Source organism: Manis javanica, chromosome 2, assembly GCF_040802235.1.
Source record: "Manis javanica isolate MJ-LG chromosome 2, MJ_LKY, whole genome shotgun sequence".
In the NCBI taxonomy this organism is placed as follows: domain Eukaryota; kingdom Metazoa; phylum Chordata; class Mammalia; order Pholidota; family Manidae; genus Manis; species Manis javanica.
This window is the reverse complement of record NC_133157.1, coordinates 181249286-181379801: the sequence shown is the minus strand read 5'-3', so window position 1 is coordinate 181379801 and position 130516 is coordinate 181249286. Positions and strand designations below refer to the sequence as shown.

Genomic DNA, 130516 nt, shown 5'->3' with positions numbered 1-130516 from the left:
AACTAATCACCACAAATATCAAAAAAATGAAAGTCAAGGAAAGACTGAAAAAATGTTCCATATCAAAGGAGACTACAGAGACATGACCCCAAAACTCAATACATTTTTCCAGACTGGATCCTTCATCTAAAGGACAATACTGGGGCAACTGGAGAAACTTGAAGAGGGTCTGAGGATTAGATGGTAGTGATGTAACAATGTTAATTTCCTGATTTGATGCTTATATTAGGGTTATGTTGAAGAATGTCTTTTTTGTAAGAAATACACACTTAAATGCCTGGATGTGATGGGGCATCATGTCACAACTCAAATAACTCAGAAAAGAAAAATAAATCATTTGTATTGTGACTTTTCTGTAAATTTGGGATCATTTCCAAATTTAAAAAAAATAATAATAATAAAGGCCAAGAATGCAGGACAACTGGCCCAGTCTCTTCAACAAATCTGTATCATGAAAAAAGGAATATATTAAAAGAGACTTCTGAGACTAACAAGCAGATGCAAACATGGTCCTGGATGAGATTCAAGTTTGGATAAACAATGATAAAGCACATATTGCAGACAACTGGGTAATGTAAATATGGTTTATTATTAGATGGGATGAAATGTGTTGAGATGGAAAAATTGGAGATCACTGTCCAGAAACAAAAGAACAAAACAGCAGATAAAAGGACAAAGGTATGCACCATGTGATCTCATTTTGTGGAAAAAGGGAAATGCAGATAAAGTTCTGGAAGGATACATACTAACCTCAACACTGGTACTCACTGAATGGCAGGAATAGTTTTTTATTCTCTTCTTTTTGCTTGTCTTTATTTTCAAATATGTACATGCCGTTTATGTAGTAGTAAAAGACAATTTTTAAAAGTAGGATTTAAATAACAATTAGGGGAAAAAAAGAGTCAGTGTGGTCAGTATTCACAACCATGAATAACTCACATTTTATCAGCTGGGACATATTGATGTTGCAGAAGACATTTGGGCAAAGTCCCTGAAGCATGTCCTTGGCATGGTCACTGACTCTACTACATGTGTCTGAGAGGTGCCTAGTGGGTGAGTGACTCTAGCAGTCCTTTTAATATCCCACAGAAATGCCTCAGTTATCTCACCTGTAAAATGGGGATAGTACCCTGCCTCAGTAGGTTATTGGGAGTATTAAATGAGTTAATATATATTTGTAAAGGGTTGGATAAATTATTAACTGATACCAAGAGTACCTCACTTAGACAAAGATAAAATTTGTGATAATCTCTGTTCTTTGTTTCACAGAGAATGCAGAAAACAGATATAGCCTCCTAGTTCAAATTGGAACTTGATATTTATTTTATCTCATGAATACTTATACTATACCTTCTGTATGCTAGGCAGTATTCTAAGTGCTTAACAAATAATAAATTATTAATCATCAAAATAATCCTATGAGAAAGGTAATCCTATTACCTTCCCCATTTTGTAGATGTGTGAAGTGAACCAAAGAGACATTGAATAACTTTTGCAAAGTCATATAGCCAGTAAGAGGCAGGGACGGGATTAGACTAGTCAAGCATTCAAACCGGATGCATGCTGCCCCTCTTGCTATTGTGTAACCAAGTTGGGAGAGAACTCCAATTTATGTACCGGTTACTTTCCAAGAGTTCACTTGTAAGCTAATTTTCAAGTTTTAATGCACTTCCCAACTAAACAATATTGCAAATTAGGTTTGATTCCAAGGCCAACCTATTTAAATCAACCAAACTTAATTTAACTCACAACAACTATGGCCTCAAGACCAGCATCCCTCTGGGCAGAGGGTGGTGAATTGGTTTCATCTCCCAACCCGATTCCAGTCAATTTCTTGTGACTGCATGAGTGCTGTCTGGAGAATTCTGAGGTTGGTCTTAGCAGGAGAGTGTCCTAGGATCGATTGATGATGTCTGCTATGATGGAAAAGCAGGAAGAGAGGCCCCCAAGCCAGGCATTTATCATCTCTGCTCCAGTCCCTTTTAAACCCTGACACTAAGCTGTAAGTTTAGGCTTGCAACCTTGCCTCTGAACACTTCTCAATCTTGAGCCCTGAGGAGTCCAGGAAATGGTTGAAGGGGACAAGGCAGGGATTCAGAAAGCAAATGGTGGGGACAGAAACTGCTGGAGGCTTCTGTAACAATGTGTCGGGGGCGGGGTTTGAGGGGGTGCTGATGAAATCAGTGGCTAGGCCGCCTCTGATGCACTAACAACAGCTTTTCAGAATTATGGGTGGCATGTAAGTCGAATAGCCCTGTGTCAGCAATGCCAATTCCTTACATCCACAAACATTACTGCAAGGATCCACACACCAGCAAGCATAAGGGAAGCAAGGTTTTGACATCATCTACTCCTGTAGCATTTCAAGAAGTTGTAGATTGTTTAAATGACTCATTCCAGGTCACACAGTACAGATCCGACACTAGTTAGGAGTTATATATAAAAGCAACATCAGAGTAGAATGAAAATGAGTACGTATAACCCAGCAAAATGATCCCACAAACTGCCAGCTTACACATACAGGGCAATTAAACTAAGGTTTGGGATGGGTGGATCCTCTCTCATACTGCTGTGGTTTCCAGAGAAGGATATTAGGATGTGAAACAAACTTTGCACGTGATTTGCTGAGAACTTATTTCTCAAGATAAACTAGAAGAAATAATCACATAAAGCCAAAAGTGCATCCCAAGCTCGGTTGCATTTGAGAGAGTACCTAGCCCAGCAGGCCCCCAAATGTCATGTCAGCTTTCAAAGGCATTTTGCAGTTGCTGCAAAGCGCCTCTGGAATGAAGCCAGGCAGCTTTAGAAACAGCCCAGTCCCTTAGACATAGATGATATTGCCAAGAGCAAAATAAAAAAGGGCCATTGCCTAGCTTAGCATCTGGGTCCCGCAGCTGCCAAATCATATCCACTAACTATGCCAAGGTAATCTGAGGAGAGATTCCCAGTGAGAGGCCCAGAGGCCCAGCAAGCTAGAAAACTGCCCATGATCCAGGTGAGCAATGGGTTCCAGTTCTCCTGTGTCTGCTGAGATTATAGGGCAGCATGGAGCAAGTCAGTAGAAAGATTACAGTTCCCATCTTCTTGTTCAGAAAAGTGCGTTCTCCACTGGTAGTGTGTGTGTGGTGGGGGGTAGAGGGGGAGACACGGAGAGCTGGGACACTGGGAGGCAATGATAAAACAGACAAGAAAGTTTTTTCCAAACAGTCTAGAAGACAGCATTAACATGATTAAATGGACTGAAAAAGAGATGGGTAGAAAGCCAAGACTGGTCATTTCCTAACCCCTTCTCCCAGTACAGCAGACCCTGAGGGAAGAAAAAGCATGCCTCCTCTGCTTGGAAGAAAAAAGAAAGCAAAGCGAAAACCCAGAGAAGTTGGCCAAGCCAGGCAGAAACTCTTCTCCCACCTGCACATCTGCCTCGGGCTTTTCTTCTTTTCAGATAGTTGCAAGAAACCAGATGGCTGCAGAAGCCTGAATTTTAAATTTATGAATGGAAATTTGAACAGATGTTAGCAATCAAGATGGCATATAAGAATTTTTTTCATACCATGTTTACAGCCCAGCCTCCTTCACATAAATGGGAGAGAGGGTCATAAAAAGGGTAGTTTTTGATCTCAGGACAGCATGGATCCAGTATGGTGATTATGTGGCATAGTAACGGAAATACTGAAAGAACAAAGGAAGAAAACACTAATCAGTTGCCTGTATAAATGTTAAATATTTATCTACAAAACGATAAAATATTATCTGCAAGAAAATCGTTAACCCATTAGAGCACTTGCTGTGTTTTAAGTAAATTCAAGCCCAAGGTTTTAACATGTGTCTGGGAACACCTACTTACTTCAATTCTGTTTAGACTTTTGAAATGATATCGATTGTTTTGTTTTGTTTGGCTGAAGGTCCCAGACATACGGGGCCTTACTGTATTTCTGATAGGAACTGAGTAAGAGGCTAGCAAGAGAGATCTGATGGGGTGTGCAGGCATCCTCTGTCCAGTGCCAGGAACTGGGTTAGGTAGTAAGCATGAGTGGGGAGGGAAAAATCAATCAAAGCTGATCTAAATCCTCAAAACACGGAACTGAAGGCAAAGGCAGATGTATGTAATACAAGGCAGGAACAAGGTATATGCTGAAGGTTATAGGACTGAAGAGAAAGGAGTCAGGTTGACTGGGGAATGGATAATGACCATGGTTCTTGCTACTCCTAAGAAGAAAGGAAGAGTAGAATTTGTGGTTGTCTGGGAGAAGAGTGTCACCCTGGGTTTGTTAGCAGTTCCGATTGGCTACACCTTCAAAACAGGGGGTGGCAGTGAAGTCTGGAAACTTGGGTCATATCATTAGATATTATAGTATAATGTCATTAAGCCATTTATTATACATTCACATGTATTTCCAGACTGTGTGACCTCTGTCTCTCAGGAATCCCATCACTTCTCGCTACTTCCATCCATGACGGATGACTATTCCCGAGGTACTACTACAGCCTCACTCGTCTTCCTGCTTGCGCCATTGCCCTCGCCCACCACCCACAGCCAATCCATTCTCAGCAGGACAATCAAAGCAATGCCTCTGAAGCAATGATTCTCAAAGCTGGGTCCCTGCGCTAGCAGTAGCTGTCCCTGGGGAGGCTGGAAATGCAAATGCTCAGGTTGTACCCACCGAGAGAATTAGAAACTCTGGAGGTGGGGCCCAGAAATCTGTGAACAACAAGGGCTCCTGGTGATTCTAAGGCTATTAGGGTTTGAGAATAAACTGGTAAGCACAGGTCATAATGTCACTCTGGCTCAAAGTCCTGCAATAGCTCTCCAAGGTCATTACATGGACCTCGGCCCATGGATCCTTCACTGACTGCCCATCACTCATCTCTAGTTCACTTGCTTCTCGGCCACACTCAAGGCCTTGTCACTTGCTAGTCCTTCAGCCTGAAAAGTTCCCCAACCTCTTCTCTTCAACCCACCATGGCTCAATCCCTCACCATCTTCAAGCCTCTGCTCAAATGTCACCTTCTTTTTGATATATTACATATTTATTATCTGTCTCTTCCCATTTGAATATAAGTTCCTTAAGAGTAGAAACTTCATTTTGTTGGCTCCTATATTCCCAGTGCTTGGAACTATGCCTGGTACATAATGAGTGCCCGGGAAACATGTGTGGAGGAATGAACTTATTTTCCTGCATTTGAGGGTCTACCGGATGCCAGATACCATAATAAGTGCATGACCTCACTGATGCGCCTCACTGAATTCCCACAAGCCAAGGTCGTGGGAATTCTCTTTATTTAATATATGAAAAAAAAGAGCTAAGGAGTAAAAGGTACTACAAAAAGGACAGGACCGAGATGTGGGGCTATCAGAAAAAGAAACTTCCATGACCCGCAAGTTCTGTGTCTGACACGGAGCCAAGTAAATCTACATTTTGTACCATCTTTACTTCTCTTCACTGCAATTGATCTGGACAAAGGAAATACAAGCTTACTCTGGTATCTACCTCAGCAGGATGTAATTAAGGAAGCCAAAACCCTGCTTTCAATGATCCAGGACAAGCAATAAATGGGAGAATTACTATTTTGTTTGCTGATATTCTCCCATTGTAAACACACAATAGAAGTATTTCTTGAATATTCAAATATTCAAGAAATATTTGAGTTCTTACTCCTCTGCCCCATTACTTTTTTCAAACTTAAAAACAGTTCATATTATATATTATTAATGACGTGGTAATGTGGATACCTTAACACGCTTATTAAATTGTTCAAAAGTGAGCTATGAGGCATTATGGAGACTTTTACCCTCTTGCAATTAAAGATTGTGTTTCCTGCTAAGCTTTTGCCAAAGGAAAATCCAGCCGTATGATCAGCACTAGAGTGAGCCTGGCAGTGGTTCATCTGAAAAGATCAGCTGTGCTAGAAGACAGACCGAGGGCCACCTTCCTCTGTGTACTTACCTCTCTAGATGATCTCATCTAGTCCCATAGCTTTCAATGCCATCTATGTACTGTGTACTCCTATGTTGCTCCTATGTTATCAGCTGGGGTCCAGGAAAGAAAACAGAACCCACACTGGGTAAAGCAAGAGAGGGAATTTAATCCAGGGCTCAGTTACAAAAGACGTTGGAAAAGCTGTAAGGGCAAACTGGGGAGAGTAAGAACCCAGAGCATAGCAGCAGCAGGAAGCCTCTCCTTCCTGTGGGCTGGAGAGACAGCAGGGGAAACGGGGGCTTATGAGCATTCACGAACAGTGGGAGCTGGGAGCGTGAGGAAGGTGGCTCAGTGGAAATTCAAACCACAGAGGAGATTCATTTTTGGTACAGATGGTACCCAAAGCAGGCTGAGCGCAAAGTACTCCGGCTTTCCCTTCCTCCTGACCTTTACGTCTTCTGCCAGTGCCTTCCATTGGTCAAACTTTTCCAGAAGCCAATTGGCAAGGAAGGTTGGGAAATGGAGTTTGCACAGGTCATTGCTCTCCCCACCTCCAACTCCCACACAGAGCAGAGCGGGGAAGGGAAGTAGAGGAGTCGGAGCGCCAACAGGATGACGACAGACACCACCCCTACTAACATCTCCAGACCTCTTCTCTGAGCTCCAGGTTCTTACATTCAGCTCTTCACCTGACACCTAATGTGTGTATCTGCTAGTTCTCTTTAACTTAACATGGCCCAAAAGGAACTCTTACTTTATTAATAATATCCCTCTGATATTCCTTCTCAGAACATAACTCACCCAGCTTAGCCAAAAATGAGGCTATCATCTTTGATTCCTTTTCCTTAACCCTCTACTCCTCCCCAACCTTCTAGCAACACCTTATTCTACCTCCCAAAACAATTCCTCTCATCTTCTCGATCTCCACTATTACCACTGTAGGCCAAGTCACCATCATTTACCCACTAAGTATCAAAAATGACTTCCTAACTGGCTGTGTTGCCCGCCCGTGACTCCTTATAATGCATCGTCTAGGGGCCAGTTCCCGAAGATCTTGAGGGCAAGGGGAAGGAGTCAGGATCTTATGCTAAGTGCTACAGGACCATTTACATATTACGTAACTTATATCATAAAGAGATCAGCCTAGCCTACTTGTGGGGAATAAAATAAAAGGGGACAAAAGTGGAAGAAACGGCATTCTCACTGCTCCTCCAACATGCCGACCTCCTATCCTCTCCTGGGCTTCCCACACCCTGGAATGCTTCTCTTGACTTTAGTTCAACTGGCTCTGCATCAATTGGGCCTTACCCTCTGAGATCCTTCCTGGCCAGGCTGTAGTCACTATAGCTGTTCACAAATACCCCATCTCTTTCTTGACTGCCACAAAGTGGGAGTGCACTTCCCTGCAAGTTGGAAGTTACATGTAGCCACATGACTTGCTTTGGGCAATGAAATGTGTATGCAAGTGACATATGTCACTACTGGTGGCAGCCTTAAGAGCCACTGTGTGTTTCACCACAATTTTCCTTTTTACCACAGTGACTGTTGGTGTTCCAGACAATGACTACTCCACTGGCCTGACACCTGGGCTGAGGATGACAATTATTCAGAGCAGAACTCTCTGTCAACCCATGGACATGCAGCATGAGCAAGAAGCAAGACTCTGCTGTTTTAAGTTGCTGAGACTTTGAGATTGTATTGCTGCATTCCTAGCCTATCTGGGTTGATACAGTCCTTCAGTCCCTTACATCAGCCTGCATTACATTCATCATAGAAATTGCCACCAATACTTTCCACTTGCTAATTTTGTTTCCACTATGTATCCATAACTAAACCTCTTGAGAGCAGGGCCTCTGTCTACCTAGTTCACCACTCTACCCCCAGCTGCTAGAAGATGCCCAGTGCACAGTCAATAGGCAACTATTTGTATGTTAAACCTCTTGATGCCTTTTGCAAATACCAGTATTTGTTCCTTGAACATAATTTTGCCAAGGCAACTGGAATGAATGAGTCTTGCATTCACATCTGAAGCATGAAAGCCTAAGGCTTCATTCTGCTATCTGTTGGTTAGAACTATTGCTGGTTTACATATGCCCTTCCAGCTAATTCACAGGAAACCAAATTGCTCCAAAGCCACCATGATTCCTTAGTCAGAAAAGGCCTTGATACAGACCATATGCAACAGATAAACAAAAAGGAATGAAATCTTAGAACCATAAATTATGAGTGAAGCCACCCAGAGCAGGAGACAAAATTCATTCTGATATTGGCTTCACCACTAAACATCAGACAGTTCTATCCTTTTTAAAGTTTTCTGTGTAAACTAAATCTCAAATTTCACTGTTGTCATAAAATATCAGCCCTGGGAAAAACCTTAGTGATTACTCAATTCATACTACTCCATTTCTCATCTGGCTTAACTTTAATTGGAAACCTCTTAGGGTTTTGCTGTTGTCTGCCAGAGGATTAGAATTTAGAAACTCAAGGTGGAGATTGTGTTGCTTCAAGTCATTGCCTTCTTAAACAATGTATTTAAAAATATTTTTTCTACCACCCAATAATTATAATAAAGCAGTAAAAATGATTGTGATTATAAAATTAACCCTGCAGTATTTTTAGGTATTATGTTTTTGCTCTTAAGAATTTTCCTTAAGGTTTCATAATGTTTAAGATATTGAAGAAACAAGCTCCCCCAAACTATGAAGTTATTATTGTACCTATTCTTGTAGGACCCAGCACCCTTTGTAGGATGTTTTAGTTCTTTAGGACAACCAAAGTGAGTTAATAATGTTCCACTTACTTAGTTTAGTCTCCTGGACCCAATACAAATACACCACATCCTCAACAAGCAAGTACATTTTGCCTTATTTGCAAAAATTAAATGCATTCTCAAAATACCAATTCACTAAACATTTATCCAAACTATCAACTTTTAACATTAATAGATGGCAATTTCTATAATCTTGTTCAATTTCAGTTCAATTTTATTAAGCCAGTCCTAATCCTGAAGTTCAGGCACTATGCACCTCCAGCTAAAACCTTTTAAAAAATGTGAGCTCATCCCACATACCCCTTTAAGCTGAAAATGGGACTATCTGAATATTGCGAGTCTCTCAAACACAAAGCCATGTTTATACAAAGGAAATCATTTACATATGGTTAAGAAAACAGGATATTTTCACATTGGCTTTAATGTTTATATTTTACCAAAATTTTCCTGAACTCAGTATTCATTAGTAACACTTCTTATAGTACTACTTGTTGCATCTTGAAAAGGAAAGTAAAAACTAAGCAGAAAACTTAACAGTTGAAGAAAAGTGGATGTCAGTCATATACAATGATTTTTTTACTTTCAGCATGACAGACTTTATTTTGGCACTTTAACAAATATTTTGCTTTACAGCAGTGACAAAATATTTGCCAGAAACCTTTTCCTGGCGTGGACATTCCAAGATCTGATATATTCTACGTACGACCTGAATCTCCCTGTGCCTTGCACAGGGAGAGGTATATACCCACTACATTCCTAGCCTCTGTAACTGAGGGACATGCCGCATTAAAAGGTGCTCTCATCACTTCCTTTTAATCATTCCAAGGTGGATGGAGTCTGTAAGCGACGGGACAGGAATTTGAAAATTAAGGCCATTAAGAATTTAAGTAAACACTGCTCCAAGTGCTGCTTAAATTAAAAAAAAAGAATCAGTTCTGTGGCAATTTCAGGGAATGTTCTCTAAATGAAGTATTCATACTTTTTGTTACAAGTAAATTATATGTTGGAAAGGTTGTTTTTGCTGCCTTCTTCCTACTTCAATGGCAAGTAATGGTAAACTAGGAGGAACCACACAGTCAGAAGGAAGTACCCAGGCAGGGCACCCTCATATTGCCATATCGTCAGGCTTCAGTGTTTTGCAGCAATTTTGGTCCCAAGCAGTGAGGCCCTCCTTTCAATGCACAGAGCCCCTCTGCTGTGTCCTTCCCTACAGTGTGAACCATGGTACCTCTTTTATTAGCTAGCTCTCCGGTTAAGCTTCAGGAGAGATTTGGGGTACAGTTTCAAAGGTAAATCAATGTATAAGACTAAAGCTTAGATGCCAGCGTCGCAGAAGCCGCCTTCAGTTTTCTGGAAAGTTATTTGCACAAACAGGCATCCATCTCAATACTGCCATCAGCTATGCTATAAAGGTTGCAAACTTCTCAATTCTCTCTCTGGCAGCATTCCATTATCTACACCCAAACACACACAGGATGATACACTCAGATTTCCTCTGGCCAATTCAGAAGAAATCTGGTAATAAACAGCCTCATCGATGAGCTCTTTGGTTTTGATTTATAGACACTATGGAACACTCAAATCAAACCACGTCATCCTTGAGAGCAGACGTCAGCAAAGGGGAGGTGTACATTTGATCGAAAATGTACAAAATCTGTAACAGTGACATTTTCAATATTAGGCCACATGATTTATTCAGTAGTTTTTATGTTCCCAAATTACAATTTATGTCTATTCATAAGACTACAAAAGTTACCATTAGAATTGTCTGTGCTTATAAAATACCAACTTTTTTTAACTGTTACATATACTCATTAATACCAGTCTGCAACAAATTACATAGAATCATAGGCACTTCAAAGGCTTAAAAAGACGTTTACAACTTAAATGCATTTTTAAGAACAAAAACTGACTTTTCCTTAAACCCCTACTCGTACCTTCGAATTGTAAGAAATTAACAAATACAGTGGCCAAAGGAATCTGCAGCAACTTCTCAAAATACTGTTAGCATCTTTGGGTTTGCTGAGGCTTGTCAGTAACTCACATCAAATCCTCCCAAAAGAAGATCTGATGAGACATATATGACTAAACAGTTTGGTGGTAATAATCCAATTTTACACATTAATTTCCTGTGGCAAATCTGCCTGAAGCTACAGGTAACGAAAACCAAAGCACTTGTGAAACAGATAGTCTTGACACTTAAAAATTTATACAAAGTGGAGGTTAAGTTTACATATTTGAAAATCACATCTGCACTCAATTACCAGTATCTGAATTATCTGAAGACAAATTGCACAGTAACAACTACAAAGGCAGAGTTTTGTGTTTTGTATTGAATGGGACAAGGAGGGAGAGTAGAGGAGAGGGGAAAAACAGATAAATTAACAAAGTAAGACCAACTTGGTAAAGTCAATCTGAGACATGCTGACACTAATTAAACAGCTTTCATCTTCGAACCATAGGATAAAAACAATTATTTTGTATTTGTGCATAAACGTTTAAACCAATTCCATGAACATTGACAGTTTTTGTAACATATTTTGCCACTGCTATTCACAGAACACTGCAGATGTTAAGTTTTAATTTTATGTTGTTCTAAAGAAATACATGAAAAGTTTTAAATACAATGGGATTTTATCATTGAAGTCCCAAAATGGCTCTTCAATGAAAAAAAAAAAGAACAACAAAAAACAAAGATCTTCATTAATCTATGCAAAAGCTTTATTTTTTAAAGTTCAGTGATCTCATAAATAGAGACACTAAGTGGAAGTTTCACGCATAGAACTCCTTAGTAGGTGCTTTCTGATAAGCAGCACTGGATGGTTTGCGTTCTCCGAGGTCATAACTTCCTTCATCCTTCTTTCTCATGCGATACACCAAGAGCAGAATAAGGAAAATTGCAAAGAGAAATCCGATAACTCCACCAGCAATGACGGCTGAAACACACCGAAAGAAAGATGACTTTTAGAAGAGATCCAAGGGTTGGAGAAATTAGCTTTGTCAGACCCAATCTATTTACACTTTTATAAAAGGCTTAATTTGAAAACCCCAAAAACATTTAAAGACTGGATTCAATGAGGCAACCGGGTAATTATGCAAATCTGACATTCCTCAAGAAGGAACAATACTTTCTTTGATAGGTATTAATAATATCACCCAAAAGTCTCAGTATGAAAATCTAGCTGTGACTAAAGAATTTAGTCTTTTCAATACTCACATTTCACAGCCTAGTCTTCTAATTGCTTTTTCAATGAAAACACAAAATATGTATAATCGAAATTTAAGTCGATTAAATTTTTTTTAAAAAGCATGCAAATTTCCTTTCTAGTGTTGGCTTTGGGATTATCCTCTCAAGGACTAAGTGTTCTTAAATCTTACAAATCTTCTCCTTTAAAATCAGATGTTAATATTGTCATCAGATAAGTTACAATTAGGGACAACATCCTTAATACCTTGAGCATTATTGGTGTCCACAGCCCTCCCCATAAAGAACTTTAAGTTTATTTTGAAATCAGGATGACTGGGAACAAGACTGATCTGCACACCGTGCCATCCCCCAGTCCAGCTTTTCGGAACCCATTCAAATTTTAACTTTCCTCTTCTTGCCACTCCCGTGCCCCGCTGCATTGTGCAAAGAGAGAGACCCTCAAGACTGCTTTTAGCAGAAAGATGACATTCAGCAAGCTTTGCCTAAACCTCTGAATATCACTGAGAAAAAAAAAGGCCTATTTAAAGACCCTCCCACCTGGCCCCCAGCAGGCTACTCACCTGCCAGGACTTCTGTTCGTTTAAACAGATTGTCTGAGTGCTTTTCAGTATACACATTTGTATCCTCTTCAGCTGGGTCCATTTTCCTTTCTGAGTCAGTGAGGTGAACTTTTTCCTTATCAGTTTCTTCAGGTGACTGATAAAGGGAAAAGGGAAAGATCATAAAGATTTCTTTAAAAAGTAATGTGCTAGAAAGAAGACATAATAGGTAAATATATTCTAAAATCCACCCCCCCTTTCTTCCTTTCTTTTTTTTTTTTAACAAACAATGAGTTTAGGAAATAATTGAAATAATTAGTTTTGTGATACTTATACCATGGGTGAGTCCTACAACAGATGCACATGATTCATGGTTTTGTATAATACCTGTCACATATACAGACAAGATGGATAGTTAGTGAGTTCATGACAATCTCAATGATATGGTTGTTTTTGTTGACATTTCATAAGATCTCTGTTTTCTCACCACATTTCTGACTTCAGGCCACCATGTTCCTCTGGCTGCCCAGCCCACCAGCATTGCCCTGATTCTCCTGCCTCTGTATCACCTTGTTACACAGGGCACTGTGATGACAGCTTCCTGACAGGGCTTCTCCCAGGGCTCTGCCTGCTGTCACTCTGTGGAGTGGCCCCTCAGGCTTACTCTGCCATACTCACCTCTACTCATTCCCTTTTACACCTTCTATGAACCCTGGACTAGAACTTCGGGGGGATTAGGCTCTGCCAGTAGCTCCTGTGTGATCCTGACGAAGTCATACAACTTTTCTGGACTTCACTCTCTTCATCTGTCTAATGAAGGATACTCCAGTTCTTGTGTTTTTCACAATTCTGAAGTGTAAGTCTAAGAAAACAACCTCATCTCAAGTTAGCATTATCCCCATCCACCCAGCAGCCACAGAACACTAAACTGTGACTGTGCCATCAAACAAATGCACCTTCTTTTCTACTTCCATTAATGGTGACAACTATTCTTTAAGGCCCCCAAAGTTATTTTAGCATATTTCAAATTGTATGTTTTGCATGTCACAGTCCTGCCAATTTGCTCTCACCATTCTCTCAAATTAGATGCCTTCCTTGGATTCTCATTTCCACACCTTGCTCAGGTCTTTATCACACGACACCCAACAAGTTCTTGCAGCAATCTCCTAACTGTGTTGTGTTGGGCCATTTCCAGCCTTCCCGCTAGCTCACTGCTTCATCTCTAGTAAGAAACCCTGCAAGGCCATCTCTACTGACACCACTATTCTGCTGACCAAGACCGATTCTCAAAATGTGTGCCTTGGTTCATGCAGTTCTCCTAATTACAATCCAAAATTTTCACTTCTTTCATTGTCCTTTTGTTATTAACAAAGCCCTCTAATGAAGCATTTTACCTCTCTAAAGTCCAAGAACATTTTTATAATCTACCACATCAATGCATAAATCATCTGTTGGCTTTCTAACAGTCAGCACCAATGCTGGCCATCTTGTGAGAATGACCAAAGGTTACAATGAAATCTGAAATTACTTGCCAAGTCAAAAAAAAAAACAGGCTACCACTGGAGATTTTGTTTCAGTTGGTCTGGGGTAGGGAAGCTGACACTGATTTTTGTTATTTAAAACTCTCCAGAACCATGGTGGTTCTATGGTTTGAAAACCACTGGATTAGAGAACGGAACAACTCAGTTCAAATAAGCTGACTATTCTCTATTAGGATGAAGTTCCTACTGGCCAACACAGCTGACAAAAAACATATTCAATTCCACTGGCTTATCACTGTAGGCAATAATCCTTTTTAGCTCTACTGCTCTAAGAATAGCCAACCATCTTCATTAGGTCTCTATAAACCGTGGCCCAGTTAACTGATCCTTTCTGAAGGTCAGGGTTCATCTAAATCCAAGATTCATCCAAAGTGGCAGCCTGCTATTTAGGTCTAGAGGGTTAAATAATATAAAAAGACCTGACCTGGGGTGGAGCCAAGATGGCAACATGAGTAGAGCAGCAGAAATCTCCTCCCAAAACCATATATATTTTTGAAAATTCGACAAATACAACTATCCCTAAAAGTGAGACCAGAAGACACAGGACAACAGCCAGGCTACATCTACACCTGCAAGAACCCAGTGCCTCATGAAGGGGGTAAGATACAAGCCGCGGCCCAGCAGGACCCAAGCGCCCCTCACCCCAGCTCCCAGCAGGAGGAGAGGAGTTGGAGCGGGGAGGGAGAGGGAGCCCAGGACTGCTAAACACCCAGCCCTAGCCATCTGCACTGGGAGCGTAGACACACAGTTCATGGGGTGCTGGATACTAGGGAAACAGGACAGTAAAACCTGCAAGTGGGTCCCCGCAGCTGGCACCCTGGGGACAAAGAAAAGCGGGTGCTTTTTGAAAGACTTAAAGGGACAGGGACCCCACAGCAGGATAGAAACATCCCAGGACACTGAGCCCAGCAGCTGGGAATCCTGGGGAACTCCAGGCGCCCTAACTCCCTGGGCAGCAGCACAGCTCGGAGCACCCTCATGGAGATAAACAGCCTCCTGCCCGTTTCCCCTCCGATGCCGCTCCGCCATAGTGGAGCAGCAGCCTGAGGCAGCAGGGCAGAGCTTCTTTCACAGCAGCCGGGCAAGAATTAGAAACCCCGTTTGTGTGCAGCTTCCCAGCACAAGCCACTAGGGGTCGCTGTTCTCCCAGGAGACAAAGGCCACAAACCAGCAAGAAGGGACATTCTCCCAGTGGACACATGCGCCAGCTTCCGGCAACTACTTCTATCGCCATGAAAAGGCAGAAGAATTTGATACAGACCAGACTAACCCAGATATCCTCCCCTGAGAAGGAATCTGGAGCGACAGACCTAACTATTCTCCCTGAAAAAGAATTCAAAATAAAGGTCATAATCATGCTGATGGAGCTGCAGAGAAATATGCAAGAGCTAAGTAAGGGATGATGTCCAGAAGGAGATTACAGAAATGAAACAATCTCTGGAAGAACTTATAAGCAGAATGGATAAAATTCAAGAGGCCTTGATGGAATAGAAACCAGAGAACAGGAACACATAGAAGCTGATGCAGAGAGAGATAAAAGGATATCCTGGAATGAATCAATATTAAGAGAACTGTGTGACCAATCCAAATGGAACAATATTTGCATTATAGAAGAAAAAGAGAGAGAAAAAGGGAAAGTGTATTTGAAGAAATAATTGCTGAAAACTTCCCCAAACTGGGAGACCATGGAAGTACACAGAACTCCCAAAAGAAGGGACCCAAAGAGGACAACACCAAGACACATAATTATTAAAATGGCAAAGATCAAGAACAAGGACAGTGTTTTAAAGGCAGCTACAGAGAGGAAAAAAGTTACCTACAAAGGAAAACCCATCAGGCTATCATCAGATTTTGCAACAGAAACCTTACAAGGCAGAAGAGAATGGCCTGATATATTTAATGCAATGAAACAGAAGGGCCTTGAACCAAGAATACTGTATCCAGCATGATTATCATTTAAATATGAAGGAGGGATTAAACAATTTCCAGACAAGCAAAAGTTGAGGGAATTTGCCTCCCACAAACCAACGCTACAGGGTATTTTAGAGGGACTGCTCTAGATGGGAGCACTCCTAAGGCTAAACAGATGTCACCAGAGAAAAAATATCAGCAAAGAAAGCAGACCAACCAAATACTAACCAAAGGCAAAGAATAAAATCAACTACCCACAAAAGCAGTTAAAGGAAAGACAAAAGAGCACAGAATAAAACACCCAATATATAAAGAATGGAGGAGGAGGAATAAGAAGGGAGAGAAATAAAGAATCACCAGACAGTGTCTATAATAGCTCAGTAAGCAAGTTAAGTTAGGCAGTAATATACTAAAGAAGCTAACCTTGAACCTTTGGTAACCACAAATCTAAAGCCTGCAATGGCAATAAGTACATATCTTTCAATAATCACCCTAAATGTAAATGGACTGAATGCACCATTCAAAAAACACAGAGTAATAGAATGGATAAAAAAGCAAGACCCATCTATATGCTGCTTACAGGAGACCCACCTCAAACCCCAAAACATGCACAGACTAAAAGTCAAGGGATGGAAAAAGGTATTCCATGCAAACAACAGGGAGAAAAAAGCAGATGTTGCAGTACTAGTATCAGACAAAATAGACTTCAAAACAAAGAAAGTAACAGGAGATAAAGAAGGACATTACATAATGATAAAGGGCTCGGTCCAACAAGAAGATATAACCATTATAAACTTATATGCACCCAACACAGGAGCACCAGCATATGTGAAACAAGTACTAACAGAACTAAAGGAGGAAATAGAATGCAATGCATTCATTTTAGGAAACTTCAACACACTACTCACCCAAAGGACAGGTCCACCAGACAGAAAATAAATAAGGACACAGATGCACTGAACACCACACTGGAACAGATGGACCTAATAGACATCTATAGAACACTGCATCCAAAAGCAACAGGATACACATTCTTCCCAAGTGCACGTGGAACATTCTCCAGAATAGACCACATACTAGGCCACAAAAAGAGCCTCAGTAAATTCAAAAAGGTTGAAATCCTACAAACCAACATTTCAGACCACAAAGGTATAAAACTAGAAATAAATTGTGCAAAGAAAGCAAAAAGGCTCACAAACAAATGGAGGCTTAACAACTTGTTCCTAAATAATCAATGGATCAATGACCAAATTAAAATGGAGATAAAGCAATATATGGAAACAAATGACAACAACACAAAGCCCAACTTCTGTGGGACACAGTGAAAGCAGTCTTAAGAGGAAAGTATATAGCAATCCAGGCATATTTAAAGAAGGAAGAACAATCCCAATAGCCTAACATCACAATTATCGAAATTGGAGAAAGAACAAATGAGGCCTAAAATCAGAAGAAGGAGGGAGATAATAAAGATCAGAGAAGAAATAAATAAAATTGAGAAGAATAAAACAATAGAAAAAATCAATAAAACCAAGAGGTGGTTCTTTGAGAAAATAAACAAAATAGATAAGCCCATAGCCAGACTTATTAAGAGAAAAAGAGAATCAACACACACCAACAGAATCAGAAACGAGAAAGGAAAAATCACAACGGACCCCATAGAAATACAAAGAATTATTAGAGAATACTATGAAAACCTATATGCTAACAAGCTGGAAAACCTAGAAGAAATGGACAACTTCTCAGAAAAATACAACCTTCCAAGACTGACCAAGGAAGAAACACAAAACCTAACAAACCAATTACCAGCAAAGAAAGAAATTGAAGCGGTAATCAAAAAACTACCCAGGACCAAAACCCAAGGGCCAGATGGATTTACTCAGAATTTTATCAGACATACAGAGAAGACATAATACCCATTTCTCCTTAAAGTTTTCCAAAAAATAGAAGAGGAGGGAATACTCCTAAACTCATTCTATAAAGCCAACATCACCCTAATACCAAAACCAGGCAAAGACCCCACCAAAAAAGAAAATTGCAGACCAATATCCCCGATGAATGTAGATGCAAAAATACTCAACAAAATATTAGCAAACCGAATTCAAAAATACATCAAAAGGATCATACACCATGACCAAGTGGGATTCGTCCCAGGGATGCAAAGATGGTATGACATTTGAAAATCCATCAACATCATCCACCACATAAATAAAAAGAAAGACAAAAACCACATGATCATCTCCATAGATGCTGAAAAAGCATTCGACAAAATTCAACATCCACTCATGATAAAAACTCTCAGCAAAATGAGTATATCCGGCAAGTACCTCAACATAATAAAGGCCATATATGATAAACCCACAGCCAACATCATACTGAACAGCGAAAAGCTGAAAGCTTTTCCTCTGAGATTGGGAACACGACAGGGATGTCCACTCTCCCCACTGTTATTCAACATAGTACTAGAGGTTCTAGCCATGGCAATTAGAAATAACAAAGAAATACAACCAATTGATATTGGTAAAGAAGAGGTTAAACTGTCACTATTTGCAGATGACATGATACTATACATAAAAAACCCTAAAGACTCCATTCCAAAACTACTAGAACTGATATCGGAACACAGCAAAGTTGCAGGAAAACTTTTTTTTTTTTCAAACCAAAAAGTCTCTTTATTGATCAGTACCATATATGACTCAAATGGCCTGAAAAAAAGAAAAGGCAGTACAGTTGGGGTGGGACATCCATCTTCACCACCACTTTCCTCAGCTCCTGCCACAATACCCAGTGGAGGAAGCAGGGTGTGGGGGACCCCAAAATCCACATGGATGAGTGGGGAGAGATGGTGCTAGCATTTCCAGACCTGGCCACAGAACAGGTAGCAAAGCCAGAGGTGGGCCCAGACTCACTCATGGGACCCTGCTTTGGCCTCACCCTGGGTCAAGCCTCCACACGTCCAACTGTTAAACAGAACTAAGGATCCTGGCTCCCCAACCTCCGTTCTGAGAAAGGGGAGGGAGGGGCTGTTGGCTCCTAGAAAAAAATATAGGCAAAAATCTCTTGGACATAAACATTAGCGACTTCTTCATGAACATACTCCCTGGGCAAGGGAAGCAAATGCAAAAATGAACAAGTGGGACTATATCAGGCTGAAAAGCTTCTGTACAGCAAAGGACACCAACAATAGAACAAAAAGGTACCCTACAGTATGGGAGAATATATTCGTAAATGACACATCCGATAAAGGCTTGACATCCAAAGTATATAAAGAGCTCATGCACCTCAACAAACAAAAAGCAAATAATCCAATTAAAAAATGGGCAGAGGAGCTGAACACACAGTTCTCCAAAGTAGAAATTCAGATGGCCAACAGACAAATGAAAAGATGCTCCACATCCCTAATCACCAGAGAAATGCAAATTAAAACCACCAGATATCACCTCACACCAGTAAGGATGGCCACCATCCAAAAGACAAACAACAACGCATGTTGGCAAGGTTGTGGAGAAAGGGGAACCCTCCTACACTGTTGGTGGGAATGTAAATTAGTTCAACCATTGTGGAAATCAGTATGGAGGTTCCTCAAAAAGCTCAAAATAGACATACCATTTGACCCAGGAATTGCACTTCTAGGAATTTACCCTAAGAATGCAGCACTCCAGTTTGAAAAAGACAGATGCACCCCTATGTTTATTGCTGCACTATTTACAATAGCCAGGAAATGGAAGCAATCTAAATGTTCATCAGTAGATGAATGGATAAAGATGTGGTACATGTACACAATAGAATATTATTCAGCCATAAGAAGAAAACAAATCCTACCATTTGCAACAACATGGATGGAGCCAGAGGGTATTATGCTCAGTGAAATAAGCCAGGCAAAGAATTCTCCGCCTGGCTTATTTCACTGAGCATAATACTTTCTAGCTTTCCTACTGCCTGGCCTGTGAAGTCAGCCCACCACTAACAGTAACATTTATGATTTCACTCATATGTGGAGTAAATGAATAAAGAAAAACTGAAGGAACAAAACAGCAGCACAATCACAGAACCCAAGAATGGACTAACAGTTACCAAAGGGAAAGGGACTAGGGAGGATGGGTGGGAAGGGAAGGATAAGGGCAAGGAAAAAGAAAGGGGGTATTATAATTAGCATGTATAATTAGCATGTAGGCGGGGCATGGGGAGGGCTGTGCAATACAGTGAAGACAAATAGTGATTCTACAGCATCTTACGCTGATAGACAGTGACTGCAATGGGGTGTGTGTGGGGGGGACTTGGTGAAGGGGGGAGCCTAGTAAACATAATGTCCTTCATTTAATTGTAAATTAATGATAAAATAAATAAAATGAAAAAAAAAGACCTGACCTTTTTGGGGTGCTTTAAGATCATTAGCATTTCTAGGAAGGATCACTAGTTATACCAGGTAGATCCATCTGAACTCCAGAGTGAGTTCAGTAGGTCCCTGCTTCAATGAACAGAACACTAGCCTTCCACAGAAGATGGCATAATGATGTGTGAGGAAGAATGGCTGTCTTATCTTCTGAAGCTTCAGAAAACCCTGCACTGCCTTAAACCCCAACCTGCCATGATTTATAAAAAGTGGAGGCCACAGAGAAATTATCACACCACTGCTGCCCAACATGCACCTAAAATTTCACTATTCTCTATGTTATTGTAAGAGAAGAAAACATGAAAGATCTTCCCAGGACCTCAGATACCATAGTGAAGCCAAAGAGAGAGGCTCCAGGGCAGTCTGTTGCCTGAGTTTTCTCCATTCTTCTCATGGAAAGCCCACCACTAATTGGTTGTCTGTTGGAAAGACAAACAACTCAACAGATGGGAGAATGGACGATCTGGGTTCTACTCTAGGAACCTTTTTATTGCTCATTGGCACTTTCACTAGAGATTGGGGAAGAGATGAGAAAACAAGTTAGATAGCACTCAGGTTTGTGACAAGGAGAAGAGGTACATTCTGGTAGCGAATACGATGGACAGAAGTAGCTACTGTGATCTTAGAGACTAAGCTTAACTTAACCCTTATCATCTTTGTCCCATTATTATGACAAATCACAGAATTTCCCTCCTGGATTTCTGAGTCCCTAAAATCATTTGAGAGAGCTGATACTTCATTTCCCTCAGACTCAGCTTCTGATCCAGCAGGCAGGAAGGAGTTTGCATTTCAGGGGTCTGTGGGTGTGAATACAGGAGATCTCCACAGAACTGGGGCCACTATGCACTTCCATCAGTGCACAAGCTTCCACTCATTCTCTAAGCGGAAAACTTTTGCTCTTTGGAAGCAGAGGTTTGACTAAAAAGAATTCTTCCTACAGTATAAAAAGACTCTGAAACACATTAACTCTTGTATACATGTACAAAATGAAATCACAAAAAGGCAGCAGAGATGATTAAATGAAGCCAATTAAGGATCTGTCACATCCACGTATGGCTGTTTGGATGCCATGAAAATAAAATGGAAGTAAAAGATTACGAGCTATGTTCTACTCTGTGCTTTTTAGTTTTGTCACATAAATGTACAACAAACTAGATAGAATATCTATAATGGTGACATTAATGCCACTGTGAGGCTCATTCAAAAGCAAAGTCTACATTAATGGTATCCAAGAGGCAATGTTTAATTTGGCTGTACCATGTAACCGCAAAATAGAAAATTTAATCACCATTACTGTTATTCATTACCAACATCATCATTATCAGTACCTAAAATACTATTTGACACATCATAAATAGCACTCAATAAATCTCCCACAAATGAATGAATTTTTATTACTACTACATTGAAAAAATGATACCAGGAATATAAATACATTAAAATGCTTTGGGACCCTTAATTTCTGAGCTCTTCTGCCAAGTATGTATCTTCTGTATTTTTATCTGACATTGTTACTTGTTTAAAGCAAATTTTTAAAAATGCAAGTCAATTTTTAACCCATTGTTATCAACTGGCCAGAACTCAATCAAATTAGGTTCTGCTTAGGATATAACTTTATCACTGAAAGTTGACACAGAGTTTCTAGCCTCAAGCCAGTGGGTCCTCATGGTTGCTGACTTCAAGGTTGACCTGGCTGCAGAAGCCTATCCAGTAGGTCATCACCACCTTGTTTCATGCATGAGGAGGTCAGGGGGAATGGGAAGAACAAATGCACTCTGGCAAAGGTAGGAAAATGCAAGGGCAGAAAGCTTGCCTGTGTTCCTTCCTGCAAAGGGGCTCTTCTTACTCCAGAAAAGACTCATCACTGCCTTCATGACACAGCCTTGCACATCCTGTCTGCTGTTAAATCTTGGCAGCATCTTATTTCTAACCAACAAATGGGTGAGCTCCAAAAGCAGACACTTTTGTGTCTAAGTTTTCATAAGCAGCATGCTACCCTTGGACTGTCTACAAAGTCTACTACTGCAGTTATTACATATGCTCGTTTGCTGAATTGCTTTGTTCTCTACAGCTCTAACCAAACTCAATTAAGGCTTACAGAATTTTTACTCGGTCTCAAGCAACATGCTACATGCATTCAAATTTAGTCTTCTCAAGGACCATGAAGTATGGGCTCAGAGAAACTTGGCCAGATCGAGGATTTGAAACTGAGGCCTTGTTATGCATTTTCTAACTAAAATAACTTACCTAGTGGTGGGTGGTCAGCTAATTGTAATATAATGCTGATAAAGCCAAAATCACCAGTCTAATGGTTTTCATTAGCTAGTAGCTTTGCTCTATTCTAAGGCCAAAGACCTTATTTCTTAATAAGTCAGCTCTCAAAAGCAATATATACAGTTGGCCCTGGAACAACATGAGTTTGAACTGCCTGGGTCCACTTTTACACAGATTTTTTTTCAATAAATGCATTAGAAAATTTTGCAGAGATTTATGATAATTTGAAAGAACATTTTGTTTTCTCTAGCTTCCTTTATTATAAGACTACAGTATATCATACATATTCAAAATATATGTTAACCAACTGTTTATATTATTGGTAAGGCTTCTGGTCAACAGTAGGCTGTATTAGTTAAGTTTATGGGGAGTCAGAAGTTATATGCAGATTTTCAACTATGCCGGGGGCCACACCCCTAATCCCAGTTTTCAAGGGTCAAGTGTATAAAGATGCACCTACATTCATCATGACCAACGAAAGATGTCAAAGTTTATATAGTACTGAGGGTGCATGAGGAGACTTTGAGAAATAACTTATTGAAACTAGTACCTGGAGTCACTTTCTGATTCAGCATATGTAAAGATCACAGTGGTTTTAACTCAGAACAAATTCTTTATGAAATGAAAGATTTTCTTGGCTTAAGTGAAATAAACTGAAAAGGTTTTGCTTCTTAACAAGAGCTGTGAGTTCCTTGAGAAGGAGCACCCTGTAAAAAGTATTCACATACAAGCTAGTTGGGGAGCTTATAGATGAATAAAAGTTGTAGGATAAAAGTGGTAGGTAGAATGAACTATCAAGCTATGAAAAGACATAGGTGAAACTTAAATGCATATTACTTAGTGAAAGATGCCAATCTGAAAAGGCTACCTACCCTATGATTCTAACTGTATGATGTTCTGGAAAAGGCAGAACTACAAGGACAGCAAAAAGACGAGTGGTTACTAGGGGTCGCAAGGCAGGAGGGATGAAGAGGCAGAAAACAGAACTTTAAGGACAGTGAAGTGATTCTGTATGATACTGTAATGTATGTAAATACATGTCATTATGCATTTGTCAGAACCCACAAAATGTGTAAGGCCATGAGTGAACCTTAAGGTAAACTAGGGACTCCAGGTGATACTGCTGAGTCAGTGCAGGCTCAATGATTGGAACAAACCATTCTGGCACAGGATGTTGATAGTGGGGGAGGCTGTGCAGCAGGGGGACAGGGAGTATATGGGAACTCTCTGTACTTCCTACTCAGTTTTGCTATGAACTTAAAACTGCTCTGCAAAACAAAGTCTATTTAATAACAATAACAAAAATTGGTGGGTAGATGTCAAAAAGATCATAAATAGCAAAGAGCCATTTACAGTAATATAATGAGAAGAGCATCTAACCTCACATAATTTTAAACACAGCTTCTTAAAAGGAACATACTGTACAATTTAAAAAAGGAGCATTTCCAATGCCGATAATGCAGTGCAAAACCAAACACACCTTCGTCTGAGCAGGTACCTTGTTCTGCATGTTCAGCGTCGTGGTTTCCACTTCTGGAGCAGCGCTAGTGAATGGAATCTTTGGAAGCGGTCGAGATGTTGTCAGCTCTGGACTCTCTATATTCTCATCAGCTCCTAGGAACATATGCAGAGATGAGCTGAGTGCATGAATCACGACACAGATTCCTACATTATCAGACAACTCTAAGGGTGACACTGACAGAGCCAGGCTCTTTCAAACTACCCTCTCTTCAAGAATTCAGCACAGATCTTCCTGCAGTCTTTCTGTGATGAAGGATTTCAAAGTGCACTTGCAGGCAGCTTGGCAATTTTTCCTGTACCATTATCCTGAACACTCTCAGTGGCCCTTTGACTTACAGGTTCAATCTCTCATGCTCATGAGATATTTTCCCTTATCCACAGCAACATGATACATTTTCCATTTTAAAATACACATAACAACAATAAACAAAGAAGGCAGGCTCAGATGGAGAAAGACAAGTACCAAATGATTTCACTCATACGTGGAGTATAAGAACAAAGAAAAACCTGAAGGAACAAAACAGCAGCAGACTCACAGAAACCAAGAATGGACTAACAGTTACCAAAGGGAAAGGGACTGGGGAGGATGGGTGGGAAGGGAGAGATAATGGGGGGGTGGGGAAAGGGGCCATTAAGATTAGCATGTATAATGTGGGGGGAGGCACAGGGAGGGCTGTGCAACACAGAGAAGACAAGTAGTGACTCTACAGCATCTTACTATGTTGATGGGCAGTAACTGTAATGGGGTATGTGGGGGGGACTTGGTGAAGGGGAGAGTCTAGTAAACATAATGTTCCTCATGTAATTGTAGATTAATGATACCAAAATAAAAAAAATGAAAAATAAATAAAATAAAATAAAATAAAAAAAGAAGGCAGGCTCTCCAACAGCTGACCCTTGACCTGAGGTAGGCTGGTTCCCTCTCCCCCCATTCCACAACCAGATTTTCCAAAGGTGCTGGGATACTCACCACTTCCTCCTCTCCCTGCTCTGCTGCCTTCAGTCATATTTTCCCTGTCATCACACTCTTGTACTGTTTTGTTAAGGTCACTAATGTCCTCCACACTGCCACATCCAATGGCATTTTCCAGAGGTGGTCCTCACATAACCAAACCTCTTAGCACCACTGGACACTTGTCAACTATCAGCTACTTCTTGACATAATATCTTGAGGCTTCTGTGACTGACTTCCTGGCTTTCCCTTTACCCCTGTGGCTATTTCTAATTCTCCTTTGTAGGTTTATTCTCTTCTACCCGTGCACCAGATAACAGAGTTCCTTAAGGTTCAACATAAGCTTCTTCTTACCCTTTATTTTCTCCTGCACTCATGTTCATAGCTTCAATTACTACCTATATACACACAAAGCCTAGGTTTGCATCATTAGCTTAGACCATTCCTCTGAAATTAGACGCATGTATCTACTAGCCTACTTGACACTTTTACCTGAATGATTCAAAGGTACTATATACCTCCAACCTGTTTAAAACAGAACTTATGATCTCCTTTCCTCTCTCCCCACAAACCTGGTCTGCTCCCCATGTTACCCTGTAGTGAATGGAACCTTCCATTCCTATAAACCACAACTCTGGCTCCCTCTTCCTTACACCAGATCAAATCCATGATCTGGGTCCACTGATTTTACCTTAATATGTCTCCACTCTAATACCCTTCTACAGCCACCACCCTCATCCGAGCCACTGTAATCTTTCCGTGAACCACTATACCTGACTTCTTCCTAACAGACCCCTTTCAGGCCACTGACCCCAAACTGGCTGTGACTCCATCATAGTTAAACATTTAATAATGTTTAAAATTATTACTACGGCACCCCACTGCTTTTGGGATGAATGTGAAGTGCCTCAGCCCGGCCTTGGACAGTGTGGCCCTGGCCTACCTTCCAGCTTCCTTGGGCATCACATTCCCTGCTGTTCCCTGTGCTCCAGCCATGGTCTCCTGATCCTCCGCCAGGAGCCCTCAGCTGGTTTGAGGGCCCCAGACCTTAGCACAGAGGTCATTCCCAGGGGAAGGCCTCCCTTCCATATCAGGTTGGTGCCCTCTGCTAAGTGATTTTTAGCAGCATCTTTCTTCCTTAATTGCATTTACCACAAATTTGTAATCATATTTATTTGTATAACTACTGCCTTAGCTCTCCCCCACTAGACTGGAAGTGCCATAGGCTGAGGGTGCATCTGGCTTGATGCCTGAGCACCTAACAGAGTCCCTATCATACACTGGCTCTACCCAGTATTTGTTCAATGAGTGACTAACCACCAACTGCCACCTGGGCACTATTTTTTTTGCCTTTTTACCAGAACAGCATTTGAGAATTTCTGACATTCAAATACAACATTCTTTTTAAGTTGATCATTTGTCAAATTTGTAAAAACTCAAAGTAACTCACTTCCTCAGACAGGAAGAAATTATAAATACCTTCAAATTCCTCACAATATCATGTTAACATACTAAGTAGTTTAGAAAGTAAGAGGCAAGATGCTATAAACAGTACAATGGCCATAACTGTGGCTCAGTTTTTAATGTTTTAATATATCAACAGTCCCTTTAGCTCCAGCATGTATATTCCTTCTGCAGAGAAGATATGGTAGAGTATATTGGAATAGATGTGGGATTTGACATTAAACAACCAAACTAAATACTGGCTCTGGTATTTATTAGGTTTGTGGCCTTCAGCAAGTAATGCTGGCCTTCATCTATAAAATGGGGGTAATAATGTGATATAAATGTGACAGACATTTGAAAGCATTCTGTGCACACAAAATACTATGTAAATAAGTCATTAATAATGATGGCTCTGGAAGTACACAGCTCTTTTCTGTCAGCTTACCTGACTTCCCTCAAGGTGTTACACATGTTTGATTTGCTTCCAATGAATCATTTTTGTACAAAAAAACATTTTCAAGTAAGAAATGAAAATTTTTCAATTAAGGGCTTTCAAGCCCCCTTGATTCCCAACAGTTACAAATATCAATCACCAACCTAGAAGTGTGGAGAATCTATTATGAGAGAAGACACTCTGTAAAGTAGAAAATTCCCTCAAGCTTGTACTTCTTAAGCTAAAGACAGAAGAGCGATCTGCCTCAGGTGGCTCTTCCACTGTATTGGTTATTTTTATTAAAAAGATTGACCCTTTTGCCCCAGCCAGACCTGGGGAGCCCCTCTGGTGACAGCTCCTTCCTCCCCAACTTCCAGCTCTCACTGACCTCTCTGCCCAAGACACCCTACCCCAGAGCCCGCTGCCAACTGTACAACCCCTGCTTCTACCACATTCCCAGAATCGAAGCCGACCTCCTCTTTATCATGGAGCTCTTTCTTTCTCTATGTTCCCACTGTTTACTGAATCTCTTCTTAAAAAAAAAAAGGTAAGATTTTCTTCTACTTTTTAAAAGAGTATGTTTAAAATTTTTTTTCATGAATAAAATTTGGGAACACAGAAATACAGAAAGGAATAAATAAAAGTATTCCACCAGAGAAACCATATTAGATTTTATTTACTAAAGTATTCCTAGCACATAGAATGGTGTCTGTTTCCCCACATAGTGGATGGTTAATAAGTACCTGCTGAATGAATGAATAAATATCCTCATATCATCTTATCTTCTAAGTAGTTTTTCAGATCTGACATGATACTTCCACTCTCCAAGGACTCTTCTGCACTCCCAGAATGTTCTTTCTTTAATAGTACCTCTTCTTGTTTCACCATAAAGCATCTTCTTCTCTCTCCATATTTAGTATGTTTTTCTGCAAATTATCTTCTCCCTGTGAGCTTCTGTCCTCTCCCAATTTTAGGGGTGTGGAGAGGCCTCTATCTTTTGTTACAAGTTTTCTCTAAGTGTCTGGGGGAGTCTTGGTTGTCTTTTCAAATTTAAGAGGGAAACACTGAAAAGCTGACCAGAGGCTCTGAGTACACAGGAGAAGTTCGTCAAATGTGCGCAGCATCAGTTAAGATGGAGCTGTGTGTTTTGTTGGAAAGCTCCCAATGCCACTGGAGTTGCTTGCTTTGAGTTGGTCCAATTCCCCAGGGAGGGAAAAGGCCAGACTGACAGCGTTCTGGGAACTGACTGGGAAAAGACAGCTGGAAATATTTCACCATTAAATAAGTCAATCTAAGAACTTGTTTTCCCAGTTTTCAGTATGGTACCAACAGCCCCATCTGTGCTGGTGCACTCCCAGTCCTAAGACCCACTGTTTTATTCTCATTCTCTCCAGATAAACCTCTGGTTTTCTTCTGAGGTTGAAAACATGAGTCCCTCTGGTACATTATGTGGGAAGGAATCAGGAAATCTATATTTGCTTCTTAAACAGTTTTCAAACAATCATCCTGAGTTTAATACCCCCTTCACCCTCCATCTAGTGCCACCAATTCCTGGGCCCCAGGGTGATTCTGCTGTGTTAAGTGGTCTGCCTCCTGGCTCCCCTTGCCCCCATCGCCACTGTTGGCTAACTCAGCTTTCTCATGTCTGCCAAGTCTGTTACCACAGGCCCATCTGCTTCCCAGCTTTCAAAACATTGTGGCTTTTGTCCCCTCTATTGTTTTGTTTGCCCTTGTAAGTTTGGGCCCAACTCCTTTATTGTCAGTTTAGTTGGATATTGGAAGGCATGTGCGTTCAATCTTCTACCTTTAACCAGAACTCAACATTTACCTTTGACATTTTTGTTATATTGCACTTCCCTATGTTACTGTAACCCATGATACAGTGTTACAATTTTTTTTTTCTCATTTCTATGTTTCTCTAAGACTTTTTGTTCCTTAAAGGTAAGGACCAAGTCCTTCTGATTCCATAGCTCAAGAACACAGCCTAATGTCTGGCACACAGTAAAGGCCTATGAATGTTGAAGTGACTGGTTAAGTCACTTTGCTTATGGGCATTTGCTAATGCCCATCCTTGAGTTCACATGTACATCATAACCCCATCTCCTTACCTGGGAGAAACCCTCTGGGCCTTTGGTCAATTTTTATCCAGTCCATTTGCTTTTTCACTGGAGAGCTTGATAGGAGTGAGGGCAAAGGAACACTGACCAAAATCCTGGGACCCCAGTATCCATCTGGGAATGGGCATCAGCTAGACGGGGTCTCCTAGTGCTAGAGTGGGATTTGGCAACACCAGGAGGCAGCACAGCGAAGGGAAGAGGGCGCACTCTCAAGCCCAGCTCCCTGGTTCCTATCCCAGCAGCACTACTGTCTAACAGCGTAATCTAAAGCGGGTTACTTAATCTCTCTGTGCCTCAGGTTTTTCATGTGAAAAATAGAAATAAAAATAGAATCTGTCCTTATAGAAATGTTATGAAGATAGGAACAGTGCCTGACACACAGTAAATGCTTTACAAATTTTAGTTACAACTTCTACTACTTTTAAGCTGAAAACCCCAAGTGTAGGGCAAGGGGATTTGCAAACTCCAGAATGATACACTTCTTTGCAGCAATGATCTGCCCAAGGCTGGAGCCAAGACAGAATCTATGTGGGCCCACATTTATGTGTCAGCTCTATCAACGATCTGATTATGGGTTCAGGATTTCAAAGGATCCACTCCAAACCCCAAATCCACTCCAGGACCGGCAGAAAAGCAAGACAGTGTACTCGCTTTCTTTATATCATCTTAAGGATGATCTTGGCATAAATCAGCAAAATGACTCAGACAACTTCTACAAATATGTAACAACTCATGGATTCTAACATCTGTGAAATGGGGACAAAAAAGTTTCCATGTTTATTATTTCCTGGGACATTTTTAAGATGATAGTTACAAAGCACTTTTGAGGTGCTAAATAAAAAAAAAGGTGCCATGAGTGAAAGATATTAATAGAGTCGTGGGCTATGGAGAACAACTCCTTCCACACTCATTCTGTGTGTGTGATATATATCACTTTCCCAAGAATAACTAGTGCTATTTTTTACATTAAGATTGCATTGTAAGCTCATTGTTACTAGGTCAGCCACCACCTCTCTTGTCTCTCTTAGACTTGCCATCTATCAACTTAAAACAATCACCCTTATATAGCTAGACCTCTACCAAAGATAAAATTGATTTTAATTTGTTTTGGTCATCCTGAACCCAGGCCAATTTGACTACTGGACATGTATGTTCAGCATAACTTTTACTATCTGTTGAATCTACAGTGAAAACCAAAAGCAAGAAAGGTCTTTGGTAAGATTTTCCTACCATACTGCTGACCACAAATTCCTGACTTGATCATTAATTAAACATATGTACAAGCTCTCTTTCTCAGCTTCTTGGGGGCCATTCCTGACACAGGTGAAATGTTTACCAGGTATGGCAGACTGCAAAAATGCCAGAATCCTTCATTCCTCCTCTGCAATGTGACTTTGTAGCTCCTTTTACTAAGAGGTGCAATCTGTGCTGGCCTTATGACTTGCTTTGATCTCACCTATAATCGTTAAATATAGGGCTGGTGGTTTTACAAAACTAGTGTTTGCAGGATTTCTTTAAGGTTGGCTTCCATGACATCACTCTGAAAGCCTTAATAATAAAACTAAAAGTTATTGTTGACAGAACACTGACTACATGTCAGGCACCAAACACTAAGAGCTATAGATATGTCAACCCCGTTAATCCTCACAAGGAAGCTATGTGGTAGGGACTATTATTACCTTCCATATTATAAATGAGGAAACTGAGGCTCAGCCAAGTTAAATACATTCCCAGGATCTCATAGCATAAGTGGCAGAGAGCTCGAATTTGCACCCGGGCACTTCAACGCCAAAGAGCAAGCTCTAAATCGCTGTGTATCCTGCCTATCTCCCCTAAGGAAGTTCCAACAGAACTTGTGTGTGTGCAAGCGTAGAGAATGGGGGTGAGCGAGGACGTGGACAGCCTTACCAGAGCCTGATGCAGAAGCATAGTCATCGTCATCAATGGGATACACTCCCGAAGCCTCCTCAATGGAGCTGTTGTCAAGGTACATGTCTTTATCAGACGTCAGCTCTGCTCTCTGAGAAAGGAAAGAGAAGGGAGTCAGAATGGTAAGAGACTAATAAACATGCTTATTTATTTATCTTACTGTTCATCTTTCCACCACAGTGATTACCTCTCCCTCTCCTCTGTTCCTTTGAACCTACATTTCTGGACTTCCTCAGAACACCCTGACAATTTACATACAGTCAAGGGCTGACCACAGATGATCACCCCTGAGTGAAGCCTATGTAGCCAAATCCAACTGAAGGAAGATGGCTGAGACCTAAGCACCTATCAAGTGCTTCTTTCATTACAGCCACTAAACCCATCCGAGTTTCAGTGGCCCCAGTGCTAGTTATAAGCCATCTCAGGCATTCTCTTTGCCACAAAGTCACTGGGGGGCTCTCTTACTGGAAAAGCCACAAAACACTCAAATCATTTAAGACTTTCTTGACGATGTACACAACAGTATGATAGCACTTAGGCTAAATCATCACCCAGGGATCCATCAAGGCCCACCAAATGTTTGCAGGGCTGGCCACGCTCAGAGTTTTATCAGCACAGTTGAGAGCTCTGCCATCACCTGGGCAGTCCAGAGCTTTCTGCAGCATCCCAGGTTCACACAGATGCCAGGCAGGGCACCCTGCGAGGAGCAGTGGCTGATTCCAGGGCTCACTAGCTTAGCACAGCCTTAAGGACAAATGCAGACAAACCCACACAAGCACATTCTTTATATATTACTGGCACTTGGTAACAGCAAATCACACACTTAATCTGCAGAGGGATCATTCACTAAGTATACCAGTTCTACAGCTTCTTAGCTCTTCAGTACGAGTTTTGGAATTAAAATTCAACTTAATCCTGCCAAAAGAGTAACTTGCATGAATTAGAGGCAGAGTAGTCACATAATTTTTTAATGGTTTTAGTAAATTGATATTTTACCACCAGTATCTCATGAAAGCTCAGAAACAAATAAAGCAGACCATTAAGCTTCTACATAACATTTGTGTTTAGAAATAGGAAACACTCATTATTGTCCTATTTTTAAAAATAAAACTGAATGTTTGTTCCTAACAGAAATTATAAGAAATGTTTTCCTTACTACATTGGCTTTCATTAGATTTCCTCTTAAAATAAAACTTCGTTCCAGAAGTTGCGATGACTGGAACCTTCCTAAGACAGACAGGTCCAGACCTCTGTAACAGTTCCCCTTTATTCTGTCAAATTTCAGCTGCTTCCTAGAGAAGTTGCAGTATCTTAAACTTGAGCCCATATTCTCCACCAGGCTTCAGTGCCAACTGACAGAAAAGCACGGGAACCCATTCTGCCTGAGCTATTGTGCCGGCATTTTGGGAGCTGAAGCCTAAGGGACTGGTTTTCCAGCGGGCTGCTTGCAGGCTTTGAGTGAGACTACCTTGAGCCAAGAGTGTGAAGGAATTTTTCTGCTGGAATGTCAAAGCTGAACTGACATTCTGGGCATTCTGAACTGTAAGAGCAATCTGAGGCCATCCTGAATCTTACTGGTCTCCAAGGCCATCATCATTCCAGGCCATAATCCCCAAAGCTAGTGAACTGTATCAGGAACCTGCATTCCACAGCTCTACCATCAACTTAACTGACCCTTATTAGACTCTAGATTGCTTTGAGGGCAAGAACTGTCCCTCATTCATCCTTAATCCACTCTACCTCTCTGTGCAATCACAGTACCTGGCATACAGTAGGTGCTCAGTGAATGCTGCTTAGGCTGTTTGTGCTCCAACCCTAATAGCAACTCCAGCTTGTAGCCTTGTCCTGCTTGTATTCAACTTTGTCTTGTCAGTCTCATCTGGAGGACCCTCTCACTCCCTCCATCAAATGCCACCTACAAAACAGTCCCTGACTTCTCTGGTTCTTCAATGTCCCCTGGTTATAAACTACTATTTTAGATTTGGTAGCATGTGAACAGTTGAAGGTGCGAGCTTTCATTGTTACTTTAGTTTCACGTGTATATTCTCCTGCCCCTCAGCAGAATACAACTTAGTGAAGATGGGTCTTCAGTGACCTGGTGCACTCCCTGCCCCTCCCAAAGTGCACGGGTACTCAATGAATATTTGGCTATTGAGATTACCAAAACAAACTAGCCTTTGACTCAGGTTTCAGAGTTAACACAAGTCACAAGACTTCCAGGATTCCTAAAATTAAAATCTCTCAGTTCTAATCCTGGCAGATCAACTGCCCCACCCCTGCCGCACACGCTGCGCTGCAGCTACTCAAGGAACCCGGAGTCTTCAAAGAAACAACTCCTTTATGCATTATAAACCTGTTTGCCTTTTTTCTTTTTCTTTTTTTTTTTTTAACACTGAATCGCTTTAATTTTTCTTTTGGCTCTGTCAAAGAAGTTTGATGGGGAAAGGGTAACTCTAAGATATTTAATCCCTATGTGTAAATGGAATTTATATTCATTAGGTGACCCAGATGTCTAGACTGACACATCTGTCTCCCTAGCACGCAGATGGCCAGGAAAGTCTCCCAGAGAATTCTGGTCACCTCCACAGTCCAACCATACGTGGTAGCCTGACAAGCACGTGGCCTTCCTAGCACAACTCTTCTGAGGAAGGTGTCCGGCCTCAGTTACATAACAATGTGGGGTGGAGGCCAGGGCATGTCCAGAGAAGCCCTCAGCCACTTGGGGTGTGTGATGGCTCCAGGGTGGTCCTGGGGTTGACAGGACATTTAATGTGCCCAACAGCAGCTACAAGAATTTGTTCCTCCACTGTCCAGTGGGGTGCAGATAATTGACAGCAGACTAAGTTATCTCCAGCTTTGACATCAGGGGCACCAAGCATACAAGAGAATTACCAAAATTCTTCCATGGAGCTCAATTTCACAATAAGCAGTGTCTTTTCACTCTGTAGTAGATAATGCTCAAAGAATACCTCCATTAACTTTCCTTTAAACAAACTAAAAATACCTTTCCAAATATGACAAATTCCTTTCGGGAGGACTCCGCACTCTGTGCCGAAAGGATTTTTGCAGGTTCCATGCCCGGGGAGGGAAACGAACGATGCACTAACATTCCCTTGGGACAAGAAGATGTGCCTATCTTGAAAGCTATGAAAAGGGGGACTCAAGACTGTTGCTCTCACACCTAGACAAATGGTCTGCCCCACTAAGCAGGAGTCCTGACACACTCTGAAGAGTCTCTTGCCTGATAAGCAAGCCACCAGACAGAAGTAGCCGGGAGGAAATATGTGCAAGGCTGCAGGCAGACTGTAGGACTTCCTAACAAGGTTGTTTAACTTGGGCCTGGCCACCTCTGTGAGGCAGTGCCAATACTGTTGGCTAAGAGGGCTCAGAGTACAAGTTGGAAGAAAAACACAGTTGGTCTTTGAGACCTTTTCCCCCATGGTTGATGCAAGATGTGAATACAGGGAGCAAAGGGAAGTTACAGAAAGCAACTGAGGAAGGAAATCTGCTGGAGACCGAGAGAGGTGTCTACTTCAGCCATGTTCAGCCACAGAAACGGACGTGCTAAACTGGTTCCACAGAGGATGCAGTTTTTCCGAGAGGAGATAGCACAGCTAACAGTTTTAAATCCCCACGATGCCCAGAAGGCAGGCAGGTACACACATTTGTCTCCTAATTGCTGCCCGTCCTTCTCTAGCGACCTCATGGTATTGGGCCTGGACCATTAGCAAGGCTCCTTACTTGGCCACACTCAAGTCTGCATCTTTGAAGCCATTCTCTGCAGAAGGACCCTTCTTCAACTCAAACGTGACCACGTCACTCACCTGTTAAACATCTTTTATTGGCTCCCTGTCACCTACCCACATGAAACAAAAAGCTCCTTAGCCTTAAAGGAAGTTCTTTTACCATATGGCATCAGCTGCTGCCACTTCTACCCAAACCCAGGCTCCACAACAAAAAACTCCATGAAGAGACCTGGACACACCAATTTCCTTCATATAAGACCCCTGAGAGGAAATAAACTCCTTTAAGGATGGGAAATTGAGGAACACAATAGTGATGTATGCCTTATATATTTGAGGATGATGAAAACCAGTACAGTGATAAAATGATTCAGCCCAGAATGCACATGGTGTTTGTAATAAAAATGAACAGAGAAACTGTTGATTCAATGCATACAAGACCATCCAGTACACCAATCTTGGTCTGAGTAAGAAATATCACAAGCCTACCCATTTCCTCACTGAAGAAAATTTGTGGGATAGCAACTGAACCAATCTGCCTGTTGGATCTTTCTTGTGTAGGTAAGGCCTACAAGAAACAAACATCATGTTTCAAACCACCAGTGTGGAAATCTGTTACTTAGAAATCCGAAGGCTTCCTTGAGATATATACTGCTTTATCTACTATATGAATGCCCTTTAAATGCCTTAAACTAGTGCAAACAATAAAGTGGTCAAAAGCTCAAAGCAGTTGGTGTTAAATTCACTTCATGATTTAAACTCAGGTTAACAACAAAGTCAGAAAGTTGAAAACCTAACTTTATGAATACCAGACACCCCTGGACCCAACCCTCATAAAATTAGCCTTTGGATATAAAAATAGAATATTCATGAGGCCTAATAGTACATTCACTATCACATCACAGAAAACAAACACCTGGATGCCTCTTCGTTTTAGAGCAAAGGCACATACATCTAAGTACTGATTTAGAGCTGACAGTATTAACCTCTATGGTGACTATAAAGTGTTACACTGTAACTTTAGCTTACCTTATTCCAAAGATGACTTCATTACCAGCTAACACACATTGTAAATGAGATGATAGTTAAAAATTTCTCCCAGTCACTTAGAAGTGGTTATACTTGTCCTTAAAATGAACTCTGACTTATGTACAGCCCAAAGGAACATACATCTTAGAGCTGGACTGGACATTACAGGCATCAAGATCACCATTTGTTTCAAAAATGAAGAAAGAAAACATCAGAGTGGCAAAGCAGCTTAAAATCATCCCATCTAGTTGGTGGCCAAACCAGAGCCCAAAACTTGACATCTAGCTCTGGGCTCCTTCTGTTGTTACCCACACATGAAGATATCACAGCTATTCAGCCTGGGGTTCAAAAGGATTAGTTGTAGCTAACTGTGAAGTGTTTATTATGTGCCAGACATTCTGTGCCAAGTATTCTATAAGCACTGGCACATTTAAACATCTCACGAATCTCCACTGCAGACCAGGGAACTGAGATTTCTCTGAAGACATAAGCTCAGAAATGGGGAACAGGGATTCGTGTACAAGTCTGGTCTTCAAGTGTGTGCTCAACTCAATATTGGCCAGGCCATGCCCACCTCCCCGTTTCCCTTTTCTTGTGATTCACACATAATCATAATTAACGTCCTGAGAAGAACTTCAATAAAGAGGCTGAACATGGCTGGATCCAGCACTTGCAATAGCTGGCCATGGAAATTCTGCCCCCAAGAATATCTATTTCACATCTTTCAGAACTGCATTTTGGTATCATAAATGGGAAATAAATCTGCCTTAAGAGTTAGAGTTCTAGCTTAACAGTTTCTTCTCTGCCTAATGTCCTGTAAGTTCTCCATATGGAGGACGCCTGGAGCCATGTACATCAATTGCATTCATTCATTTTCAGTAATACTTCATTTCCATCAGGCATCAGATCCAACCTAAGATTTAATAGAAGGAAGGAACCCTGAACTTATTGCTGGAAAAAGATACTACTGACCTTGAATATGTGAGATATGAATGTGTTCTGTAGGTTTATAAGTATATACTGTTGTATTTACTTATATAAATATAACCATTTATTTTAAAGGTTTACAGACAACTACCTTGTACCTAATTATGTCCCAGGTTTACTCTACCATCCTATGTATAATACATACAAAAGCCAAGGTCAAAGGTGAGGTCACACATGAGAGATAATTTAAGTCCCCTACTTAACAACTCTTTAAGAACTCAGAACTGCTTCAAGTATCTACACTAGTCCTTAATTAGTTACATAGAAAATGCAGTCTTTTATTTTCAGACACACATCAGCATACGTTCCATTAAGTAGGAAAATAATTAAATTATTTACTCATGCATATGAAGAAAATAAACCCGATTCTGAAAAAAATACCAGGTTTTATGAAGATAGACTCACATTCAGGTGTGAAGTGTGAGGCAAAAGGGGGACTGTGTTCCTCGTAAAAATGGCAAATAAAAGTAAATAAATGTCAAATCACAGGCAACTATAGGACAGTTTGACTGATTCCCATGAACATTCTGAAACAAACCAAAGCCATGGCAGATGACAGGATCCGCATGGTATCTTTACAGTTCTTTACATCTGAACCACTCACTGGGAACTTATCACTCATGATGGATACCTCATCAGAGTGGGAATCTTATCTCACCACTCAGAATGTTACCAAAGAGGTCCATGAACCGGCACCGGGTGCGGTGCTTCCAGTACCTGTTGCCAGGCCTAACACTGTGCTCCAAGACCCAGCATATGGTAAGGCTCAGTAAAGAGTAGTGGAGGTCACATTTTCTGAAAGCTTGAAGTCATTTGGCAGAAGGAAATAACCATGCTTTTTAAAGAAGTTACCTGGTGGCCTCACATCTGGGACAACTACATTAATGTTCTCTTACCTGGTCTCTTTAAAAAGGGCAATCTGAAATTCAGCCTCAAACTAAGGATGACCTTAGAAGAAACCCTTAACTCATTAAGAATGCCTCCAATGAGCCAGGCAAGCCAGGCAGAGCCATAGTCTTTGGAATACATTTAAATGATGGAAAAGCATTTAAAAAGTAGCACTGAGTTAGTTTACTTAATAGTAGAAAATGTCCTCTTTTTTTAATAAATAAAGAACTGAGTATGGTTTAGATTTCCTAGCATTTCAATTTTGAAACATTTAAGTTATAAAATTCAATTATTATGTTTTTAAAAAATACTCTTGCTGAAATTGTTTTATTGCTAAAATACTAAACAAAAACCTCTCTTCCTCTTCAGCAATGAGGAAATAAACCAGAGGGAGAAAAAACAAAAGCAGCAGAACAGACCAACAATTCGTACTTCTGTTTGTGGTAAAGGATTTGGATTCCTGAACCAGCAAGAGAAGGGAAATAACCTTTGTCTTAAATTTGTTGGCAACAAAATTAGGGCTCTACAAAGCAATGTATATTAGAGCAGCGCCTGGGACTCTGAGTGGGATTGTGTTGAATATGCATGACACACGAAAGGAAAATGTTCATTACTTACAGATGTGCTCCAAGTTGTGTTTTCTTCCTTTTTTGGAATATCAAACAAGGGGAAGCAAGAGGTTTGCAGCCATGTTATTATAAGCATTGCTACCTCCCCCCTCCCAAAGTAGTATTTATTTTGCTATCCATATGACCACAGTTAAGACTAGAGTAAAAATAGAAGCTGTGTAAGCCCAACCTGAAAAGTCCCAAGTGCTGAAGAGAGTCAATATTAATAGATTCTAACTGAAATAACGAGATTCTGTTTCCTGGTGAAGTTTCGCAGGAGAATGAAGGCAGGGAGGTAAGGATTTGGAATTTATTTCTTATTCAGAAGTGTTTTGTAAAAACTACCATAATGGAACAGACTCCAAGTCAAGCACAGGAAGCCAACAGGCCCTGGTTTAGATTTAATAATTCACTCAAAGCATTTTTCAACTGTTAGAATTTTAGGTCCCAAAGCGCAAACCACGTATCTTCTCCACCCTATATAGGGGGTTGACAGAATGCCATAGGAAGCCTATGTGACAGGAAAACAGGAAGGACTTTTGGTCTAAGGGGCAGGCCACACCTTTCCAAGGCTCTAGCTGATGCAGAAGAATGAACATGGCTCTGTGGCTAGCAGCAGTTGATGGATGGAATTTCCAAGTGAGCCTGTATTTCATATTCTAATATAGCAATGAGTTTAAATGTTAACAGGAATATGGGATGCTTTACTACTGGCTGTGAAAAGGAGCTTTGACTATTTAAAAGATGACAACTAACAGAAATTGGCACAAGCCCTTCGGGAAGCACATTGGTAATCTGTTTTAAGAAGATATTAAATCTCCATCTGACTATTTATTTCTATTCTCAGGAAAGATCTACCCTAAGGAAGTATTCTAAAGAGATGTTTACTAATGCATTAAGGCAAAAGCACTGAGATAACCTAAATGCCAACGATGGGAGTGGCTATGTACATTATGTATGATACATGAATTCTCAACATAGCCACTAAGAATCATATACTGTAGAGCAACAAGGAAAAATATTTAGACAACACATAAACTTGAAAAAGGATATATTGTTTTATCTTCTAATATTACAAGTCTATTAAAATTTCAAGTCATTTGGCCAAGCATGAAAGGGGAATGGAAAATGAAGATAGTTAACTGGTAAGGGTAGTGGCTTGTAAATGATTTCTTTCCTAATTGACAATCATTAACAATTTTATATACACACACACACACACACACACACACACACACACACACACAAGGTACATGGTGCTAAACACACAGAAAGCACAAGATGAATGAATCATGCTCACAAATGACCAGGAACCAGCTTCCAAACGTCAACAGTACAAACACGCTTCTGAAAACAAACATTTAACAGTTTATACATTCAAACACAGACAAGTGCATATACAAAGAATCTAAGGAAAGTATGGAAATGGTTGTATAAGTGATGAGCATTAAAACAAACAAAAAAATACTTTACATTTCAGGTAAGTGCCTTAGAATCACACAACAGTGAGTGGGCCACTCCCAATCCATTTCATCTAAGGTCACAAAGGCAAAAGTCTAGTAAAATAAATATTCAATCACAAGATTCCAGGTAATAAAATTTCCTGAGTCTCATTACCTCTCATTAACTACTCTCTGCTCCTGGGTTATTTAAAGCAAGGAAGCCACTCTGTATCAAAGGGAGGTGGCCTTGTTTCCCAGGGGCCAAGTTCCTTTCCAGCTTAGCTCCCATGCGCTGAGGCCAAAACCTGAACTCGGGGTGCTGTGTCCCCTGCCCGTCTACAGGGCTGACGTGCCAGTGAGCCTTGCACATGTTCCGCATGGCTCCTGGCTTTCAGGGCCTGTTCTACACTCACTTTGTCTGTCCGGAAGGAAGGCCTCTCATTCTACCTCTCCTGATTCCAGAAAGCCTCTGTGTTGACACAGTGACTACCTGATCTAGAAGGCCTTTGTCAATGAAGATGACATTTGCAGCTGGATCCTTATACTGGAAGACTGACAGTGTGTTGGCACTTACCTAAGTAAAGGTAGCAAAGCTAGAAAGAAGGGGATAAATCCAAATGTGGTTTCACCACTGATGCCAAACCTGGAGTGGAGCTGTTCTCAGTGGTGGGCTTTACACCCAGTGTCCAGGCACAGGGACAGCTGCCCAAAGGATTATGCACATCTGATAGCTATGGAAAACATCCTGATTCTGTGCTGCCCAGGCCCTGTATTTGTTATATAAAGGAACTGCTCTTGATCAAACCTTTTAACCAAGTAAAATAAACAGAAACAGCTTTTAAAGATACGATTTCCTTGAGAGAAGAACCAGAAGATCTAAAGGTGTTATAGAGTCTTATGAAACCCAACATAGAACTCTCATGAAATTCCCCCAAGAAATGGAGCCCATGACAGGCTGCACCATGCCACTCGAGGCAGGAGCATAAGCTTTCAGCCAAAGGCAGGTGCTTAAATGGAGAGTGTTTATAGTCACATGATCTGTGCCAGTTCTAAGCAAAGGCATTTTAGAAAGCACTCTTGCTGATGGACAGTAATATATATATTTTCTGCCAACAACTGTATTGACTGTGCAAACTAACACATGCCCAAAAGATTCCAAGAAATCCAAAAGGTATCCTAACTCATCCCAATGCTGCCTCTGTCCTCTGGTCTACCTCCATCAGCATCTACATATGAAAACATTCTGACATTCTGCTGATGGACTTATGTACTCTTATTCTTATGATATGAGCGTGTGGAGGACAAGGGGAAAGAAAGGGCTTGCAAGATGGTAAAATTACATGCTCAATTAAAAACATTATAAGAAGAACTTTTGAGAATATATTTTAAGAGAAATTATTATTTTTGGCCCAAAATGAGGCTGCTTCACAGCAATTCACTAGTGATAATTCAAAGTCTCAGTTGGAACAGACATTCATAAGCACTATTTCATTTAAGATGTAGCACTCAGTTTTCTAAAAATGTGGGAGATAAAGAAAAACAAGTAGTTATGAGTCAAAATGTATCAGCCGTCTCAAGGAAAAATTGCTTTCTCTCCCAGTGAATCCAGTAATAGGAGCGGCTTCCCACCTGGTCCCATCAGTTCTGAAGCAAGCCATACCAAAGGCTTCTAGCTGCTCAATCAGACTTGCCGATGCCAAACGGAACACTGTTTTCTAAAATTTCCCACAGTCCCCAGAACCTTCAGTTCTTCCCCCATTAACAGACTACCCCATTCCTGCAAATGCCCTCTGTAAAGAAGCAATAACAAGGTTTATATGATAAAGCCCACACTTTTAGGATGAGAGCCACCTGGGCTACCTGTTACCTCTTAATTTCCTAGAGAGCCCAGAGTCTTACTGAATTAAAAACCCAAGGAGCCCAGTTCACATTAAGGGCCTCTCACTTGGGTCCTGCCACATGCCTTCTGAGATGAGACCAGTTTCTAACATACTGAACTGCTCCAGGCACTCTACATCCAGACAGTGCCTCTGCCCAGAGAGTGGAATTTTTTATTTAATTGGGCTATAATCAGCATGCAGCCTGAGAATAATATGTACACATGCCTCCCCCAGGCCTCAAGGCAACAGCTGAAGATGCGGAAGCCGGGGAGCCATGAGCTGCCATTACTCCTGACCTCAACGGGACATACCTGCCTTCGGCCAGTGCTCTGGAACAAAGACATACTTCCGACTCTTCTTGCTACTTAACCCTACACTCTCGCCTGTGAAAGAATTACTCACTCCTCACCCCTCCTGCTTTGCAGGCTGAAGAATGTGGCCGAATGATTGCAGCTGCCAGGGTAACCTCTTTGGCATGCACGCCAACAACTCCTCACCTCTGCCTCGCTGCCCTGGCCTGCCGGTGATGACCACAATCCCTTCAAGTGCTCACATTGCAGTGCAGCCCCCATGGAAACCCATTTGGAACTGCTTTGGCTCATATCAAAGAATGATGTTTTTAATACAGATTGTTCTTTTTAAATCCTTTACAAAAGCGGCTGTAATCAATTGTGCTGGGGGACTCTGTAAAATGCTGCCACTTGGAAAGCTCTAATATTGATTCTTTTCCCTTTCACGGCTTTTAAGAGAACAATTCCATGATAAGAAACCATAATCAATTTCTCTAGAGTTTGCTAACATGAAACAGTATCTAAATTAAAATATATTTCTAAAAATTAAATTAAAGCCATAGCAAATATAAGAAATTCATCTGTTATCCTGCCTTTCATTCAAAGAATAACATGTTTGCTTTCCAAAGGAAAGTCAGTTGAATGAATTCAATAATTATTAAATACTGATTAAACCTCAGCAACTTTTGTAAGAGCTGTTTAGCAGGTGACACTACCTTAAAGATTAAAGGGAAATCTGTCTTCATTTGAGAGATGGCATTTCCAATTCTTCATTTGCAAAATAATATACTATTTTCTCTATGCCTATTCTTAGAGAAAACTATCCATTCTAAGCCTGTGTTTATATACAATCATGATTCCAAGTGGTCACATCCTGACTGAACTTCCAAATACTCAGAATATTTTAAGTCTTTTCACAGGAATTATAGTAGATATATTATTCTGTCATATTTTCCTTTCCACATTAGGCCTCTTAGAAACTCAAGCATTTCAAAAGGCAGAAAGTCAGTATTTAGAGCTACACTGTGCAGAAAGAGCAATTTGGCATTTTCATTTTAAATTATATTAAAAACCCTCACCAGCTTCAACAGCCAATTTCCAGATTAGACATTAAGGAAAAGCACAATTTAATGTAATGTCTGTTATCTGTACTTCTGTTTAGAAGGAAAAAAACCCAAAGACTTCATTAAAATGCCATACATAAAATGAATACAGAACTGAAATCTAAGTAGACTGACAGCCCATAATACTTTGTGTCGGCATGGCACTTACCACACCAATGAAATTAGATCTGATTAAATCCAAAGAGCTAGGGAAAAAAAAAGCAAAAAGCCAAGGAAACTTAACTGCCACGTGCTTTGCTCCCAAGTAAGTGTAATTTCAATTTCAAAGGAGTGACCTACAATTTCTGTGTTAAATATCTGATATCCATTCAGGTTTCATGTTCCTAGCACCCTAGGATGACCACAGGAGTTTGCTGAAAGGATGAGTATACGATTTGCAAAGTTTTCAGTTGAGAAGTTTTAACTCCCTTCTCCATCCCCACCCCAACCCCTCAAATTAGCAAAGGCCCCTGCTTTTTCACCAAACTAACTAAGCAAGTGCTGACAGTTCTGTAAAACTCCTTAACACTAGCTGATCAAGGGCCTCAACCTCTGTCAAGCCATACCTCCTGGGGCTATCACACAAGGAGGATTTCACAGCTTCATGGGCCTGGGCAACCTTTTTATTCCCCAGCAAGTTAGTTAAAGCAACTTTTCTCCAGCAAACAAATCTCTGGCCTTCTTCTCTTTCATCATAAAATGGTTGCAGCACCAAGCAGCTAAGCATTCAAGAGAAACCAGAATCACCCTGGTGAACCCATTTTAATCCCATCTTTCTATTGGAATGCTCTAGATCAGGGCTGTTTGATACAATTCTTTATGATAAAAGGAAGGTTCTATATGTGCCTTGTTTAAAATGGTAGCCACTAACTGCACATGGCTGTCCAGCAGTTGAAAATGTGGCTAGTGCCACAGAGGTACTAAATTTTTTATTTTATTTACTTTTAATTAATTTAAATTCAGACAGTCATTTGGGGCTAGTGGCTACTGTACTGGAGAGAGCTATTACAGAGAGAATTTTTAAACTGCTGTTGGAAGTCTGGGCCTATCAAAGCTGTCCACAGCTGCTGTGCTAGACCACTGTAGGGCTACACGCTCTCTCCCTAAACAGTGACTGCACATTAGCAGAAACCAGTGCCTAACAACATAATTGCTCTGGCACTACCCACCTGTCAGCTAAATTAAGGATTCTGTTTAACTAGGTCATTTCATAACTACTTACCAAACACCTACTATAAGCCAAAGTGTTTGACCATTTGTTAAAAATACAATATCCAGGCTTGTGAATGGGTAAACAAAATATTTACACAGCCCAACAATAGAAATTATTTAGAAATAATATGAAATGAGATATCAAGTCACCAAAAGACATTGAGGAACCTTACACGCGTATTACTAAGTGAAAGAAGCCAGTCTGAGAAGGCTACATACTGTGTGACTTCAACTATATGACATCCTGGAAAAGGCAAAACTACCAGACAATATAATGCCAGTGGTTCAGGGGGAAGAGGGGAGGGATAAATGGGTAGAGTACAAGGGATTTCAAACTATCTGGAAAGTAACCATAATGGTAGATATGTGATGACATTATGCATTTGTGAAAACCCATAGAATTGTAGAGCACAAAACATGTGCTCTTACTGTAAACTATGGACTATAGCTAATAACAATGTAGCAATATTAGTTCATCAATTGCAATGTACACAATAACAACAGAAATGGGGAGTCTAGAAGAGTATGTGGAACTCTATGTACTATACATTCAAATATTCTATAAATCTTTTGGTGTCACCACCCTCCTCAAATAATTAAGTCTACTAATTATCATTAAATCCAAATCCCTGAAGACTCCTGAAGCTGACCCAAATATTCTGCCCTGATCTATGCTCCCTGCTAGAGTGAAACTGGGCTTTTGGCAAACCAATACACAAGAGACGGTTCCCAGCTGCTACCAATGTGTGTGCCTGGCTGTCTAACCCCAGGGTATCAGACTCAGTTAACTTATTTATTTGATAAGACATCCCTAGATTTCTTGAAGTTGTCAGTGGCCCATTCATAGTGGTGATGGGTGTTACAAATTCTTTCTCATTCATTCCTTCATGTCCACACTGCTTCACCAAGCATGGAAGGAAACTGCCAACAGACAGGCAAGTACATCTCCCCCTGGGAAACAGCTCCTCTGTCTACATATCCTAAGTAATGAGTTGTATCACTGTCCCTCCACTGAGCCATCACAATTGAGGTATTCTGATGCATTCATAAGCTGAGGGAGATTAAAAACCCAGTGCACTCTGCTTTAAAAGAAAAAAACTGAAAAAGACGTTCTGCAACAACCAGGAGAATCAGAATATGGACTGGATATTAGAAAATACTATAGAATCATCATTAACTTTCTTACATAAGATACTGTCCTTCCTCATAGGGGGTGAATGCTGAAGTACAAAGGAGGGAAATACCCTTGTGACCAAATTTACTGTCAAAAGGACAACCCTGAAAGGTCTACACATAAAAGAGAATAAAGCAAATATGGTAAAATACTACCGATTATTGAATTTAGGTAGAAAAGACTGTCCTCTGTTCACTTTTCAGTATATCTTAGAATTTTTATAATTAAAAAGTTGGGAGAAGAGGGAATGCCAATAAAAAAAATTTGAGATGTTACCAAGGCTGATGGTAAGACAAACAGTTCTTCACTAATGGGACAAGAAAACACTGTCTTCATACTAGGAGGAGTGAACTAAGCTTCACTCAGAATTATACCAGCCTGTGTTTAGCTGACTTAAACTAACTGGGCCCACAAATGACTACATGGGAGGACAGGGGTAATCAGACAATCTTCCAGAAGAAAAGGCTATGAACTTGAGATAAACTACAGCTCTAAAGGGAAAGGGTGTCTGCCTTTGAAGACAAAGTGGGAGGACGTGAGAGTAGGAAAGGGGAGAAAACAAATCCATCCAGGTAAGGAACCCGGTTATCAGAACAACATGTTTAGCTAAGCCCTTTGGTGACCTTTCACTGGACAGAGACAGGAACAGGCCACATATGTGTGGGGCTTTAATGGAATTTGTGTAGTATCAAAAGGCTACAAAAACAGAATTGGAGGTAAAAATTACAGGCTGGTGAGTGGTCAGATATTATCACCAAGAAAGCAAAACTTTGCTTCCTTAAGCACATGAGTAATAAAAGGTTATGAAACAGCTGTAGCAAGAGAACAGCATTCAGAACTTCACTCCTATCTCCAGCCTCACCTCTTAATTTAATTAAGAAATTGGTGGTAGCATGAAATCCTAAGTGATTCATGTATTATATATTAATATATTAAAAGGCATCTCAAAAATTCAAGCCATGCACTTACAATTTGTGTACTTCTCTGACTGTGCTGCAATTCAGTAAAATGTTGACTGAAACAACAATAAAGAGAGCAACCATAATCATGGAGAACAAACGGCTCTCTCCAGTCAGTGTTCTCTTTAACACAGGTTTGCATTTACATACACTTATAAGACACAAAGCAGGTGGATCATGCGGGTCTTTTTCCTGCACACCTATAAATCTGAGCACTAAAGTCAGAGATGTCACACTCACCCAAAAACATTTAGCAGGTTTTGATCCCCCCATTTTTCATGAAGGAGAAAGACTTGGATTTCTAGTTGTTTAGAACATAAATGTAATACAATAATTTTCCCATGGTTCTTGAGTTGCCCAGTGAAGTAAAGCATAACATAAAGATGAGAAATATTCAATGTCTTTCTCACAGAACAGTAAGACTATACAGTCTGGTGACTCGTAACCTGCCACTGAAAGTTGTGAGATGCCCAGGGACAAATGTGACTCCTTTACCATGACAAGATAAGATTCTACAGCCTATGCAGAGAGCAGACCTGGCTTTGCTACTTTCCAGCTAAATGGAGATTTTGTACCTGGTAATCACAGACAACCACTATTAGCTGATTGTGGCTTGTGGAGAAAGGCTGGCTGCTTCTGCAGAGGATATTTAGGGACATTATGGCTTAAATTTTGAATAGCCACATGGCAACTATAGATGTCCTGATGGGGCAGCTGCTGCTGATAAAGCAAACAAATTGTGGTGATCTCATTCCTCTTCACTCCAAGTGCTCAGGTACAGGCTCCCGGTCTCCTGGTGGCTCAGCTACCAATCCAGGTCATCCTCTGAAGGTCCAATACCAGCCCTGCCAACTCCCCAGAGAGGCTAGAGACTTGAGAGGCCCCAAGGCTAAATAAAGGCACTGGCCTCTCTGTATCCACTTAGGCTAAGAATTCATTCATACATTCATTGAGCTCCTACTACATGCAGGGTGCTGTGCAAGGTGGTCAGACCACAAAGCAGGCAAATGAGCTCATGCTTGCTAGGCAGAGAGAAGTTGTGGAGGACAGCAGAAGAATAGGGGAAACTAAGGCACAGGGAATGCCAGTATCTGGGGGTTTCAAGACAGGATAGGGAATTCAGAGGAGCCCTAGTTCCACACAGTGAAGGGTAGGGTATATGTCCAGGAAGAGAAATGATTATGTGAGACAAGGCTGTGAAAAGGGTCAGATCATGAAGAGCCTTTGGAGAAAAACTAGAGAACTTACAAGTATTCTGTGAGCAAATGAGAGACTTCAAGAAGTTCAAATTTGTGTTTTTGATAAAGATTAGGCTGGGTGTAGTGTAGATGATGGATTAGAGGCCTGACCTCAGGGTGATGAGTCAAATGATAGCAGCAGTTATGTAGGAAGTCTAAGGGAGAGGGACTAGAAAGGACAGAGTCCACAATATTAATGTGGATAAAATCTACAGAATCTCCAAACTGATTGAGGAGTGAGAAGATATTAGGTTTTTTGGGGTTTTTTTTTCTTTATGACAACAGCAGCTGCTGTCCTTACAGAGTGTTTAATACGTACTACTACCAGCACTTCACATGGATGAGACTCCAAAATACTCCCAACATTCAACAAGGCAGAGTACTAACACAATTATCTCCATCTTACAGTGACCTGAACCTTAGCGATCACATGGTTGGCCCACCATCACACACATATTAGGTCTAAGAACACCCTGGTTTCTGATTCAGGATTCTGAATGAGGGGTAGAGTCCTTCACCAACTCAGGAATATAGGAAGAAGCAGCGGTAGGTTTGAGACATGACGATTTTGGAGAATGTGCATGTAGGATGTGCCAATAAGAGTTACTAAGTACGCATTAGACATGAGTGATAGATGGTTATTTTCTCCACTATGCCAAATGACTGGATACTTGTGGTCCTTTTGGCCACTTGCCAGAAAGTAGGCAACATGGTGGTTGGGGGGTGTGGTGAACAGAATCTAATCTTAAGTCAATATATGTGGTCTGAAACTCTGAAGCTGAGTTTCTTTACATATGAAATGAGAAAATAGTAATGCCAATCTCCCAAATTTCTCAGGACGATTAGAGAGATATAATGTGTGAAATAGCTTATGTAAACTATCAAAAACCCAATACAATTGTTATTTATATTCATGCAGATGCATTTACTCTTTTAGACAAGTTGGGTGCCGTGTTAAAGTGGCTGCCTTCCTCAAACTCAAGCCACCTCTGGGGTGGGGGGTCCCATAGTTATAACTAAGGCAGGTGGCTACAACGATCTTGTGAACCCTGACATGAACAAAACGAACAAAGCTTATCAGGACTGAAACAGCAATGAAAAAAATGCTCTAAACCTAACTTTTAAGCCTAAACCTAACTCCACCTCCCTATAAACCTATCAAAATAAGGCATTCCTCATGAGGTTAGAAAGTGTTGAAATAATGTAGTTAATGATTTATATTAGGTGACCCCATTAACAGTAAACACAGATGACATAACAGTGACCCCATAGAAATGAATCACAATATGTGCATAGCTGAGAAATCTTCCAGATGTGGGATATATTTCTGGTTTGTAGCTCAGGTACCAATAATTATATTCAGAGGGGACAGAACACAACTTTACCGTTTTTTAGAAAATCAGCTTACACAGCCCTCAGGCTATCAAGAAATAATGTCTAGTCATCCCGGGAAGCACAAAATATGCAGCTGACTTTTAAACTCTAACCTGGGGAAGCCGCAGTCACCTTTCCCCCTCACACCACCAGACATGCCCAGAGCCACTGGAACTGCCTCTTTGGGGAGCTCAGCTATACCGCAGAATGCCTCCACAGAAGACCGGAGCACAAGGCAGTAATCATCACGGCTGGCTGGACTTACCTGTTCCCAGCAGCCGGCCCAGGATGCTCCAAACCCAGAAAATGTTTTCCAGATTTTAGGTATTAACCATCTTCACCTTTAATATGAACAAGCAATTTCCACCAGCGGCCTTGGAGTCACAGACTCTTCAGAAAAGGATTTGTACTACAGACCTCCTCTGGGTTACCTTTCACTGTCCCAAGGCCCCTGCTCCCTGAAAGGTGGTAATAACACAGTGAGGTTGCCCGAGTGGAGCCGGGGAATGGAACAGTCACCAGATTACCTGAGCCAGCACTGGCCTTTAGGATAAACCCCAACTCACCTTCCTAACAACCCTCCCCTACTGAGACAGCCAACCCTTCAACTTACTTGTCCTGAGCCGAGAGTTTCCAGAAAGGAAAGTCTACCTGTGCAATAATAAATGCCCAGGTGACCTGACAGAGCTAAGATCAAAAGGCGCTAACGATGCTATGATCTCCCCATGTGGGCTCCAAATGCCACCAAGCTGACAGAAAACGAATATGTATGAAATAGGAAACGCTCAAGGTACTGCCTTCAGGAACTTTTATTATTTATGACAGTTCTAGTCTGTAGCCAGCTAGGTTTTCTTCCATTTCAACAGAGATGTGTTGCAGGCATTGGGATCTGCAGCCAATAGGACGGTATGCTGTCCTCTGTGGTGCCCACCAGTGAACAAATAATTAGAAAACAATAAAGTGTTAGCCGACCGGGCATATCACTGGTAAAATGATAAAATCCCCAAATTACAAAACACAATATCAGTTTCAACCAGATGAAAAAGCTATTTTGTAGGTCAGGAATATCAGTCATTTCGTGTGGCTTAGTTTATACAGAATTTCTGTTTTTATTGCTTCTATTCTCAAGTTGAGCAGGAGTCGTATCTGAACTCTTTGCCATGGCCTGTTAGACTGCCTGATCTGGAGTCACACTTTCATTATTTCTCACCCCTCTTCCCTAAACACACAAACTTGCTTCCACCCTCAGGCCTTTGCAGTAACTCTTCATCTGCCTAAACTCTTCCCTCAAGCTTCTCTGTGGTTAACTCTTTCTCATCTCAGAAGATTTGTTCCTATTTTTAATGATCTTCTCAAAAAGGCCTCCTTTCCTGACCATCCCACCCATCACTCACTAGCCCAGCACAGTCCAATAGAAATATAATGTGAGCCATACAGTTGATTTTAAACTTTCTAGTAGTCCGATTTTTCTAAAGTTAAATTCATCTTTTGGCCTTTGAAAAACTGTACTACAACTACACACATTTTACCATTCTAACAATTTTTAAACATATAAATCATTGACATTAAGTACTTTCATATTGTTGCATAACTGGACCTTTTTCATCATCTCAGTAACTCCCCAGTCCTTCCCTGCCACCACACTAGCCCCTGGTAACCACCATTCTACTTTTTGGCTCTACAGATGTGATTACTCTTGATATTAGGTGGAATCATATATTTGCCCTTTTGTGCTTTGCTTTTTTCATTTAGCATTCATCTGATATATTTTATTAAGTCTAAGATATAAACAAATTTATTTTAAGACATAATCAATGGAAAATTAATGAGATTTATAATTCTCTTTCCATGCTAAGTCTTTGAATTCTAGTGTATTATTTTTCACTTATAGAACTTCTCAACTTAGACTGGCCATATTTCTGGTGCTTAATGGACACATGTGGCTGGTAGCTACCACAGTGGATAGCACAGGTCCATTGCATTACCTTATTTTTTTTACCTTTCTCTAGATGAAATTACTTTTTTCATTATGTGTCTATATACTTTTCTGTCTCCCGTCAGCAAAATATGTTCCTCAAGGTCAAGGCCTGTGTCTTTTTTTTCCCCCTCTGATCTAAACCAAGCATATATTAATGTAATCACGTAAGTATTTCTAAACAAATGTCTTCTGAGCAGATGCTTTGGAAATGGAAGGCTCTGTCTCCAAGATATTACTCAGATCCAATACTATTTGGAATGGAAGCATCACCAAAATCACCAAAGACTACTAGGAGTCATTCCCTCTTACAGGAGGACTTGGTGGCAGCATGGGATAGTGGGTAAGAGCCTGGAAGAAGACCTGCCTGGCTCTGCCACCTACTAGCTGTGGGACCTCTCTGAACCTCAGGTTCCTCATCTATTAAACGAGGATGACAGTAATAGTGCCTACCTCATAGGGGTGCCATGAGCATTAATCAGTCAGTATATGTAAAGTATCCTGAACTAGTACCTGGCACATAGTAAGCACTCTGTGAGTTAGGTCAATAAATCACGTTAATATGTCTTGCTGTTGCCATCTCAGGGGTGACCATACCGCTCCAAGCATCTCTCATTTTTGGACAGTCCATCTACACAACAATGCCAGGATTACTTTACCAGAGAGCACATGTGCTCACACATGCCCCTGCATACAGCACTACAAGCCCCCACTCCTCCAGGAGCCAGTCTGAATTCCCCAGCAGGGCAAGCCAGGGGCAGGGAGCAAAGCGGGTGAGAGCAAGACTTCAGATCCTAATGGCTAGGGCAGAGCCAGGCTCTGTACTTGCAAATAGAATGATCTTTGAGAACACATTCAGCTTTCCATGTCTCAGGTTCCCCATCTGTAAAATGGAACAGAAGTACCTCCTTTATGGACTGTTGAAAAATTAAATGAGTTAACATGTGACAAGCACTTTTTACAGTGCCTGGCACATAGTAAGCAATCAAAACATATTATAGAGCTCTCAACAACTGAATTCTAATCTTTGTAGCTTCATTTCATTTAACAAATATTTAGGCACATACTAAGTGCTGGGTACGGTGTCAATATGGCTCTTCTTCCCACAGGAGTTTACAGTCAGGTAGGAGACCAATAAGAGCCAGTTATAATCCAGGTGCTAGATGGTCTGCTCAGGGTGGTACACTATATGTTCAGACCCCCAGCAAGGGGACATGACCTAGTACTGGGGTTGGGGCCAGGGGAAGAATAAGAAAGAGAAAGGAGGAGTAAGCATGAAAGAATATTTCACTATTCTTATCCAAGCATCAGCCACACACAACTTCCCACTCTTCCTTGATCACGTAGTGAATTTTCATTTTTCTTTGTGCCTCTTACTGGTATTACACTCTGATTTAGGTCGGCCTACTCTGAGGAGATGAAGACTCTCCCTAGTCACCTGTTTCCCTACTAAATATAGCAAATGTTCAATAAATGCCTATTGAATGCATTCGCTTTTTCCCTACTTTCCTTTATAACTAAAGACCCACATTTCCAAAATGGCAGCCTGAGCTACAGTCCTAGACCAGGGCTGTTCCAACAAGCTCTTGGCTTCAGCAGACCCATACTCAATTTACAGTATCTGACCAGTTCACATTCTACAACTTGCAGAAACAGGTAAAAATGGTTCTAACTCAGTCTCTGGTGTTTATTTCCTACCCATGAATCAAGAATTCCAATAAGAGTTCCACCTCCAGGTTTTCCCTTAGGCAAGTCATTGACACTCTCTGACCCATATACACCACCCCTGCAGTCACGATGCCTATCTAGCTATACAGACAGAGCTTTAGGGCTCTACCACCATGTACTAATCCAACTGTTTTAGTAACTGGACAATTGTTTAGAACCTCCAACAGATTTTGGCTGTGTTTTAAAGTACATTATGAAAAACATTCATTTGAGCTGCTCTCCTCTTTTGTTTAAACTAACTCTTTGGGCTGGCCAACAATTTCATTAATTATAGTTAACATTTCATCTTCCACCCCCACAAGATGTATTATTTCACCACCAGATGTGCCAAGAGTAATTATGAACTTCTGAGGAAGAGAGGAAAACCCACAGGCTTCTCTGCAGACAGAAGGTCTACCTGGCTCATACCTCATATAGCTTTGTAAGACAAAGCAAAGAAAACAGACAATTCTCCTTTAAATTTAGAATAAGCTTTACTGAATATTAGATAAAGAGTCAATAACTGTGCCTCTGTAAGGAAGCAGTGGGAAAAACATGAATTTTCCAGTGTGTGGCAGACCTAGGTCAAAATGACAGCAACACTTCAGAGTTTTACAGGAATTTCCTCTTCTAAGAAGTTAAGATTATACCACTACTATGGTGGTTAAAATGACTACTTGCACATAAATTGTCTAACAGTGCTCGGCACATAGTAGGTACTTATTATTACTCCATTCCTCAAAATACAGTTGTGGAATGAGGCTTTCATGGTAAAAATAAATTTAGTTAAAAACATGGAAACTAAATTATTCTTGTGAACACTCAGATTAAAGATAGCAGAACATGCCAAAACTTAACACTTTCATAAGACAACATCATTTTCTTTTCAAACTACAAATGAGAAATGAGAATTCTTTCCTATCTTTTTACTACCAGAATTCCTAAAGTCAGACTTTGATGGTATTTAATATAAACTGCCACAGACATGAGATCTTACTAAAAATTTTTACTTGTTTAAACTTCAGAAAATAAAGCTATATCTGACTGTACATACACAAACATACACACACTAAATATAAATGTTTACAATGGGATTCAAGTATGAAAATAATGCCCATGCTTCTCAAATTGCAAGGTCAGAATGACTTAAAAAAAACAAAGACAATCAATCTCAGAAAAACTAAGAACAATCAGCAAAAATATTTTTTGGTCTGTTACATATGCTTGTTAGTTGTATTTCATATAAAACCTGTTAAGTACAACAGTTATAGTAACAGCTTCTTTAGACATGTAAAATATGCCCAGCTAAAATCTGTTATAGTTCACATTTCATTATTTTCCCAGAAATCTTGTCAGTAGAATGCCTAAAAACCCTTTCACAATATTATCATTTTAATGAATTAGCTGTAGCCTTCACTTTCAGAGCTGCAACACCATTAATGGTTTTATAACTCCACGGCATTAGGACAAATTAAATACTCTCAAAAAAAATCAAGAAATATTTAACGGAGAGACTACGTATTTAAGTTCACAAATTTACCAAAGTCAACTCCAATGTTCTTAAATGAAATATGTCTTTGAATTAAAATTCCTTATGCCTTCAAGAGAAGCATCTAAGAGGCACATAATTAAGTTGGCCAATATAATAATCAAAATAATGTAGCCATATAAGCATGATAAAACAGTCATTTCATTTTACTGCTTTATGTCTAAGACACACTTTCACATCATCCAGTGAAAGTGGAGGCTCACTGCACCCCTGTAGGGTAGACCAGGCAGTAGGCATCATGGACATCAAAAAGGATGTGAGTCTAGGACCCTAACCAAGATTGCACAGCTTGTAAGTGGTGTAAGGACAGAAGGGAAGGCAGGCTCAAGCCCAGGTCACCAGGGTGGCACACTCACTGTATTTTTCACTTACAATATTAATCTTCTGTAGGGTAACAACAACTCAAGATATTTCAACTGGCTGCAGAACTTCAACTCCACAACTTCTGGGTGACTGATTCCTCAATTATCCCTCCCTGGGCCCTTTACCTTCCACCCCCATGGGAAACACCACTATATTCCAAATATCTCCCAATTTCTCCATGGTAGTTATCTATGCCTTTCCAATCAGATGTCTCTAGGGCTTAAGGAGGGAAATACAGTCTTCCCATCTAGGAGACAGGTATGACTGGTGGCAGGGAAAACTGAGATATAGCTACAGGCAACCCTCTCCACACTACAGTTCTAGAAAGAACTGCAGCTGGTGCCACAGGTGTTCAATTCTCTATCCTCCCCAACACACTTCCTACCTTGTCCCCACCCTAATAGGAAAGACCACATATGAATATACTATTAGGACTTACATATGTTAAACTCTATCCAAACCCTACTAAGGACTTAATCTAAATTCATTTCTCCCACACAGAAAAACAGTAGTGTCTTTTTTTTGTATAATAATCCCATAAGACCCTGAGATAGCTTCAAAATCAAAGATTAAGTCAGATTTAGTGTGGTTTCAGTGGTCAATGTGAATCTCATTATCAGGATATCATTACACTCATCTGTAAAAAAATCAGAGATTGGATTGGAACATCTCTAATAAAACTTTCCCCTATAGAAAAAAACTGAGACATTCTAATTGTTAAAAAAATTGATCATTCACAAATGGCAAATATAGATTCACTTAAGCAGACTAATACTAAATGACATCTCAGTTCTAAAACAAACTTCAGAAATAAGAGCTTAGTGTATTCATGCATAATATTCTTATAATAATTCATTCATAATTAACTAAAATACTTCATATATTTCATGCCTTTAGTACACATGCTTATTAATGCACTGAAATTTGCCTAAAAATTACTTTCCTCAATGTACAATTTCTAAAAAATATACCTGAGCAGGAAAGGGTATCTTACTGCTCACTTCCTTAAGTTTGTGAAGCTGAGTGAAGAACACACAGAGAATGACTGAGATGCAGAAGCAGACAATTAGGCGAGTTAACAAAGGATCACAAAGTTCAACTGCAAAAACAATGGGCAAGGCCCTTTACCCAAAGCACTGGCAGGGATGACTTCATCAGTTACCAATGGGAGATAATAAAACTTGTTAAGATGAACTGTTAGGAAAAAAATGTAGCATCTTGGGGCATTTTCTTGTAAAGCTGTATTTCAGGTTAAAGATCGAAAGCCCAGAGGTGTATGAGGGTAACATCTTGGGTACATTCACCAGTCACAGGGCATTTTTCAGGCTTTCACTTTAGACTCATTCACAAAAGAGGCTCCACTGAAGTACAAGTCCTTTAACTCTCCCTGTGAGGTCAGGCCACATGCTACCAACATATACATACAACTTTACATCCCAGAGCTGCAGTATGCAACCGAAATTGGAAGGAAAGTGATTACCTTCTGATTACTTTCTAAGGAGCTCCAAATACTTACTCAAATCACATCCACCCTTGGACATGCCCTTACAAAGTTAAAAGCACTAAAATGTCTCTAATAGGTTACAGGCCTGGGCAGAAGCCATGAACCCATGGCCTCAGTGCCTTCCCACCCTTTTTACCTATCTCCATTGGTGGTACAGGTAGCTTACATTTCCATTATTAATGAAACAAGGAGGTGATTCCCTACATTTATCAATAGGACTGAAATATAAAACTTCACGAGGACAACTGGAGGCACGTAAGTCTTTGAAACGGTGTACTACCAAGCCACCAAGCCACAAAACTCTGCATACGCCTGGTCATGGAATAAACAACTGAGATGCTGGCATAGTTTGGCTACACCATGCCCGGAATACAGGCCTGTAGTTTGGTAGTTAGCAGTAACTGGCTGTAGGGACTGATGGTGTATAATGACAGAGCATGGCCATCAGTGGTTCACGGGTAAATACGGCAAGTGACTCCAGCAGAGGAAACAGAAGCATAACTCTCAATTCAACAGAGCTTTTAAAGGCAACGGGCCTGTCCACCAGCCCAGAATTTAAAATACATACTTTTTAAAGTTCAAAACACATTTTTAGCACTGCTGCTCATATATTCCAATGCACAGATCTGAATAACTAATGGCTTACTTATGAATTAAGTTTATTTTCCAACCCAAATGTACTAAATACTAACTGTATTGCTTCCACACCATCAGCTTTAAAAATCGGTTGGCAAAGTGGCTTTCTCAAAGTACAACATGGGGTTCCTGGACCATCAGCATCAGCCAGACCCCTGACAGAACTATAAATTCTCCCATCCACCCCAGACATACTGAATCAGAAACTGGGGGTAGCACACCTCAATCTATGCTGTAACAAGCTCTCCAGGTGGGTCTGATGCATGCTAAAGTTTGAGGACCCTGGCTTAGAAGTCTGAGAACAAATATAAAAGTGGAAATGTATAAGATACTTATAGGTAATGGAGAGACTGGGAGAACACTCAGCCTAATTAGGCAGCAAAGAACATGAAGGAATGTACTTGAAAAGATGAAAGTAAGGTAAAAGCCAGGAAATTAAGTGCTAGCCTAGAATGCCCAAATTCTAACTGAAAATTGAAAGCTCTTAAAAATTGGTGGGCAGGGGAGTGAGCAGGAAGTCAGATCTTAAAAAGGTGGGTTAGGAAAAATAGGGAGTCTGTCAGGAAGGCTTATCTAGAGCAAGGTAATAGTGGAGAGACAAACCTCAGTAAGACTGGGCAACAGAGTCATCTTGCTCACACTGTTTGCAGAATTAGCAATGTTAAAGGTAAGTTCGGGAGAGGTCCAGAAGATTTTGCTTTTGGAGTCTGATGTACCAATAGGGTATCCCAGGGAAAATGTCTATTAGGTGGTTAGAATAGTGAAAGAGGAAAGCACACAGAGCCAGAAACACAGGTCAGGGGTGATCTGTGTGAAAATGATGGTCTGAAGACACAAAGTTAAGTGATATTGCTGGGGTGGGGTTAATAAAGAAAAAATAAATAAAAGAATGGAATGCTATTGTAAACACGTCCCCTATCTCCCAAAGTCATTAATCCATCACTAAATTAACCTTGGCATCCACAGAGAATCATCCAAGTCCCCAAACTGGAAATCTGGAATTTAGGGTAGCCTGCAGATATGGAGAGAAAAGTGTGGTAATTTAAGCACAAAAGCTCTTCTTGAAAACAACCCTAATTTTTACCTAACGTTTCACTACAATGAAGAATTGAAGATGAGGGTTACCAATCATATTTGTTTCAGTGGAATCCCTGGTTCCACTAGTTACACAAACTTTGCTCTAATGATCTTAGTTAGACTGAGGGCATTAAGATTTGAGGAGCTCGCAGGACAGGAGGAATGAGGACTGGACTCCTTATGTAGGAATGCAGAGCCTCTCACTCTGACTCTGGTAACAATAAGTTTCTTCCTCAGAAATCTGCAAGGCCCCCAAACCCCACAGGGAGCACCCTCCATGCCAGCTGCCTGCCACCCGGACTCCCCAGGCCGACCGTCACCCTCAGAAATCCTGCCAAGGGCAAGAAAGGGAAACGGTGCCAGTGAAAGATACCACTTTGTCCACTTAACTTTCAGTCCCAAAGAGGCTGTGGCCCTGGAACACACCCACATAAATATAGCCAACTGATCTTTGACAAAGGGGGAAAGGCAATTATCACAGAGAACAAGTAGCCTCCTTGACAAATGGGCTGGAACAACTGGACATCCGCATGCAAAAAGTGAGTCTAAACACAACCTTTCAGAAAAATTAACTCAAAATGGACCATAGACCTAAATGTAAAATGCAAAACTATAAAAATCCTAGAAGATAGAGAACATCTAAACCACCTTGACGATGACTTTTTAGATAAAACATCAAAGCACAATCCATGGAAGAAGTAACTGGTAAGCTCAACTTCATTAAAATTAAAAACTTCTGCTCTGCAAAAGACACTGCCAAGAAAGTAAGAAAACAAGCCACAGATTGGGAGTAAATGTTTGCAAAAGACGTATCTGATAAAGGACTATTATTTAAAAGTTGTGTAGCAAGTGGTCTTCCTTCTTACCTGACAGGGCCAGTTTCTTAGTATTCACTTGGCCTTCACTCATCATTTCTATTTCTCCCTGTCTCAACACTCTGAGCTTTGTTCTTAGTTGGATCCTTTCACTGCTGATACCCAAGGATCTTCCCACAAGAATGCATTTCAAATTAAGGGAAGTAAGCGGGATACCAGATTTGGTAAGGAAGAAAGTTTCTTCTTAGGCACAGGAGAACTCTGTTCAATCTGTTGAGGGATGCTGTGCTGTTGGGCCATTTTTAATTACTATGAAATAAACAACAGTGGTGTCAAGTGGCCTGTGAGTAACAGCCATCTGGAGAATAAACTCAATCAAGGCCATCCCACTCACCTTGTACAGTAAGGCCTTTGTGAATTCCCACTTTCCCCAGGCCCTTTGGGAACCCAGTGCTTGTTTATACAAGGGTTCTAAAACATGCAAGCCCGAGAGGCTGCTTACAATATGACAGATACTCAGGTTGCTTCTCTTTCTCTCCCCACCTCTGTCTTTTGGGGACACTACTCTTCACTTCTTCTCTATGAGCAATGTGTATATGTTTCTACACCCAGAAGAAAATCCACCTTGCTTGGTCAAACACATGCTGGGCACACATTTACATGGATATTAAAAACCAAAGGGTAAATAAACATACTTCAGGCTGATGGCTGTGTTTTTCCTGCCAATGTGTGTGGGACTGCTCACTCTAGCTTTGAAGAGCATTTTCTCTATCTTTTAAAAGACCAAGAGCTTTTAACATGGTATGTAAATAGTGCACAGATCGTTTTAAGGGATCTGTGAACCTCATTTTTTCAAAAATAAAAGTGTATGTGCATAACTTTCATCAGATTCTCAAAGGAGTTTGTGATCTAAAAATAGTATAAGTACTAGCATTCTAGGTTCTACAGGGAAATACAAAAAACTTCCTCCATCCTAAAAGTCAAACCCTAAAGCCACATGAATAATAAAATCATAGCTTAAAAACATATAATCTGTCCTTTCATTTCCACACATTTGTTATGGATTCTATTATGTTCCACCAACTATTTTAAAGGATTAATATATGAAACAGTATAATAATTTAGTAATACACCTACCAGAGAAAAATTAACTCATACCACACTTAACAAAACACTTTTACATAAATATTCTTTAACCTTCACAACAAGCAGTGAAATGCACACTATTATCCATGTTTAAAAATATGGCAACAGATTTAACAATTAAGAAATTTTCTCAAGATGATAGTACCAATAAGCTGGCATTTGAACCTAGGTTGCCTGATGCCAAAATCCATGGCAACATTTTGTAAAATACTAGTTTTAAAAAATCTATTAGAATACATGGGTGGAAACTGTATTTCATCTATCTCCCTTCCTATGGAATGGGGATTTTACTACTTACTTGCACTCTGACTTGGAAATGTATAAAAATTGAAACAAAAACCTAATACTTAAAAAGACTTAATCACTAAATCATTATGGGTCATTCACTTGGGGCTAGAAAGTTAGAGAACAAAGCCTACTGGCAACAATATCCAGTATTTGGCTAGAGAAAAAAGCAAATTATGCTAATGTCATGAGAATGTACTCATAAACATAGCAAACCAAGCTTCTCTTTAAGCCATGGTTTCATTCTCCCACTTCTCTCTTCAGAAAACTTATTACTTACCTTATTAAACCCCAATCCTCTGCCTGGCCCGACACCCTACCTCATTTCCCACCTTTCACACATAATTCCACAAGGTACATCACCCTCGGCACCCTCCCATGCTCAATTCCACTGCCAAAGTAGGAGAGATTCTCCAGCCATCCCTTCCTTTCTTCCTTCTTCCTTTAGATGTCAAATTCTAAATCTTTTCAGCCCTACCTCAAATTTCACCTCCTTCTTGGCCATTTGGCCTTGACTCTCCTCTCTCATATTCCAGCTAGTCCCTATAGGCCCTTGAGCCAAATACAGCAACCTTATTTCCACCATTATTCCTTGGGGAGACCCCACATAATAAGCACCTAGCCCAGGACTGAGCATCAAGTAGATAACTTAATCATTAGCATGACTAGATTTACTCCCCAATTCCAGTAAGTCATACAAAAGCAATCTAAAAAAAGCCCAGTTCTTCTAGTAGCAATCAATGAAGTAATCTGGAGATTATCTTCAGATGTGACTTTTAAAGTAATGTATGATTTAACATTTTCTATTGGGCTGTTTTGCTAATATATACCACTTAGTTTATTACAGAATCATCATCAAATTTCATTTGATTTATGGAAATGTTTGAAAAACAGGTATTTTTATGGACTTATCCCATTTAAAAATCACATTCATTCATTTCATTCATTCATTCAATAAATATTTCAGCATACCCACTAGGTTTCAAGAACTTAATCACAGAACCCTAAGCAATCTCAGGAATTAAAATTCATAAATTCTTAGTCATTATACATTTACTTTGAAAAGATTTCCTGCATACAGGTCAGGGATATAATTAAAGACAACAACAAACACAAGCGCCTACGCAGGCAACATACCAACAATGAAGGCCCATCAGCTGCTGACCACAAAACCACCAGGAACCTTCTCTGTTGCTCCAGCATTGTTCCTGGTTACCCAAGTTCTGAGCCAGAATCACCCTTTCTCCTTTCCGAAGAACCAGGGCAAATCTAGCTATTTTCCTCTCACCCCATCTCCACCCACCAGAAAAGTAGCATGTCTGAACCCTAGCAAACCATTTCTAAATGACACACAGCTCTACCCTACACTTACAATCTTCTCAACCGCCAAGAACAGAATGGATCCTTCTCCCAGACGGGTTTCAGGCAATTAGAACTGCTCTAAGTACTCATGCATACCAATTATGGGCTTTATTTACAAAGTACACTGAATGGAGACATGGTTAGACACGCCCTGACAACTGTCCTCAAGATCAGTTTTTGTACTTGTGTTCCTCCTGTACTTATGCATCTTCTTTAAAGAAATCTCAGCCTGGCATTCTAGGATATTCCTCCCACACAACACAGCTATTGTGTTCTAGGGTTCGGGGCAAGTATTGAAAAGATAAAAATATTGTTCAGCAAGAAATGGCACCATTCTCACATAAAGACATCATTTCACCAAACACATGGCAAATATTTAATTGTTACAATCCTAAAATTGGTTACAAGTGTGAGTGCACAGGTTGGGGGCATGGAGAAGCCAAACAGGAAGAATAATTTCCATGTTCAGTTTCTTTTTCTTTTAAATATAATAAAATTTCTCACTAAAACTGGTTTATATGTAGTTGACTTCTTAAATTATCAGCCCCAAAGAGTGGAACATAATGGTGAGAAATATGAAATGACATTACAGAAATAATCCAAACCATAAACTGTTTAGTTCAAGTTTCACTTCCAAGTATGTCACTTAATTGCATTTGAATATATATGTATGATATTCTGAGAATTCACTCCAAACAAATTATATTTTAACCATCAAGCTCATGAGGAAGTTGAGAAGTCTAGCTCAAAGTTTAACAATTTATGGCTCAAGCTGGAAATATGCTCTTCTCAGACTAAGAGAAAATTTATACTATCTCAAACCTTTGCAGCAAGCCACAAGTTAAATGTGTGGATTTGTACGGATGCCTCAACTTGCAGGGTCGATAAAGGGAGCTGGAGAGATGAACAAAGTAAAGACACTAGTGCAGAAAATTAAATTTGAAGAGTAAGGCTTGTCAGAAGTAATTGAGAAGTGGCCTCATTTTCTAAAAACTTCCAAAACCATAAAGTATTATACACCACATGGAAAAAATTTAAATCTAGCCTACTTTATTATGTCCTACCAGTGACATATATTTGTGTTTATTTAGGGAAGAGCCACAAACATTTAAATACTAATATTAATTATTTGGTGCTTTACCTGGTGATTTTCAGCAACTGTACCTGAATCATTCTTGTTGCTCTGTAAATATGAAGAAATACTAAGAGAAATAAAACAACAGAGCTACATTTTATGCCCTGTCTCACACTCAATAAATATTGGTTAATTGATTGGAGTTGGAATGAAACAAAAGATTCCTAATGTGTTCACAGGCGACTGAGTGCTACAAGCTACTACTCTTGGTGGATACTAAGTGAATCTCATGGGCTCCCCCTCAGATTGGTCTAAGAAAGGAGATATAAAAAGTTTGCATCATTCATTCACCCATTCATTCAGATATGTGAGACCTCTTCTGTGCTAGACACTACACTAGAGGCTGAGAATATAATGAGTGTGCACTGTAAATTTTAAGAACTGCCTGTTTCCCCACAAATAGGCTGGCAATACCCCGTGCAGTCAGCTGCACACAGGTGGTAAGACCAGTCCCTGCCACAGGTTCCCCTTCTTGCCCTCCCATGTGACCTAGTGAATCCAAAGCGCTAATGAAATCTTAAGCCTTGTTTATGTAATCCATCCAGATTCCAGTAAAGGCACTCACCTGGGGAACCTCATTCTCCCAGCTCCCCTACCTGCTCGGTTGAGCGGGCTCACTGGGCACTCCTTCCACATGGCTCCCTGCATGGCACACCTTGCCTCCCTCTTCCGAGTATAATTACTCCTTTAATTTCATATGCCTTTCCTGGTATTATTTCTTTAGCCGTGTAGAAGTGATCCTTAAAGACCCCACAAGGGAGAATTAATTTTCCATTTGTAACACAGGGTGCAAAACAGAACAAAGTCCCATCCTTCCAAAGCTTGGTCTAATGAAGAAGACAACCACATACCACAACAATGAACCATAGAAATCAGTGCTTCCAAGGACGTGAGCAGAGTTATGAGAGTAGTGCGGGGCAGGGTGGGTCGAAAGAGACTTTAGCTTAGGCCCGAAGGACCACTAAGCCTTACCCAGGGGAAGAAGGAAAGAAAGGAACAGAGGCAAGTGGGGTGGGGAGACAGTTCCATGCAGACAAGAGCAGCTTGTGTCAAAGTCCCCGGAGGGAGGAAGCTGGGCCCGCAGGAGAAGCTGAAAAGCTGCCACTCTGCTGAATAGCAGGAGGTCAGAAGGCCAGGGCTGAGAAGGCAGAGAAGAGGCAGGCAAAGGCCAGACCTGCAATGCCTTCTCAAGGATGTGTTTTTATCTTAACAATAAAAAAAAAAAGTTAAAAAACCAAAAAGCTTTAAGTGGCATAGTACAAACTGGACTGGATCCCAAATCAGACAGATGAACCTATGTCCCACACTCCAGTTCAAAACAGGTGGGTGCCATGCATTGCTGGGCCTGGCTTCTGTCTCACCCAGTGTGGCAACCTAAGATACCAGCACGTATCTCAGAGCACCCTTGTGAAGGATGAACTAGGTACAAGTAAAGTGTTTGGCTAATTAACAGCATTACAAGATTAAAGATAATTTCTAATTAAATGCTAGAACCTAAAAATGCTAGAATCCGCATAAAATCTATTTTTTCCTTTTAGAACCTGTCTAGATTAGGAAACATGCACCCAAAGAAATAACCATTTTAAGAGTAACTGCTTAAGAGTAACACTCTCATACTTGTGCTTCGCTGAAGAGAATGATATTCACAAAACTCAAGACTTTATTAAAATTTGGATGCTAACCTGCACTATGACCCTTTATAGAGGGATGGCAGGCTGCTCAGATATTTATATATTGCAATACACCAGAACCTTCTATCTTAAATAATCACTCTGTAAACCTCTTTAGAAAAAATATTCCTGGTATAAATCAAGTATTGTATGTCACCAGTCAATTACCTTATTATAGAGAGAGCTTGGAGACAGGCCAGATTATGAACCTTTGCATAAAATTAAAAAAATTAATTGATGCACAAGCAGCTCTCATTGTCTGAAGGCAACGGTTGAAAGTCAAGCAATAAGGCATAAAGAAAATAGTGTTTGTGGTTATAATGGATAAACAGCTGTATTAGCTAGTTTGTTTGTGTTTGTGCAATTCTTGCTGCCAAAAAAATAGCAAGAAAAAAAAAGAGCATAGCACTCTAAAGCTGATATTGGTTATTAATTAGGTTATCTCTACAACTTCCCATTACCCTTATCTCTTCCTAAAAGGAAGATGTTAAAGCAAACTTAGCAAGAATAATGACTCAGTAGACCCAAAAAAAAAAGGCCTCACCACAAAAACTGAGACTATTTATGTATTAAAATGTTGAACTTATAAGTTATTTATAGATAATAATCTCTATATCTTCAAAAAATTATCAAAATAATAAAGTGGCATAAAATTTTGTAGAAACACTTCCTCAAATACAACCTGTGTGGATAGTGTATGTATAGATTAGTTATCAAAACTGAATCGCTGTAATTAATATTTTTGAAAATGAACACTGGTTTATAGGAGTTGAATCTATTTTAAAAATATGCCTCATGAAACATTTTTCTTTCAATACTTCTCAAACCAAGCTTATTTTATGCCATTTAGCAATTTGTCCCTCAGTGTAAAAAAGCATTTTGTGAAACAAGGGTGTCAGATTTTTGCACTGCTTTTAAAATCTGAAACTTGAATTACATATAACCCTAAGCCTCAAACTGCTTTCTTTTCATCAGTCTGATTATAAAATAGCTACTCAGGAATTCCTGAAATACCTACAATTCTCTTTCATTCAATACCAGAAAATTCTTATAAGCTTAATGAACTGGAGAAACATTACTCCCTAACAAAGGCAAGATGCTTCAAGACTCCACAGGAATTTCATCATTCAGAGTTCTCTAACCCTGGGGGAAGGGATACCACACTCTCTAAAGTTACCTAAATACACTAAAGGATTGTAAAGTATCCCTTCTGAAGAACAAAGGAACCAAGAAACAAAATTGAGGCTTTAAAACAGTACAACAGTATTTTAAAGTATCGGTTAGTGACAAAAGCCTAAAAACTCCTTTGTTCCTTTCAGTCTTGAATACAGAGCAAGGTAGCCTAGAAGTGGGGCTACCAGAACACCTTGCTGAAGTAAAATTTAAGACTTTACAATGATACTAAATCAGAATAAAGTTTTAGAAATGGCAAACACCAAATGTATTGAATGAATCAATCAATTTTTAAGAAGGCAAAGTGTAAACTGATTTTATGTTCAAAGACTATGCCTTGATATAATTCCCTTCTTTCAGGTGTTCGGCAGAATTCAAGTAATGCACAGTAACAGCAAGGCACCATTAACTTCTCTCTGTTCTAAAAACCTGCATTTGCCAAGATCAATAATGTGGAATATAATTCAAGAACTTTAATATATCAAAACAAAAGAGGGAAAGAAATTCCTCAGGGCCTCTGGATAGAAAATAATCTGACGATAGAACTCAGAGTAAAAACAAGTTAGTTTTATATTGGAAACTAGAATCTGTATTTCATTCTTCATTTCACCTGGAGGCTGAGACATTAACTCAAACAAGGTCCAGGTAAAGCAAGGGTTTTGCCCAAGCCTAGCTGGAGAAGAGTGACGTCAAATCGGAAGCAATCCAGATACACACCAATACACAGCTTCTGTGGAAAAGGCTATCATGTCCTCCTTCCCCAAATCAGGAGACATTTAAGTCCTCCAGGGAGACAGCAAGATGGCATCGCCCCAGCCAATGCAGTCTCTGGCTCATGGAGCACAGACCCTAGACCCCAAGAATGAACACAGGCTAATCTTGTTCAAAAAAGGAGGAGGAAGGGAAGATTTGAAGAAGATGGAGACACTGGAGAAAATCTATTTCAATAAAAAGGAAATGGGCAGTAGAGTACTTGGCATTCCAAGTTCATGGGGGCTGGGATCAGAGGGGGAGGAAAGAAGGTCCCAGAGTACTAGGGCCTGCCGAACATCCTAAGCTCATCTGGTCTCTTCCTTGTCCTCTGAAGATTCAGAAAACAACCTGTCTGCTCTCATAAATGGTTAAACTCAATCACCCAAAATCCCCAGGAGAATTCAAAAGCAACCAGCTTGCATTTGGTGACAACACCTAGGAGAGGGTAAGGGCTGGGCCTTGGAGCTGGATGGGTCAATGCCTGGCTCCAGCAGCCCAGTGACCTCCAGCACGTCACTTAACTGCTCCGTGTCTCTGCTCAACTAACCTGTAGACTGGGGCTAATATTATACCTGCCTCCTAAGGTGGCATGAGGATTCCAAGACTTAACTAACACCCACAGAGGCTGAGACTAGGTGCTTGGCACAGTGAGTAAGCAGGACATAGTGTAAGTTACTATGATTCTTTACTGAGAGTGGTGTGTTTTATACTGACCTATGAAGAAGAGATGGGTTTGACTACGAAAATTAAAACCATGGGCAGATTTTCTCTTCATCTCACAGCTGGTGTGACCTGAATTTCTTGGGGCTTGTAGGAGGAACGTGATGCAAAGCACAGCAAGGGCATGATGGGCATCTCTGCACCTATACCACCTGCCTAGGCTGGGTGAGGGCCCCCAGGTAATGGGCTTGAACCAAGTGGGAGCCCCCAGGGAGAGCTCCCCACTATCCAGCAGCCCTGCTCACCAGTGGGGACCTGGGCTTGGGTGAGTATGCTGATCACTGGCTGAGCAAGAGGCTAAGTTCCAAATTCCCCTCAACAGTGACCTGGCAGCACGGACACCTGGGGAGCTTGGCAGACAGATGATCACAGAACCATGGGTAGAAACCAAGAACTGACAATATTAGGACCATTAAGATGATCAGGACACCCCTCAACAGGAAGTAATTTGACTCCTGTCACCCCGGAGTGAGATCTACATAGGAGTCTCCGGCTTCGGATGCCAATGAGAAATAATCACAGGAGGGCACTGGACTGCCATGACTGGCCAGTTTAAATAAGATGTCACTTGAGATTATTGCATAGAACATTCTGTATTTTTTAATAAAACATGCCCACAGAAGGGAGGTCAAGGGACTTGCTGAAGGCTGTCACGCTGTTTTTTCCCCAGAGTTCGAGGCGGGTATTTGGGTGGGAACCAGCCCAGGTCAATGGACGTGTGAGACATACATAATGGAAAGGATCAAAACTCCTTTTTCATGAGCACCTTTGACATAAGCGTTGCTTCATCAGTGATGCCTCTATTGGCTATTGAACTTTCCTTTTCAGTGGAATGTATCTCTTTCTGGGAATGACCGTCAGCATTCTCCACGAAGTACTTGGATTATAACTACATTCTATCCAAAAATCCTAGACTGGGACAACCACCTACCTTCCATTTTGATTTTTTCTACATTTAACAATGTGTCTCCTCACTTACAATCATGAGAACTCTGACAAACTTTTTGAGTTCCCATTTCCCTATGAGCAGAGAGGCCCTTACCCTATCTATCTATGTGGCCTATATTTGGAAGTACTGAATACTACTTGGGAGCCCCCTAAAACCAACATGTAAAATTTCAAACCTACAGGAGAAAGCAGTCTTAAAGGTGAAGTGGATTTCAAAACTGACTCAGAAACATTATTCTAATTTTATTTTTTCAGTTACAGGAATAGTACACATATTACTACACTGCAGCAGTTTCTAGGCTCTGGTTCAGTATAAGAAAATAGTTTGATTTGTTTTGAACAATGCTTATTAAATTTTAAAAAATCAAATTCACTAACAAGTACTCATTGAGTCTCTACACAAAGGCATTTGAGGTATGCAAACAAACATATGAGGTATTACTCCATGCTTCAGAAGAGAAAACTTCTATGAGGACTTTTAAAGCCATTTTTTTCTTGAAGGGAGGCACAAGCATAACAGTCAGATGAAGATACTCTCAACAAGGAGAAACAAAGGGCCAAATAAAAAACATCCCCAACTAACTGGCTCCAGTGAGCCTACTAGGTGAAGGACAACTGGTTCTACCTACCACCTGCATTAGTGCTTCACAGTGGCACTGTTAACAGAACGAATTTTCTCCCCTTTTCCAACAGCTCGCAAGCCATGCATTTCTATAAAAGCTGTTCCATTCACAGTTGCAGCAGTTCTTGGAGACAGACTTCAGTCCCATTTTCAGAGTTACCTACAGGTAAGATTTCTATGTGTCCTATCCTGCAGGCAGCCTCAGGGCACCAGAGCTGCCCAGGGGACTTGAAATTCAAGAGCAGGAAACACAGGTACATGTTGCAGGGGGAAAAGGTTTTGTTTGTTTTTTTTCCCATGTCAAAGCCTCTGGATGGACATGGGAGGGAGGGATAGAAAAGTTTGGAAATACCCAAAATTGTTTTTAAATAACATGCTTTAACATGTTTTCTTGAGGAACTAAGTATCTCAGTTTCAGTTTGAGTGTTCTGTGAAACACTCATAGATTCCTATATTCAGCCCACCTACAAAATGTCTCTGACAGATATAATTTGTTATACAGGAGATAAAAGGTACACAGGCACGTTTGAGCTCAATTTACTAGACCAGAGATAAGAAGGAACCTTACGCAACACATAATATGATGCAAAAACCCTTTAAATTCTAGGTCTACTCCACGGGCACCCTGTTTTCTAGGATGCTCTGTCACCCACACAGAGCTGGAGTCAAAGCTTTTTTATTGCCATGGTCCTACGTATCACCAAAATTGACATCAAGACAGTGAAGCGCACAGCCCTCAAAGCTGCAACTCCATTATATCATGTCCCCTGCAAGGAGAGAGTCTCAATTTTAAAACTGGCAGTTTAAACTGAAGGCTCGGGTCAGGAATTTCCTCAGTCCGTTTCTGGTCACAGCTACTTCTGGTAGTTCCTCACCTTTCATGAACATTTCTGCAGCTTCGAGAGGAAAAAAAAAAAAAAAGAAGCACTGAAGTGATGGAGTAAAATACAGGTTAAAAAATAGGCTGGAAGGGTGACACCTCGCTCACTCCTGCCTGAAGAATGCCTCAAGATGAAACGAATCCCTTCGTCAGGATGAATGGCACCATATCTGTAATGAAAAGCATCTGTCATTACCAGAACTTCCTTCCTCCTCGACCCGTCATGCTTGGGGAAATACAAACACTCGATATCTCAACTACCTTCATGACTATTGTTGTTTTAAAAGTTGCATAAAATATTTGCCTGGGAAATCAAAGCAGGACCCACACCAAGTCAGCCCGGATATTAAGACCAGGAGAGCTTCTTTAAATTCAGACCCTACACATTAGAATAAAAGCCACCCTGATATCCTACATCAGTAGGCAAAAAACAGTCTGTCCAGGTACACCCTGATGCAGTTTATCACCATCTGTAACTGACGCAGAGCCCAGACTCGCTTCAGGTTTGCATACTGCGGCAAGGAGAATAGATACAGACTCTGCGTAACGGGCCGACACCTAAGAGTCGCTGGCACCTTCTTCCATAAATAGCCTGGTGGGCAGTGTTGGTGGGGAGGTGGTCCCCAAGTTTATGGGAGAGTTGGAGTCATAATTAGGCCTTCTAGATCCATATTTACTAAGTGTAACTCACACTGAAAGTGGGGCTATAGAAGCTTTTTACAGTGTAAACTACTGAACCAGATTTTTACATATATAACCAAAACATAGGATGCCAGTAGACCTTCCAACAGGAGGGAACACAAGTGCCACACATTGTCAACTCAAACCTTTAAGACACAATAATAAATTGAAAATAGCCTGTGTTTTCCCCTCAACTCAGATAGACCATTCAACCTGACACAAAATGTAAATCAATAGGCCATTTAGAAATGGCCTGTTTTCATTCTAGCACTGTGGCTTTTTTAAAATGGTCACACCCAGGGTAAGAGCGTACAGGCAGTCTGTGTGGAAAGTGCCAGCTCAGAAAAGCTTTGCTCATTTTGAGGGTTCCCATCAGCAGAGGGAACTCCCAGCAGGGTGCTCTGCTGGACCCAGTAATCAATATATGGAAATTCAGACAAAAGGCTTGTTTAACCCTGCTTCCCAAAAGCATTTTTTTTATTCCACAAAGGAATCAGAAGTGGGAGACTCTAAGATGGTTAGAGGGCTAACCGTTCCGATGAAACTTTAATGAAACACTTGAGAAATCCATTCACACATAGTCCTGTTTCACGCACCAGCTTCTTTCCTCAGCTCCAAACTTGATAGTAATAACTAGTAATTCACCTCCTCACTGTTAAAATAGCCCTTTCTTTTTTGTACTTCAGCTGAGACCACTGAAATTGCTCAGAGAGGAACAGGAAAATTCATCACACATTTTACAAAAAGCTCCCCATTGCTGTTCTCCTGCAGGTGACTGTTAATGATGGCATGCCCACCCAAGAAAAAACAAATGGAAGGTCCTCTGTAGGGAAGTCTAGGGCTCCCCTGCCAACCACCCAAGGCACTGGAGTCGTCTTTGTTCTTTTGGCTTATTTTATCACTAACAGAAATTTGTTTGGGATCTTTAAAAAGAAGAGAAAGCAAGCCAGCCAGACAATATAAGCTGATTACTAAATTATCTTACCCCAAATCCCAGTACAGGCTCCTTTGTGAATGTGATCAAGACGAGAGACACTCCCTCCAAAAACAAGCACCCACACAAAATTCTACAGCTTCTGGGAGTTGATTCACAAAGTCCTTGGATCTGCCAGGGTTCATGAATTCCAAGTCATCTCGAGATTAGACCAATCTTTAATCTTAGGCTATTTTGGATGACTATGAGAGACCACTGTCAGATCCTTAAAGAGGTGGATTAAAAAGGCTACCTTTCTATAAAATTTCAACAGATTATGTAAGTGAAAAATTTCTCTGCAATTTCTAACAGTTTCCACAAGAGCAAACTCTTTTTTCAGTTGTATAGACCTTCTTCCAAGGAAAAGTTCTACCCCCCAGTTCCTGATCCTCCCTTTTCCCTGCCTCCTCACCGCATGTACCACCTCTCCAGGAGCCCTCAGCTGCTCTGGAACTCATCTCCCCACTAAAGCTCCAGATTCCTTAAGTCCCAAAGCATCATCCCAAATCACAGTCCTTGCTACCCCATCAACAGACCCTCTTTGCTCCATAAGTGGGGGGTTCCCTCATTTCAGGGTGTGTAAGATCAGTGAGTGCTTTTTAGAAATGTGGACGCCTAGGCCATATCCTAAACCTCAGCAAACTGGCAGAACTTCAAGGCAGGGGTGGGATACAGGAACGTGAACATTTAAGAAACGCACTGAACAGTTCTTACGCACTCAGTTTGTGAACCATTGCTCTCAAGTGACCTTTGACTGAAGCCTGGTTAGGTAGGATCCTCCTTGTGCCCTGCTCCCTCCGACCAGGATGTGCCCACTCTCACTACAGACTTTCATCTGTTTTTTACCTCTACGTGGGAATATTCACCTCTCTACCTTCCTTGGTCTTACACATTTTAAAAGCTCTACCTCAAAGTCCTTCATTCCCCAAAAGGGATCTATTCTGGTGTCTCTCACGGTGAATTTTTCTCTGCCTTCACACATCGGAATTACCTCATTCTTAAAAATGACAATTATTAGGCCAACCCAACTTCTACAGAACTGGAAGAACATAGAGTGAAATGTACATATGTAAACATTAAAAAAAAATACACATAACATAGAGAGAACTCTCAACACCACCAAAGTCCTGTCTATGAATGTCTATTTCCCAAAACCCTCTCAAATACTTTTGAAACTGAGTTGAGGCTAGGCAGAGAAGAGTTAAAGTCTTGAAATGTGTTCTCTCATCTAATGCAATGAATGCAAGCTACAAGAGCAAAGCCAGTCAGGTGGGGACAGCTGTGCCATGGCTTAACCTAACAGGATATACCAACAGTGCAAGGAGCCGGCTCACTGAGCTCCTGAAAAAAGACCTCAGCTCTGCAACCCCTCTCCCTCTTCTTAAAAACACCTACACAAGTTAACTAAACGCTAGTCTCACATAAGCAGTGCAGACTTAAAACTGTATCTGATAACCTGCTGCATAAAAAGTTATACTTTTTAAAATTATGTGCAAACCAGATGATAATTATACCAATAATCAGGCTCCCATGTAATATCCATGAGCTCTAAAAATCTACAATTTTCAAAACTTTGTAAGTGAGCATAAAAATCTCGAAGCCTACTCATTTATTCAAAAAGATTAACTTTGAAGTTTTCTAGGGATATGGCACTGTGCTAAGTGCTATGGGGACACCAAGATAAATGAGAAACGGTCATTGCCCTTAAGGAGCTCAGCACAATATTTCAGGGAGAAATGTAATAAAGACAAAGAGCTGTAGTGCAAAGGAGTGTGTGGCAAGCGCTGTAGAGAAGTTCTGGGTACCACAAAGGCTCAGGAAAGAAAGAAGTGATTACTAGGGTAAGCAGAGGAAACAGTACTGAGGCAGCAGCTTTTCACTTGGTTCTTGAGGGATAAGCATAAGTCTGGCAAGGGGAGTTTGGAATTAAGAGGACAGGGCGCAAGCAGCAAGTGCGAGAGGTGAAGAACATAGCAAAATCTTTATGCTCGGAATGGAATGGGATGACAACTGAGGCAGAACTGTCAAAGGACACTGGACTGCAGCCCCTTAGCTTCTCCAGGGTACACCCGTACGATGGGGAGAATTTTGCATCAGTAAAGTCACTTTGCTGATGGGAAAAACATGTCCAGTTAGCCCAAAGGCACCTAGGTTAGTTCTTTCCTAAGAAGAAATAGTGTGGCACAACCTTAAATTAAGCCTAAATGGCATGGAGACTGGGAGAAAAAACAAAGCCCTTCTTTCTGAAATAAACTGAGCAAGTCAAAGTAAAAGGGAACATCATGGCTAGAGCAGTGGACATAAAGTCAGAAGACCCAGGTTTGAGTCCAAGTTCCTCCTGCCAGTTACACCACCTTGAGTGAATCAACCACACTCTGTTTCTTCACATGCAAAATACAAATGGTAATTCCTCTACCCAGAAAGACTGTTCATCCCACAACATGGCTGTGAAGGTCCTGTGTAAAATTAAGCTCTTTCAGAATGTAAGGCAGTTATCACTGGATGACTTCTGAAAATTTTTGAAAAAGGTTTTAAGCACACATCAGCATCATAAAAAAAAATGCAAACAAGACTTTCCACAGCAAGGGGAGTGCCAGGCTCAGGCTGCGGGAGATGCCAGGACGTCAGAGCAGAGAAACGGAAACAAACAGGATAGCGTCGAGCTTATTGGGCCATTGGGTCAGCCAACACTGAGAGCTCCCCACATCTAGACTTTCCATTTCCTTGAACAGATACATCTCCTTAACTGAAAAATGGGCTCACAAGCATGTAAATTGAAAGTTGCAACATGAAAAAATCCTTAATGACACATTTGATTTAAAAAACACTTATTTTGTTCAGCTTACATGTTTCCTTAACAAATATGAAGATAATAATATGGTTCTACCCAATTTCCTTCATTACCAGCTTGGCTTTTCTTAATAGTCAGGGTCAATCAATATTGAACATCACTATACAATTATCTAAGTTAAATACATACACATATAACACAATTTTAACACTGTAATTCATTTTCTTAAAGAAACAAATGCAAGGTTTGTACATTACAGGGAACTCTTGCCATTAGCCATAAAAATGTTTAAAGCTCTAAGTAAACATATTAACCTGTTAACCTGCAGCAAGGATTCTATAGTGTGACTAATAAAAATAAATCTGCCTTTGATCCCATGCAGCCCCCAAGATTTCCAAATTCTTACACATTAGGCTACCATACTTATAATTTAAAAGCCAAATAATTTTGTCTATCTGAAGACTATATAACACACCAGACTATACAGCTATTTCTCCAATTCCTCACCTCTTAAACCTCAAGCAGCTCAAGTTTCTCCCATTCTTTCTTCTTACCTTCCCTTAATCACTGATTCTCTCTCATTGTTCTTCCCTATAATCCATGGTAGCAAGACAATTTATCCAAATCAAGGCACTTTTGAGAAAGGGGGGAGCTACTATTAGTAACTAAGACAGAAAAAGGGATATAAAAAACTGGGATATATGGTAATGCTACTTAAAACTATTATTCTGGGTGGAAGGAAACATCCATTTGCTGAGGAAGAGAAGGAAAATCTCCTAATTAACAGGTTGAACTAGTACTTAAATATTTGGACCTATCCAAGCCCTGAGTTCCCATCTTTGAGCCACACCCAAGAAAGCAAAGCCACCCTTCTCCCCATCTCTCCTCTCTGGGGTGCAAAGTCCAGGTCAGCATGTACTGGGCTAATACCAATGGGGAATTCTTTGGACCACTGGTAAAAGCTTAAGGGCTTGTTTGTTGCTATAAACAGTGGCTATCCTTCACTTCTAAAGAGGCATTAATAACCATCAATTAAATAGGCATTAGCAATGTCAGCTTTGAACTTCAGAGGCTCTTCCTCATCCAAAACACTCATTAGGTATGGTTTACTGTGCTGGGAGCTGCAACGGTCAGAGGGCACAGCCCACGTCCTCTCTGCATTTACAGTCCCAGAAAGAAAATGACTATAAAATGGGAGATACCCACACATCAAATAAGGGATTTGAAGGTGCAGGCCAACCAGGAAGAGTACAACTGGGTTTGGGAATGGAACAGAGAGCAAACTAGAAAGGAGGAGCTGGTTAAGTGACCCCCAGGCATGGGCTTGGGGCTTCAGCATGGGGCAGCTCTAGTATTGGGAGGGGAAGCCAGCTGGGCACACAGGGCAGTTACAAAGACAACCATTTCAGGCCTTCTCCATGGCTGGTCCAGGCTCACCTGAACTGAGGACCAAAGGGCCCTGTCCGTGACCCGACCTTGGGTTCCCCACCTCAGCAGTGTCAGACCCTCCCCTCTCGCTGACCTGTGAGCTCCCTTAAGCCTGGAGGCTTGGGCATCAGTCACTGCAGTATAATGGGCACCCAAAAAACAGGGGTTCAATCAATACCTTTTTTTTAAATGTAGTAAAGTACACTTAAAAAACATACCATCTTAATGCTACTGAACTGTACACTTAAAGATGGTTAAGTCCATTCACAATATTTTACAACCATCACCACCATCTGTCTCCACACCTCTTCATCTTGCAAAACTGAACTTTGTACCCATTGAACAACTCCCCAGTCCTGTCTCCCCTGGCCTCTCACAACCACCGTTGTACTTCTGTCTCTATGAATATGTCTACTCTAGCTACTCTATTTAAGTGTTTTGTCTTTCTGTGACTGGCTTATTTCACTCAGCAGAGTGTCCTTAAGGTTCACCCATGTTACAACATTTGTCAGAATTTCTTCTTCTTAAAGGTTGAATAATTTTCCATTGTATGTATATACCACATATTGTTTTTCCATAATGAATACCCTTTGAATGAATGAAGTAACTATACCTCAAAGACAGGAATGCAGTCTCCTCAAAGTTGAGAGAATTTCAAGTCTCTTCTTTGGGCTGGAATATTTGAAATTTCTTAGAAAAGAAATCAACAGGTCAGGTAAGAAAGTGCTTCCCCAAGACTCTCTTCTATTTGCTGCCACCGAGGAGAATGCATGACTCAATAACTCACTTGGCCTGGGTGAACTGAGACTTTTCTGGTAAACTGCCTTGCTTTTATTAGTTTATATTTTAACACTTCCATTTCAATATAAGAGTAAAACCTATTTTCATGAAAGGCCAAGAAGATAGCCTCTGCATCTGGAAAGAAAAAGCCATTACAGAATGGATAAACAATGCTAAATCTTTTCAAATCCTGACATCCATAAACTATAGACGTTTAAAAAAGTGTCAGAAGAAGGAGCCTCTGGGCAGCTAATGTCCACAGGGGTGACCTCCCAATATGGACAGGTGAGCACAGGGAAGCTGGGCTGAAAGCTACCATGTGCGGTTCTAACAGTCCTCAGGACACTACTGCTCTATCTGTCGGGGTTTCCGTTTTCCTTCCTTCTTCCACCTGGAGATTCTGAACAGACATCAGAAATGCATAATTAACACTACAATTTTTCTTCCTACTCCTTGAAACTTCTTGGAGGCTTGACCTAATTATCTCAATAAAGCTAAATTCAAAACTTGTTTTTCAAGCATTAGTTCTGTAACCTCTTCTAGTCAATATGGCCCCATTTTCCCAACTAAGTCAATTGGTCAGAAATACCTGTTAATTTTTATATGATGTCTTAAGGATAGGAAGGGTTAAGTTGTACCTTGATTCAAAAATGACACCTTAGAAAATTGGAAAACTTGGCCATGGGAGTGACCCATAAGACTGAGAACACCAGAAAACTGAATAAATGAAGAAAACTTGAATAGCATGCATTGTAGGAAAATCTAGTTACGCTTATGTCATGTTGCTTCTTAATCACTAGTAAATGGTCAGAACTCAGACCAGGGAACTTAAAAAGGGGGCAGGAATCACTCCTTATGCATCCTTTTGATCCCCATGATATAGTGCCAGGCAATATACCACACTTAGTATATGATTAATAGATTGATGTATACTTGATTATTAGCAATAATGCAGGACTATTTCTCTTCCTTTCCTAATGTAATTCAATGTCTTTTAAGATACACAAACTCAACCAGGAAGTGAGAGTTGACATATCATGAATCCACAAATACTTATGTACTTTATCATGGCACACGACCCTACAAAGCACACCATCTAGTCAAGAAGATGAGTGAGAACAAAGTATTCCAAAACGTTTGAAGAAAAAGCTTTTATGTCATCTCATTCATGCTTATTTTTCACCTTTGAAAACATGTAGGCACAGATATATGAAATTCTATGGTCAGTACTGGTTATTATGAGATAATGTCTGCCCCACTTTGTCCTCTTATTTTAAAAGGAAAACCAGAAAATGCTTTCAGCCGAAATTTGTATTTTGGTTACTTACTTGAGACAGAAACACATATAGATTAAAGAATATCCTAATGGTGTTTGGGCAGCAAACTCCAAGGACAGCTCAACTTGCAACTGCCTCTCATCTTGTAAGATCCTCACAAGGATAACCCAAACTGATGGCATCAGGCCAGAAAGGCCTGTGTCCAAAGTCAGCGCCTTGGTCAGGCTGACTCAGCTGGGGACGGTACTGACCCAGCTAGCCGTCTGCTCTAACTGCACTCAGGGCAAAGTCATTTCTTTAGCAATTGCTCTTCACATTCTGAAGAGTTGATTGAATTCTTAATATTTCATTCACAGCTCAGTGAAGAAGATCCTTCTGAAATAACAGAGCATGGGTGGCTGAAGAAGTTGCCATGGCAACTGTCCCTCCTTTAACTTTTAGCAATTAAGAAACTTAGCTGCATTTCTACACTTTTCATGTGCAACAGAATATGAGGCAGAAAACCCTATTATGTAACACAATTCAAAGGTCCTTGAAGCAATGCAAAAAGTGTATTTGCTTTAGGGAGATTTAACATTCAGCTCTAACAAAGTTTCAGTCAATTCAGCCTGAGTGGAAAACAATGTCCCCAAAGTAACATTTACTGCACAGTTTTTAAAATTATCTTAGTATCTCTGGCTTGAAATAATAAATATGTGTAAAAAATTTGCATTTGTTCTTTGACACATGTTCATATCAAAAAACAAATTTTCAGGAATGGAATCCCAATATATAACATAAGCTTTACATTTAACACAGTCTACAGGAAATAAGAGTTTGTGTTATGGCCATGCTTCAAGATGAAATGTGCAGGAACCAATTAGGCTGAAAGTCAGAGGTCACTTGTAAATAAAAATATTTTAAAGACAAAGTTGACAGATATTTTAAAGTGCATTAGCCCTTAAGGAATGGGAAAATGGACTTTTCTTCCCCCTACTTTACCCTTAAAATTCATGGCTTTTGGTTATAGCCCCACTACAAAACACTGGGCTCATTAAAATGGCATTTGAAACCAGTACAAAATAACCAAACTATCCCAAAGAAGAACTTCGTTACTCATTTCTTTAAACTTCCCTGAACACCTAAAACCACTGATTTCTATGCAGTCTTTTGACATAACACCTCATTACTATCTGATTTGCTATTTCCCTCAACACAGAACCCTGCTAGCTCTAAAAAAAAAATACTCCACTGCATGCTTCTATTTCTTAAGTAAATTGTTTTCAGGATTTTCTGAGAACTTTATGACAGCTTTGAAATATCTGAACACTGTGAGGCCTTGTAAACATCAGGCTGGGGATCGAAAACAACCCAAAGAAGCTTCTACAACATGGACAATAGCTCAAATTCCAAGTGGTTTAAAATCAAGTTTACTTTTTCTCTTACCTTAAAACAAAAAGTTAGAACTCCAAAGCTAGTAGCCTTATTTCCTATTCTATACCATTTAGAGATTAGTTTGGTAAGGAGGAAAAACCTTATTGTTGTGGTACAATCTTTTTAGCCCCTTAAAAATTTATCAAAGTGTCATGAGAATCAATCAAGTTCTACTAGATTACTTTTCATAACAGCAGAACCCCCACAAAGGTACTGATAATACACCAATATTAGGAGGCCTTCTATCTGACACAAGATGGAATGTACCTTTATTATTTTATAAAGCATTACAGACAGAGTGATGGATTGACTGACTGATTTTAGCTGTTTTATTACAGCCTGCCACTGTCAACCTGGACTGGCTAAAGGAGATGCTGGTATAAAACTTCTCAGTGAGGGACATGAGGTCTGATGAGCTCTCCAAGCAACAATGGATGGCCGGGTTTCCAGTACTCTAGCCAACAGCAGGCTCTCTAATCGCCACGGAGGAAGCTGCTCAGACAGTAAACCCTAAGGAAGCTCCCAGAAGCAGCACTCCCTCCCGATCTGGTACTCCTGTATGCTTCCCAAAGGACACAATGACAGAGCACGAACTCCGTCAGACTGGCACTGAACCTGATCACTTGCTACGGCAACCCCAGCACCTACAGCCCTGCCAGGCACACGCCTCACCCAGCAGGGGCTCAGATTTCACTGAGCCCTCAGTGCTGCCTCTACCTGGAAGCCCCCAGGCTATAACCAACCTTCATCTGATTGCTCCTCCCCATAGCTGTGGCAGACCTACTTTTGTCTCTTAGGAGGGAAATTAAAGAAGAAACACAGAAGGAGTTGGGATAAGCTATACTATTTTTAAATATCTCACCCATAAATTAAATTCCTTAAGGAGCAAGTCCGTGTCATCTGATTACCTCAGTACCCCCCAGGGACATTTTCCTAAAAGTTCCTAACAAATACAAAGCATTCTTGTTTGGGTTTTCCCCTTCAATATCATGCCTTTGAGCTGCATGAAAAAGCCATTTCTGCATTTCATAAAATTGCTATATGTAATACTTAACCAGTGAATGACCATCTTTTTATGTTGTGTCAATCTCCCAAATCAAAGTAGACATCACGGAATTTCCTACCAACTGTCAGAATCTCCTAGTTACCTGCAGGCATTTTCTTCTTTAGTCAGTCAGAACAAGACTTCAGCAAGCACCTGGGAAGCCTCTTTTATTCCTCTCGACCTTTTTTTTTCTTTGAGATAGACTTGACGTGCAACACTATATTAGTTCAGGTGTATAACATAATGATTCTAAATTTGTATATACTGTAAAATGATCACCAAATAACATTCTTATGGCCAAAATATGCTGCTTGGGAGAAGAGTTATAGCAGCATAACTGGTACAAATATACACAGAGTTGCCAGACTTAAAAATAAGGGCTACTCAATTAAATTTAAATTTCACATAATGACTAATTTTTAGTGTAAGTATGTCCCAAATACTGCATGGGACATAATTATGCTAAAAAAAAAAAAGTTTATTTACTTGTTGTTTCTCTGAAATTCCACTTTAACCATGTGTCCTGTATTTTATCTGGCAGCCCTGTTGTGGGGGGTCTAACCCACTGGTGAGAGGGCAAGGAGCACAGTGAGGCTGTAAATTATTATGGGGGTGGAGGGAGGAGACTTAAGTGACAAAACTAAAGGAGCTTAAATAACTCAGAATGGTGCAAAAATGTCCTAAGGGAGGAGGGCAGAGAGGACCAGCCTGAGACCCATTAATTGAAAGTCACCTTGAAAAGACCACCAGCATCAAACAGCCTTAAATAGGCCACCATACAAGACTGCTCAAAGGTGTACTTTAAAAAAATCACTTTGGCAAAGATGAACTTAGAAAAAGGAGGGCATGTTTACGTCCAACAGCGTATGTTCCAAGCACCTCATGGTCTCTTAAACCACATCCCTGATGGTTTAGGCCACCTCTGGAAAGTGGCTCCAAACTGGAAGACTAGCAGAGAGGGTAAAGGCACAGTCCAGAGAGTGCTCAGTCTTAAGGGTGGGCTGGAAGCCAAAGCCAGCTTGTCTGAACACAGAGCTCTGTTCTGTCCCTCACATTCTTTGCTGGGAACACCTCACCGAAAAAGTACCACGTTGTCTAGATATTCACTAGGTGCAGTCTCGGTAAAGCCAAAAATTGGGATCTTTATTCCTCCTTTTTGTTCCATGACATTTCTGCAAAAGAATGATGAGAACTGAATGTTAACTATGGGAAAAAAATACTTCACCTATGTCCTAGAAAGGTAGGGCTTTCTTCCCCCACCCCAAAAAGGAGAAAGTCAAACAAAAAGCCCCCCAAGTAAGCAGACTTGGGGACATCTGGCAGTGGTCATACTTCTTGACACCCCAAGAACTCAGGTAAGGGATTCCTATTTTTAGGTTTAAATCTGAGACTGGAAAAGTAGGGTAAGTCTCAGCTATATGAAGGTCCCTACTGCCTCCTGCTCAGTGACAGTCCACGGTGGCAAACAATGGCAGCAATAGCTAACATGGATGGCTGCGTTTATGATGGGCCAGATGTTATTCTTAAGACTAGGCCTATAAATTTACTGAATCCATGCAACAAGTCCAGCAGGCAAGTACTATTATCCCCTACTGCACAGATGAGAAAATGGAAGCAAAGAGAGATTTAAGAACTTCAAGATCATGTAGCTGTTAATGGTATGGGTGCTAGTCTTGAGTTAATGGAACACCTCAACCTGAAGTCACACCCTAGCATGCTATAAATTGTCCTGAATTGGCACAATTTGTAGTGCAGTTAAGGAACTGAAGATGAGACACCATGTTCCAGGATGCACCTTGGCTGGCACACGTATGAACTTGCATAAAGCTAAACTAAGGCAGTTACCCTAGTACCGGTGGATCTTCTCATGGAGTTGAAGAAGAACTTAAGAGATCATCAGAACTGAATTATAAAGCCAGGCCAGATAACCAGTTTTCCTAGTATTCTTAAGGGGTTTTAACAGTTGGTGGCTGGTAAATGCATGGTAAAAACAATGACAGAGGCAGTTGGTGGTGCGTTGTTATTGTATTTTAAATTTTAGTCTCCTTTTCCATCTTACTTTTATCTCTTGTTTTAAAAGAAAGGCAACTCTCAAGCATACAGGTTTATACCTTAAGTACACTCTTGATTTGCTTCAGTAAAATATTGTAAAGTGGTTTGATTTTTTTTTTAACATATCTCAGATTGTTTTTGGTTTCATAACCTTAATTTTGTGGGGTTTTTTACAACCTTTTATTGTTTAGGTTGCCCAAAGAAATATATTTATAATTTACTATTGTTAGCCATATACTTGTCTATATAAAATATGGCAAAGAGATAAACCTGGGAAAACAGGTCCTATAAGAAATGTTTTTATGGGCCTTAATGTCCCGGAAGCAGACCACACCAAGGCATCCTATGTAACAGAAGTCATATCAGACTCCAATTTTTGAAATGCTTGAATTCTATCCACTGTAACATCACTAGTTCATTTTGTGACCTTGAACAAGCTACTTTACTGCTCTGGATCTCACATGTAAATACAGATGTGTTTCATTTGTGAAATGGGAGGTTTGGAAGAGATCAGTTTCCCAGCAGGGCTGCAATAGCACAGCTGTGCCAAGATTCTGATGTCCCTGGGCCCTCCAGGCAACTGGATAGAGGCTGCAATGGAGGCCCCAGGTCCAACTCCTCCAGTGAAAAGCATCCATTTGTTTCCTGCAGTGAGCTCTGCAAACCTTTTGAAAGTATGCCATGATGCATCAACGGCTGAGAAGCATTGGGTTAGAGGCCTGTGCAGTCCATACTGGCTCTGATATTTTGTAACTTCATAATTTTAAGCCTGGGCTACTGCCCAGGGCCAACTACTGTGTGCGTCTATCATGGGCAATGCAAAGCATGGTGCTTTATAATCAGGAGGCCCTCAACAAATTGTAACAATGGTTCAAACTGCAGTGGTGTCACTCTGAGAAATCAACATTACTACACAAATTAAGCATATAATTACAATGTCATTGATGAATGGTCTACCAACTGGAAATTTCTATTACTTAGTACCTTAGTTTATTATTTATGCTCAGAAAGTCAAGACATATTATAAGATCTTAAAGTGTTATATAAATGAAAATAATCTACATTTAGCATAGTTTAATATGAACATTATCATATATTCTAACTTTTATAATTAATATATGCCATGGTAGCCTTGCTATTTAATCATTCCAAAATAGTTAAGAATTACAATGGCATTTCTTCTAATTCCCCAGGTACGTACCATCATTTAGACAAGACAATTGCACTTTTCAGAGAATTAAAATGTCTGGAGTCAATGAAAAGTATCCGTTTAAGCAGAGAAAAATTGGGTCTAAACACCTTTAATGTGTATAGTGTTTATCTTCCAAGTTAAGCAAAACCCATGAAGAGCAGCAATCCTGCCCCCACCCCTTGCCAAAAGCAATCCGGTTTAAACTAATCGGTTCAAAAATTCTAAGCAACTCATACCAGAAAGTTGTAAATAAGCAGGATGTGCCTGGGAGAAGAAAAACAATAATGATTACGGAACTAGAAGGCCTGGCATATAAGAAAAGTTAACAACAGAATCTCCATCACTTCACTAAGAAGGCACAAGAGACATTTAACTTTATGCACACTGGGGATCAAGGACAAAGGAAGAATGGTTCAGTAATTCCAGGATCCTAAGGAAAAAAGAAGGAAGAAAACAACTGGGGAGGAATATGATAGGAGGAAGACGACTTTTGGGATGAGTTACCCGAGCAAGAAGCCTTCTAACACTCCACAGCCAGCCTTCTGCTCAAAGTCTGCCTCTCACAACTTAAACCAGCCTTGCTAATACGCACTGAACAAGAAACCCTGGGATGAAAATGCTTCAGGATAGTTAACATAATGAGAAATGGGCCCAAGTTTGGTGTTTTTTTGTTAGAATTTTAACACCAACTGCCACAGTGGCCACCTGTACTCATGGAGTTTTGCAATATAAGGTTGGCTTCAAGAAAGAATGTTTTTAATAACTAATCTTATTTTAAATTTAACCCACTCTTAAGAGTAAATCTGAAAGATATAGATTATAAATAAAAGTTACCATAAGCCCACCACCATAAATAATTTGACATTTTGAAGTATCTTCTTCTATTCACTTTTATGTCTATTGAATACTGAGTGAGAAGGATGAGTGGGTCATCATGATACTTGAAATTATCTCTTTTTCCACCTAGCCTTCACCTCTTGAATTTAAAACAAGTCACTGCATACAGGTTTCATGCATTAAGTGTGATCTGTGGTAGCATTTGCACAACCTGCTGGGGGAAACAAATGGTGGCTCTTGGCTGGAAGTGATGGATCTGTGGCCTCCACTCTGAGCTCTGTCAGCTGCCCTGGACTCCATCCAGTTGCCCTGGGGGCCAGGAAGCATCAGAATCTTAGCTGTGTGCAAGGGCAGCCCATCTGTGAGACTATGACCTAACCCAACTTTCCTTTTACAGATGAAGACTTCAAGACCCAGGGAGGTTAAGTAGCTCATTCAACATCATACCATGAATTAAAATTTGAGCATTTCAGAAACTGGAGCCTAATATGACTTTATTTAGGATGCCTCATTATAGTCTTCTAGGATATTAAGGATCATAAATCCCCTTTACAAGGCATGTTTCCCCCAGTGGTCTGTCCCTTTGCCCTATTTTATATGGAGAAGTATATGATTAAGAGTAGTAAATTATAGACACCTCTCTGTACAGCCCAAAAGGTATATTAAAAAGCAAACAAGACAACAAAGATCAAAAACCAAGGTTATGAAAACCTAAAATTCGAGATTTTCATTTTAAAATAATTTACACTGATTTTTTAATAAGTAACATCCCCCCAGGATATGTAAAATCCAAACCATTTTTAAATATTTTATTTAAAATTTATTTTGAATTACACTTCCTTCTGGAAAGGGTATCTAAGCATATCAGAATGGGCACTGAATATTTGCACTTTGTAAATCTTTCCTAATACAATGACAGAACAATGAATACTTGTTTCGGTTTGCATTTTTTTTTAATCCCAGTGATCACTGTTAGTCATTTGTAGTTCTTCAGTAAAAGGAGTAACTTCATGTACTTAAGTTGGGACATGACTTAAGTACATAATTTGTTGTACTTTTGGAACATAATTTTTTGCTTTCATGCTAAAAAAGGTACCCTCCTTCAGAGATCAAATAGCCCCCAAATATTCTTTTAGTTTAGATTCTTAAAAATACATATTTAACTCCAATCCACATGAATATTGTGGTATATGACCTGAGGCAAGGATCTAAATAGTATTTTTTCTTTAAAGTATCCAATTTCCCTACTTCATTTACTAGATAATCCATACATACCTTCCCCCAGTGACTTAACATATAATTGTTACTCAACACACTAAAAATTCAAGAGGTGCTATTTTGTTGAATTATTCATCTATTTTTACATTCACATCACCCTCTTATTACAGATTTGTTTCAGTCTCCAGTAGTACAAGTCTGTCTCATTCCTTCTACAAATTAAAAACGTTATGTGTGTACCTATACATACACATATTCTTCCAGATGAACTACAGAATCAGTTTAAAAAAAAAGCAAACTTTTTAATAAATTGAATTTTAAAGACCATATGCAAAAACACAAAATCTCTACTTTCTCTGGTTACTTAATGTGAATTATTGTCCTGTTCCAAATATTTGATGCCTTTGTTCAAAATGTACCTTAATATGTGGTTGTCAGTTCGCTTGGAGACCCAGCTCCAAACAGGTTTTTTAAAACCCATCAAATCCAAGTCCACCTGGTAGATTAGAGCCCCTTTGAGAGAGAGGGCGGGGCTGCACACAGAGGCCCTCGGATCTGACACAGGAGAGGCACACAGGGCCAGATCACAGAAGGTCGTCTGTGCCTCAAACTGTAGTCAACAGGGAGCCACTGAAGGGCATTTAAACAGGAGAGTGCCATAGTCAGATTTCTGTTATAAGGAGTCAAAAAACTATGAGAATAGACAGCTAGGTCAATGTTAAAGCACCCAACAGAGGCAGGGAGAACAGTTAGGAATCTCCTCAGCGCCTGCTCTAGAGAAGAAGTGACAAGGACAATGGCGGTGAAAACAGAGCGATTCTAGGGGCATTTATGATAGGGGAGTATTGCCTCTATTGCTGCAGAGGGTGCAAACGCTCCAGAGGCAGAAATAATGAAGCTCATGAACCATCTCCAAGTGCAGTCTTTCTCCCCACATGCCAACAGACTCGCACTCACACACACACACCCAGGGTTAGTCACTCAACCAATATTTACTGAGCACCTACTATGGGTCAGGCACCATGCGGGCCACTGAAATAAATCCTGAAATAGTGCCAACAATAAGCAGGAGCCATGGAGAATGAAGAGTATGATTCTGACATCCTGATGGCAGTAGGAACTGTAGTCACCAGCTATCAGAAAAAAGCTGTTGTAAGGAGTCACCACCTTCTCCAAGGACACCTGCCTCTCCCCCTCCAGGCCAGTGGCCAGATCCCTGGCTCCCCCTGCAGATCCAGGAGACATGTGAGTGCCCCCAGAAATCAATAAAGACCTGGAAATCCAGCTAGCCAGTAAGGCCTGGTGTTAGACAAGCCCTCTAAAGCTCATATGGAAATCCAAGTGACCTGCTGAATGATGGTCAAAGTGTTATCTCAAACTCTGGTTCCATAAAAGACAGTAATTGTTTGAAAGTCCTCACACATCACATCGTTTCAAGATTGAGCAGTAAACCACACAGAAATAAGAACCACCCATTGAAGTACACAAACGACACTACATTCGGTCCCATTAAACAGCCCAATGAAGTCTGCGGGATTTATTAGATGTAACCACAGCAGTGCTCTGACTTCTATTAGAAAGAAGGGGAGGAGGAATGATTTTTAAATATTACCCAAGCATACTGATAACAAGCTTTGCACTGGTTCATTATTCCCAGCCACCCTGCAATCATTAACCCAGGCAGTGGTGGGGGGAGCTAAGACAAAGAAACCCAGTTCCCTGTTCCCAAGGAGACTCCCCCAATGCTGCCTTCAACAAGGCCTTTTAAGGAAGCCATAACTTCTACATCTGAAACCAGAAGAGCTGATATCCTAAACTGGAATCTCTAACTGAAATTAGTTCTGACTGGTTTTCGTTAAATCTTTTTAGCCAGTTGTCAGTGTGCTTCAGAGGAAAAAAAATGTATCTCACATGCTCAACAGATGTGGGCTAGAATCAAAGCCGAGCTGTGTGGAGCAGCTCAGAAAGCAAGCAGCAGCTCCCCCAAACCAAAGGTCAGCATTTATAATGACATCCCCAGAGTGATGTATGTGCACATTAGAAAGTTAAATTTCATGCAAAGAATGTCCAATAAAGCCATCAGTTTTATTTTTGGTTCATCTGGCTGCAATTTCTGCCTAGTTTTTTGCTCCAGGAAAACAGCACTGAGCAGGCACCTGGATTCACTTCAGGGTCCTTGGTCCATGAACTATGACATTCCACACATAGTTTCCCAACAGAAGTAGTGAGATGTCTGCTCCCTACTTCTTAGCTCATTACAGAACATTCCCTGGCCTTTGATGTGAAAGAAAAATACTCCACTTTACAACCTGACCCTGCACTGGGCTGCTTCTCTGAAAGCTAAAACACCACCACCATTGGGGCCACCCTGAGTGTCTGTAGCTACAACTTCAAAATGACTATCTTAAAATTATGAACACTAAGAGTGAGTTTACATCCACTAGATTCTGTTAACCCATATACTATTTTAAGGAAAGAGAAACCATGAACAGAAATCCCAGTTATCCTTGAAAAAAGATCACCTCTTTTTTTGGGTGCATTCTTATTCCAAGTGTTAAGAATTCCTCCATCCTTTTTGAAGTGTATGCCAGGGTAATTTGTTACTAAGTGAACATTTAAATCAATGTTTAATAACTTTGCTGCTGTTTTCAATGAGTCTCCTCCCCTTCCTACCAGGCACTTTGGACTATAATAGCCATCCCATAGTTACCTCCTACTGAATAATTGTAATAGTGGGCCAATTACACTAATCACCTTTCCACAGATTTTTATCCGGCTTACAGACGTAAATCTCCTCCAGAATGCCAAGAATGAAAGGCTCCTCTCTCTTGGCACATAGGACTCCAAGCACTAGTCCTGGAAGAGGCCCAATCCACAGGGGCAAGCTTAGCTCACACCCAAAATTAAGAAGTAACATTTTCAAGTACCCACTTGTCTTTCTTCTTCAAGGAAATCTACAGGACCTCCCATTATTATTCCTGAACTACTTCTACATTCATGTTATCATAGTTCAGCCCAATTAGCAAAACACCATCACATCTCAACAGAGATGGCAGAGAATGTGGGATGTTAGCTGCTCAGAAATCAACTGTATGTTTTGTTTTTAAGAGAAAATCATATTTTTTAAAAGATTTCAAATTCAGCAGTTTATCACTGTAGTGTGACCCATTTACAGTGGGAGCAACTGAATTAATAACTTTTTGGAGAAATTCTCCTAATTTTTACACAGAATCTTCTGGCTCTGAAAGGAAGGACACACTGCCATTCAAATGCCAAACAAGAAGCAGTGACAAAGAAAAATTCCAACCCTAGGAAAGAGCAGCAGGTGAGAAAAACCGTTCATTTGTGTAAAAAACTCATCCAGATATTGATGTACTTGTCCCCTTCCTAAATAGGTACTCCCCTATCCAGAGTACCTTACATGTAGTATTTTAAGTTTTGCAGAAAGGATGGTGGGACACAGATAAAGGCACCACCTAAGGAATGCTACTTCTGGTCAAGGTGACGATTCAGAAGCAGGACATGTACAAGATTTATCTTACACCTTATATCCTGCTGCTGCTCCCTGTGCTATCTTAACATCCAATTAGATAGCTTAATAACTATTCCAAATGTGGACCATAGTCCTTAAGCTATTTTCCCTACCTTAGTAGTCCAAACAGTTCACCAAACAGTTTTCCAACGTATCACATAAACTGGAATAATTACCTATGGAGAAAATCGCTTTTGTTACCCTCCTTTAATATCATTTCAGCATAATAATAGCATTAAGATAGTGTTTCTCAATAGGGAAAAGGCCCACTGGCTATCAACCAAGGAAAACAAAGGAGAAAAGGATTTGTAATTTTGATACTTTCTTTTTCCAAAGTACCCAAAACTGTGTTGGTGAAGAACAATAAAAATATGTAATTTTCCCTTCTGCCTTAACTTTTCTTCAACCAGACGGGGGGAAATCAGGTAATGACTTTAATTCATTTTTAGTTAACGGATACTTCAAAAGTCCATCAATCTATAAACAGAACCATAGGCATATCCTTCTTGAGCCACAGAATAAACATTTCCCAATGTGGAGCTCTAAAAGAAGGCTGTCATGGTTGTCTATTTGGGATATTGAATCCTAGTATGTGCTCCAGACCTCCCTTTTTCCCCTCTATTTACAGCTACAGAGATCACTAAAATCTTAGAAAAATAATACACGCCAAGAAAGACTATCTCAATGTCACTGTATCTCAACAGAGTACTATAAATGCAGCTATTTTAAGTTTTGCATAAAGGATGGTGGGACACAGAAAAAGATACTGAACTCACACTCAACCTTCAAAAATGAATTTAAAGCAATTCAAGATCCCACTACTAATGAATATAAAAACAGACCCTAAACCCAGTTGGAATTTTTAGTAAGATCATCCTGATTTCTCTCTCTTGTTCACTCAAAACCTTTTCAGTCATCAATATTAAACAGCTCCAGTGTATCAAACAAAACTAACAGCTCAATCTTTTAATTTGGCAAGAGGAGAACACACCCACACACTTCAGTGACATCCTTGGATTTAATGTATTCTTTCCTACAAGAAATTAGCTTCCTAACTTTTAAAAGGAAGAAAATGGGAATATGTTGAAACCACAGAGCAGGGAAAATTCTCAATTCCCAGCACAGATGTGGAATAAACAGCAACACATTACTCTCAAATAACTCTAGATAGCCATCTTCGTTGACAAAGCCTTTTGTTACCTGGACGGCCTTAAACTCAAAGACCCCACACATGTTCCTCAACGCAGATAATAGGAGCCCACCTACCTTCTCCAGACCCGAGGCCATAAATCCTCAGAGGTTGCAGCCCTGCTTCAGACACCACAGTGATTAAACGGAAGATTCATTACATAAACATCTTTCCAAGTTTTCAGAGCAGCCTTCCTCGAATAAGCTTTCCCTCCCAACACCTCTCCAATATGTCTGGTCTGCTTTTAATAATCATACATAGAATTTGCTGGAATAATCTATTTGCTGCTCACCAAGATTTACACACTGGTAGAACACTTGCTTGAAGGAAAAATATGAAATGCCTGGATAGTCTATAAAAGATGATTAGTACATAATTCTAAAACACTTTAAATGTTTCTTCTCTTTCAGCTCAGTTTTCAAAAATATATAATGTATTACTTACATCGATTTGAGATTATGTCATCAAGAATGTGGTACTATATAAAACAGTTCTAACCTAGGAAGAAGAAGACCTGTATCTCAGTTCTGACTTGTTCTCTTTGGGCAAGTCATTTAACTTCTCTGAGTCTCTGCTTTCTCCTTTGTAGAATTAAGGGATCATAAAAGGCATTTGGCAGGTCCAAAATTCTGCAATCAGTTTCCTTCCTAGATTGTTCCCTCAAATCCAATCTTCAAAAGCTCCACCTTCTTTTAAACTCCATATTGTTTTGGCTTTTGCCCTTGGGTGTTCAAGGGAAGAGTTTTTGTTTAAAAGACAGGCCTGAAGTTCCCCAGGGGCCCAAGGGTTAATGCAGGTCTCCCGGAGCAGGATGTGCATAATCAAACTCAGACAGCAGCTGCTGAGTTGGAGCTAATCCTAAAAGGCCCGCTTCAGACCTCCTCTTTCAGTGAAATTGCCTGGCACCAGGCCTGTTCCGGCTGTTTGGACCTTATGTTTTCAGCACATTGCAGACAACATCTTCTGTGGATTCAACTCTCAAAATGCCAATGGATTTTTCTGTTTTGTTTTTTCAAGCTGGCTCTCCAGAAGCAAATACTGAAAACATAAGCATGCACAGTGTCCACATGCTGATCATATATAAACAGCTTGGGATGTAAAAAGAGGCCCTTATAGGCGCAGGGTATAGAACTCCTTAATAATGGAATTATTACAGCTCCTCTGTTCACTTTACCAAACAACATATCATGAAATAGTATAAGTAAAAAGCACCAAACATCCTCTATTTGGAAATTGCCAAATTTATGGATTTCACACTAATTTCTAATACTGAGCTAGGGTTCTCATGCAGTTGATGCGCCATCATGGGCCTACTTAAGTTCCATGGCCCTAAAGTGAAAACAGTTCTAACCTGTTTTCCTGGAAATGTGAAGTGACTAACAGCTTAACTTCATAAAATGGATTCTATTTGTAGATTCAAGAAAACTTTTTACAATATGTACTTTGAAAAGTAAAAAAGGTTGTCATTATAAAGTTTTCTTGGCAGGATTCTTATATACCTGGCAAAAGTCATCTTGTTCCAGGAAGTCCTATGAGAAAAGTGAAGGTGATATGTTATTAGAATCAGATATCATCCAGATAACAACTACTTACTAACTCAGCCAAATTATTGACCAGCATAAATTATGAAAGCTATCAATTTGTTCAGATACTTAATGTTTTACTACTCCTTCTAAAATTAATGCAAAGTTAAATGGGCTTAAAATTTTTCACACATGAAATCTATGAAACTTTCTCTCCAAGTTATCCAAGGTAAAAAAGGTATATTTTAATACTTTGATATAATTACATGTTCTTATGAGACAGCTATTTTGTTGTTGTTTTAAAATTCCCAGAATACAGCTTTCACACAAATCATTCTTCAAGAATACAGTCTATTTTTACACTTATCTAACATCATTTTGAAAGACTTTGAAACATTTCTCCATGATGGTGCCTTAAGAAATGATAGAAAGGAAACTGCACTAAATTATATAATACTTTGTAATTTGAGAATTTTACAAAAAGTGTGGAGGGGAATAACTTGTTAAGTCAGCTTTATGATAGTCAAGACTAGAATCTGGGAATTAGAAGAACTATTTTTATCCCGAGGAAGTAGTGCATGCTACACCCTGGATTCAGCCACCATTCACAAGAGCCTTAAAACTGTTTCCCTCTCTCCACCCCCCAACAAGGTTTTCATCTCCATCACATGGGGTCCCACTGGGGAGAGCTAACCAGAGGCTCCACGCTCCCCGCATTTAAATCAGGGTTAGAGTACTCACTGCTGCTGCTCAAGGGCTCTGCAGTGAGGATGTCTGAATGGATTTTTCTGAGTGTGGGCTGCTTGTTGTGTGTGCACTTTTAGGTGGAAGTCATTAAAATCAAACCATCAAAATCATTGTAACAAATTAGCAACACAAGGCAGATTCCCACACTTCCTGACCAAAAACTGTAGAATGGAACTCCTCCAAATGTTCCGCTTGAAGACTTTGCCAGACTTCAGGTCAAAAAATTTAGTGGATTAGAACTAACAGCCTAAGAGGTGAACCATATTATTCTTAATTATTATTCTCACTATAGTAATGAACCAGCTGTGAACAATTAAAAGCCTATAGATATTTCTAAATTCCCACAAACCCAAGAATAAAATTATGGTATTTCTAGAAGTTTCAGCTATTTATCTGTAGTTAACTGCTCTCTAGGTAAGGCAGGCTCTCCAACTTTATCCACAAAGCAGAAGTGCACAGAGTCACAGCAAAATCTTGTGTTTTCCTTTTTCCATGCCATACCTTTCATCATTAAAAACTAAAATAACCAAGAAACTTTACAATGAGCATAAGACTAGGCTTTTTATACCACTAAAGTAAATAATTTAGAGAACTGGTCACTTCAATCCCACCATTTTTTGCTTCCCAGCCTCTTTTTGCCAGAATCAGGAGTAAAATTGAGGGAGTTAATAGATGTGTCTGTATTCTTCAGTTATTTGGATAGTAACATACCAAAAATTTTAAAGGACTGGCCATGTCCACAAATCACACCATTTCAAGCTGGCTGGGGGAAAGCAGTAGGATCTTGTCAAATTCCTTCATTTTACAGCTGAAGAAACTCAAGCTCAAGAATCCACATACAGGGTGATGGGCATTCCGTGCTCATGAAGTTCACTTAGCCAAGTCTTTACTGGCAGGGCTAGGCCAAGGCCAGAGAGATGTAAAATGTGCTTTACCCCAAAACAGTCTGAAATGTATTCCATCTCAGGAAGAAGAATAAAAACAGTGAACCAACACTTTGCTACCTATTGTTTGTATTCCTGCCAAGTGAATTCAGCTGAGGCTTGAGGCCAAGTCTCCTGATGGAGTTAATGTCTTAAATTCCTACTTTTTAAATTTGCCCCATTTCCTAGCGACCTATTTTAAAGCCAAAAGAAAGACTTCTATCACAACCAAGTTCACTTTAATTTTCACTTCTATGTGTGCATTTATACACATACACATATATTTACATACAAAAATATGTACATATAGTACTTCATATAGACCATATGAATACATGGAATAAAACAGAGTCCAGAAATAAATCCTTACATTTTTGGCCAAATTATTTTCCACGAGGATGTCAAGACAATAGGGAAAATTGTCTTCTTTTAACAAAATGTGTTGGCACAACTAGATATCGCATGCAAAAAAAAAAAATTTGAGTTGTACCATTTCACCACATATGCAAAAATTAATTCAAAATGAATTATAAACCTAAATGTAAGCTAAGAATCATAAAACTCTTAGAACCCAGAGGAACTCTGCAACCTTCAGTTAGGTTTCTTACATATGACAACAAAAGAAAAAGAAAAAATAAGGCATCATAAAAATTAAAAAACTTTTATGGGTCAGAGGACACCGTTAAGAGAATGAAAGGCAACCCAGAATGGGGGAAAATATTTATGAATTGTCTATCTTATAATGGACTTGTATAAAGAGCTCTTAAAACATAATACTAAGACAAATTTTTTAAATGAGCAAAAGATTTAAACAGACATTTCTCCAAAGAGGGAAATACAAAATGACCAATAGGGACACAAAAAGATGCTTAACATCCCTAAATGCAAAACCACAATGAGATGCCACTTAACACCCACTAGAATGACTATAATCAAAAGGGCAGACAAGTGGGAGGGAGGATGTAGAGAAACTGGAACTCTGGTTTCAGCCACTTTGGAAAACAGTTGGACAGTTCTTCAAAATGTTAAACAGAGTTACCATATGACCTAGCAATTCCACTCCTGAGTACATACCCAAGAGAAATGAAAGCACATCCATACAAAAACTTGTACATGAACCCTCAAAGCACTATTAGTAATAGCCAAAAGTTGAAACAAAAGAAATGGCCATCAACTGACACATGGGTAAACAAATCGGTAAATTCAAACAGTGGGAGACTATTCAGGAATAAAGAGAAAGGCAGTATTGACACAGGCTGCAATACACATAAACCTTGAAAACATTTTTCTAAGTGAAAGAAGTCAGTCACAAAGGCGCACCTACTGTATGATTCCATGCATGAGATGTCCAGAATAAGCAAATCTAAAGAGACAGAAGGTGATAAGTGCTTGTGCAGGATATGTTGGGGGTAGAGTGAGAAGTGACTGCTAATGAACACCGGGCTTCTTTTGCAGGTAATGAAAATATTCTAAGATAAGATTGCTGTGACTGCTGCACAACTCTGTGATGACACTAGAAACCACTAACCTGTACACTTTAAATGGGTGACTTTTTGTGGTTATGTGAGTTCTACCTCAAGAAAGCAATTTAATATTGTCTACATATATGTACATCAGCTGCAAGTAGCATAAAAGAAATGACAGTGTTTGACAGTCATCCTATTACATGGCCAAATAAATTTTTTAAACGAATAAATAATTTCGAGATAATGCCTGGGATGTTTTGATCCTGAGCTCAGCAACAAATTTTGCACTTTGTAAAGAAACACAAAGAGAGTGAGCATAGAGGAGTCCACAGAAAATCACTCCAAGCTTTCTAGTCTCTCAGCACAAAGCAGTTATTCTGCAACTTCAGTGAGTTTAGATTACATTAAAAGGCAGGGTTTAGGGTAAGAACCAAGAATATACATTTTAAATTAATCCACATCTGCCCTCCTCACCAAGATAATTTTAATACAGGCAGGGTGAAGACAGCAGTGTGCACAAGAGACCTCTCAGCCAGGAACGGCCCCTCTCCTGGGGCAGCCGGGGATCCTTCCAGCAGTCCCAGGGCAAATAAGCAGCAAACTGCTAGGTGTGTTGGAATCGCTGCTGGGCAGCATTCTCCACCTGACTCATAGTAACTCTAGCCATCAATTTCATAGACATTTAGATTTTCAAATTTGAAAGTTTGTGGATGTCAGCTGTTGGAAGAGGAGGTTCATCAACTCCTTGGGACCCCTAGAATACAATACTTGAGCTACTCACAGCTTCATGATCTTCTCTGGAGTTTAAATAGAACTGTTAGATTCCAGGACCGTAAGACCATAATATCCAGGGTATAATACTCAGAGCCTAAAATGGGGGAAAAAATCTCTGCTGGGAATTGTTACCACAGAACAAGGCCAGCTGGCCTTCACACTCCAGTTGTTTCCTGCCTCTAACAGGTGGACAGTTTTCGCCTACTGTGAGAACTTTACTCCTACTCCAACTCCAGTTTCCCACATTCAAAAGCAACTTCCATTCTCCTATCTAGAAGGAAGAAATCCGAGCTATCTAGCAGCTAGTTGGAGGGGCATCTCTGAGAGGAAATGGTTAGTCATGACAGATTACCGCATTCTAACTGACAACTAGCCAATTCACTTGGCTGGCAAAGGAGATGAGAGAAGAGAGCACAATGTTAAAATCTGAACTGGAATTTTAAAAACTTTATTCCAAGGTAGTTGGTAGAAAATAGAAAAAGTAATTTCCTTGGGAAAAAAATAAAAGCACAGCAATTACAGAACTATAGGGTGTTTAGCTGCAGACATCCATGGGTTTTACAAATGGGGAAATGGAGGCAAAAGAAGTTGAGTGATTTGCTAGAGGTCATAGCTGGTTACTGGCAGAGAAAGGACCACTTGTAAGAACCCAAAGCTTCTGGCTTCCTGTCCAGCATTTTCTTGCTTTATCCAGACAGAAGAAGGAAACACCAAGCGAGTGCTACCTGAGCAAAAGGAGAGGGAGAGAAGTGGCTCTTTCTAGGGTCATTTGCCCATCATTTGGTTCAGTGGTGTTTTTCACAATGGTTGCCTATTCCTCATAAGGAAAGCCCTGTGCTATGACCCATGGGTCACGGGTGATTTGACACAGTATGACTAGCCTCATCCAGTCTAAGACTACTTAGTCCATGAGCAAAGTGGTGGAGGAGTGACAGCTTGGGAGGCTAAGATACCTCCCAAAGCCTTGACAGGCTGGGACAGTGGTGCCCTCCCTTGATATTCATGCTGGCTTAGAGACCGTCTGCCTCTCACCTCTGGAGGCTCTCTTCCTTCCTCAAGGCCACTCACTGTGACCTGAGTTTGCCTTATCTCCCAGGGACACACAGCAGTCAAGCTGGCTGTTCTACCTGATGAAGTACCTATTAGGACCACTTCAAGTTTGAGGCAGTGTCAAAATTCAATAGTTTCACTATCCCCTAAATGTAGCAAATAGAACTCTTGCCATCAGTGTAACAGAAAGTTAGTCCTAGGATGCCATACTCCTCCAACTAAGGGCAAGAAATGATGTCTAGTCTCAGTCAGACCAAGCTATCAGGAAAGGAAATAAAATATAAGTTGCTCAGCATTTAAAATACTGTAAGAATAAAATTTAAGGTTAGAAGGAAGCTGTAAATGTCAGCTAATCTTCCAGCATGCTGATGCTTTGAATCTCCCCTAAAGATCCACCCAAAAAGGGCCATCCAAACACAAGCTTGCTTTCCTCCAGGCATGAGCCCTCACTATTCCTGAAGTCACCTATTCCATCTCTAACTGAATAAAAGGAAAACCTGACTAAAAGGCAATCAAAATCTGTCTCCTTAGAAGAGTCTGTCCCTTTCATTTCTGATTGCCCAAAAGAATATACAATGCAGGAAGACACAGTGTCAGATGTAAGTTATTACATTTTATATTCCTGGTGATGGCTAGATGACAATACTTTTCAGAAAATGTTTGTTTTTTAAAATTTCCTGTAAAAAAAAAACTGAACCTCTTGCACATGTAGAATGCTAGAAGAAAGTTTTATATTAAATAGACTAAAAGGCTCTCCTGAATGAATACTAAATACATCTGCAAATAGTTCATGGCATGGAATTTGTTTGAATATTCTCGATTTTCTATATTTATACCTCAAGGCACAAAACAACAAAAGCAGCCTGGTAAAGACTCACAAGAGTAGTAATGCCCAAGAAAAAAAAAAAAAACACCAGGAGGCATCTCACAAATGCTCTCTTAATATTTATTAAATAAGCAACAGTGTTTTGGGTAAATCTTGTTAACATAATAGACATAGTTCTGAGCAAATGAAATTTTAATTCATTTATATTTGATGTGCCTGCAATCCACATTTTTATTAAGAGGACAATCATTATTCAGTTGAGAGGCTTAGAAATATCATGTTATTTTGAATATTAGGAATTATTTTCCTATCCTCAATGAAACTTTCATTACAAAGGCATTACATAGTATGCTTTTAGAATGCTCTGGTTGCATTTGAATTTAATTCAACCATTTATATCACTTCTTCTGAAGTTTGTAGAAAAGGTATATAGTCTTGGAAATCACCTCAAATCCTCTGTGCACTGAGAAAGGTATAGAAACATGTGTACATTAAAGGAAACAACATCTTGAGAATGAGAGGGTAAACACAAGTGAACTCATCATTTTTGTAATACTCATTAAAACTGATATACTAACAGCCTATATCTCTCTAACTGCTTAGCAGTGACAGAGGCAAACAATTTCATTAACTAAAAAAAAAAAAAATCATCTACCCATCAGACAAAAAGGAACTTTTCTTTTCCTTTATTCATATTCTGGATTTCTCCATGATCGAGCCAAAAAGTTCCTTTTCATTGCTTGAGCCAATTAGGATTTTTTCTTTCTTGCACGTGCAAGTGTCTTAACCGCTATCACTCACTTAATGATGGCCTATGGGTAGCTTTCTGCCTAATGGTCCTAGGGCTTCCAAGCAGTAGCTGTGGAGTCCTGCCTTTCCTCCCCATTAATGCCTGCTTCCCTGGGTCAATACCAGACAGAAGCCAAAGCAGCTGTTGTGCCCCTCACAGAACTTTCAAATTAAGGGCCTTCTAGGACTGATTTTGGTAACAGAAATTCAACTATTTCTATAGACTTTCACCAACTTAGGTGTGCTGATGAATCACTGGGAGTCTTGTTGAAATGCAAATGGCAATTCAGTAGTCTCAGGTGGGGTTCAAGATTCTGTATTTCTAATAAACTCCCAGGCAATGTTCATGCTGGTCTGACACCCATATTTTGGTCCTCAAGGCCCAAAGCCATGGCCTACAAGTCTGGCCACAGATTAGAATCAGCTAAGCAGCTTAAAAACAAGCACTGATGTGGGGGTCCCATACCCAGAGGCTCCCATTTAATAGTGCCTGTGCTGGCAGCCATGAGAACCACTGCTTAATAGCTCTCAAACTCCATCATACAACAGAATCACCAGGAGGGCTTTTTAAGACTCAGATTCCTGGGCTCCACCCCCGATTTCTGATTTGGTTAGTCTGCATTTAGGCCCAGGACCTAACACGTTCCAAGGTGATGCAGATCCTTCAGGGGCAGCCACACTTTGAGAACCACGGGCCTTAGGCTAGATTTGAGGCCTCCCAGAACAGACCAATTTCCACTGAGAACAAACACTTCTATCTGCAAACTGTATTATATCCATGCTCTGGTACATCTATCAGGAATATACTGGGAGGAGAGTAGAATTGACATTTTCACTGCCTTAATTTCTAACATGTCTACGTGCACGCTTACTACTTCGCAAAGACACACTTAACACTACTGTCACCAAAATAATAGTGATACTGAGTTTTATTCTACATATTACAGACTTGTGGGTTTAAAAGCCTATGAATCATAGAAAATGGCTCATTTCAACAGCTTGCTCAAAATAATCCTTCCAACTCTACTATAGGACAGACACATATTGAGTGGCAGTTGCTAAAGAGTCAGCATTTTAATGTTATCCTGCAGAGCAACTTCTAAAAGCTTTGAGAATTCTACTGTTCTCAAACAAGGACTTATTTCTCCCCCTGAGTCAATTAAAGATATCCCCTTTTATTTAAGGGATAGAAAAATTGTGTTTCAGAGTGGAATGGGGATAAACATACTCCCAAATTAGATCTCTGAAAAAAGTAAACTATGAATAGATTAGATAATGGGATGCTGCTTTTTCACTTAAGAATTAAGGACAACTCAGATGTCTTATTCACAGGACAGCCTAAAGCACCCTCTTTTCCACTTCAACTGGAAACAATATAGTTCCATGGAATTAATTCAGCTTGAACCAGGTGCACGTTGCTGAACTGAAGTACAGTTACAATAAGAGGGCCGTCATTAAGACACGTGTGTCTTCTACATGATCGGTAAATTCAGACAAGCCCTAAAACACATTTCCAATCTGTAAAACACACTCTTTCTTTTCAAAGCATGAACTCAGGCAAATCTAATAAGCTGACCAAACATGCTTTTCTGCAACCAGGCCAAGAGGACAAGCATCCTTTGTTCCACTGAGGAAAGTTTTTCAAAAGGAAAGGGAAAGGTTTCAGTAAAGACATTCTCAGATAATTTATACATATATAATCCTTTGTCTGAAGAGCTCTCAAATCTATGGTAATCCACCAACGTAATTATCAAAAAAGCAGGAGCAGCAGAAAAAAATGAAGGGCAGAAAAGGAAGAAGCTGGAAGGAAGCAAGCATTTCCCAATTCTATACAGCTTAGACTGTGATGGAAACACGTCAGTCCTAGGGTCCTAGGGAGCCACTGCTTTCCATGGAGCTGGGTCACCAGCAGTAGGAAACAAAATCTTACCTGCTAGCCTTCCCTTTAAGCTGGGGCAGACCAGGGCAGCATCCACAGCAGTGCTTCTCAAACCTTCAGGAGATTTGAATCAGCTCCTGGGGAGATTTTATAGCGAGCTGGGCCCCACCCCCATATTAGATTCTGATTTAATTGGTTCCAGGTGGTACCTGGACACAGATAGCTTTTAAAAGCTCCCCAAGTGAATTAATGTGCAGAGAGGGTTGAGAACCACTGATCAAGAACATGTCCTTCACTATCCAAAACTAAAAGTCATAGGTTAAAATGCCTCCTCTTTTTACCAAACCACAACTGCCACAAAAGTAGGAAAAGGAGGCAACACTTCAGCTTCTCCTTCTGTCTTTCCTGTAGGTCAATGGCGCCATCATTCTTCTCAGTCTCAGGTTCAAAACCTCAAAAGAGGATCCTTTTTCATCACCACATCTAATCAGTCATCTAGTTCAATCAGAATCAACTAGTGCACTCAACTAGTCTACATCCGGCACGCTTCTAAACGTGCAGCATCATTAATCCCCTAGCATCCCTCGGATGAGGCTACTGTGACCCATCTCCTTTTTATAGATGAGAAAACTGGCAGAGAAATACTCAGTAACCTGCCCAAAGTCATAACAGCCAGATACCAGCTGATACGGGATTCAGAGAGATTCCAATTAATTCTACTCCCTAGTTATTCCATTACCAGAATGAAGCTTGTGGAAAGAAACCATCAAAGTAATATGCGTTGATAAAGAAATCAGAATATGGGTGATCTAGACCATTAGGTCAACCCATGCAGAGGAAGGATCTGACATTTCACTGTTCAGGGTGCACCCATTAGACTTTATTAAAAAGTGGTTACACATTTAAACACTTTCACTGCTCTTTTGAAAGATTATAGTATCATGTCAGAGCTATTTAAAGCTAGAAAAACTAAAGATCAAACTTCTGCTGGGTCACATAAAAGGCAGTGTGAGCAAGTCACATCACCTAGCAGCTGTGAGACAGGATGGGAAGTGCCTGTCACAGCTCTCAGTAAATCGGTGCAATCATTTTCCATGTCACTGTCTTTTAATAAAATTCATTTCTTAAAAATATCATCCCAGAGACTTGTTTTCTGATAAACTATGATTCAAATATATTTATGTTATTGTGCTAGGATTTACAAAAGCAGTGTTTAAGTGAAAGCTGTTGTGGATAAAATGAAGGTTCTGTGGCCAGGATTCTCACCTGACCCTCATTGGCTAGCTCACTACACACGTGTGGGGAATACGCTGTTATTACAAAGAGCTCCGCCCAGTGCTCTGGGAGACACGGTGGCAAGGATGCAAGACTGGAGGAGAGCAGAGCAGAGATCTGCTTGCTGCATGAAGACTCGCTCTGAGTGAACGGGATTTTAGTGATTGACCTGCCACCGTAGACATAAAGTTGGGTATAACCCTTTCACTCCAAGAATGTTCTGCTGTCATTTCTTTGGTAACCCTGAATCCATAGTGAACTTGCCTGGGGCTGAAACCCATTGGCACGACAATGTCGGGAGAAAAGATGAACCTACATCCAACACTGGCAAAAAGAACTGAGCGAAAAAGCGTTTCTACCTGAGCCATAAGTTCCCCAGACTCTTCTTCTGGAAGATATTGACATATTTTTAGTGTAAAAAATTGAAGGAATGCTTTCTACCCCCAATCTACTATAGCAGCCTTTCCTCCACATAAAATGGAACATTCATTCATGAAGATTTTGCTTCTAGTTTTGATTCTCATCTCCAGGAAGCTTTTATCTCCTTTTCTGTTTTTAAGTCTCCACAATCTTCCTAAGATTTACAAATCATTTGACTTCAGTCCCTGATCTCTGTGAGTCTCCCACATCCCAGTGCTCCTAGCTCCCCTCCCGTAGTTAGCCAAAAGGTTCACAGACAATAAAGGAGTTGGCTGGGGTACAATTTTTGCTGAAAATTGAGAAATCATCAAACATCACTTAAATTATTTATTTTGCACAAAACACATTAACTACACTGATGTACACAGTACATACCATATAATGCATGTACCATTTGGTATTTCATTTATTCATCAAACATGTGCCAGAAATAAGTGTATTAGGTGCTAATCATTATAGAGAATAAGGGAGAAGAAGCCAGAAAGGGAATGTTTTATGGTAAGAAAAAAATACTAACAAATCAGATGGCCCAGGCCCAACTTATAACTCTACCACTAACTATGTGATCTTGGATAAACAGTCTCTCTAGATGTGTTTCCTTTAAAAAGTCAATTCTAGCTCAAATCCATTGTTACATATTAAAAAGAATCTGAAAGAATACAATGAAAACCATCCCAACACTTTTATACCCCTTTTACTCAGCAGCTAAGACTATTTGATATTTTTTTAATTTAAAGTTTCTTTATATTGACGTACATACAATAAACATATAATTCTTAGTGTATAGCTTGATGAATTTTGACATGTCAATTATTTTCTTTTATTTATCTTCAAAAAACTTTTTAATTTATCAAAGATAGTTTATGTACAATACTACATTGGTTTCAGGTATATAACATAGTGATTCAATAGTTATATAACATTATTAAGTGTTCATCCCGATGAATATAGTTACTATCTGGCAACATACAAAGATACTACAATATTAGTGACTATACTTCCTATGCTGTGCTTGCATCCCCAAGATTAATTTATATCTTAATTGGAATTTTGTGCCTCTTTCTTTATCCACTTCACCTATTTCACTCATTCCATCTCTCCCCTCCCTCCTGGCAACCATCAGTCTCTTTGCTGTGTCTATGAGTCTATTTCTGTTCTGTTTCTTTTGTTTTTTGATTCCTCATATAAGTGAAATCATAGGGTATTTGTCTTTTTCTGCCTGGCTTATTTCACTTAGCATAGTGCCGTCTAGGTTCATCATGTTGTTACAAATGGTAAGATTTCTTTCTTTTATATGGCTGAGTAATATTTCACTGTATATAATGACATGTAAAATTTGACACTCATATAACCACCCCCAGATCAAGATCTCAAACATTCTAATTTTTCCCCCTTCACGTGTCTCACCCATATTCTCATCCACTCCCCTGTGGCAACCACGAGTCTGTTCTCTGTGTTTATGAGTCTATTAAGACTATTTGATCCCAATAGAACACATAATAATTCAAGGTCCAGTTCTCACCTTTTTAAGAGCCCAAAGCACATAGAGTAAGTAGAATTAGTCTGGATAAAATGTAAGGTTTCCTTCTCCTCTGATACAAACATCAATAGATTATTCTGGTTCTAAAAAAATTTTTTTAATACTCAAGAATAGGTAGAGAAAAATATGAAAATCAAGTGTCTTCATCAAGAGAATTCTGATTTTTCTCCAACACACGTGCCACTTGAGGAAAGGTTTTGTATTTGTTTTTCTCAGAAAGCAATAACTTTTCTTCTAAGAGGTTCTTCTTATCCCTCTCAATTGTAGCGCTTTGGTACTTCGGATTGCTAGGTATGTCTAACTAGATTCAGAGAAAAACAAGCTGATGCATATTTTACAAATAATGCACATATTAAATATGGGTCAAGCCCATCTTCAATTACTCAAAGTAATCCAAAGGAAGATAATAGTTGCTTGAAGGTGGGTATCATGTCCTAATTTCTTTTAAACTTATTAAGACCAGCAAAGAATTTTGCCCTTGGTTGATGTGCAGTAACATGAGTTAACTATTAACTGACCACCTTACTAAACATACAAAATTTCATTAATCACTGATCAGAACAATTACAAAATCTGATCAATCTAATATAGGTTTCCTCTCCTATCCAAAAGTAGAGCATTGCTATGAAGCTTTTCATAAACTGAAATGGCATGAAATGAAGACACAATAACCATTAATTTACATGGAAAAAAATGTGAGCATTCCCAAACCCCAAAAAAGCCTTCTCTTTGGCTTTTCTGATACCTTAGGACACATCTTGCTAATGGATGCACAGAACAAATTCATATCAAGCACAGATGCTCACAGACACAGTTCAAAGCCCTGGTGGCTTGATTCGGAGATGCTGAGTGTAGTTCCCTTGGCAGGGCCATCTCATTGCTCAGGGTTCGAGCCGCCTCTGTAACAGTTCACTACAAAACAAACACTGAATGCAATTTCTGTTTTTTGTTCTTTCTCACGAAAGTAAAAATCCTCTTTAGATTTATTTCAGTTAGGGAAAACAAGTATGGAATGTAGGTGTTCCATAAAAGCAAAGTAGTGAAACGTTAAAACTTTTGAAAAGCAAGGGGATACCCGTATAATCAAAACAAAATACCACTCTTAACTGAATGAGTTAAGAAGTGGAACTTAACTGAAGTTAAGATTTTAATTCATTAGTAAACCTAACAGATAAATCACTTATTACAACATAAGATTCCAATTCCTTGTTTAAGCATTTTATGGTTATGTCCCAAGTACTATGTTAGATATCCATGTCGTAATTTAAATTTCATCTCAAATACAAGTTTGTTTTGAGCTCTAGCTGAGTGTAGTTCAGGAACCAGATGACAGGGGAAAGAAAAAGTATAATTCAGCATCATACCCTGCCTGGTAAAAAATTAACTGCTCTTAAATTTTTAAAAATATGTATGCCTTTGGTGTTAAGGGTCAGAATGCCAGTAAGAAACAAGAAACATGCATACATATTAATGAATATGTAGTATATTCCAGAATCACAAAACTTAAAGAAAGAAGGAAAGAGAGTCAAAAGTGCTTAAAATACTTATTATGGGTCAGGTTTTTTTTATTATAAGTTTTCAGTCATTACTGACACTAATCTTCAAAATGACCAAAAGTTTTACACTGAAAAACAAGCTTAGATAGACATGAAATAAGGTGCTCATACCAGAAATCGAACCCCAGTATATATGACTGTGAACTTTCAAGATCATGTCCTATATTACTTAATTTGGGAGAGCTCAAAACTGAAATGTGGCAATGCTAGCACTACAACTTCATATGAATTAGAATCTATATACATTACATACCACACTTTATTGCTCTGCCACACACCTGTCACCCATGCAACTAGAAACTGTTGCCTAACAACTCAGTCAACAGTGGTCTTTTGGTTCCTAAACATGTCAAGTGAACTGAGCAGTTGGCACAGATGTACTAACCCTAATATAGTAAGCCTTCAGTTAACCAGAGATTAGAGACCCTTACATTAACATTTTTATAATCATTTATCAAATGCTTTTCTCTTCATCTGTTGAGATGATCATACTGTTATTTCCCTTAAACTGTTAATACCTGCACTGCTTTTCTAAAGTTGAAACATTCCTTGGACGAACCTTACTTGGACTTAACCATTATTCTTTTAATAAGTTATTGTATTCAGTTTAATAATATTCTATTTTAAATTCTGGCACCTCTGGTCGTAAGTGAAACTGGCCCACAGAATTGTTTTCTTGTGTTCTCCTTGCCTGGTTTTGACATAGAATAAAGGTAAACTCATAAAATGAAAAAGAACAGCCTTCTATCATTCTTTAAACTGTGGAGCAATTATCTATTCCCTAAAGGATCAGCAGAACTTCCTTGTAAAATCATCTAGATCTGGTGCCACTTCTTTTTACTTAATTTTTTTGTTGAGATAATTTTAGATTCACATGCAGTTAAAAGAAATAATACAGAGAAATATTTTGTACCATTTACCCAGATTTCCCCAAAGGTAGCATTTAATAAAACTATAGTGAATATCACAATGATATTGACATCGATACAGTCTACCAATCTTGTCTACATTTCCTCAGTTTTATGTGTACGCATTTGTGTTTGTTCATATGTGTGTGTGTAGGTCTACACACTTTTATCACACATACAGGTTTGTGAATATATATTTATAGTATATACACATACACCTATTTATATAAATGTATTTAACTTAACTAGTTTTACTATGTATAGTAAAATAGTTTTATATCTGTCTACTGAAAGTTTCTAAGTTATAAATATTCTTCAAATACATTTTTAATGGCTGTTGATATTAAATGTATAGTTAAGAATCTTTTATTTAACCATTCCTATATGTTACTGTATACTCAGGTTGTTTCCATTTTTTCTTACCTATCATAAATAAGTAAGGCTTCAATAAGTACATTTGCCTGGCTATCATTATTTTTTGGATAGATTTGTAGGGGTAAAATTACTGAAAAAGATGGGCTTTTCACATCTTAACACTCATGGATTCACTCAGGCCCTGTAAGAAACCTTTCATGGACCAGAAATAATCAATGACATATTCTCTGACATTGCCCACATTTAGAGAAAAGCTGAGTACAAATACGTCCCCAGTAATTCAACATAGAGCTAGGTCACAGAAGAGAACTGTAGCCATGAAAAAGCAGGTTCAACCATGCATGTCCTGGGCCACCCTGTCAGCTGGAGCTTATCAGATGAGCCCTTACCATGTGCCAAGACCCTACACTTTAGGGAGACAGACAACCAGGAATTAGTATAACTGTAACATGTGATGTACAGCACAGATATGTCACAGGGTTAAAAGCTCCAACCTATTCTGTCTCAAGTAATCCTAGAAACCTGTTTCAGAATATTCCATGAGAAAACTGGGCACAGAAAGATTTTAAAAACTTGCCCAGGGTACACAGTAAGTGGATTCAAACCCAGGCAAGTCTGACCTCCATGCCCAGGATCTGAGCCACTCTCCCATCCTGCCTGCTCATGTAGATTCTTGCTTCTAGTCTTCCTAGCATTTACACTAGGTTCCAGGACTACAGAAAGGAACCAAAGGGAAGGCACCAGTTAAAGGTCCCTCCGTGGAAACAGAGGTCTGTGTCAGAAACCCAGGGAGGAGCCTGAGACCCCTCACTGACTTAAGCTTTAAAAAGCTCTCCAAATTACATCAACAAGTCATATCGTCTTCTGAAAGTGAGTTTCATCATATCAACTGGTCTTAATGATACATTGGCTGGTATCAGAATATATGCAGGGAAACACCAGGCATTAGATCATGATTATCCAGAGCAATGTATATAATCCCAGTACATGATGAATACTCAGTTCACGTTAACTGATTGCCATCAGCTTTTAGAAAAGACTTACTCTTCTACAATGTACATAAATTCCTTGCTTCAGTAATAAAATAATAAGTATTTGGCAGGCTCTTAATAATTATTTATTGATTAGGTTAATCTTAACATTTCTCCAATCATACTCTAAAGCATATAGGAAAAAAAGTAAGTATTAAAGTTCTTGTAGTTTATTCTATCATTTTGTAGATGGAGAAGTTGAGGGTCCTACAGGGATTAAGAGAACATGTGCAAAAACCTCATTTTTGACCTAAATATTATACAATTATTTTTACTGTCTTTATGTTTAATAAGAAATCATACAAAAAATACATATTTAACTTTTACTCTTTTGGTTAACAACTTGAAAAAAATAACTTTCCTTTAATAATTTCATGTGTAATTCTTACCATGGGACTAAACTCTCTTAATCGCACATACTCTTTAAATACCAGTATTATTTGTATTTAATATCTCTGTATAATCATAAGAAAAGAAAATAAACATCAAAATGCTTTGTAAAGGGCACATTTGCTATGTCTTTGTGACATTTTAACAGATGAACACAGCAGAGAAAAGACATGTGAAAACATGTCTTTAATAACATTTTTCTATAGGTTTGAGTCCAAGACTATGAATTGGCTCACCTCCACCATACCCGTTGGCCTCACTCTGCTAATATGAAACTCAAAAGGGAAATCTTCAAAGACTTCCAAGCTTCTCCCCTCTCCCAGTCCTACCAATTCTTTGAGATCCAGGAAAAACAGACATTCACAATTCTATTGCAACAGTGTCTTTTCCTATTCAGAGACAGTCACCCTCTAGCTTTGTGGCAAGACTAATTAATACTGCCCTATAAAGAGACTTGTCAAGACTCAAGGGGGATTTTTAATAGTGGGACCCGATGCTCAAGCTACTAGGAGGAGAAATTTCATGCATTTCTACTCTTAAATTAAAATATTCCCTTTCTCTGCCCGCAGCTCCCCAACATCCCCCCACCACCACTCCTGCCACTCATTCTAGATGAGCAGTGGCTCTCCAGCAGGCGATGCAGACAGCACTCTCTCAGATGAAGTACTGGAATGTCAATCCAGTGACAGGGAATGGGGAAGCAGGACTGTATACTGAGGATGTGTGGGACTGCACTTCCATGTCTGGCTGATTCTTCACAGCCACACTGCAATGTTGATGAAAATGACATCGAAACTGGCAAAGGAATGCCGGTCAACCCCCAGGGCTGGTTGGTTCAGAGGACCCCAGAAAGCGTGCCTTCTGTGGCCACAGTGAGGCTGAGCTTCAGCAGAACCAATTCACCCTGACCACCCAATCAATCCTGAACTCCTGCACTCAAACACAAATCATCCACAGGTGTATCCCAAGCTTAGCACTGCACAAAGGTGTGGAAACAAGGGCTCTCCTGTTGGATAGCATCAATCTTGATAGGAGAGAAAATTAACCTCTATAATGTCAGAGGGCTAAGAAGCCTTAATAACATCTGATTTTAGAGCCAAGAAAGTAAAGGAAGAAAAAAGCTACCTACTACCTTCTGTGCCTCAAACACCATGCTTATTATGCACCCTAATTTTATGCTCATAGTCATGTTATAAAGTCTTTCTCAAATCCAATTTTTACACTCACACATATGTATTTTTTTAAATGACTTGGAGTTTTAGCATCTTATCCAAGCCCTACTGCACTGAGTATGTGGCTAAGTACCACTATCAGAACCCAGACTTGTCTACCTCCCATGCCCAAGTCCTTTGAGTTCGACCTTAGTCCCCAAGGTCACATAGCTACTTACTTTTGGGAGCCCCACAACTGACACAAAATAGCAGTAAGGGGTAAAGTGTGCAATTCAGACCACTATTTCCCAAATGTGGCTGGCTGATTAGAATCATTTGAGATGCTTCATAAAAATACAGATTGCCCCCACCCCTTGCAGGCTACTTTTTGTGTAGGTCTAAGATGAGGCCCTGAAATCTGTATTTTTACATACTTTCAGTGATTCTGACCATCACTAGGCTTACTATTTACAGAGAAGGAAAAAACAAGGGCTGGACCAGTCATGAAAAGGCTATCTGGAGCTTGGATTTGAATCAACAGAATTTAAAAGGAGAAACACTGAAGAGATGGCTATATCCCTGGAGTGCTGGTGACAGCGAAACCAGGGGTTCAGGGCCAGGAGATGTGATGGAGAGTAATCACGGGGGGATAAGTAGGAAGTGGTAGTATTAGGGAGCATCTCATAAATCTGGTGGAGATCTTTATTCTCCACACCATTAACAACAAGGAAATATGGAGGTTTCTGGACCACAGGCAACTTGGTACAGGATAAATTAAACAGCTGGTAAGCATCTGGGCTAGGAAGGGTGACTACAAGGATGCTGACATGGAGGCACAAGCTGGTGAGGCCCCAAAACAGAAAGCACCGAAGGAAAAGCCATCTGGATCAGTAGGATGGGAGCTCCACAAAAACCGAAGGGTTCGTCTGGTTTGTTCATGCTTTATCCCAGGTACTTAATAGGTGGTGAATTAACTGTGTAATGAACAACAAAGAGGTGAATGTAGAGGCCAACTGGACATGAAGTCAACAAAGATGAATGAGTCAAGGATGTCTTCAAGATTCAAATCCAAAAGACTAGAATTAAGATGATGGAATTGGCACATGGACTAAAAAGAAAGTAAAAGCAGCTATTTCAGCAAAGACTCTTCTTCATTACTTCTTGCTTTTTTTCCTCTAAAACTTTATTTTGGCTTCTGGTCCTGGAAGGAATTAGGTGATTTTGAGATCATGGAATTTACTGTGGCCAGTGGCAGGAATGGCAGGTGGCAGGTTTCTGCCTTGGGAAAAAGAAAATGATAGGCAAGATCTTCTTGTCTGATTTTTAACAATAAAGGAGAGACAGTGTGATGAGAATCTACTCAAATGACATTCTTCACACAATCTACTGGATAACTGCCAAATGACATGCCACTACCACCGTGGCCTGATGGGACTCCCTGTAAATAACAGAGCTGCTTAGGCTGTGTGGTAGGATCAGTCTCAGGGCTTTGCCAACCTGGGGATACTCCAGGCCACCTGCATCTGACCAGTCAGGTCTCTGGGGGTTTTTAATGACTTCAGAACTAGTCCCACCCAGGAAAAAACTGGTCTTGTGAAATCCTTTCCAAACCAATGATTATTACAGGTGCCATGTGAATAACCATGTTATGCAATCCTTTGAATTTAGAGCACCACCAAAACTAGATACAACCAGATCCCAGGACTAGGAGTTAGAGGGCATACTCAAATTTCTTCTAGGAGACCCATCTCCCGTGAGCCTGATCTTGTAAGATCTTTCCTTCTTAAATGACATCTATTTATAGCCAATATCCAACTAACAGAGAAAGAACCCTTGTTTTATAAAATTCCCTAGCAAAAGTAATTTGTTTCATTATTAGAACAGCCAAAATATATTTTTAAAGAACTGCAAAAGATTATACAGTTCCAATTTTATTTTTCCTTCCAAAAGACTTTCCAAAGCCTGCCTTTCATAATACACTGAGAGGTAATGCACGGGTCCAAGTGACTTGACAGTTACTTTTAATTTATACATATCTAAGCATGGGTGTGAAATTCCACTAGTTCAAAATGCTCCCTTTTCTTAAACGTATTTCCAGTTCAAATTATGTGCTCCTAACAGTCTGCAATGTATTCTTTCTGAAAATAGAGAGTCATGGGAAAAAATGGATGGAAAAACAGCAGCATATCACTACTGCCACACTCAGTCAGTCTTTCCCCTTGCACCGGGTTCCCACAGTGGAAGACCTAACATGCCCGTGTAAAGTAGAATGCATCACCATGAACAGTCTGACCTGTTGTCTCCAGCCTCTGTAAAGGAATGGATACACATTTCTCTTCACAGCCAGCTTTAAGCCTTAGGTCCTAAGAACCTCTTTATTTTTCCCCAAGCTCAGAGCTCAGTATAAAACTCAAAAATTCACTAACTACAGACATTTTTCTTTTCTTCCTTTTAAAGAGAGGCTTAAGCTCAGATGATCACTACTAATTCCCAGCTGAACAGTTGCAATTTTCAAATTAAAATACAAAGTACTAGAAATAATGTGCTATACTGACTAAATATTAAAAAATTAAGACTTTCAACTTCACACATATTTATGCTCCTATACATGAAACATACAGAAAAGTCATTTAAATGTACTAAATTAGCCATTGTGGGCTTCGAAACAGCTTCTATGGAGTAGACTGACTCTTTGCCTAACAAAGACTCTGCTACTGTCTCCAAGTTGACATTTTAAATATATCTAATCACCCTTTTGGATATTCCGATGACTGAAAACAGTAACTACCTCAGTGAAGCAGCTCACTAGGAAAGCATCCAATTCTGGTTGGAAGTGAGAAATATCAGAACCCCAGTCAGAGTTCCAGGGAAAGGTGTCGTCAGGGAGGACAGTTCAGCCAAAAGCTTGCTTAAGGGAGCTCTGTCTGATTTATGCAGAATAGACACAGAGGCAGAACGCACAGTCTTTTTCTACAATCCTCAACAGTAACACTTCCTAGCAAATCCTAGCAAAAAAGGACTTCCTTAAAGTAACCATGTAAGCCTTTTAGGGAGGCTTCTCTTGAAAACCTTTAAGGAGTTTTCCCTTTGCCTTGTTTTGCAACAAGATGAGCAATGTTTTCCTGAAATAAACAGAATCTCTCCTTGTGGATAACATGCCAAAGTTCGTAACTGGCTACGAGGTGGCGGATCCCAGTGGATTAAACGGTCATTTGCTACAGAAAAATACTGCTAAAGTTCAGAGTTCTGTTTTTCAGCCTGATTACCCAAATTACTCATCTATTCTGACAATTCTACGTGCTCTCCAATCTCAAGTAACGTTTGGGGACCTGCTAGCATACACAGCTGCTCTCACACTGATGAAAACGTCCATTGGCTGCTCAGTGACAAAGCGGTTTCCCATTCCTAAATTGCTTCAACTCCAAAAAACCGAGAAGGGGAAAGTAACGTAACACTCCAAGGGTGGGGGAGAAAAAAGCTCACAGAACTATCCCTAAAGATGACATTTGTCTTCAAATAGTGCAGTTAACTGGAAAGAAGTCAAGTTACCGGTGGCAATGCGCGCAGAGAACGGGAGCTCAAGGACTGGAACAGCTACACTCCCAGGCCGAGGCCCCAGTAGGCACTGAAGCTGCTGGCGGAATCCGGGGTGTTTGGGCCTCCACTTAGCCGGACAAAGCTCTAGGGGTGCCCAGGTAGGGACAAGGGGAAGCCCAGGAGCCAGTTCCCTTTAGAGGGCGCTCTTTGGACGAAGTAGGGAGACAGGCTCCAGCCCCAAAAACACTACCCAAAGGAGAAACCAAGTTCCCAGTGCCGGGGTAGGAGAGGGAGGCTGCGTGCCCATTGGGCGCCCCGGCCTAAGAAACCTCTTCGGGCCTCGGAAACAGCCCCGCCAGACCCCGCGAGGCAAACGTGGCTGGAAACCTGGGTCCCGAGCAGCCAGGCGACCCGAGGCCGAGCGCATCGCACGAAGCCCGCCTCACCCAGCGCGCTTCGCTCCAGTGCAATTCGATTTTAAAATGTCCTCCTGCCCCTAAAGGCCTTCGGGCCGCTCTCGGCCACTCTTGGAGGAGGGGGTCACTTAAGGACTAGGATTCCAGCAGCCCGCGACCCAGAATATTCGAGCGCGTTCCGTGGCACTCCGGCTGGACCGCATTCTGCGCCTCCGGGGATAGCGTTTCCACGTAGTGCCTGCTACCTCGCCCCAGCCACCGGGAACATCGAACAAAAGAACTTCTGTAAACTTTCCTCTCCCGATACTAGCGGGTTTCTTAAACCGAGGCCCCATCTCCCCAGGTCTTGTATTCAATCAAGTAGGAAAGCTGGCGTTGGGGGGAGGAGGGGGAAGATGGTGTGTGGAGGTAGGGACCCTAAAGTTTCCAGGTGATCCCGGGAAACGCACGGAGGGGACGCATTCCCTCTCGGGCCCTTCCCCAGCTCTCGCTTCCGACCACCTTTTACCCCACTGGCCAAGCAACAAGAACCTTGCGGGGAGAAGAAGTTGGGAGAGACTTCAGGGACCTCTGCGGTTAGAAAAACTGAGATTCTCGCGCCCTCATCGCCAGGGACCACTGGGAAACTCCGGCGAGGAATGCTTTTCTGCGGGGGGTGGAAAGAGGGGAAGGGGTTGGAGAAGCAAGCGCAGCTGTCCCAGCGGATCCCCGGGAATTGCGCGCCAAGTCTGCGAGGGGATCCCCCAGGTGGCGCTCCCCGGTTCTCCGCGGGAGCTGCGGACCCCGTCGGCCTCGCTTCGGCGAGCGCTTCCCTCTCCCGGCCCACTTACCGACTCTGCCGACACGCAGGCCACCAAGCCCAAGATGAGCAGGATCCAAACGCGCCGCATATTCCCCGGGTCCGGCTGCTCCCAGCCGCCGTTTGCAACGAGGGCGACACGAAGCCTCCCGCCCAGCGCCCGGCGAAGCCCGCGCAGAAAGACCCGGAGCACAGCCGCCGCAGCGACCGCGGCTCGGGCTCGGATACTCGGGGGCCGGGCCGGGGCTCGCGCTCCGGGATCGGGGGCCTCGCTCGCTCTTCCTGCGCCTGCTCCGGGCGCCCGCGGATGCGCTCCGGGACCGCGGCGCCTTCTCACTTGTTGGTTTTGCACTCCCGACGCCGAGCTGTTGCTCGGGGAGGCTGTTCTCTAGAGCTCCTCTTGCTCCGCTGGTTTACCCCTCCGCGGACTCCTTCTCCGAGTCGCAGTTCAGTTTCTGATTTTGCAGAATAAATTAGATGGCTTGGAATCTAGCTGCAGCCGAAGTTTGGGGACAGAGCAGCGGGGGCGCGCAGTCCGCGCGGCGAGGACTCCCGGAGTATCTGGAGAGGAGTGCGTCGGGCCGAGCTGGTGGCTCGGCTGCCGGCTGCGCCCCTCCTCCTCTCGCGCCGCCGCCTCCCTCCCCGGGTGCTCCTCCTCTCCCGCTCCCTCCCTCCCTCGCCGGCTTCTCCGAGCTCCGCCGGGCGTCTTGGGGAGGAGAGGCGGCAGTGTGACTCCCAGCTAAACCCTGGAGAAATTCCTACAGGATTACGCCCCGATTGGCAGCTCCGGGGGCCAGTGGGCGCCGGCAGCTCCGCGCTGTGGCTGCCAGGGTCTGCTCGTCCGCAGTCAGTGCTCCCGGGCTCCACTGTTCTTTCGTTTTCTTGCTTCTGCCTTCTCCCCTCTCTTTTCCTCTCTTCTCTGTTTTCTTGTCTATTCACTTTCACTTTTCTAGAGAAAGATAGGTGAAACAACGAGACATAATTAGCTTTTCTGCCTGCGAGAATCAGACCGGTAGAAAGAAACTGCTTGGAGAGTTGGAAAAATACACACACCCAAAGTTAGCAGATGCCTTCAAGCCCTATGAAGTGTTCATAACTGCAGTACACGAAACCCGTATTTTAAAAGAGAAGACTATAAATGTAACAAAAGTGCATTAACAGTATTTCCTCCCCCTCCCTAACTAGCCCCCCCTCAAAAAAAAGAAGAGGAGGAAGACTCTTACAAACCCCAAAGTGTAACACCTTCGAAGCTCCTATTTTCATTAAGGGCTTAAATACTATTCCTGCCTCACACACAGTTAAGGCCCTAAAGCACTTTACAGGGTCCATGGAGGTATTAACGTTTGGGAGCTACAAACAGGGTAATTTGATGAAAAATTGGATAGAGACCTTGAATAATAAAGGATTTAAGAGAACTTCATAGAAAAGGGGGATAAAGTAATTTCCAGTTTGAAGAAAATAATGACCATGTATTTCCTGAATGGAAGTAATTGATTTGAAATATTTTGTTATGAAAAAAAATTTCTAATTCAGTCTATGATGTACTACAGAACATGGCATATGCATAGTCCCTCCCAGTTTCTAGCACTATTTTTCTCTCTTGAGTTACGGAATAAATGAATTATGGTGCCATTCTGCTTCTAGAATGCCTGGTCCAGGAGACCAAGGACTTTATGTCTTACTCACCACTGTATTCTCATCCCTGGTACAGAAAGACACACAATAAATATTTCCTGAATAAATTTTGATCTAAAATTCAATTTATGCTGCACAAGAGTTGTGAGCCTTTAAGATACATAGATGTAAATATACTGAGAGTAGACCATGGTAACTTTGAATTTAGTATTAGAATAAAATACAGGCATACTCCAAGTGAGAATTACAATGTCTTAATAACCTTTCATTGTATTAAGTTTCAAAGAAAGAAATTGAAAGAACTGGAAAGTGGGAGACATCCAGCTCTTTGACTCTGAGTGCCGACTATCAAGCTCCCCAGCGGCCAGTCTAAGGCATTGGCGACCAAAAAGGTAATATAGAGAAACAGAAGAGTGGATAAAGGAGACAGAAAAGAAGAAAAAGATCATGAGGCTGGAATTTATATCATCATGTGCTTCCAACTCCACAGAAACTGATCTGGCATCCATAGGTCAATGTGGGTCCAGCTTGGTTTTTGAAAGAATGAACTATGGTCATATTTTTTAAATGGATTCTTTGTGGGTTGAAGAATTTCATGAGATGAGGAGACTTCTGAAAACAGGTTTCAAAAGAAAATGAACAATGTGAGAGAAATGTAAACAGCCAAAGAATGTCACCTCTATCCCCAAAAGAGACAGAGTCTGCTCTCCAGGCTTTGGGCAAGGCCACACCTCCTTTCCCCCCAACAGTTAAGGACCCACCACGTCAATCAGAATTCCAACAGAAAGGGAAAATTAACTCATTGAATGGCTCTAGTGTTTATGGCTGTTTGTTAGGGCATCCACCTAACAAGAAGCATGGTGGCTGCACTCTGATTCATCTTGGACAGTAAGAAAAATGAATAAACAGATGAATCTGTTCAGGGAAATGTATCTGTCCTTGCACCCAGGATATACCCTCAAGGCTCTTGGCATTTGTGAGACTCTCAGCAACTTGTTTTTCATAAATGATCGCATAGCATTGACAGTATATGTAATAAGGGGTTGAGAGTCGCACAATATCAGGGACTCAATAACAAATAAATATAGAATATTTTGTGTTCAAATGCATTAGCAGGGGTGGCCCAAAGGATAATCTGAAGGTACAAAAACACTAATAGTGAAAGCACTTACACATTGCTGACTACAGAAACATTGCCTGTGCTGAGTTGAAGTGTCTGGGAGGGGAGAGAGGATAGCTACTCCTTTTAGGAACGTGTCTAAATTTGGAAATGACAAAAGCCTGTCTTAGTCCATTTGTGCTGCTTTAAGAAAAATATTATAGACTGGGTGGCTTATAAACAGCAAAAATTTACTTCTCACAGTTTTGGAGGCTGGGAAGTACAAGATCAAGGTGCTGGCAGATTCAGTGTATGGTGAAAGCAGACCTCCTGTTCATAGATGGTTGTCTTTTCCGTGTCCTCACCTAGTGGAAGAGGTGAGGGAGTTCTCTGGAGTCTCTTTTGTAGGGGTAATAGTCCCAGCCTTGAGGGCCACACTGTCGGGACCTAAGCACCTCCCAGAGGCTCACCACCAAATACTCTGTATCACCTTGGAGATTAGGATTTCAATGTACGACTTTTGGAGAGGACACAAACATTCAGTCTATAGCAGCCCGTTTGTGTGATTTGCTAATTGGATTTTTTTACCCTATGAGGACTCAGTAGAATTTTGTGGAGAATACCTAACACACTAAGTGCAGCAAGTGCCTAGAACCAAAGGCTCCTCCCTAACATATGTTTTCAGATACCTTTGCTTTGAGCAGAACAGCCAGTAAAATAGCAAAACCCATCACTTCCCAAATAGCTGCTCTAATTGCTGAAAGAATAAACACTCCATCTCAGGAGCCTCACAAGAAAATATTAAAAACAAACAGAATATAGACACTGAGATGCAGAAACAAAAAATAGGAATTAAAAGGAACTAGGCAAAATAAAACAATAGGAATGAAAACTACTACAGACATTTTTTTAACTTAAGTTGACACATTGGGCTCTGCCATGCTATCTACTGCTATCATGTTATAATCATGGATAAGCAGGTGCTGTGTCAGAAGAGGAAACTGCAAAGGGAGAAAGATGCCACTTTGTTGCTCTCGGTTGTTCTCCCACTGCCATTCTCCTGGAATGTTACCAGGAGTCTAGGCTAGAAATCCGTTTAGTACGACCAGCCCTGACTAAATTCACTTGAAAGATGATAAAACCAGAGAATAAAAGGAAATACAGCCAGCCAACTATTAATTACCCATGCTAATAATGGCAAGTAAGCTGAGGCCATCACGAAAATCTACAAGCCATCCAAAAAAATCTATTCTTAGCCTCAGACTTTCCACTGTTCTCTCCATTCGCCTCCCATCAACCCTTTGCTAAGGAAGCTGACTGATTTGAGTTTCATAAGTTGATGTGGGGCTAGTGTTGAACAAAACTGTCACATTTTTGGGCAGTAGGACACAGGCAGGAAAGTCAAGGAATTGTATGAAATACATAAATTATCCCCTGAATAAACAGGAGACTAAGCACTCTTGTCAATTTCCCTAACAAAATGGTACGGTTCTTGAAAGACTGGCGAAACGACATTCATTAACTCAACAAACACATATGGATCACCTGCCACATGCCGGGTACTCATTGGGTAGTATATGAATTTTCCTGAAATGTGATCAGAGTTTTCACTACCTTATCTTCACTCTGAGTAGGATGGAATCCTTTGCCATTAGTGCTTTGTAAGGCATGTATAGGTAGAGAATAGTCTCAATGAAGATAAACCACTATCTTTTAGGTTTTCAGAAAAAAAGCTTTACAGAAAAAGATGTTTTAATTATTGAACTATCACTGAATTACCTTGGAGAAAAATGTTTTCCATGTTCAGTAGAGCTAGGTATCTTAAAAACTCTAAAAGCAGAATAGAACATATAAACATTTCACTGAGTAAAATAATATTAATACAAAAATCACCTACAGGTTAATGTGGGAAATTGCTTCATTGAAGATTTTTCTAGAATATCTAAAAGGTAAAATGCACAAATGTCCAGTATGAAAGTGGTACTAAATTCTTTCAGGTAGTGATGAAACAGGTAGTATGGTCATGCCTGGGTGAATTATTATGGAGACATATTGCAACCTCTTACACCTGCTGTTAGGTGAAGCTGTATTAGAGTGGATAATAGCTCAGATTTGTGGACGGATAGGCTGAGGTGTGAATCCCAGTTCCCCCCTTACTTGTTCTAAGAGGTCTTGACACCTGAGCAGACCATTGAATCAAAGCCTCAGTTTGCTCATCTGTAGATCAGAGATAATAAGGTTAATGTGTGGGGTCTGTGAGCTAATGCTTGTGAAGTATTTAGCAAGTTACCTTACACCTAGTGAACTTCCAATAAATGCAAGTTGTCTTAATAAATGTATTATTGTTGTTAGTCTTTCCTCTTCCTGAAGTAAGCTATATGTTCTCCCCATTCTCTGCCTGGCAAATTCATACTTGCCCCTTCAGTGTCAGTTTAGAAGTGTCCTCATTAGCACATATTTTAGTGCCTACTGTGTGTCACACACCTCCTCCAGGTTGCCTTCCCTGATGCTCCTAGACTGGATAAAGCGACCTTTAAGACAATCAGTCCTCATCTATTCACTATAACTTATGATAGAATATTTGAGTATCAGTAAAATTTGCTCACAGAAACATGTTCTGTGGTGGCCAAAAGTACAAACAAAAAACTGAATTGCATTAGGAAGGGCATAGGAAACAAGAGTACCCATCATTCTAGTTAAAAAAAAAAAAAAAAGAAGCACCATAGCAAATTTAAACCCAAATAAAAACCTAGAGAGAGTATAACATTCCAAAATTGCAAGTTCTGAAATAGAAGTGGAGAGAATTAAATTGTGAAAACAAAAAAAATCACCTCTTTGAATTCCAGTAGAAATAAATACAATCTATGCTGGAGTCAGAACTCAAAATGTCTGCTTTTGCTGTTTTTCCTGTAGCTATTACTAAAGCAAATGGCAAAGAGGGGAGGTTCTTCTGCAGATTTCATGTCCGTGTTGTATTGTAAAGCACCCCCTACTCACCCAAGCTTACTCTGACACCCCACGCTGACCTATGTGAACAGCACAATATGAATCGCCCCCTTCTCCATCCGTTCTCATAGAACCCCTGTATGAATACACACATCCGTGACATGCACAAGTTTTTTTGTTTGTTTTGTTCTTATTTATTTTACAAAAAGAGATCCCATTTAACACTTCCTTCATCTTGTAGAAATTCCTCCAAGTCACTTGACAGAACTTTCATTCACTTTTTTAGTGGCTGCATATTTCCCTTTGGTGTGGCTATTTCATACTCCATCCAGCCATTTCCCTGTAATAGGCATTCATTCTGTTTCCAGCTGTTTCCTACAAACAATCCTACAGGAAATACCTTTTATATATTTCCTTAATTAATGGTGGTTTTCTTTCTGTGGGCTAGATTCCCAAGAGTGGGATTATTGGGTTGGGGAGTATAAATATTTTTAATTTTTGAGATATTGTTTGACAGTTTTACAATAACAAAAAGTTCTCATAGTTCCACCAGTGGTATTTGAGAGTATCCTTTTCTCCACATCCCAGGCAGCAATAAGCTTGATAAGTAGGAAATGACAGCTCATTGCTAGTGTTATGTGCCTTTTCCTGATTACTAGGGCTTTTGAACATCTTTTCATGTGTTTGTTATATTTGGAGTTGTTCTTGCATGAATTGTCTGTTCATATCATTTTCTAATTTTTCTGTATGATAATGTGATTTTTTGTTGTAAGAACTCTTACCTGATTGCTTTCATATATCCATCTCCAACTATGGTATAATCTACCTTACACACATTCTTATATATACTGCACTCTATTTCCATTTCTCTATTTTATCCACTGATCTGTCTGTTCCCATGTCGTCTATTGACCCATGTCTATTCCCAGTCCTCAGCCCCAAGGACAGAGAAGATCTGCCCTTCATTGGCCTTTGCAGAGGGAATCAGAAAGACTTAGCGCACTAACATGGAGCAGTCAGTGTCTGCTGCCCCACAGGCACTCTATGGCCCATTTCTTCCAGCTCTTCCTTGAGGTTATTGAGGGTACACTGGGGGAGGGGACTATGTGTTCAGGACTAGCATTTTGATGGCCCCTCCTAAGCTTTTATTTTCTATTTTCTAAAAAGAGATATGCTACTGAAATTATAATGGAGTGGCTGGCTGAAAGATCAAGGTTTTGAAGCCCATTTAAGTGAGAACAGAGGTTTAAAGAGCAAGAGTTCTTTGCAAGGTGAACATTTCAAGAAAAACTTCATGCCAACCAAGGAATGTCTGCATATCACAGACTAGAGGCCATAATGCAAAGAATTTCCATCATTTGCCCAAACTAATCCAAGTTGTGAGTTTTAGAGCCAGGATTTCTAGCCCAATGTGTCTGGAACTTTTAAAAGTCTGATATCTCTTCTATAAATCCTTGGTTGGGAGGTTGAGGCATTAGTTGCCTGTTAGCTTTTTAAATGCTTAAGCAAAATTCATAACTATTTCACTGAGGGAATTTCCAGTTTTGTTTTTAATGTGCTTTTTAGTTTCCACATTTGTAGATGATTAAAGCAATCTTTTTATTATTATGAAGTGCCAAATGACTTGTATTGTCACCAGAGAACATAATTTGGATATTTTTATCTGCCTTTACTATGTGTTTCCAGCAAAAGAGGACTCCAGGTAAACTCAGCACCTCCTTGCTGGGTGGTGTTTATTTCCTTCTCATAGTTCTCATGATGGGTGCTCTGTGGAATCACCAGGTACAGCTGGGGTAGCTGTGCTTCAGAAAGAGGCATAAAGGACATTTGAGTGTCCTACAGAAAAGCAACAAAAATGCCCACAGACTTAGGAGCTATCCAGTAAGGAGAGATTAAATGAAATAGTATAGTCAATTCAGACAAGAAAAAGGGTAGCAGGGAAATAACTGGGGAATGAAAGTTATCTTGGAGAGAAGTAAGGCTTGTTTGTCAAATCCTAGATTTTGAACTAAAGGGCATTACTTAGTTCTTGGAGGACAAATGAGAGAGAAGTAATTGTGAACTTTTACAGACATCTTTTTGGTTTTGCTCTGTTCTTTTATTATAAAAATGTTAAACATACATAAAGTTCTTAAAAATTGCATATTAGAGATCTTTTCCCCAAACATGGCTTAGAATGAAAATATATACAGATTCAAGAAGCATTTTCATAATGCACAAATGGTGACTGGACATTGGATTTTTTTTAAACTTTTATGATTTTTGAAATTCAGGTTTTCGGGTGAATATTCTAGAAGATGTCTATGATATGCACTCTACTTTGGGATGGCGTGTGTAAGTTTGACATGAAAAGGGAAGCCCTGGGAGCAGCGGTAGGATAGGAGACAAATGTCCAAGAGAAGTGTTCTGAGAAGTGAGAAGGAAAAATCTTGTAACAGTTGGGGATGTGACAGCTTTGCAAAACATGAGAAATTAGATCTCTGAACTGTGAATATAAGGCATAATTTGATATGCTTTGCAACACTACAAAAAAATCAAATTTTTTATAAAAACGAAGTGGAAGCTTATAAAAATCAAGTAATGTCACTTCTTCTTCTGTGCAGAATGGAGTAACTGCTACTGGTTTTGCCCACCTATCATAAACCACTATAAAACTGGGCAAAATACATAGAGGAATAAGCTATTGTAAAGCCTTGCATAACAGCAATGCAGGACTGTGATCCTAGGAGAAGGGAAACCCACAAAGAGACACCCATGGCTAACCTAATTTCCCCCTGGGAGAAATTTCTGGCAAAAAGCTCAGGGAGAAAAAGATTAATGGAAGTACTAACACCCTAGTAAGACTGATTAAGAAAAAAAGTACCCCCATAGGCAACAATAAAAAACTCAACTATGCTTGTCATCGCTGCTACTTAGGGGGAAGTGTGCACTGGCGGATCATATGGGGTATGTGGATCGAAGCCTAGGAAGCCATTTTTTTTAGGTTCACCACTGAATTCTGAGAAAGACATCTAAGTATTTGCTCGTTTGCCTGTTTGTCCAACTGTAAGCCAAAATGGAAACACTAGGCAGAGACACAGCAGGGATGGGGGTAAAAATAATATTAAATAGTGTAGAATCTATGAATTGAAATTTATAAGATATTTTATAGTCCTTGAAATACCATAAAAGCACAAGTAAAGCAATTGTGAAATCACAATTTTTATTTTTATTTCTCTCTCTTTTGGAGGCTTAGGAGGACCTCACATACACAAAATCAGGTTAATCATAATCTTATTCACAAACACTATCATCTTTGGCCTGAGCATAGCTATCTTTTATTATTTATTTTTTCATTTGCTTTTTATTTATTTACTGAATACCTCTGAGCCTGCCATCCAATCTAAGAACTACAACTACCCCCCAAATTGAACTTACCTATGTGCTGTCTTCCTCAACTCCAAAGAAAACTACTATCCTGAATTTTGTGTTTATCATTTTTATATATGTCTAAGCAATATGTTGTTTAGTTTTGCCTTTCTTGTATCTCAGACAGGCTTTTTTCACTCAATATTATATTACTGAAATTCAATCATGTTGCTGTAGGTAGTTATAGTTCATTCTACTGGGTGAACATGCTGCAGAATAATTTATCTACCTATTGTGCTAATGTGAACATCCATTTTTTGCTCTTCCCAAGATTATGAGTGTTCAGGTAGTACACAGGTAAATGCCTAGTAGAACTGCCAGGTCATAAGCTTTGGGAATGTTCCACTTCACAAGATAATGCCGAATTGTTTTCCAAAGTGAATGTAGCAATTTTTACACTGCTACCTGCAATGCGCAAGTGATCCTGTTCATTCATATCCTTTCTAAAATTTGGTGTTGTCATATTTCTTAACTTTTACTGACTAAATGTATATACAATGTATCTTGTAGTCTTGATTTGCATTTTCTTTCTTGGTAAGCATGGACAGCTCTTCAAATGTTTTTTAGCCATGTATGTTACCTCATCTGTGAAATGCCTCATTTCTTTTGCCCATTTTTCTATTGGATTACTTGGTGTTTTTCTTTTTAATTTGAAGGAGTTCTTTATATACTCTAACAACAATATTGCATGTTATATGTGTTGCGAATACCTTCTCTCAGTCTGTGACTTATCTTTTCATTTTTGAAAGGTCTCTTTTAGTGAGATGAAGTTCTTTGTTTTAATGTAGTCGAATTTCTCAAGCTTTTGTTTTATGCCCAGCACATTTTTATGTATTGTTTAAAAGATCCATGATCAGAAAGATATTCACCTATAGGACTCTAAAAGTTTTAAGGTTTTGCATTTGAAATATAAATCTTGAATCCATACAGAATTGATTTTGTGTTTGGTATGAGGTAGGGATCTAACATTATTTTTTTTCTTCATAGATAATTGTATCTGTCTTCATTATCTTTAGGTAGGAAGAGTGACAGAGAGAGCCTAAGAAGAAAATCTCTCAACATGTATTTTTTTCACTGGAGTTACTGGGAAGGAAGCCATGTCACCGGTTTGTAAGAACCCAATTCTAATGTGCCGCCCAGAGATTTATCATCAGATTGTAGAAATGGGAAGAGCATTCAGAGTTACATAACCCATCCCTCAGCCTCCAGAGATGTTTCAACTGGATCATTCAGGACAAATAAATATCTGACTCATTTTAAGATCTCTTTGGGTAAGGATTTCTCATTCCAACCCTTGATTGTTTTGGTTACAAAGTTTCCCCTCTGCCTAGTTATAGACTCATGCTAATTTCCTTTATATTGGCCCCTATTAGAAAATATTTATTGTAATAATAATTTGCATGTGGATCACAAATCTTCCCAGTGATCATAAACTCAAATTAGTTTAAATTAGTGTTGCAGATAAACGTTCTGAACCAAAGTGCATAAAAACTTTTACTGGCCTGTAAAACATTTGGTTTTCTTTTGGACCATGACATAGCATTGATATGATGAAGGCAGGGCTCACTAATAGCACAGAGAATATTGATGGTTCTTTTTTTCAATTGAAAAATATTTTATTCCTTTACTTTTACATAAGTTTAACCCAATTTATTTATAACACTAACGAGCCCAGGGGAGGGAATATATATGGATGGAGTTAGAAATGGCAACTGTTTTAAACAATAACAATAGCAATAACGACCAAAAAAAAATCAATTACTAACTATGAATTTGAATCTAATTCTCAGGTTTTCGAACTTCTTTAGATAACAGGGAAACAAGGGGAAAAAATGATTAAATAGGCTGTAGCTCCATTTTAGCCCATTACATGCTGAAAGAGAATGCTCTTCTTACAATTCAAATACAAGATCACACTCTTGGATAGATATTTCAGTGATAAATGTCTTCATATTTGTAAGGAATTAAGAAAAAAAATGAGGAAACCTAGCCAAACCTGATAATTCTGAGAAAGACTGCAAATTAGGTCATCTCTTTCTGCTGTATTCTGATGCTCTTCCCTTACAAAGTTTTTCTACTTGGTGCCTCTTAATTGCTCGCCTTCAACATTCTCCTGCAGATCTTGTTAGAGGCTAAAGGATACTTTTTTTTAAGGGCAGGGTTTGAGTTACGTTTCTCCAGTACAGCTTTAGTGCTCTCAAGGTAAATATCCAAGAAGTGAGTCATAAAGGCACGCATCAGTTTTAGGAGGAAGTTGTTGATGATGGCTTTATTGCTTTTATGGACAATAGGAAAGAGCAAAGCACATTTAGGGGTGGGGACAGGGAGAACATACATAAGCAATTAATTTATTCTTAGTTAGAAAAATCTCATATAAGAAAATGTTGCTAATAGCAATCTATTAGCAAACGAAGGCTTGATTGAGGCTGGTGCTAAAGCCATTCAAATGTTGAAATAGACTTTAAAACTCTAAAACTGGGGGCTGGCTGTATCCTCTGAGAATTAGTAAATGGACTAGAAGTTATATTCTGTTTTCGTTTTATGTTCAAGGACATGCACTCACAACTCCCTGCACCCCTCCCAATGAAATTAGAAGCTATATAATAAGCTCTTTTGGGTTCAGATCAAAGAGTTCTTGGTTTCTTGTTTTGCCTCTACGACAAATGTGATGAGTTTTGAACCAATCACTCTCTTTTTCGTCTGTTTTTGTTACAATATTAAAGGGAGACAACCAATATATTTTACAAGGCTTTTGTTAGAAATAAAAATCGTTCAGCATGATTAACTAACACATGCACGGTTTACTAGTTCAATTCCTCATTTCCCCTTGAAGTAACATGTAAGGCATCTGGATTCTGGTCTATCTCCATTTTTGGTTTAGAACTAAAAAGGGTAAAGCAGAAAATTACAGAAAAGACAGTACAGAAGTCCCAAAGCATGTATTACTGAGTATTTTTAAAAGAGAAATGAAAGGAAGGAGTAAAAGTATCTTTCCTGTCCTTTCCTTCCACGTTTCAACTTTATACCCTAAAAAAATAAAAAGTCAAAGAATTGTATTGGAGACTCAGTGTAAAATGGTCAGAACATACATACCAGTGTGTGTGAGAGTGAGACGTGGACAAACAAAGAGGGGTAGGTAAAAAGTACCTTCTCTTTTTATCCCTCCCAAATTGCCCCTTCATGCACAAACACCTCTGGTAAAGAGGAAGGAGCTGCAGCCTTTAGGCTGGAGCGGTGGGTGCCAGCCTCCCGGAGCCACTCACCCAGCAGGGCTGGTGGGGCCTTGTTCCATCATCCAGTCAGCTTGGGGCAGTATCCCACCCAGTTTGATTTGGGTTGAGGGCCTGGGAACTGTCCAGAAAAGGCAGTGTATAAGAAGGAAGGGGATAAAGACACAAGTGGGTGATAGAGTGTCACCGATCACAGTTTCTCTTGTCCTGTCAGGGGGAAATGCCTGCTCATTGTTGGGTTCTCCTTTTATGGAACATTTTCATGTGCTGGGGAAGACACTGTCCTTTAGATTGACAGGTTCCCTCCGCCCCCATCTTAAAGTGGAGCCTTCCTATGAAAGCTTTTGTAAGCTGAAATAGCCTAAAGACAAGAAGCAATTAGCATTGATTTACATGGAAAAGTTTTTGAGTGTTCCTAGACCCCAAATATAACCACTCTTAGGCTTTTCTGTACCTTAGGGTGCATCTTGCTAACAAATGCACAAAATAAATGGAGATAAAACACAGATGCTCACAGAAACAGTGCAAAGCTAGGGCAGCTTGATACTGAGATGCTGAGTGTGGTTCACTGGGAAGGAGCTTGGTGGAGCTGCCTTTGCTGCTCAGGTGCACTGCCTCTATAAGGGCTGGCTACAAAACAAATGCTGAATGCTGTTTTCATTTTCTGCCTTTTTTGTAAAAACAAAACACCTTTCTCGATGTCTTTCTATTAGAAAACAAGTGCTAGTATAGTCTTCTTTAAAAATAAAGTGGTTGCCTTGCCTGAGGGTTTCAGCCTCAGGCAAGCTCACTGTGGTTTCAATGAGACCAAGAGATGACAATGGAACGTTCTTGGGGTAAAAGGGTTTATACCTGGCTTTATTCTCAAGGTGGTAGGTACATCGAACACTAAGATGGCTTCTGCATCCAACAGTCTGCAGGTCTGTAATCCACCTCCATCTCTGCCTCCACCCAGAGAACTGGGCAGAGCTCTTTATATAGTGATTAGGTCAATAATGTTTCATTGCTTACCAGTGTGGGAGCATTAGCCTAGCTAGCAGCAGGCCAATTACATCATTAAGAAGTTTAGGGTCAGGTGAGGATCCTGGCCATAGGATATTCCATTCTTCCCACAGTGGTGTAACAGGAACTTTTGAAAATCAGGGAATACCTTTTGATCTGCACCTGCAATGAAACGGAAAGTGTGTTTTTCAGTGAGTCTTTATGATATTCTTACAAGTCCCAGAACAGCTTGCCAGTGGCCACAGTTCTTTTTTTTTTTAAACATATGTATGGGAAGCATTTGTATGGATGGTATGAGAGAGAAGAGTAAATTGGGGCAGGAGTTGTCTTGGATAGTGGGGGAAGTCAGGAAGGAACATAAACATGTAAACTACAGAAAATGTAATGAAGTAAAGTCATAAAGTACTGAGACACTATGGCAATAAGTGCTTACATATTAAGCAGTATATCACCTAAAGGGAAAATAAAACAAAAAGATAATAGTATGAATTGCTGAGATCTCAAAAATTAATGGTTTGTTTGGTCTTTTTTTAAAATCTATGCAGGAAAAAATACAAACATAATTTTACTTGTCTTAGGACCTTTTTATTTGGTTTCTAGGTGCAAAAAACTTTAACCTTTTAAGTTTTACTTTTAACTTCCAGGACATAAGGAGGCCTTAAGGGGTAGAAGTATTATTGCTTTTGAGAAAAAAATTGACTTTGTGACAAGGTTGGGTTGAAAATAGCATTTTACATTCTGTGTGCATAGGACACAGTGACATCTGAAGGTGGCTGATAGAACAAAGCCTTAGTCTAAAAGTAAACTTTTTCCATAAGGTGCACATAGGCCAACTGTTGGCTCAGGCCATTCGGTGAGGCCTTCCATGCTCCTCCAGCCCAAATCTCTGCTTCTTCTGCAATCCCACAGCTTTTTATTATTGTTTCCCAGGTTACCTATCATGTACCCTAAACAGCCTCTATTAAATGTCTTGTGGCCCGAGACCACATTCTAGGTTAAGTTCCCTAGAAACAGAACCCATGACAGAACTTTGCATGCAAATACTATGGAGGGAGTCCTCCCAGGACACATCTAAGGGGTGGTGAGAGCAGCAGGACAGGCAGGGGGAAGGGTGTGGTGTCCACCAGATAATTTGTATGGCAGTCTGTCCTACCTTGAGACAAGGGAGCAAGGCTTTTATACCCTTCCCCAGGGATCCTGGCCTCAGGTGAGGGCATCTTAACTCTGAGCCAGGTGACTTCCACTGCCCAAGGGCAATCCCCTGGACAACATTGCAGGAATGGGCCTGCAGCCAGAGAGAGCAGCAGCAGAGGCTGGGGAAACAAGCACATCAACCAACAGGTAAAAAGGATTCTAAGGGTGACACCAACATCTGTTTTCGATTGGCATAGGAATCACCATCAAGTCTTCAGAATGAGGGGATCATTCTGGAGAAGAATTAACTGAAATACAAGCAGACCTGGGACAGCCTATGGCTAGAGTGAGCACTCACTTGCCAGGAACCAGCATGAATTAATAATGCCTAGGACCAGATGATGATAATAAGGGTGACTGCAATAAAAATAGTACTCATACAGTGTTTGCTGCATCCTATGCACTGCGCTAAGCCCTTTACTTAAATGAACATATTTATTCCTCACAATAACTGAATGATGTAGGTATTAATCTGATTCCCAGTTTACAGGTGAGGACATTAATTTACAGAAGAGGAGGTAGTCATTCTTGGAGAGGTTACATAACTTCACCAAGGTTACAAAGCAAGCAGGTGACTGAGCTGGGTTTGGAATCCAGGCAGCCTCTACTCAGAGTCCCTGTGTTCTGCGTGGCCTCTCGGCATCACTGTGGCCTTCCCAATAGCGATGTAGCTACCACTGCCAGCAAAGTGGGGATGGGTGTGTACTAGTTTCCTAGTCCTTTTGTAACAAACTACCACAAACTTAGCAACTTAAAACAACACGAATTTATAACTTTATGGTTCCAGAGGTCGGAAGTTCTGAAATGGCTTTCACTGGGCTAAAATCAAGATGTTAGCTCTGTGGGGTTCCTTCTGGAGGCTCCAGGAGAAAATCTGTTTCCTTGCTTTTCCAGCTTCTAGAAGCCTCTATATTCCTTGGATCGGGGCCCCTTCCTCTAATGCATCAGCACAGCCTCTGCCAATTTTCTCTGACTTTCGCTCTCCAGCCTCCCTCTTTTACTTACAAGGACCATCGTGATAATGGCATGGGGCCACCCACATAATGCAGGATAATCTCCCCATCTTGAGATCCTTAACCTAACCACATCTTCAAAATTCCTTTTGCCATGTAAATTAGCATATCATAGGTTCTGGGGACTAGGATGTGGACATCTTTGGGGGGCCATTATTTTGCCTACAGAGTGGCAAGAAGCTGTCTTATATTTAGTTTTGGTCACTGAACCCACCAGGAGGCAGGTTCAAAATATATTTTCATTTAATTATGGAAGATTAATCACATTTCACATCTGAATTTGAAACTGAATTCATATCTGGTACTATGGCTTGTATGCATATTTTATAACCCATATTTATTAATTCATTCATTTAACAAACATTTATTTACCACCTGCTGGGGACTGTTACATGAGAGAGAAATTATCTTCTATTATGTTTTAGCCATTTTAAATCTTGAGGTCAACTTTTTTGGGGGTCTAGACTATCCCCAGCTTAATACCACTAAGTTTGAGAATGCAGTTTTAAATGTGAACCTTAGAGGGTGGGTTGTGTCAAGTCAAGTTTACTCAGAGTCTAACAAATGCTTGTTTTTTTGTTTGGATCATCTGAAATTTTTTAAATTGTGATAAAATACACATAACATAAAATTTACCATCTTAATCATTTCTAAGTGTACAGTTCAACACTGTTGAATATATTCGCATTGCTGTGAAACAGATCTTCAAAACTTTTCCACCTTGAAAAACTGAAACCCTATAGCCATTAAACAGTGACCTTGCATTTCCTCCTCCCTGCCCACCCCTGGCAGCTACCATTCTGCATTCTGATTCTATGAATTTGACTACTCTAGATGCCTCCTATCAGTGGAATCATACAGAATTCATCTTTTTGTGACTAACTTATTTCATGTGACACAATGTCCTCCAGGCTCATCCACACTGTAGCATGTGTCAGAATTTCCTTCCTTCATAATATTCCTGAGTAATACTCCATTTCATTTATATACCACGTTTTGTTTATCCAATCATCTGTTGATAGACATACGGGTTGCTTCTCTATGATTATTTCAGAGTCTGGGAATCTTCTGTACAGGAGAAGGACCCCACAAGTAACATTTTAGTTCATCTCTTTATTTATCCACTTCCTACTGATCCTCCCCACCAAGCACATTCTAATTCTGAAATGATGCATCCAGGTATATAGAGGATAATTGAATCAAAGTATGTAAGATGCAAAATAAGGTAAAAAAAAAAGGCAAGGGGGACTTGAGGATTCACTAGTACATTTCCTTCCAAATTTTTGTGTTCCATATATTTTGTGTATAAAACACAAATCTATAAAAAAACTCAGCTGAAAATATGAGTAATGAAGGGCATCACTATAAGATTTGACATCAAAACACCCAAAATTATATTCAGTGCTCTGAAAAATGTGATTTACTTCATGCTGAAGAACAGAATAGAATGTTATAGCTGTTATGATTACACATAACTTTTTAGTCTAATAATCTAAAATGGAAGGCCTATAATTTATACCTCCTATCTTTAAACAATATATTTCTCAGCCTTAGGTTAAAACAGAAAGAGATTGTTTCAAAGGCCAATGTAAGTCAGAAGTCAGAGTTGTTTCATCAACTCAACAATTAATGAACCATGGATTTTTGCTTTTAAAAAAGATCTATGATGCTCTACTTTTGGTATCTATCCTACAAAAACATTGGCAAATGTATACAAGGTTGTATGAACAAAGCTGTTCATTGGATTATTGTTTGTATGAAGAGAATAAAAATGTCCTAAACATCCAACAGTAGAATAATTGTATAAATCATGATACATCAACACTATAGAATAATGTGTGTCCATGTAAAAAAATGTAGCAGATGACTATATCCTTACCAGGAAATAGTTCCAAACATGTTGTTAAGTTACATAAAAGCAAGCCACAGATTAATACATATCATGCTCATATATTCAACCCATATTTGTTGAGAACCAACTACCTATAATAGCTAGGTGTAAGGATTTAA

The 130516-nt window shown here is 40.2% G+C and overlaps 1 protein-coding gene across 3 annotated transcripts; it reads right to left on the bottom strand.

The window, feature by feature from the left end:
• Positions 1 to 9259: 9259 nt before the first annotated feature.
• Positions 9260 to 113631, bottom strand: SDC2 (syndecan 2). 3 transcript variants are annotated; one of them, XM_036995452.2, is made up of 6 exons: positions 113011 to 113629; positions 69192 to 69366; positions 30929 to 31040; positions 24032 to 24165; positions 12457 to 12592; positions 9260 to 11624 (listed from the first exon to the last, which is right to left on the bottom strand). In XM_036995452.2, the coding sequence occupies exons 3-6, from the start codon at positions 31011 to 31013 to the stop codon at positions 11461 to 11463; spliced, it is 519 nt and encodes a 172-aa protein (XP_036851347.1). In that variant the 5' UTR covers positions 31014 to 31040; positions 69192 to 69366; positions 113011 to 113629; the 3' UTR covers positions 9260 to 11460. The 3 variants fall into 3 exon arrangements, with proteins under 3 accessions (XP_036851347.1, XP_017513352.1, XP_073085958.1); XM_017657863.3 differs by lacking the exon at positions 69192 to 69366 and having other exon boundaries at positions 24050 to 24165; positions 113011 to 113631; XM_073229857.1 differs by lacking the exon at positions 69192 to 69366 and having other exon boundaries at positions 113011 to 113627.
• Positions 113632 to 130516: the final 16885 nt, after the last annotated feature.

What these genes read in the sequence shown, in the direction of transcription:
- SDC2 (XM_073229857.1), bottom strand. Translation starts at nt 113,070, where the DNA reads ATGCGGCGCGTTTGGATCCTGCTCATCTTGGGCTTGGTGGCCTGCGTG. An exon ending in AGGTACCTGCTCAGACGAAG is followed by an intron (nt 12,593 to 24,031) that starts GTGTGTTTGGTT and finishes TCCCTTTATCAG; the next exon opens with TCACCTGAAGAAACTGATAA. An exon ending in ACGAACAGAAGTCCTGGCAG is followed by an intron (nt 11,625 to 12,456) that starts GTGAGTAGCCTG and finishes GGTGTGTTTCAG; the next exon opens with CCGTCATTGCTGGTGGAGTT.